Source organism: Rhinatrema bivittatum, chromosome 12 (genome assembly GCF_901001135.1).
Source record: "Rhinatrema bivittatum chromosome 12, aRhiBiv1.1, whole genome shotgun sequence".
NCBI lineage: Eukaryota > Metazoa > Chordata > Amphibia > Gymnophiona > Rhinatrematidae > Rhinatrema > Rhinatrema bivittatum.
In genome coordinates, this window is record NC_042626.1 from 3967849 (window position 1) to 4096987 (window position 129139).

Here is a 129139-nt window from a genome sequence, read left to right on the forward strand (position 1 = left end):
TACTTCCAGTTGTTGAATCTGCATCTTTTTGCTGCTACACCAGTATAAGTAATCACTGAGGTATGGCACAATGGAAAAAGAACATATTCCCCTTTTACCAAAGACAGTGGTGTTCCTTTAACCCAGTTATAATTGTGGTGTGAAGACATGTACAGCCCTTCTATAACCTAAGTCCATGATTTCTTAGGACAACTGTCTCATTTGTGCAAATGAACACAGAGGGCATGTCCGTGTTAATGACATCTTTATTGTACAGCACACTTCTCCACATTCTAACGCAAGCCAACATTATAAAGCAAATCCAATCTATGACACCAGCTAACACTTTAACCCCCATGTCCCCCCTCTGGTTTGGAAAGGAAATAGAGGAAAGTCATAATACAAGACAAACAGAAGGCAAGTTTGTTCTGAGAGAACTTCTCTCCTCATTTATTGCACTGTTTTCTTTTGCATACTTAAAGTATGTTACATTTTTTTATCATAATACATGATCTTAAAGCATTGCCATCTGTCAACTGATTCAACCACTTTATCCTTGGTTGCTACACAGGGGGGATGGAACAAGGCTCTGGCTGTATTCCTTGAGCTGATCATTGCACACACAAGTTAAAGCAGCAGGTTCCTGGCAAATTATTTCGGATAATGGATCACGATTTCTATGACAAAATTCTTTACTCGCCTTCTGCTTGTTGGAGCCTGCTAGGCTCAGAGGTAGCACTGCAATATCTGCAGGTTTCTTATACCCCACCCAACCAGCAGGGACAGAAGGCAAGATTTCCATCTAGGATATGCGCTCGAGTGACTGTCCATCAGTCCATGTTTTACAAAATGAATACAATCAACCTGCAGCTCAAGGCCGACGAGCTTTATATTCCATTTTCTCTATGCTAAACATTAATCTGAGTATATACAAACTAAAGTCAGAGAGCACGCCTAGGCAAGAAGCTTGCTGGGTTTATCCAAGCATTTCTTGCTTCAGATCATGCTCTGAACAAATGGTTTTACAAACTGAAAGCAACAGAAATCAGATCTTTACACTTTGTGGTTTCAATCTTGCCCAGCTTTCAGGAAATTCTCTTTAAAATCTCAAGTTAGATAAGGAGAAAAACAAAATCCTGTGACGATCAGCCCTATCACTGTAGAGGAGTGTGCTTTGAATGCAATCACTTTCTCCTAAATGGAAAGCAGAGTCACCATCTCAACAGTGATTGTGGAGTCTTTCCAGCATCTCTTCCAGGCTCAAAGCTTCCACAAAGTCATGTTAAGCAACCAGATATCACCTGGTCCCCACTAGTCTTCAAGGCTTCTCCATCAAAGTTTATTGTAGAACATTCATCTGTTAGCAACATTTCCTACCTTCCTGACAAGTTCAACTGAGATCCTGTCACTAAAGAGCTCTGAAAGCAACAAAAAACCCCAAACATTGCACCATTACAAACAAACGTGCCTACTATTTTTGAACATACTTTTCTCTCTTAAAAAAAAGAAGTGTCCTTGGAGGAAAACAGATAAATTAACAGAAATGGGATGAGTCGGACAAGACGGTCAGCAGACCTGGTAAACTCTAAAGAAACCTGTAAAATGGAGGCCACACATGGCAAAGAGTTACAATCAGCTCTCTCTCCAAAACAACAACTCAGTGTTTGCCATGAAAGAGCAACTCCTCCGTATAACCTGAATGAAGAAATGCCAGGAGAGAAGCACTGTATTTAACATATAGGAAGCTTTATTCTGAACACAGGCTTGAAGAGTCCTTAACAGGACAGTAAAGGACTGAGCACACGTACCTTATGCCATTCTGGAGAACTCCAGCCCCTAACGTCCAAGACAGTTCCTTTATTCCCTGTTAACTTGCCTTACATTTTTTAATTCAGTATTAAACCAATCCAAAGAAAAGCTGATGAGTATCTGCTCACATGTATAGCTTAGCATGGACATTTTTATACAGTACGCCAAGTCTATATTCTCCAACTTTTGCATTAATACAAGTGTTATGTGCACATCTGTACAACTTACGCTAACATCTGAAATATAATAAAATGTAAGTGAAAAAAAAGTGAAGCAATGGTAAACCAGAAGTACAGTACATCAAAAGGAGAGGTAACTGCAGGACCACCAGCTGCACCTCTGGAGAATGCTTTGAGGTCTTGAAAGCTGGAACCTCTAAGAAGCAGATTTTATTTCTGTGCTATCAGTGCCGAGAACCTGTAATAGGATCAAACTGTGACAAACGGATCTAGCTTTTGCCAAAAAAAAAAAAAGTAAAAGAACCTGCAAAACTCTGTACACTAGCACACAACCATCAAAAGCAATTAATGGCAGCAGTTAAAATCTGAAAAGAAACAAAGGGAAGGAGTAGCCATACCAAAACCCATTTGTTTTTTAACTGGCGATTTTATACATACACACACGCTTTTCTACAAACTGCAATACTGGCCTTAGCTGTCAGCAAGGCTACACATCCCAAGCCCCCGAAACCTGGGTGCTCACTAGTGTTAATACTGATAAAATCCCACAGGCATGAAGCCTGACGTTTATTTAGAAACCAAAGGAATGCATAAAAGCTAACACTTTAAAAGCATTCATAACAGAATGAATCCCACCTAAGTGAATGGCAGCAAATGTACTACAAGGGCTTCTACTATTTTACCTCTACAGGAAATGACCTTTGACAAACTGGACCCTAGAATTTCATCCCCTCTATCTCCCATACTGTACTGAGTGTCAAGTCATCTGGTGAGTAAAATGAACCAGAAGCAATTACATGCAGAGTTCTTGGTCTTTCAACTAAACAATAGCAGATGTTTTATTAACTCAAGATCTCTGTGAATCCCATCACCATTAAGAGGTGATGCACCATATTTAGACAATACTGGGAGTCACAATAGTGCCCAATCGCAAGAAGTAATCTTTACAAATGCCCCGAACTGATGTAATATACACATCCCCAGCCTTTCCTGTGAACAGGGAAAGCAGGGGCAGTAACAGCGACATGAAAGAGGGGGACATTCAGGTCCCAATTTCAAGTTGGACACACATGCAAATCAACCCCATTCAATTAACTATTCAAATGAAGTCTCATACATGTGTCGCAAACGTTATGGAAACAACTCAAGGAGAAGAACTGTAGTGCCCTTGCATTACTGAAAGAGGGAAGCAATACAAACCCTGCCTTGTCTGCCCCTAAAATGTAATTTTTCTAAATATACCTCTATAGATAGCTAATTACAGCCTGTATGGGGAAACACGATGCACACCTGTCACTAAACAGAGACAGGAATCCCTGCTTTCATTCACCCTTTAAAGATCCTTTAAAAAAAAAATACAAACATTTAAAAAGTCCAATCAATACAAGCAAAATTTAAAAAAAAAAACTTAGTGCCTGTACATGGCATTTTCAACTCTCCAAGAGAATTCTTCTAAAAGTAACGCTGGCCCCTTCTCCCTGCACTCGGCTTGCTCTCTTTTACCTAAGCACTAAGGTTTTAAAGTCCTCTTTATACAAACTGACATGAAGGACTAACAATGGTAAGTTATCAAGCAGCCCTAGACCCACCATCATCTTGTGCATTTGTTTTAGTATTTTTAAAAGATAGTGTACATGTACATCAGATAGCTTATGTCAGAGTGAATCCCACTGTAATGCAAGACACTGAACACTTCTGTGGCAGAGACCAAACTCCTCGGTAAGTGACTTCAATAATGTAAACACTCAAGTGCTGCAGTAATCAAATGCACCTTTTATACAGCATTAGCCGCTGGGCCATGTGCCCCAGACCCCAAAGGGTCAATCTATCCCCGCCTCCAGCTTTTCAATTTCATTGAAGATTCTCATGCTTGCAGCTGCCAGCAGAAGGGAAGATGCCAAACATGAATCTACAATTCAATGCCAGCACTCAGAATGCAAGGCCATCCTGGAATCTGTGGGGCCTGCTGGCTTCCCAGACTCACTTCCCCTTACAGTGCACTGTAGAGTACAAGTTGCTTTGGTTTGGATCCTCTCCCTCAGCAGGATGAGGAGATAGGACATCTTGGTAAACACAGATGCAACTTCTCTGGTAGTGCAGAGAAACACGTGTGATGCCCGAGCTTGGACAAGGCTTGATTTGGTGTTTTGGCATGGAGCTACTGCCCCTAAGACCCAGCTGCCAGGGCACTTCAAGCATCTCCCATCCAAAGAATCTAAAACAAGGAGAAAAATGTTGTTCTCTTGTCCTGTAGTATCAACTTGATCAAGTGGAATCATCCAGTCCTTTGTTCAAATGTGTGGCATTTGCCTTGCAAAGTCTCTCCTTAATGCCCTGCAGCATGGGCTGAACAATGCCCAGGAGAGGGCGCTGGGAAGGGTCTCCATTCCAGCAGGCTTTCATCAGCTCCCAGCACTCCTCGTCGAATGCATCAAGCTTTTCTGGACGTACACCTAGGAACAAACAGCTTTAGTTTGGTTGCATTTCCAAGTTATAACTCAGCTGCTGCCTGCAGCAGCCACAATACAGAAAGAGATCGTCATCTGTCTGCCCAGAACCAACATGAAAAACATTAAGGATTAGCAGCTTGGTGGATGGCAGCGACTCCCCTCATTCTCGCCACACCTCACGCTGAATGGGGATGTAAAGTAAAGGATTATACAATAAGGGCTATTTGTCTGCACAGTGACTTCAGGCTCTCCAACCCTCTCCTCCTCTTCCAATACACAGACTCTCTCTCTCTCTCACTGTGCACTTAGAGCAAATCCTCCGATTACAGCTCCAAGATGCGCACCAGCCAGTCCCAGAGCCAGGCGCTCTGCTCGTGGAGCAGTATATTAAATGTCATGCTGGCTCTCAGGTACATTTTCATTAAACCCAACTTTCAAATAGCAATAAACTTCCATGAGTAAGCACAGAATTGTCCAAATGAATCCAATACAAAATCCTATTCTGCAGTATGCAGAACACCTGGCACTGAAGAGCTTGAATGCAGTATCACGTTAACCCCTTCCCACTGCATGAGAGCATTTTTGGGCAGTGCTTAACCTCCCTGCAGCCGAATTTTCAGCAGATTTTACATGCCATTTGTATTTGGAGTCTACAGAACCCAAAGGTACCTTTTTTGACATTATTCCAGAGGTGGTCCTTGCTGGAGCATCTCTCAAAGGCTTCAGGTAGCTTCACTGACCCAGAGCAGATGTACCAGAACAGGATGCCAAATGCATAAACATCAACAGAATTGTCATATTTTCCTGGAAAAAAATACATAAAGTGCAGCATAAGAGATTGTACCCATAGCTTCTTCAGCCTACAAAATTAGTGAGATCCAGGACCTAGTGGCTTACCCCCCCAATACTAGAGGGGTCCTAAGCGCTGTAAATAACATTCATAATATTGAAGGAATGCCAGAATGATGGAGACCCTATCTGATTCCCCCATCTCATTACTGTGATCTTAACAGAATCGCTTAAGGTAAAGTGAAGGAAGAACATTGTAAGCACATGGAGTGTGTGCACATGGACAGCTCAGTTAAGAACTATTAAGCCCATCCTGTACCTGCTCCCATGTCTTGCTACATGGGTAGGACCTCAGCACAGCAGATGAGAGAGAGCTCCCTGCATGGCACAGACAGACTCTCTTACCTGTGAAGAGTTCAGGAGCCATGTGTATAGGGGTTCCCACAATGCTGCCAGACATCATTGCCTCAGGTTTGCAGAAGCCCAGGTCGGTTATTTTGGCCCGACTGTTTTCATCCAGCTGTAAGACAATTCCAACATCATCTGCTGAAAACTTCATAATCCCATCCATCTCTTCTTAACACTTCAGCTTAGTGATGCAAAATGTGCTTAGCAACTAAGAAAATGTGTCACTATGAGACCCTCTGCCATGTTTTAAACACACTCCCAAACCACTCACTGTTCCCTCCTCTCCCAGCATGAACCAGGGCAAATCTTACCAGGACATTTTTAAGTTTGATGTCACGGTGGACCAGCCCTTGGCTGTGAAGAAACCTGATTCCTTCTACAACATCCAGAGCAATCTGCAATCTAACCTCCAGCATCAGCTCAGCCTGCAACCAACAAATCAAATCAACATACAATATAAGAAAAACAGAAGCTTGTAATACAGAGATGTTATCAGTAACAGCTTAAAAGCTGTCCAAAACCAAGCTATGTAATCACAGGTGGGCATCTTTGTGGGAGAATAAGCAATTTGCTCACATGTGCAAACTGGACACATGCACTGCTCTTATGGCTTGAAATTGCTTGAGGCAAACCCACAGCTAGGGAGGAGTATTTGATATCTGTGATCTGACAATGCTGCAAGGGAAACTGCATAGAGACTTTCAACCAGGAGCTCACGGCCATTCCCTTGACCTGAGTCCTGATGCCCTGCAAACTTCCTCAGTATTTCCAGGTTACCTTGAGCACAGCTCCAGCCCATTACTGGTTCTGGATTGGTTTGATCCAAAGCTTAACAGTGTCCTGCAACACTATCCAAGCAGAGGTGACAGTGCATGCATAAAAGCTCTTCAGATCTTCACAACCAGTTACGTGATGCTGCCTGCGACCGCACTCAGTGGTGCCAGCTAGGATGAAAAGCTGGGCAAAGCTACTTTTTCTGGGTGCACTGCTACAGACAGAGACTGCCCTCTCACCTTCAGTCCCGTGTAGAGGTCTCGGTGTAACCGTTCCATTATCAGCAGAACTGCGATGCTGGAACCTCCACCATAGCTGTAATCAATAACAGACCCATGGAGGTCAACCAGACGCTCATGCTTCGGCAGAGACCTGTCCCACAAGAAAGACAGCATTAAAGGTCCGAGTTTGAAATCAACAGCTACGTAGTGTATTTATTTATTTATTTATTTATAGCTTTTCTATACCGACTTTCCAATAACAGAATTACTGATCAATTCGGTTTACATTTTAAACTTTAACAGTGACAAGTAATTGTCTTACAATGAACAGGAAGAAATAACTTGGAAATTAATATATGGGGATTATAACATAGATACAATATATAAAGCCTAATGTAGGCATTGGCATAAAACATAGGCGTGGAGTTGGGTTTCGAATTTAGGACTGTCGGTAGGGTTGGGTGTTGATTTATTTATTTTTTTTTTTTGGACTGCCAAGGATTTGAAATTGAATTGATGAGTTCTTTGGGGTATTATTTGTAGCAAGGTGAGAGGGAATGTCACTTAACTAACATCCTCCCAAGTTATGAATTATCCACAGCAAGATACAAGCAACAGAGACTGAGATGAAGAATGGCTGGACAGGTCCTACCTCATATAATGAAACTCAAGGGCAAGGTCATTCCAGTGTTTCTCGTCTGGTGGAACAACAGATTTCAGTGCACATGGATAGTGCCCGCCCCACTCGTCACACAGGTACACCACGCCGTACTGCCCTCGGCCGAGCTCCCGGCCCAATTTTGGCTTGCCTGCAAACGACAGATCAGTCGCGTCAAAGCAAGGAAAGGCTCAGGAGGGTGCAGGAGATGCTTTTAATACAGGACGATTACTGTGCAGTTCTGCGCAAGAGGACTACAAAATGAAACATCACCCCCCCCCCCACACAAAGTCCAGGGGTGGCACTTTGAGCCGTTTCAAGCATTGCACTGTGATTGTCTGAAATGTCACACCACCTCAGCCTGACCCCAGGACCCTACTCTATTCTACCCAAACTGAAAGCTGATGCTTCAAGACATTTACTTGCATGTTTTTATACACTGCTTCCCACTGTATTACAGACTTTAATCGTTTCTCATTGAAATTATTGTAACTACTTCTTGGTCTCCCTGCTTCCACTCTAAGATTTACAAAATGCTACCACAAGACTTCTAACTGGTTGCAAAAAACCTGACCATATCACTCCGATACGGATTTCTTTACACTGCTTACTTGTAAATTTCAGAATCCAGTATAATCTTTAAAATTATTCATGTTAAGGATTTTGGTTGGATTGGGGCTGCATTACATTTTTATACTCAATGCTCACTCAGATCTTAAAACAAAGGTTTACTAATAGTGCCTTCGATTCGGTGCACTCACTTATGTAACATGAGGGACTGTGCCTTTTCCTAGCAGGTCCTAAATTATGGAATTCTGTGCCTGAAGCATTGCACACATTAACTGATGGAAAGAAATTTAAATGCAAACTGAAAACCTGGCTATTTAAGAAAGTTAATGATTTTCTAGAAGTCATGCAATGTGTTTGGTGATTTTGTTTTTATCTTGTGTTTGTGTTAATTTTATTTCATATATTGATCTTATTTTATGTATGTTAAGTTGTACACCATTATCTTCATTTGGAATGATAGTAGACAAACATGTAAATAAAACCCAGCAGAAGGAGCACACAAAAAACGTATCTTTGGCAAGCCAGCACAATCAGCCCACAACAGAGTGAGAAGGGCTCACCTTAAACCACGGATGCCGACCAATAATTATGGTATCCTCAAACCACTGAAAACCTGAATAGAAACCCCCCAACCAGCTACAGTCATGAGCCACCTCACTCATACAGCAGGAAAAATCCAAATTTTCACCTTGCATAAAAGTGAACGTGAACTTTACCATCTGGGTAGCCAATAGGACTTAATCTCAAAATCCATTTTTCCAGGTGAAATAAGCCCTTCACGTGTTTAGTAGCTGCTCAGATCTCTTCTGATGAACAAACAGCTTTTTGAACTCGTTTCAAAGAGCTAACTGAGCTACTTAAAAGAACAACATGCACCCCAGGCCATGCGGTTTCTGTGAACAGCTTTTGATGTTTCATTCTAGCCGAGCCGCGGGACGCAGAGTGGTAGTGGCAGTGGGCACAACACTGGGATCTGTACATTTCTTAGTGCTACTGCAGAGGAATCGGAGGGAAACGTATGCGCGTATGCAGATACTAAAATCTGTAAGAGACACCAGAAGAGGAAGCGGGAAAGGGAACCTGAAAAACTGCAAGCGTAATTTAAGGATTTAAAGAGCACTGCACAGGAGAAGAGAGACTACCTGCACCCCCCTGCTCCCAGCCAGAACGGGGCAACTGGGGAAAGCTTGGATTTAGTCCTGGTAACAGCAGCAGGAAGCAGATTTTCGTGAGGTTTTGATATTCACTTTCCCTGCTGTAGATCACTTGGGACAGCTCTGTTGGAAATCAGTATGGACACAGGATGGCTGTTCCAGCTTCAGGTGTAGCATGGGGTGATCACCTGACTTATTTCTGCTGGATTTTGCTTTTTATTTTACATTCTTGGTTCTGTTTTCCGCTGCTGTTTCAAAGGATATTGATGTTTCTTTGGTTTGTGTTATGTTTACTATGATTTGCAACTTGTTTCATGTTATGTAACCTGCCTTGGGTGGAAGAAATGTCAATAAATGGAGTATGAAGGCTCCAGCCGCACTCACCATGTAACAAAACATCCTGCAGGGATCTGCTCTCCAGCGAGAGACGCGCCAACCGCGGGGCGTGGTCCTTCCGCACCTTCAACCACAGATCCTCTGTCTTCTCCAACCTCCAGGAATGGCCAACTTCCAACTGGGAAGGAGAATATTGAGGGAAAACCTGGGATCCACTTTTCAAAAACTCAGCTTCATGTCTAATTGTTCACAAACTAAACTGACAGGCAGACACCTATGCCACAAAAAAAACCCCACAACACTTTCAAGGCAGCCATGGAGCCCACCCATTGTATGTCTGCCTGATTCAGGTGCTAGGGTTCCTCACTTCATAGTGCAAACGTGTCCCCTCTTACCCTGCTACAGCTCTCGCTCCTTATGGACAGGGGTGCAGCTGTTTAATTTTTACAGAGGTAGTTTCTGTACCATTTCAGGTCATCGCTAACTTACCAGTACTTGGTGAAATGAGTAGGAAACCAATAGGAAAATTGGTTCTTACCTAATTTTCATTCCTGTAGTACCACAGATCAGTTCAGACTCCTGGGTTTTGCCTCCCCGCCAGCAGATGGAGACAGAAAATTTCACAGGCACTGCCTCTTAACCCGGTGTGCCACCTGCAGTCCCTCAGTATTACCAAGTACCCAAGCATAAAAAGTCAAACAGGTTTCCAATACTCAACACTATCAAACTCCCCGGAACCAGCAGAGGAGAGTGTAAAATTTATAATGCATTTCAAAAACTCTATTGAAAGGATTAACGAGAAACCTGTGCCATTCTTCAGAGTTATTCAAGAACAAAAGACAGATTGAGCAGACAAACTTCTCTCCATCACTGGGCGGGCGCCTGGACTGATCTGTGGTACTACAGGAACGAAAATTAGCAGGTAAGAACCAATTTTCCTTTTTTCCCTGTACGTACCCGGATCAGTCCAGACTCCTGGGATGCACCAAAGCTTCCCCGACTGGGGTGGGAGTGCGAGAGTCCCGCTCAAGGAACACTTTCACCAAAGCCGTCAATGTCCGGATCCCGGACGTCCAATCAGTAGTGCCTGGCAAAAGTACGTAATGACTCCCAAGCAGCTGCACTGCAAACCTCTTGTGGCAACACCAGCTGACAGTCTGCCCAGGACGACACCTGGGAATGGACAGAATGAGCCCACGACATAGATATGCGGAGCCAACGGCTTTCATCAACCACCGTGCAATCGTGGTCTTCTATGCTTTCTGATCCTTTTTCGCACCACTCCATAGCACAGAGGTGATCAGACAATCTGAAACTGTTAGTGACCTCCAGATACCACAACAAGGCCCTTCTGATATCCAACCGTCTTCATTTTTTTTTCCCTTAGGTTCAGAACTGCAGTTTTGCACCGTCTCCACCTGCTGGAGACAAATACTGAGGAGCTGCAGGTGGCACACCGGGTTAAGAGTCAGTGCCTACAAAATTTTCTCTCTCTTTCTAGTAGCAGGGAGGCAAAACCCAGGAGTCTGGAGTGATCTGGGTACGTTCAGGGAACTGCTGGAGACAGAGAAATACTAAGGGACTGCAGGTGGCTCACTGGGTTATGTACAGTGTCAGTGAGACTCTCTGTCTCCATCTGCTGGCAGGGAGGCAAAACCCAGGAGTCTGGAGTGATCCGGATAAGTACAGGGAACCTCTAACCAAAGACTGAAGTTTTGCCATTGTTCCCAGAAGTCAAACTTTCAGTTCTCTAAAATCAACCAGTGCTAGTCACAAATCATCCAAATGAAACTGTTCTCACTGCATGAGCAATCAGAATCCCTGCACATTAGGCACAGTTTGTCAATAGAATCTAGACACTTTTTTTGGAGGGGGGGGGGCAGGGAGCAGGGAGGTAGTTTTTCCTTTATCTTCTTCCCTGTTCAGGATGCATATTGCTGTCTTTCTTAAACAGGAATGGGTGGTCCTCAGTCTGCTCCAATTCCATTGGCCTAACCTGACTGCTACCTCCATAAGCCAGACAAGGCCTCGGGACTTTCTGCCACTCCTCCCCCAAGCCTCTACCTTTGCCCACCCACCTCCCGCCTCTTCTGTAAAGACCACACACATACCTGCCGCAGGGAAGCTGCAAAGGCCTCATGGGAGCTGTTCAACCGTTTGCAGAACTGGCTGCAGATGGTCTTGGCCAGCTTGGAAGCGCTGAGGCTCTCAATTGCATCCTGAGCCACTCTCCTCTTCCACTCCCTGCTAATGGCAGGCGGGCTCACCCAGGTTATCCGCTGAAAGATCTAGTGACAGAAGAATACTTATCTACAGATATGTGCATGAGGAGCTCGTGTGTGTTTTATGTACACTTTCCTTTCATACTCATAGCTTTGCAAGTTTTACTAAACCTTTAGTGCAATAACCACAACTAAGGAAATCACATTTGACAACAAAAACCGTATGTGATACTCATGTAACACTGCTCTACCCAAAGAGCTTCAGGTTTACAGCTTTTTGGGATTTTGTTACACTGTGCTCTCAGCTCTAGAGGGGTCAAAGAAGGAGAAATTACGGTACTTCTTACCTGATAATTTCCTTTCCTCTGAGGGCAGGCCAATCCCCACTAGAGGGTTATGCACCTCTGCCAGCAGATTCAGACGGAGTAAGAAGCTGACATCATGAACATATAGTCCCACCAGTATCCTCTGGAAAAGCCAAACTGTGGACAAACTGATCAAACTCGAACAAGATTATCAACCAACCACTCATGCTTCCAACCAATAGGGAACAATGAACTCAGCCAAAAGAATAAACTTACTCACTAACCACTGAGGGGCTGTTTAAGCCACTTACCTGTCTTCAAATACACAGCAGGAACATTCGGCAATGTCCACAACAAAATGCGAACCAAAGGTAAAAATGCAGCAGCCAAGGGCGATTAGCCTACCCTCAGAGGAAAGGAAATTATCAGGTAAGTAGTAATTTCTCCTTCCTCTGCATTCAGGCAGACCTATCACCACCAGCTCAGCAAATTGCAAGCACGCAAGGCAAATCGCCCAAGCTTCCAATCGGTTGATGCTCCACTGCCACTCCTTGGCATTCCGGCAACCTTGCACCATCAACTCCCGACAGTGAGCCCCCCAACCGTTGTGAGCGCTAACCAATCTGGCATCTCCAAGGAAACTCCCTTTCTGAGATGATCCTCCTGCAGTCCACCACTGCAACTGGGCGCTCATCTCCAATGGCAGGAGAAGTCTGACCACATAGTCCTGTGACTACGGGCTCCAGCAGGAAAGCAACACGCATTGAAGAGGTTGCATATGAACTCTTGCCCAGGGAACTATTTCCAAGGTGGCCGTCATCAAACCCAAAACCACACTGTCAGGCAAGCAGTACTTAGAGTGTGAACTGGAGCAATCAACTTTTCAATCTGACTCTTCAGCAGAAATACTCTGCCCTGCTATGTATTGAAGCGAACGCCGAGATACGCCAGCATCTGAGATGGCTGTAAGCTGCTCTTGGCTAAGTTCACCACCCAGTCTAGCTCCTGTAGTAAGGAGATTACCTTGCTAGAAGCCCGGAGACTTTAGTCTATGCTCTTGGCTCAAAATCAACCAGTCATCCAGATACGGATGCACCAGAACGCCGCTACTACCACCATGACCTTGGAGGTGGTCCTGGCTGCAGTGGTCAGCCCAAAGGGCAAGGCCTGAAATTGATAATGGCAATCCAGAATGGCAAACTGTAGGAACCGTTGATCAGGTACAAAATTAGATTAAGTCCTGTGGAGACCCAGAAACATGAGGCACTCCCCTGACTGTACTGCCATCATCACAGAGAGTACACTTTCCATTTGGAAATAACGACTGACTCCCTTGAGAACCAAAATGATCAAACAAAATATGGAATAGCAGCCCATATTTTACTGCGATTCCGGAACGGGAATCAAGGCCTTCAGTGCTAACAGTCTTCTCAATGTAGTGTCCACTACTACCCTCCTTCTGAGTGGAGTTGCATGGAGAAATCATAAAGGCATATGGAGGAATGCGAAGAAAAAAAAAAAAAGTATATTCATCACAAATCACTTCCAGGACTCACTGGTCCGATGCGATCTGGACCCACCTCTGATAATAGCGAGAAAGACGGCTGTTTATCTCCTGCACCAGCAGGTGAGTCCACAAACCTTCACTGAGAAATCGAGAGGCTCCACTCCCGGAGTCTGCATCTTTCAGAGGCCTTCTAGGGTGAGAGGGCTGAGACCTACCAAAGAGATGGAATCTCTGAGAAGAAGCTCCCTCATAAGGACAAAATCACCTATAGTTACAAGAGCAGCCACTTGCCCAAAAGGGCCAAGAAACTGGCTTTTTATCTCCAATTGTGGGACTTGGACTCCCCCCCCATCTATTTGCCATCTTTTCCAACTCTCTGCCAAACAAAAGGGAACACTTGAAGGGCAGCTTGGTGAAACTGGACATAGAAACAGTGTTAGCTGACCAACTATGCAGCTATTATGAAAGCAACTCCTCTGGCAGCTGTGCAAACCAGGTCACATCCCGCAGCCGCCAAGGCAGCAACCCTCAGTTTTATCACCAAAACAGCTCCGTCAGTCTTGCGAAAGATGCAAGGCAGCTCAAGCCACCAAGGCACAACAAGAAGCAATCTGCAAATTCATCACCATAGTCTCAAAGACTTGCTTAAGGATTGCCTCAATCCTCCTATCCCAAGCATCCTTTAAGAGCTGCCCCTCCTTCCACCGAGATGGTGGTTCGCTTAGTGATGGAACACACCTTTGGGAAACACAACTGCTCTCTGGCCTACGGATCCAAGGGGTATAAACCTGCCAAGGTGTACCCCCCCTTTTAAAGGTTGCCTCTGGTGCACTCCATTCAAGGTCAATCAACTTTTGAATATATCCAGGAGGGGAAAGAAACATGAAGCCTTGCACAGGGTGATCAATATGAAATCCTTCTTCTGCACACCCAAAGAGTCACTCCCAGCCACGCCAAGGGTCTTCAGAGTCAGAGATCAGACCCGGCAACTCATCAATATGAAAGAAACGGAGAAGAGCTCTATGTGGCTCTAAATCTTGGAGAATTTTCCCTTCTTCTAGAGGTGAGCACCCCAAATCATCATCAGTGTCATCTTGATCCATATCAACTCGAACACCATCAGGATGCACAGCACCATGGCATTTGCACATGGTGGCAGAGGGGAACTTCAAGCATCATATCCTGATTTAGAAGGTATTGCCAACTCAGGACGCCCCTGTAGAAAGGTATGCAATCCCTGAAGAATTCCACCCAGGAAAAGGAGGATGGCTCCATACCAGGCCTGAGCATGATGTCCTGAGAGCGAATCTCCCCCGAAGATGACTCAGTCAGCAGATCAATTGAAGACGGGGACATCCTTTTGTCGCCTTCAGCCGCACTCCCTCAGACCTAGAGGATGAACCATCATCGGCAAAATGAAAAGGAGGCAAATCTCCTCATGCATCCAGGCAGTGCTGACCCAGGTTTGTAGAAAGCTCTGGCTGTATTGCCCTTATGTGGAATGCAGCACAAATGACTACGCTTTTCAACTTGACACCGGCGCCATGGTTGGTATGCATTCAATACACATGTAACTACATGCACAGTTATGCACTTAGCAATACACAAAAAACACAATGAAATCCACGCACAGATACACACAAAATGCACTCAACAACGTGCTTAACTATATGCACAATATACACACAAAAGTACACGCACAACAGGGGGATGTGGATTTAGGAGCACAAAAACGTAAAGGAACCTCTGCAGCCTACCACATAGCCTGGGAAGGAAGCCTGAGAGAGGGGCCTAGCCCGCCATACCCGACCTGCCTCCACACCTCACAAACCTCCCCAGAGTCATGAGCGGGAGATGCCAAACACAGAGAAGGACCTGGTAGAAGTAGCCTTACTAAAATACTTCCATTTTCTTTTTAAATAAAATTTTTACCTGAGTTCAGCCCTCCCTGGTTGAGAGCAGGAACGGGTTCTCTGCTACAGGGGGAGAGGTCAAAAGCTTTCACTGTTGAGCCTCTCGGCCCGCAACCGATAAATAAATAAATAAATAAATAAAAATATTTAAGTTCAGAGGTGCATAACTCACTGGTGGGGACTGGCCTGCCTAATGCAGAGGAAGAACTCCCAGCCCCATACCTGTTTGATCTGTTCCCACACCATTCGGCTGACAGTGGATCCAGAATGGAAAGTCACTTCAACATGATAGGCTGCATTCAATATCTGGAGGACAAAAGATCTGAACATTAAATTCCATCCATTGCCAGGCTCCTTATTACTGTAAAAAACAACCTGGTAAAGATAGCAAAGTCATGGGTGGCAAAGCTCTCAATGCAGGAGCTCAGTTAAGCAGTGGCAGAAGGGCTCTTCATGTAAACCAGCAAGACCTGATGCCAAATATCACCAGCAAGCTAATGTGTGGCCCTGGCAAATTAGAAACATACAAACAAGATAACAGAAAAAAAGCAAGTTTGCTTACCATAAACGGTCTTTTCCATAGATAGCAGGATGAATTAGCCATGCAGTCTGGGACGTCCTCCAGCAACCAAGGGCGGAGCTTCTCTCCAAGATCACAGGAGTGGAGAGGCTGTCCAGGGAGGTGGGCGGGTTAGCATAGCTAATTCATCCTGTTATCTACAGAAAACACAATTTAAGGTAAGCAAACTTGCTTTTTTCCCACCATGGATAAGCAGGCTGAATTAGCCATGCTGTCTGGGAGTCCCCAGCTCAGGGTTGATTTACACACACTGTAGTATGCAGACGTAGGGGTGGATGTCTACCCCTAAGAGAAGTAGTTGTCCCTGTGTGCACAACCCGCAACTCTCATGGACAGCCTCATTTCCTTGTCTTGGGCTTCAATACTGCTGAATCCAGAGCTGCGTCCGAAGATGCCTGCTGATCTAGACAGTAGTACTATGTGAAAGTATGGAGAGATGACCACGTGGCTGCTTTGCAAATATCCAATGGTACCTATTATGGAGATGTGCAACTGAAGTTGCTACTGCTCTTTACTTGATGCACCTTGACTAGGTCCGAAAGTTGTGTCAAGCGTCTTGAGTAACAAAAGTGAATGCACTTGGATATCCAGTTCGATCAAGTACACGTTGCAAATGGAAGCCCTGGCACAACTGCGTTAAAGGACACAAAGAACTGTGAAGTTCTACTTTCTGACTGCGTCGTTCGCTTGTGGTATGCTAGCACCCTTTTGCAGTCTAAGGTGTGGAGGAGTCTCTCCCTGTTATTTTTATGTGGCTTCAGAAAAAAGGTAGGTAATGTGATAGATTCAAATGGAAAGCTGAGATTACCTTTTGCAAAGAGGAATGAGTTCTCAAGGCAACCTTATCATGGTGGAACTGCAAATATGGAGGGTAGAGAACTAGAGCCTGTAGCTCATTAACGCGTCTTGCTGAAGTCAGTGCCACCAGGAACACTACTTTCCAAGTGAGATATTTCATATGTGCAGTGTCCATGGGTTCAAAGAGTGGGAGCATGAGCTGCTCCAACGTCAGATTTAAGTCCCAAGGAACTGGAGGTTTTGTTACAGCTGGCTTCAGTTTCAAGATCCCTTTCATGAAGCATGACATCAGAGGATAGCTGGACATGGGAAGGACATTGAATGGGTGATATGCTGCTATAGCGCTCAAATGGACCCTGATGGATGCAGTCACCAAGCCTGATTGGTAGAGTGTATGCAGGTATTCCAGTAGAGCTTCAGGTGAGCAGGAGAATTGGTCTATTCCCTTGTCAATACACCAAGTCATGTAATGCTGTCAATTACCTTGATAGTTTCCCTTGTGGAAACTTTCCTAGCAGAGACTAAAATGTCGGACTCCTGTCAACAACTGCAGGTGGTCTAATACTCTTTCAATCTCCAAGCTGTGAGATGGAGTGCATGGGGCGTAGCAGCGTGTCCCCTTCCTGAGCCAGCAGATCTACACTGTCTCCCAACGAGTAAGAGTGGACAGCTGAACCTGATTGGCATACCAAAGTTGTCTTGGCCACCTGGAGCAATGAGGATCAGGTCTGCAATGTCCATAATGCATTTCTGCAGTACCAATGAGTAAGCGTACTAGACTCCCTCCAACTAAGGGAAGAAGAATGCATCTTATGCGAATTGCTGCTGGCTCGGGTAGACCGAGCAGAATGTTCGAACCTTTCTGTTGTGAATCATTGCAAAGAGGTCCATACATGGGAGACACCATGCAGCAAAGAAATAGTTTGCTACCTTTTGGTTGAGAGCCCACTCATACGGATGGAATATCCTGCTGAATCTGTCTGCTTTGGTGTTCATAATCCCTGGGAAATAAGTTGCCTGCAATAAGATGGAGCGTGCCTTTGCCCATTCCAGGATCCAAATCACTTCCTTGTATAGGATCAACGTACCTGATGCTCCTTCCTTGTTTATGTAAAACATGGCCACCTGGTTGACTGTGTGGGCCATGATGTTTCTTCCTTAAAGGTGGTTGCGGAATGTGTGGAGGGCCTTCCTGATCGCTCTCAATTCTAGGTTTATTTGTTGTGTTCTCTCCAATGGTGTCCATAAACCTTGCATCTTTCCATGCTTTAAATAAGCTCCCCCAATCTCTTGTGGTTAGAACTAGTTGATGTGCCGGGCTCCCACATTAAGGACTGGCGTGGACAACCACCATACAATGTCCTTTTCCATGGCCTGGATCAGTGTCATCTTGGACAATGGTTGAGTAAACTGAGTCCTTTAAGCCTTTAGGCCCCACTGCATATGTAGTTGAGTGAGTGGGACAACATGTCCCTGCCATGTGTCCCAGAAGGGTTAAAATTTGATGTGCAGAGGGGCATGCACAATTCTTCAATTGTGTAGCTAGAGCATGAAATGTCTGAGCCCTGACCCCAGCAGGAAACCCCTCGATGTTTATACTGCCTCCTATGAACTGAACTGAAGAGTTTGCGTCAGTTGAAGGCTGGATTTCTCTGGTTTATTACAAAACCCAGCCCTCTAAGCAGTTTATCACATCCAATAAGTGTGCTTGAAGAGTAGTAACCTCTGATGCCACCAGACTCCAATCGTCCAAATAAGGGAACAGTTGAATCCCCTTCTCTCTCAGGTGGGCCACTGCTAAACATTTTGTGAAAATTCTCGGGGCGGACGATAGTCCAAAGGGAAGTGCCTTGTAATGGTAATGCCATACACTGACCTGGAAACATAGGTAGCACCATTAAGAACAGTGCATTGGAATGTGGGAGATCCAGCGAGCACTTCCAATCATTGGGTTGCAGAAAAGGCAGAATGGATTTGAGGGATGTTATCTTGAACTTCTCCCTGAGAATGAATTTGAGGGTCCGCAAATCCAAAATTGGGTGGAGCGTCCTGATTTTTTTTTGGAATGAGGAAGTATTGGGAATAGAAATCCTTGTTGCGCCTGTGTGAAGGCACCACTTGAATTGCTGCTGCTTTTAGTAGTGATTCCACTTCCTTTTGCAATAGCTGCACTTGCATGTGGTCCCACGGTGAAGGAACCAGCCACGGGAGAGATGGATTCCTTTTGAAGTTCAACCTGTACCCCTTGTAGATGATGCTCAATACTCAACGGTCCGATGTGATTGTTTCCCCAACAGTCACAAAACTGGGATATTCTGCCCCCACCAATAGCGGTAGCCATGGATGAGCCTTCCTCAAAAACCCTGCTGCGGCTTCGGGTTGGTGCCTTGCTTTTGCTTCTGCTGACGTTGGCCCCTTGGTCTATTCCTGGGCTGTGAAGTTTGCGGCTGCTGGTTCGCTGGTGGACGGTAGTGAGTGTACGTCCTGAAAGGGTGCCGCCTTTGGTAAATTGATTTTTTTTGTGGGTTGAATAATATCTCCTGGCAGAGGGTTGTTCCGTTGGGGCAACTAGGGATAAGACTGCCACGTTCTGCTCCTTAAGCTGGGATACTGTCTCCTGCAGCATGTCTCCAAACAAGCTGTCTCCCTTACATGGCAGATCTGCCAACTTCTCGTGGACATCCTCACATATGACACTGGCCCTCAGCCAGGCTATTCTCCGGGCCACAATGGCAGCTGCCGATGTGTGGGCCGATGTTTCAAACGCCTCATACACCGTGTGAAAGAGGATCCATGAAGGGCTGAGGCAACTTGGCATCTGATGTATCAGCCATGAAGTGCAGTTTCAGGGACTGTAGACACTCAAGCATTGAGTGATGTAGAATTGATGTTGAATCTTGGCATACAACATCGCCGCTTGGAAGGCTTTCCACCCGAACTCATCCAAGTAATGGTTGTCCCTTCCTGGCGGAGTGTTCAAGTGGAGCCTAGTCTTTTTAGATTTCTTCATGGCTGATTCTACAACTCAGAAGCATGTGTCAGTTGCACTGTTCCGTAGTATGGAGACTTCCTCATCCGGAACTTAAGGTCTGTTTTCCTGGATGTTGCTGGTCCCGAGAAGGGGGATTCCCATGTCTTGTCCATTACTGTGTCAAGGACTGCATGGGAGGGCAAGACTGTAGGCTCAGCTGGAACTTCAAAGATCTTTAAAATACCCAAGACCTCCGCTCTTGGGTTTGGCACCTTTTTGATTTCAATATTCAAAATTGCCCCCACCTTCTCAAACAGAGTAAGATAGGTCCTCTTGGGGCGAAGAAGGTTCTGGTGGTTCCTCCAGCAGGATGGAACATATTCCTGTGGAGGATCCCAGTGAGGTCTGAGGGGAGTCTCTGGGCTCCAAGTCTGGTTGCAGGGAGAACTGTAGATGAAGGTTTATTGTCTCATCTCGTAGGCTAAATCCTCCCATGGTGGGGACAAGGACTCCCTTGCAGGGGGAAATTCTTCCGTCGAGGGGCTGATTGGTTGACACCCTTGCTTGCCACTCTCCAGGGATGTGAAAAAATTGCTCAGAACCACCAGAACAGTCTTCTCCCCAAGAGGACCTATCTTACTCTGTTTGAGAAGGTGGGGCAATTTTGAATATTGAAATCAAAAAGGTGCCAAACCCAAGAGCGGAGGCCTCGCTTGGGAAGCTAATCCTCCCTCTTCTGCTGGGTGAAGGGTGTGATTCCTTCCTGCCCTTTGGTCCAGGGTGGACATAGCCCTTCTAGTTGGAGGAGGTGCTGTGGCTAAGAGGATGGTAGAATCAGATGTCCTACTGCGTTCAGTTGGATTCTCGTCCCTGCGCGATGGTTTGTGTCTTTTTGCCAAGGGCTCCTGTCATTGAGGCGAGTGCCTTTTTCTTCTTTGCACAGTAGACATGTCTGAGTATACTCTCTGGGATGATCCAGAGGATCCCACTGAGAAATGGTCATCAGAGCAGCTCCACATCCAAGAAACCCAGCTCCAAGAGCTCCTCCAACAAGAATACCACTTGAGGATCCTTTTCTCTTGTTTTCCCTTGTGAGAAGCCTGCTTCTGGGAAGGTTTGTGCTTCCCCAGTCTCTTCCTGCGTCAGGTTCGATGGACGGATCTTCGTTACGTGGTCCTGCATTGTCTTATCTGCGTCAACGTGAACGGCGCTTGTGAGCTATGCTTCAGTGCGTTGTGGCCCTGCATCGAGTCCTTCCCTCTTCGACACAAGCATCAGGTTGCTCTTACGTCAAGTGTTATGCTTGCTCTGCTTCAATAACTGCATCGGTCCGTGGGTTTCAACCCTGTAGACACTGTTTTGGGCGTAGGTCTTACCAACGCATCCCCTGACACCTGGTGTTTCCTTGGGGCATGGGGGGAGCATGTCCAACCTGGTTCTGCCCTGTTTTCCCGCTCGGTGGGCCCAGGAAGGAGGCTCTCCTTGTCTTTCCAGCTCGATGTATCTTTGGCCCCGGGGATGAGTGTGAAGAGAGCCATTCCAACGCAGGGCATACGAGCTTGTCCCCTTCCTCCCTTAGTCTTGCAATCTTTTGGGCCCTGGGCAACATCCGACCACAATCCCTGCTGGTGGACTGGTCATGTTCAGGGCCCAGGCAGATGAGGCAATAGTTATAACCCATCTGTAATGGACATAACTTTGCCGCATTGGTAATATTTAAATCCTGGTGGCTTGGGCGCCATGGTAGCACTTAAGTGCTGTTTGAGTGAGCACTTGCGTGAATAATCCTTCCGAGGAGACAAGAGAAGAGCTCTACGTGTAGCTAGCAGCGCGGAAGACGACAGACTGAGGAGAAATGGCGATTGCGCAGGAAGACTCGCGCAGGTGCACAGAGTCAAAGCTCTGTGATCTTGGATAGAAGCTCTGCCCCGGGGCTGCCGGAGGACATACCAGACAGCATGGCTAATTTAGCCTCCTTATCAACGGGAAAAAGACCACATGGCCCATCTAGCTTGCCCATCCATCCGATGTATCCAGTTCTTACAATTCCCATCACACACTCAAGACATCTCCCACTGTATTTATACCATGCTTTCCTGAATTCAGATACTGTCTCCACCTCCTCCACTGGGAGAGGCTCTTCCATGCATCCACCACCCTCTCTGTAAAGAAGTATTTCCTAAGATTACTCCCGAATCTACCGCCGTTCACCCTTATCCCATGACCCCTTGTTCTAGAGCCTCCTTTCCACTTAAAGAGGCTCCCCTCCTATGCATGGAAACCTTTGAGATATCTGAATGTCTCTCTATCATATCTCCCCTCTCTCGACTTTCTTCTAGCATGTACATGTTTAGATCTTTAAGTCTATCCCCAAAAGTTCTTCAGCAGACTGATTTTACTGGCAGCGTGGTACACTAAGGATTTAAAAACTTTCACTTGAATGCTTTACTCACATGAAAGTTTAAATTTCACAACTACTCATAAAAGTTTTGTGTAAGTCCTGGCCTAACGGCCCTGATTTTTTTTAAATTTGCCCCTCAATACTGGATTTATACCTCCTGAGTACTACAGCACTAGGCAAAAGGATGCTCCCCTTACAGTCTCAGTCCTCCCTTGCTGTTACCTGTTTGAGGTGGTTACTTGTCATGTGTGCTGAGGACTCCAGCTGTGATTTCTCCAAGCTCTCCAGGCACCTCTCCAATGTCCCTACAAAGCTTTCCCGCAGATAATCCATAGAGCTGATCAGCTTGTTAGCTACAGCTTGGTTTAAGCGAGAGATGATCAGATCCTGAATCTGCCTGATGCAGCATTTAATATCTCGAGTGCTAATGGGCTCCCCATTCTCAGGAATGATTATATCTGTAGGAAGGCAGGGAAATAAATCAATGTTATGCACTAATCTGAGAAAGCCCCAGAGGTGGCAATAAAATGCACACACCTTATTCAAAATAGTAAAATTAAGGCAAACCATACCAGGTTAACGGGAGACTCAGGAATAAGACAGGCTGCTACCACAAACAATGCACACTACTAGTATAACTCTGGTATTAAAAAACAACCATACTTTTCAGTCAAAACTCAGCAACAGGAAAATTCTGCTCATGAGATACAGAAAGATGACGCAACATATGCAGTTATGGGCAAATGCTCATTCTTTGCAAGCTTCCAGGGGTGTGCATACAAGCAGAGTACATTACATCTAACAAGGTGACCGCCAATCCAGTGGGCCCATCTTACCTTTGAACTGTATATTGGCAGCGTCCTCCAGCAGCTCTTCCGTCATGCTGTTGAGGGTCTCCACAATCATCTCCTTCATCTCCTCCTGCTTGCGGTCAGCAATACCCATCAGGGACTCAAAAAGCTCATTCTCTTTGCTGTGTGTGTACTCCAGCCGCTTGGGGGTGATCTGCAGGTCCCGCTGCATGTCAAATGCCTGATTTATGAAGACATCAAGCCAGCGGCAGTGGATCCTGTTCAGAGCCATGGACTCACTCACCAAGCGTTGCTGCAGCACCTGCCTGGAGAACTGACAGAGTCGCCGTAGCTGCTCAAACTGTTCCACCAGCAGGCTGGGAGCCCCGCTGCTGTTGTCTAAGTAACCCAGGTCCTGCAGCTGGTAATGCAGAAGGGAGTGCTCGCTCTCAGGCTCCCTGGGAGTAATGAGCTCTGAGCCGCCGAAGGATGGCACTTTAAGGAAGAAAACCGGTAAGGAGGAGAACTTCTCCTGAATGCCCCGAAGTTCATTCTCATCCAGCTCAGAAAGTTTATCCTTGCTGACAGCAAACATTACAACCGGCTGGACATGGTGAAAGTAATTGTCCAAAATATCCTCAGCCTTCTGAAATCCTTGACAAGGAGCTACCACAATGTCCAACTCCTAAAGGGGGAAAAAAGGCACTCTCAGGGAAGACATTTAAAGTGTCACTCGGGTTTGTCTTGCTTGCCCCCAAGGAAAACCTGTTTCAATTTCATTTGCCCCAGTGTAATGTATGCGCGCCATCAACCCTGGAGACATGCAAAGAAGCCATTAAACAGCAACATGCTGCCACCTAATCCAGCTAAGATGAAGAGGTTCCAAATGGTTTTATCCTCCAAGATTTACACGGACCACTACATCTTTTACAATGCAAGCTAATCCTACCAAGACAGAGATTGGGACAGGCGATTCCACACAATCAGGTTAGCCTAGAGCCCACACACCCACCCTGAAGCAGTAACAGCAGAAGTGCCAAACCGCTAGCTTTAATAATCTTATCTTCTAACATTGAGCAAAGAGAAAACCAATCTGAATCTGTTCTGAGGATCTGAAGAATTAACCTGCAAGACGGTACCTCCTAAGACCCAGGAGTCTGGAGACTCCCAGATCTGTTACCCCATAAACACCCCTGCCTGTGTCAGCACAGAGCATGCACTCCTAATGATACTGCAATTCTCTCAGCTGGTCACAGACTGAAGTACTTTAACAAATTACTCTAGTATTAAACATCTGGGTGAAAATGTAACCACCACCACCACCACATGCTGTAATGGGACACTCCTATTAATTGCACCTTTCTAGATAAGTTTTCTTCTGGTCCAAATGAGAACATGTTTTTAAAAGTACATTTTGACCACATCCTTCATTCTGTTTTAGGTAAACTATGCAACAGACCTGAAAAACCCCAAGGCAGAAAACCAAAAGCTGTAAAAAATTCCTGTCCAATACCAGAAGGAGCTGGATCCCATTAGACCCCACTATCCCCACAGCACTGGTTTCACTCCAGCTCTGCAGTGAGCTTCTGCTGACTACCAAAGTATCCTGCCTTAGACTGGCCTCCTGCCCTCCCAGCTTCAAATTTTACCATCTTATCTCATCAGCACCTTTTTCAGCAGTCAAATTATAGTTGCAGTGAAAAGTCCACGCTCCCTGCAGCATGTTCCCGTTAAAAGCAACCTGAACATTATTCTGGAACTTTTTCATCACAGAAAGACCCCTCTGTCTCTGGTTACCTACCAGAAAATATCAGACACATCAGCTATTACTGTCAAGCTTCTATAAGAAAAACTTTTATTGGATTCCTAGATGCCCAAAAACATGGGTTTCCTTTCGCTTTTTGGACCTATTTCCCTCTACCCAGGAGGGTTCCGAGTGCCAATATTCATGTGTGGTATTTAATAGCCAGCTCTACACACAGATGCCATTTACTCAGCACAACTGTGCTAAATTAGCTAAAGGCAAAGAAAGCAATAGAAGTACAGACATTGCACCTCTGAGAAAAATTACATCAGGACGACTTCACAAGTGCCCAGAGCATTTGGCAGAGGCTCCAGAACTTCAAGGGCAACAGTCAGCTATTCAGGAGGCCAAATGGGATGCAGGTTCCTCCAAAAAGCACATCTGTTTTGTGACAATGGTTTGCATGAAAACCCTACAGCTTAATCATGCCTGAAAGTAAAGAGATTCACTGAGGGGTTAAAGGCAGGGACATTCAGCAATTTACTCAATATGGAGGCAGGATTGGAAGAGGACTTCCCAAATCTGTCCAGTGACTTAGATATCCACAATGTGGATGAGAAATTGACATATGCATGGTCTCCAATTCATGCAGGCTGTTTGAAATTAACATCAGTCCCTACAAAAGCAGTTAAGATCTATCTCAGTCTTTACGCCCAAATCAGAAGCCCACTTGGTTCCCAGCTGAAATCTGGTCTTCATCTGCAATCACTCTCTCTTGCTTTTCCCATCTCTTTCTTAATGAATCCAAGCATTTGTTTTCATTCGGTTCACATCAAATATAGCACAAGCCAGACAAAGCAATCTCTGTCACTGTCATGAGAAACCTACAGAGGCTGTGAGCAGCTGAGCAGTCATCCTGCTTCCTGTTGACCTACATATGCCAAATGTATTTCTAAACTTTTTGGTAGCTTGCTCATGTATGTACAAACAAAACCTGAACTTTACAATGCACCCCAACAAAATCCCAAAACCAAGTTAGGGCAATGCTGACCACTGCCTGGAGAAAAAGCAGAGCAAAGCTGCACACCTGAACCAAATCTGCAAAAAATCAGTCTCTTAGTGTGCCGAGACCTGTCAGTGGCACTACCCATAGTAAGTCAGGAGAGAGCCGAGATTCACTCACAGCACCAGTCACCTACCTGCAGAAGCAAGTGGGGCAGAGTCACCTCCAGCTCTGCTAGTCGGTGTGCGGGGTCCTCATTCTCATGGATCTCCAGGTCCTCTTCTGGAATGGTGTCCCAGTGCCCCTGACTGGCTGCCATAAGATGCACCAGCTCATACTGCTGGGGCAGTGCCAGGCTAACCTGCGTCTGCTTGCCATGCTTGAAATGAATTCGCCGTCGGCTGCAGTTCTCCTCACTGGTGTGTTTGTTGGTCGGTAGAAGTCGGCTGCCCAGAAGCATATTAAGAACATGGCAACGTGCATTGCAGCTCTGGCCCAGTATGATGATGCACGGACAGCAGCAGTTCACCGTCAGTCTCAGGTACTCCTCCTCATGGCAGGGGAATGACATGCAGCCCTGCTGCCCTGGTAAGGAACACCATACATTTGGATTCAGTCACAGAGATATGCAGCTGACATTACAATGTCACAGGTAGCTTAGGCCTAAATGACATACAGTTAACAGATGGAACCTCAAAAAGTTATCAAAACACAGGCACGCTGGGGAATTGCAGGAGGACTGGAGAATTGGGCATCCACAGTGCCTTGTAAAAGTCTTCACACCCTTGTACAGTTTCACATTCTGTCGTCAAAAAATACCAATCAAAATGCATTAAAGTAGGAGTTTCACTGTGAACTACAGAAATACTGCAAAAGAAAGATTTCAGTTGTGTAAGTTGTCACTTTTGTAGGATAAGTGTCGAGCAGGTTTGCCCAGCGAGCTGGCGCCGTTTCCCACTCTTCTTGGCAGACGCGCTCAGGCTCTTGCAGGTTGGCTGCGGATTGTCTGAGCCCCGGAGTTTGTTGGATTTAGGTTTGGCTTTGTCTGGGCCTCTCGCGGACGTTCACTTTCTTGTGGCTCAGCCACCTCATTGCTTTTGCTCTGTGCCTAGGATCATTGTCCCATGACAGAGTGGACAGGTTTTCCTCCAGGATCTGCCTGTACTTTGCATTGTGCATCTTTCCCTCACCCCTCCTCCCCCACAACCTAATGCTGCCCCTCCATGCTTTACTGCAGGGCTGGTGCGCTGCTTTTTACAGCCACGGAGAGCAAAAGGTTTCACAAAACTATGCCCCCTGCAAATGTTATGCGGCATGCGTCACATGGCTTTTCTTCCACAGTGGCTTCCTTCTTGCTATCTCGTACAAGCCATGTTTATAGAATAGTCTTCAGATAGTTCACCTTCAGTAGCAGGAGGAAGAGCCTGATCGCAGCAGTGTTTTGGTGCTGCCAAACTGCAGCGAAGAACATAACAGCAGTGCCCCACGGGACATCCAAACTAACATCTTCTCATATCCACGAGCTCGCTCTCTAGCATCTTTTGATCTTGGTTTCAAATTCATGTTATACAACAGCTTGATTCTTCATCCAGGAAGACATATGGGTGCTCTAACTTATTCTGGGCCTTGCTAAAACAATGTTTTAAACCACTGCCAATTTGGGTTTGCTACGATAAAGGGTGTGAACACTTGTGCAATCAAGCCTGGTTTTTATTCTTAGGCAGTACTTTGGGAATATTTCAATAATTATTTCAGGATGAAAATGTAGAGTATATTGTGCAGATGAGTGAAACTTCTGCTTAATGCATCTTGATTTGTATTTAGACTGCAGGATGAAAAATGTAAGTGTATGAAGACTCACAAGGCATTTTAAATAGCAGATGAAGTTTAATGTGGACAAGTGCACAGTGATGCACAGAGAAAAATGCTCCCAGCTTTTTGTACTAATGCTGAGTTCCACATTAGAAGTTACCACTCAGGAAAAGGACCCTGTCATTGTGGCCAACACATTGAAATTCGTAGCTCAGTGTGCGGCAGTGGTGAGAAAAAAGCAAATATGTTAGGAATTATTTGAAAAGGAATAGTAACAGTATAGACAGCAGAAAAAGACCAAATGATCCATCCAATCTGTCCAGTAAGTTTTTTATGGTAGTAATGCTGCTCCATGCAGGTTATCAACAAGCCTTATATACAGAATAAAATGGAGAAATTACTTACCTGATAATTTTGTTGTCCTTAGTGTAGACAGAGGGACTCAGGACCAATGGGTTATGCTCCCCTGCCAGCAGATGGAGACAGAGTCAGGTTTCAAAGCTGAAGTCACCCTAGATCCCCCCCTGCAGTGACCTCGGCCCCTCAGTATTCTCTTCAAAGGCCACTGTGGACCTACTACCGAAAAAAACTTGATTAAAAACGGATAACCGTAACTGTACTCAACCAAACACTGACTTTAATAGCACTTCCTATAGATAGTATTAACATACATTTTCCAGAGATGTATATATGTGCCTCACTGTCAACCGTTGTGATGGTATACTACTTAACGACGGTACAGAAAAGATTTTAAATAAATAAAATAAATAAACCCCAGTAAGATTATAGATGCCCTGGATCTAGGGAGTGGATGACGGCTTATCCGTAATCTCTTGGAATTGATATCCACTCTACGGGTGAATCCTTAGCACCGTTCATGGGTAGCTGGGGATGGGATGCTGAGTCCCTCTGTCTATACTAAGGAAAATGAAATTATCAGGAAAGTAATTTCTCCATTTCCTAGCGTGCAGCCAGATGGACTCAGGACCAATGAGATTTGGAAAGCTACTCCCAATCAGGGCAGGAGGCTGCCTGCGGTCCAGTTAACACTGCCCTTGCAACGACTGTGTCCTCCCGGGCCTGAATGTCCAGGTGATAGAACCTGGGGAAGGTGTGCAAGGAGGACCAAGTCGCCGTTCGGCAGATGTCAATAGGAGACAGCAGTCTAACTTCCGCCCATGAGACTGCCTGAGCCCTAGTGGAATGAGCTTTAACCACAGCTACCTTCTAGTCCTACTAGACCTATCAGCAGCCTTTGACACGGAAAACCATTCAATACTGATTGACCGTCTATCCGAAATTGGTGTAACTGAAAAAACCCTTCAATGGTTCTCATCCTATCACAAAGAACCTACCAGGTGTCAATCAACGACACCCTCTCAAAGAAAATAAACCTCGACACTGGAGTTCCCCAAGGCTCCGCACTATCGGCGACACTCTTCAACATTTATCTTCTCCCGATATGCCACTTCCTCTCAAACCTTAAACTAACTCACTTCATATATATGCTGATGACATCCAAATACTTATCCCAATACACAATTCTCTGGAAGACACCTACAAAAAAACAGCCAATTACCTCACCAAAATAAAGCAACTACTAACCAACATGAGACACATCCTAAACATTGATAAGACAGAAATAATCATGCTGGATAGAAAGAACAACCCTATGCACATACCACCACTCAACATAATGAATCAAAAGACAGCAATCTCCCCTGTCACCCATGCCCACAACCTAGGAGTCATAATCGACAAAGAACTATCCTTCAAGAACCACATCTCCGCAAAAATCAAAGACGGATATCACAAACTCCTAACCCTACGACATCTAAAACCTTTCCTTTCCCCCAACGACTTCAGAACAGTTCTCCAACTACTCATCTTCTCCAACTTGGATTACTGCAACTCCCTTCTATTCAACTTACCTCTCACCACCATCCGACCTCTCCAAATCCTTCAAAATACAGCCACCAGAATACTCACAGGAACGAAAAAATACGATCACATTACTCCAACTCATTTCACTACACTGGCTCCCAATAAAACACAGGATAGACTACAAAATACTATTCATAATACACAAAATAATATATGAAAAACAAACTGGCTAAGTGCATCTATAAAACTCCACTCACCAAACCAAAATCTCCGCTCAGCTAACAAAGGTCTATTAAAAATTCCACCTGCTCTCCACAAACAACTTACCTCAGCTCGGAAGAGAGCCATATCCCTAGGAAGCCCCGAACTCTGGAACACCCTCCCAACCGAACTGAGAACACAGCAAAATCTAAAAACTTTCAAAAAAGAACTAAAAATTTGGATGTTCAAAGCCTACCAAAACACCCAATGACTCTATGCTACAACTTCCCTTCCTACCGGCCCATATAAACATGCAGAACCAATACAAAGCACGTAATTTAACCTGAACAGTTTAGCAACCAAACTATTTTTATAAGGACTACGATAACTATGTTAACAAGCACGTGAATTTCTGAACACTCTGTTAAATATCGAAACTTTGTAAATCGTTGTGATGGCGAAACCGGATGGTATAGAAAACTCGATAAATAAATAAATAACCTGAAGGGGTAATGGCTTTCCTGCCTCCACACAGGCTCCCGTGACCACCTCCTTAACCCAGCGAACTATGGTAGCTTGTGAAGCTGGTTTGCCTTGCTTCCTTCCTCCATGAAGGACAAACAGGTGGTCCATCTTTTGGACTGGTTCTGAAACATCCAGATACCGCACCAAAACTCAGACATTCAAATGATGGACAAAGCGGTATTCATCTGTGTCCTTGGTGCTGCTGGCGTGCGTTGGTATACATTCCTCTTGAAATATTGATCATCTGGTTCTCACATCATGGCCACACCATCTACTACCCTGAGCTTTATAAAATCAAAGAGACTATCTACTCTTTACGCAAGTTATCTTCTGGCAGAATCTAGGTATTGGCATGCTTCATTTGCTGGAACCACTGAAATGGACTGTGAGCTAGCTAATTAAAAAAACAAAGTGTGTCCTTATCTAATCTTTGCCAGCTACTCAACTTTTTTCTCTGATTAGATGTGTCAGTCTTACTGGCATACAGCTCTAGTAGAGAAGGATTGTAACAGTTATTAACTAGGAGATTCAGTTCTAATCAAACCCATGAAGGACTGAAAGAAAAACCGCCCTCTTACAAACAGCGGTTCATTCTGCCAGGGTACTTGTGCTTCAGTCAGTGGCACCAGGTTATTTGAGATTATGTGCAATTAAATAAACTAAGCCTGAATCACTAGTACCATGGAGCAATGAAACTAAGTATTCCTGGGCAGCAGAAAAGCAACACCATCACTGTCCAATACCAGGGATGTTAGAAAGGTGCCTACTAGCACTAAACATTTTTATAATGCTACTACACATACGTTGTACCAGCTCAAAAAAGAGAGTCCCTGCTGAAGTATGAAGCCTGCTCTCTCCTCAAACAGTATTGCAGCTGGCGGAAGTCTGAAAGCATGCCAGCAATGCAAACTGGCAAGCTCTACCCCACAAAGTAATCAAGTAATTAAAACATGCAATAGGAGCCGAAAAGGATATGGCTTAGTGTACATGCAAGCCCAGCAAATTAAACAAGAACGTGCAAAGGAATGGAGATGATTCCGTGCATCTGATTACAAAGCTCCACTCCACTCAATGCCAGTGGAGAAAGAACAGACGAGCTCAGCCACTGTAAGAAGCCATCACTAAAGAAACCAGACTTCAAAGGGTTACACAGCAATGGTGGGTACCATCCAGAGGGAGCGGCTGGCAGTCCTGCCGGATCTTATCCAGGACCGCAGAAGGAGTTCCCTTTATGAACAGAAAGAAGCCACAGTAAATGCATCGATTTGTTTTTAGTTTTACTTGATTTTACGTTAAGAAGGATCAAGCCTTTTCTAGTCTAAGTCAAGGTCTCCATAATTCAAATGGCTGTGAAAGTCATTTTCTTCATATAAAGGATCCCAAAGCTGATGGCACTGTATGAATTCATGCAACCAGCAGAAAAGCAATACATCGCCTTTGACAAACTGCAAATTGTATCTTCCCATCTGGCATCAGTGTTAGGTGGAGGTCCCCCGTCTGAATTATTGATCAGTATGTAAAACTTGATGACCTCAAAGCTCTCTCTCTGCCATTAACCCACAAGCTGCATTTCTGAGGTCTTCAGTTGAAACATTTTAAACATATTTTAATTTGCCTATCTACAATGAAGCAAATGAGCACCCCTCCTCAGTCTATGGAATTTGCTGCTGGAGAATGTGGGGAAGGCAGTAATATGCCTGCATTTACAAAGGGTTTGAACACGTTTCTGGGGGACAGCTCATGAACAGCTATTACAGAGGCTTGGAGAACCCACTGTAAATCTGAAAAGAAAATCTGTGCTGCCGTCCAAAGCCTGAATACAGCATCCGGTATTAAACCATGGAACAAGAGTCCAATCTATCACATAACTACAAAAGAAAAATACACATATTCTAATGCATCTATGTAAATCCAATGGCACCAAGGAGGGAACCCAACAGCACACGAATATATAAGCAAGAAAACAGATCAGAGAATTGCACAAATTACGTTTAGTGGGGTATCGAGGGGATATTTGTGTGTTTGTTGATCCTGATCTCCTTATTTCCTCTAAGAAGGAAATTTAAGATGAGCTTCACTCCCTCCTAGACAGCTCTAGGTTAAAATAATTCGGTACTTCCTGTCTGTCGCTGCTCTATTCCATCTGGAGAATAGGACATCAATTGTAACTCACGGCAGGCTCTTAAGAACAAGTGTGCCTTTTCTGGGTCAGACCAAGGTCCAACGGGTCCGGCCCAGCAGGTCCTCAGTAGCTGATCCTAGAGATAAGCGCCGGATTTCCCAAGTCTGCCTGGCTAAGACTTGGTTGTGGAGCTTCAAGAATTGAACTCCACAGCTCCATTGTGAAGAGTTACTTCCTACAATTTCTTTTAAATCTTCCAGTTCCTAGTTTCATTGAGCGTCCCCTGTACAGCTTATTGATATACAATAAAAAAAAAAATTAAATTTGGTTATCCAAAACTTTGGTGTGGTTCCCTTGTGACTGTGGAAAAGCGCCTTAAGCACGATTTTGCGCTTAACATCCTAATGTTAGTTGAAAGGATAAATAACCGTTCCACCACATGATTTTATAAATCTCAATCCTATCCCCTTCTTTTCCAAGCTAATGAACCCTAAGCTGTTTAGCTTTCTCTGCAAGGAAGCTTTTCCATCGCCTTTATCATTTTGGTTGCCCTTCTCTGTACTTTATGTGCGCTATGTCTTGTGCGGTCCCGCCATGGATCTATACAAAGGTATTAGGACATTCTCTGTTCCTTTCTAGATAATCCCTAGTATTGTATTTGCCTTCTTGACTGCCACTGCACACTGAGCTGAAAGTGTCAAGGTATCGTCCACAAAGACTCCGAGATCCTTCTCCTGGATGGTGACTCCTAATGTGGAAGCAGCTTTGTGTATGTATAATTGGGATTATTTTTACCTACACTCGGCCACATTAAACTGCATCTGCCATTTAGATGCCAGTCTCCTAATCTCAAATTCCTCACAAGCTGCTGCTCTTTTAATGATTTGAAACAATTTTGTATCATTTGCTATAATAAATATTTTTCATTTTCGCTTAAGCAATTCACTTAATGGTTCCTGATGTATCCCAATTTCTTCTCTATTCCTACGCGTTGCATCAAGGTGTCTTGCGATCCACTGTCCCTAAATACTCTTAATATATCTGCAAATAGTCACCGCACTCATTCCTTTCTCCAGATCATTTATGAATACACTTAATGGCCCAGTCCCAATACGGACTTCTCCATCTAGAAAACTAAGCATACAGTTACCAATCCACAATAGGACACTGCCTACAATCCCATGAGCTCTCAATTTGCTTAGCAGTCTCTCACAGGGCACTTTGTCAAATGCCATCTGAAAGACCAGACACTATGCCAAACGGCTCCCCTTTACGCACATTGGCGAGGCAAGTCTCTCCCCCATTAAGCCATGGATCTGCCTGATCAGTAATTGTGTTTTTAGGAATAGCTTCTGCAATTTGCCCGGCTCACCAATCCTTAATTCCCAGGACCACTCCTGAACTTCTTTTTAAAAATTGGCGTCTTATTGGCCAGTTCAAAGTCTTTAGGTTCTGCAGCTGTTTTACATGCTAGGTTGCAGAACTTCATGTGCGAGTTCCTTCCTAACTCTGGGGTGAATGTCATTTGTTATTCTCTGATTTATTACATCCTTCTCTTGCACGGTGATTTCATTTAAGTTGCTCACCATCAAAAATGTTTCCACTGTGGGTGGGACCCAGACTTGCTCCTCAGAAAAGACAGAGGCAAAGAATTAATTTAGTTTTTCTGCTATTTCCTTATCCCTCGGACCAGCCCAGCTGACTCACGGGCTTTCTGCTTCTAATGTACTTGAAAAGTACATTGAAAACATGGTTGTTCAAGCAAGCCTACCCAGAATAAAAGGCTACCACACCGTTTCCAAAAATAGACCATTATGCTTCTACTCTTTTCTCCTCATATTGAGGAACCATATTTTGTTATCCTCTCTCTTCTCACATTGAGGAACCATGTTATTGTTATCATTTCTATTTATTTATTTATTTATTTTTTAATTTTTATATACCGGAATTCCTGTATGCAATACTTCTTGTTACCCCCCTCCCAGTTTTTTATTTCCCTGTGACAATGTAATTTCCAAGCTTAACCCGTTTGCTGTAAACAGACATGATGTCCACAACTAATGCCGGTATATAAAAATGTTTAAATAAAATAAATAAAATAAAAGGTTTCTACTCTATCAGCAGCTTCTTTTCAAGTTCTTTCACTCAGGCCTTTTGCTCCTCCCTATTTTCCAGTCTTTTTGAAAGATTGCTTTTCACCTCACTATTAACCATGCTGGCCAGCGTTTGGTTTTCCTTGGACCTGTAATGCATTGTATACATTCTTCTCTGCTGCAATCCTCAAATCATGAGAACTGAAGTGATTTAAGAACCACCACCTTTTACAAAAGAATTAAGAAACGTGATTAGTTACATGAAATCTGGGGATTGAGCAACTGGAAAGTTAGCCAAGACAGCTTAGGACTCACGTGGGCGGCAGCAGTAAATCTAGGGCCTGATCTACTGAGACAGGAGTAAATAAATTAAAATACACACTTTCAGCACAAAATTTATTTATTTAAAAGTTTTTTATATACCAAGGTATAGCAAGCTGCCTTCATTCCGGTTTACATATACAACAACCTGTTACATCCAAAGCATTTAACAGTAATTGAAACTGGATCTGAACAACAACTTATTACAATCAACATCTACATATATAACGAGGTGTATATCTGTGCTCAAATCATGTATGGGGATTGAATTAAGTCCGGGTGGTGTTCAATAAGATTTCAGTGAATCAGTGAGATAGCCTTTGGAGTGACATTCCATACCTGAAAAGGGTATGTATTAGCTATGTTCGGTGGTATTAACCAATACCATCTTTGTATGTTTGACTGAATAGCCATGTTTTGAGTTCTTTTTTAAATGATTTAATGTTGTTTTGTGAGCTCAGGTGTTCTGGTAGAGAGTTCCATAGTTTCGGGCCAGCGATGGAAATGGCTCTGTTTCTTGTGATTGAAAGTTTGGCTAGTGGTAGTGAAGGTACATCTAGATTTGGTTTACTTGTTGTCCTAGTGGTACGTTGTGATCTGTGTATAAGTATGACATTGTCAAGGGCCGTGTTGTCAGCTTTGTGAAGTACTTTGTATTCGATTCTTTTTTCTACCGTTAGCCAGTGTAGACTGTTGAGCACGGGGGTGATGTGGTCTGATTTCTTTTTACCAGTTAGGACTCTGGCAGCGGCATTCTGTAGTAAGTGAAGTGGTTTTAAGGTCATTTTGGGTAGTCCTATCAAGAGTGAGTTGCAGTAGTCAAGGCTGGTGAAAATGAGAGCTTGTAAGACTGTTCTGAATTCATGGTGGTGGAGCATCGGTTTTAGGTGTTTGAGTATTTGGAGTTTATGGAAACCTTCTTTTGTTTTTGTTGCGATGTGTTTTTTGTAGTTTAGTTCACTGTCAATCCATATGCCAAGGTCTTTTACGTTATCTTTGAGTTGTATGCAGATGTTCTCTATTTGGAAGGATGGTGTGGTTTTTGAACCTGAGTTTTTTCTTACGATTAGAATGCATTCGGTTTTGCTCATGTTTAGACAATTTTAGGTGGTTTAGCATATTTCGAATTGCATCAAGGGGTGAGGCTACTAGAGTCATAGTATCTTCTATGGTGGAAGTGATTGGAATGAGGAGCTGTATGTCGTCCGCATACATATAGTAAGTTATGCCAAGGCTTGATAGGAGTTGGCATAGAGGTAGTAGGTAAATATTGAAGAGTGTGGCCGAGAGAGCAGACCCTTGTGGCACTCCTGTTTCAAGGGGGATGGCTTTGGAAGAGTTGTTGTCTATGGAGACTTTGAAAAACCTGTTTTTTAGGAAAGAAGTGAACCAGTCTAGAGCTTTGCCTGCAACTCCAATGATTTCTAGACTAGATATTAACCTCTTGTGGTCAACTGTGTCAAATGCTGCGGAAAGATCGAGGAGGATCAGTAAGTGGCCTATTTTGTTATCGAATCCTCTTAGTATATTATTGGAAATGTTAACTCCCAATGCAGTAAGCTAATATTCAAATGCATCAGGAGTTTAAAAACTGTCCATCACGTTTAATGCGCACAAACATACTTAGATACCAGACCTTCACTCTCTGGGGTTCCCCCGGGTTCTACCCTCTCTCCTCTTTAATATATTTCCCCCTTGCATTCTGATCCTTTTTATGCAGATGATATCCACAGCACTGTTTTATCAGGACAAAAATTACAGATTTTAATAAATGTCTAAACCTAGTAGTCATAAATGGAAGGTCAATCGCAACAAATCTGAAGCTTTAGGAATCCATCAAGCCCCTGACCATCTTATTCCCCCATCAATGCTTGGTAACCCTATTCAGGTAAAAAAAAAACCAAAAAAAAAAAACTGGACTCTGAGCTTTCAATGCTTATCTCGCTAACAACCTTCAAAACTTTCTTCATTGCATTCATCGACTACGTCCATTACTTGATCCTCATTACTTAAAACTGTTCATTCACACTTTGGTAACTTCTAGAAGAGACTTCTTGGGCTCCCATACTCACAGCTCAAAAACTTACAACTTGTCCAGGACAGTTTAAAAAACTTGATCATGGAACTCCAAGGCTACAGGCATTACACTGGTTATTAGTCATAAAAACATGCCATACTGGGTCAGACCAAGGGTCCATCAAGCCCAGCATCCTGTTTCCAACAGTCCAGGCCACAAGAACCTGGCAAGTACCCAAACACTAAGAAGATCCCATGCTACTGATGCAATTAATAGAAGTGGCTATTCCCTAAGTAAATTTGGTTAATAGCAGGTAATGGACTTCTCTTCAAGAACTTATCCAAACCTTTTTTGAACCCAGCTACACTAACTGCACCAACCACATCCCCTGACAACAAATTCCAGAGTTTAATTGTGCGTTGAGTGAAAAAGAACTCTCTCAGATTAGTCTTAAATGTGCTACTTGCTAACTTCATGGAGTGCCCCCTAGTCCTTCTATTATCTGAAAGAGTAAATAACTGATTCATATCTACCCGTTCTAGACCTCTCAAGATTTTAAACACCTCTATCTTATCCCCTCTCAGCCATCTCTTCTCCAAGCTGAACAGCCCTAACCTCTTCAGCCTTTCCTCATAGGGGACCCGTTCCATCCCCTTTATCATTTTGGTTGCCCTTCTCTGTACCTTCTCCATCACAACTATATCTTTTTTGAGATGCGGTGACCAGAATTGTACACAGTATTCAAGGTGCGGTCTCACCATGAAGCGATACAGAGGCATTATGACATTTTCTGTTTTATTCACCATTCACTTCCTAATAATTCCTAAAATTGTTTGCTTTTTTGACTGCACTGAGCTGACGATTTAAATGTATTATCCACTATGATGCCTAGATCTCTTTTCCTGGGTGGTAGCTCCTAATATGGAACCTAACATTGTGTAACAATAGCAAGGATTATTTTTCCCTATATGCATCACCTTGCACTTATCCACATTAAATTTCATCTGCCATTTGGATGCCCAATCTTCCAGTCTTGCAAGGTCCTCCTGTAATGTATCAGTCTGCTTGTGATTTAACTACTTTGAATAATTTTGTATCATCTGCAAATTTGATTACCTCACTCATCTTATTCATTTCCAGATCATTCAATATATATATATATATATATTGAAAAGTAAGGGTCCAGTACAAATCCCTGAGGCACTCCACTGCCCACCCCCCTCCACTGAGAAAATTGTCCATTTAATCCTACTCTGTTTCCTTTACTATTCTTCAGTTTGTCAATCAGGCCTTCCATATTTTCCAGGTTCACCGTGATTTGGTTCATTTGATCTGAATCATTACCCATAAAAACCTTTTCTGGAATGGCTATCTCCCCAACATCCTCTTCAGTAAACACCAAAGCAAAATCATCTAACAATCCAACTGACTCCCTCGCAGCCTTTCTGCTTTGGATATGTTTTAAAAAATTTTTACTGTCAGTTTTTACCTCTATGACCAACTTCCTTTCATCTTCCACATCAAATTTAAAATCCTCTGACATTCTGTGCCCTTCATGCTGGCTCTCCCCTGTATCTTTTGAACCTTCTGATTCCTTACACCCTGTCCCGTACTCTCTGCATCTCCCATCTCCTTCTCTCATCAGCTTAGAGAAGACGAGATACTTCCTTTGCTCATCGGGCCCCTTTCCTCAGGAATGCTCTTCCTTTTGACATCCACATGGAATTGAGCTATGTGAAGTTCAGAAAGAGTTAAATCACGGCTTGTCAGGTTAACACTTAACATTTACTGTTGCAATTGTTTGCAGGGCCTTGTTATTTTCATGCTTATGCTATTTGTGCTCATCCTATTTGTTCTGATTATATGTACTGAGAGTGAGTTCTAGGTGTGCTTTTATTATTAATTGCCTGGATGAACTGTCTTACAGATAATATTCAATTAAATAAATAATGCATGCACATACACCAAGATTTAAGGACATAAAACATGTTTTGTGCACACTGTGCAGAAACTTGGGTTCCTAACTCATGTGTGCACAACTTTTAGGAGCATAACAAATGCACAAATCATGGTAATGCTACTAAAAATTATGCATAAAACATGAGTTAAGAGCATAACATTTGTGCTCACAGCTTGTGTGTAGAAAACGCACAAATTCCAAGAAGAGGACCCCACAGCACAAACTCCAAGTTCGGCCCCAGAAACTTTACTCCATCGCTGATCAGGAGTTACATTTCCAGCATTAAGAAACCAAAGATTTGGTTCAAATGTAATTTGAAAACTGAAAAAAAAGCCTCGATTAAACTGGAAGCTTTGACAAAAGTGTTAACTTCACATATTTCAAGCCCATTCATGGAATCACACTGGTGTATGTTGTATGTGCTACACACTAGTCTGCCAGAGGGATGAAAATCTCTCTTTAAAATTACTAATCCAATTAGCAATGGTAAAAGAGCAAACCCTAAGAATTAATCAGAGCAACCAATCCAATGAAGACTATGCAAGAGAGTTACGTGCACAGGAGGCAGAGCAAGCAAAGCTTTCCTGCATATTCAATGTGCATCTCCTGAACACTGGACTAGAAAGAGGCATCCAAGGACTGGACTGAGAACACTGATCTAGGTTACTTCTGACTGACACTTGCAAGATAAAGTGCTAGAAATAAAAAAAATATATAAGATGATACCTTTTTATTGGACTAGATGTATAAGGTATCATCTTACATGGGATTTTTTGTTTATATTTGTTAGCAATTATTTCTGTATATGGATGAGAAAAATCCAGACTTGTGAAACTGCTGACAGTAAAGAAATAGCCTTCACCAATTATTACGCACAGACAACGCAGCCTGTAGTGCCTCAGCAGCAAACGGTGACAACAATTCAGAATTCTCTGCATTAGAAGCGAGTCCCATTAAACCTGACCATAGCCATGACAGATGCACCTTCACAATAATGGGGTAACCCCCCCATTCCTATACACAGGAATATTCTTAGAAAGAGGAGAAATTCTGTTACGAGTACCCACTGCACCAGAGTTTCCAAGTCAAAGCACAGATGCTGGCCAATGAGATAGCTATGTCCCAGGGCATGAGACTGCCTCCATGTGCAGGGTCCAAAGTTTGAATGTGAAGAGCAGAACTAATTTGGATCCTCATCCCAAAGCAATATTTCTCTCTCATTGCATTTAATATATTAACCGATCACCATCAGATGGACTCAAACATACTCAGCATGTCAAAGCTCGGGGTCTTAATCTTGATCTGTTTTATGGATTGTATGTATTACAACCTAATTTGCCTATGTTGATCAGTTTTGCGTCTGCATGCATTATGGCTGTTTGGAAGGATGTAATCCGCCTAGCACAAATAGTTCGCCTTAGGTGGAATACAAGCCTTTTTAAATAAATAAGATTCAGTGACAGGATCTAACACTAAGCCTAATTTAGGAATTTTTTTTTTCCCATTTTGTAATTACGGGGAAAAAAAATAGTAAAATAGGCCAAGTCTGCAAGCAAGACATAATTGCAAATCATTTCTACGTAGTAGAAGACCGTCCAGCATAAAGGTCCATTCCTAAGCATGGCTATTAATGGTCTTAAGTCCATCTCTCTCCAGCCAAATCAAATTCTAACAATGTAGCTTTACCTGTTCATTTCCTTTTCTTGATGCTGCTACACCAGTCCAGATGGAGACAGAGGACCAATGCCTGGTACATAGACTGGTGCAGCACCAGCAAGACAGACACATGGAAAGGAAATTACATTTCTTCTCCTTACCCTGCTACACGGGATGAATGCAGGCCCACTCCAAGCATGCCCACCCCAAGGCAGTATCTCCCTATAGTGCCTACAAGTGAATGTTAAGGAAGATCAAGTGGCAGCCTGAGGAAATCATCAGCCTGAGCCACACAGAGGAGGATTTTAAAGCTGCTGAATAAAGGCCTATTGGTTAGCCGTCTTTTAACATCTGAACCTTTAATAAGGGGAGACACTACCCTTACCATGACATTTCCCTTTGAGACACCAGAAGAGACTCTGCCTGTTTAACTGAAGGCAAAAACACAACCTTGCATAAGAAGGCCGGCACTAATTAAAAGTGACTAGGAGGGATCTCTGCTAATTTAGGTCTAACTCTGGGTACAGGCCACTAGGAAGACCACCTTTAATTTAGATCCTTCAAGAACATGTGACTAGATCTAGAACATGTCTACCATCTGTTTACTCAATTCTGCTATTGCCAGTGCTGCACCAGCTTCTATAACAGGTGATGAAGCCACTGAAAGACAACCTGGCTTCTGACTCCATCTCCATGCGTCTGGACTAGGGTAGAGTGCCTTCCAAACCACTCATTTTATAAACCTGTCATCCACACTCAGTCACCGTCTCCAAGCTGAAGAGCACTACCCGGTTTGGCTCCCTTATGAAAGGCTATTCTATTCCCTTTGTCATTTTGCTGCCCTTCTCTGTACTTTTTTCTAGTTCTGCTATATCTTTTTTCAGATGGGGCAACCAGAACCGTACACAATTCTCAAGATGTAGTCACACCATGGATTTATACAGAGGCACAATATTCAGTTTTATTCTCCACTCCTTTCCAAATAATTCTTAACATTCTATTTGCCTTCTTTTTTTTTAACCATTGCAGCACACCAAGCTAAAGATTTATTATCCCGAATGACTCCAAGGTCCTTTTCCTGCGTAATAATTCCTAAAATGGAACACAGCACTGTGTACAAAAGAAGATGAGTTTATTTTCTCTATGCACCACTTTGCACTTGCCTATATGAAATTTGTCCTGCCAGTGACGTGACCAGTTCCCCAGTCTCACAAAACCCTCTAGCAAGTCCTCAGTTTACTTACATTTTAACTACTTTGAATATTTGTGTAATTCATAAAGTTGATGACCTCACTTGTTGCTCCCTTTTCCAGATCCTTAATGAATAAGTTAAACACCGGTCCCAATGCACATCCCTGGGGTAGTCCATTTTCTCTCCCCCTCCTTGAGAAAAACTGACCATTTCGTTCTGTTTCCTCTCCAGGAGGCAGGAATGCCCCAATGCATATGTATGAGAAAGATTTGTATACTTGCAGATTCATTACTGGTTAGGTATGCCTCCAGGAGAGGGCTGAGAAACACTGCAACCAGCTGCCCAGTCCACAAAAGGACACTGCCTCCTATCCCTCAACTTCTGCATTTCCTGGGGAGTCTCTCGAGAACTCTCAAATCGAAATGCACTGCATCACGTTCACTCTTATCCAAATCAAAGAACTGTAACAGATTTGCTAAATCTATGGGGACTCTTCCTCATTAAACCATGTTTATATCTATGCCAGTAATGGCTTTCACCATTTTACCAGAAGTCTATCCAAATTCTCTCTCAGTAATGTTTTCCATCTAATTTGCCAGCACGATTATAAAGGATGCCCTTTTTAGTGCCTCTTTCCCCAAAAATAAAGAGTCAAAGCAGTAACATCTTCCCTTGTTTGCTGCATTTAGTTTGAATTTAAACCTGGTTACACAGCAAGTGCAACAGACGCTGCCTCCGCACCAGCTGCCAGCTAGGTTGCTCACAGCACAGCAGAGAAAGCTGACAGCTCTCTGCTAGGATGTAAATAAGTCGCAGAGCATGCTTTTGCCAACTTTAACTAAGCAGGCTAGATGTTGGATGTCCATTTCTGACTGCATATAGTGTTAAGTAGCCTATGGCTGGGTGCCTTAGTAAAATATATTAGATGTAAACAGTAAGGGGCTGTGGAAGAGTGATATAAAACGGTTTCTTCTTTGACATAAATCCCCAAAGAGAGGGAGTGACCATTCAAGACTCAAAGAATATTGCCAATTCATCAGCAGTGCAGAGCGCATTATAAAAAGCTTGGGTAAATCATTAGGCTTTCTTCATTTGAAATACCCACATTAATGAAAAGAGGAAAAGGTATATGCTGCTAACTGTAAAATCAGGCTCTCCTACCCTGCAAAACTAAGTTAATACATCTCAAACACCTATTTTTAAATCACCCATCACCACTGACCTCGAGATAAATTATTACAGAAAACAATAGCAAAGAATGTTTTCCAAAAGGTGCCTTCAGAATAGTATAAACCTTTGGGAAGCTTCTCTACTGCAGTATGAAAAACTCAAAGGGTACTTTCCCACAAAGTTCCTAGCGCCTGGGGACCCACAGCTAGACATGCTTTTAGCACATCCATATCAAATCAATTTGAAGGTTGGGCTCACTCAGTTCAACCTTAGAGAACTCTGCTCCCTTCAACAGATCATAAAGAAACTGAGTCCAGTGACAAGCTCTCACCTCCAACTTGTTTGTTGACCCTTATTTCTATATATACAAGGGCACTAACCTAGCAAACACAATATTGTACTCAAAATGAACATGCAGAGCATAAATCTACAAAGACTGAAGACTAGTACATGCAAATTTATCGTAAATGTCTTGAAAACCCAACTGTTTGTGGTGTTGCTAGGACAGGTTCAATAAAGTTTTGTTCTATACACAAAGAAGCAGAAAAATACAAATACCACCAAAAACCAAAAGAATCTTAATTTAAAAAAAAAAAAACCCTAGATGTTGGTATAATACAACACAAAGCCAGATTAAACAACTTGAATACCACAGACAATAAGATCAAACCTATTGGTTGTCATACAGATGTACGTACCAGTAACTAGGAGATCGGACACAAACACATGAGCTGCATGGGAATGTGTGGCCCTTGCCATTTTATGAAAATAAATTCCAACAAAGCAACAAAAATTTACAGAAGGATGATTTTTTTTTCCTTTTACATCTGTTTCAGTTCTTCAATAAGATTGTAAGGATAGTCTCATAGTACATGACTTTGGGATTTCTGTGATAAATAGAAACACAGAAATGACAGCAGAAAAGGACCAAACGGTCCACCCAGTCTGCCTAGCAAGCTTAGGGTAACATCTGCCACGCCATACCGGTCTCCCCCATAAGGATAGCATCAGGGGGTGGCATCTGCCATGCAAGCTACTCCCATACTTAGTTTCCCAAACCATCAAACTAAGAGGGCCTTAGTCTGAGTCCAATTCCCCGTTATCTCTTATCTCTTGCCTTTGAAGCAGAGAGCAATGTTGCAGTTACATCACAAGTATCAGGCTTATTGGTTAAGGGCAGTAACAGCCACATCAGCAAGTTACCCCCATACTTATTTGTTTTCCCAGACTGCAAAATTCAATGACTTGTTGGTCGCTGTCTGAATCCAATTACCCTTTTACCCCTGCCACTGAAGCAGAGAGAAAGATGGAGTTGCAGCAACAGTATGAAGGCTTATTGGTTAAGGGCGGTAACCACCGCACCAGCAAGTTACCCCCATGTGCTCTTTTCTTTATTTCCATCCTCGAGCCTTTAGGGACCCACAGGGTTTATCCCATGCTCCTTTGAATTCTCTCACTATTTTTATCTTCACCACCCCGGAAGGGCATTCCAGGCATCCTCCACCCTCTCTCTCTAGCAGGATCTTTGTACATGGACATTTTTCAATTATTTTATTTCAACACAAAAAAGTGTCAACAATTCAAGGCCTTATTAAAAAAAAAACAAAAAAACCCCACAACTATCCCCACTTCATGCCTATGGGGAAAAAAAAGTTATTGGGTAAAGCCCTTAATAAGAAAAGATGCAGTACGAGTCTTAACACATTAGTATTCTGAGCGAGGAATTTTCCACTGCTTCAGTAGCAATACCTCAAAATGCAAGATTCCTAAAGTTACCCCAACAAGAAAGCCATAATACACCTTACTTGCTCTTTATGTTGTCAGTTTCATCACTTCCTTAACAGCCAACATATTGACAAAAGAATGATGGAAATTAGTGCCCTGCTGCAATGTATACAAATGTCTACAATCCTGAAATGATTTCTGCATCTAGAAGTTATATACATATTGCAGAAAGGAACACAAAATGCTTTCTGCAGGGTCTCAGATAGACTACAAGCAACCAGAGCATTAAATAAATAAAGTTAGTAAAAGGTCTCTTCTCTTACTACTTTACACACTGAGCCAACTTATTTTTGCATAAGAGTGGACAGAAAAGTAACGTGCATATATTAAAATATCAATCCATGACACGGTTTCTCCGTACATGATTTCACTATCAATTTAGACATCACAGACCATGAAATGAAAGATTACTGGTGATGCTCCAGGGCCTTTCCCCAAGTGGTGAAAAAACCTTTTAAAATCCCCTATGACCATCAGCCTATCAGCCAAGGCTTGCAAGGGACAGAGGCAACGAGAGAACCAAACATCTCAGTCAAATAAAGGAACTTTTGACAGAGCGGAGGGAAGAGTAACTGCTAAGGGGGGCCCCAACCTGGACCACACAGAGGAAGGAAAATGGGGAGAGGGATGCACAGTGAATGGGGGTGGGCAGTAAAAGGTCTCCCCAGCCCAGGGATGCACAGTGAGAGGTCTCCCCTGCCCAGGGATGCACAGTGAGAGGTCTCCCCTGCCCTGGGATGCACAGTAAGAGGTCTCCCCTGCCCTGGGATGCACAGTGAGTGGGGGTGCACAGTGAAAGGTCTCCCCTGCTCTGGGATGCATAGTGAGAGGTCTCCCCTGCCCTGGGATGCACAGTGAGTGGGGGTGGGCAGTGAAAGGTCTCCCCTGCTCTGGGATGCATAGTGAGAGGTCTCCCCTGCCCTGGGATGCACAGTGAGTGGGGGTGGGCAGTGAAAGGTCTCCCCTGCCCTGGGATGCATAGTGAGTGGGGGTGCACAGTGAAAGGTCTCCCCTGCTCTGGGATGCATAGTGAGAGGTCTCCCCTGCCCTGGGATGCACAGTGAGTGGGGGTGGGCAGTGAAAGGTCTCCCCTGCTCTGGGATGCATAGTGAGAGGTCTCCCCTGCCCTGGGATGCACAGTGAGTGGGGGTGGGCAGTGAAAGGTCTCCCCTGCCCTGGGATGCATAGTGAGAGGTCTCCCCTGCCCTGGGATGCACAGTGAGTGGGGGTGGGCAGTGAAAGGTCTCCCCTGCTCTGGGATGCATAGTGAGAGGTCTCCCCTGCCCTGGGATGCATAGTGAGTGGGGGTGCACAGTGAAAGGTCTCCCCTGCCCTGGGATGCATAGTGAGAGGTCTCCCCTGCCCTGGGATGCACAGTGAGTGGGGGTGGGCAGTGAAAGGTCTCCCCTGCTCTGGGATGCATAGTGAGAGGTCTCCCCTGCCCTGGGATACACAGTGAGTGGGGGTGGGCAGTGAAAGGTCTCCCCTGCTCTGGGATGCATAGTGAGAGGTCTCCCCTGCCCTGGGATACACAGTGAGTGGGGGTGGGCAGTGAAAGGTCTCCCCTGCTCTGGGATGCATAGTGAGAGGTCTCCCCTGCCCTGGGATGCACAGTGAGTGGGGGTGGGCAGTGAAAGGTCTCCCCTGCCCTGGGATGCATAGTGAGAGGTCTCCCCTGCCCTGGGATGCACAGTGAGTGGGGGTGGGCAGTGAAAGGTCTCCCCTGCTCTGGGATGCATAGTGAGAGGTCTCCCCTGCCCTGGGATGCACAGTGAGTGGGGGTGGGCAGTGAAAGGTCTCCCCTGCCCTGGGATGCATAGTGAGAGGTCTCCCCTGCCCTGGGATGCACAGTGAGTGGGGGTGGGCAGTGAAAGGTCTCCCCTGCTCTGGGATGCATAGTGAGAGGTCTCCCCTGCCCTGGGATGCACAGTGAGTGGGGGTGGGCAGTGAAAGGTCTCCCCTGCCCTGGGATGCATAGTGAGAGGTCTCCCCTGCCCTGGGATGCACAGTGAGTGGGGGTGGGCAGTGAAAGGTCTCCCCTGCCCTGGGATGCACAGTGAGTGGGGGTGCACAGTGAATGGCTGCGTGGAGAAGATGAAAAGAAACTCCTCGAGAACGGGGTCCTCTCCTCTCCCTCCTCCCTTCTCGACCCCCTCCTCACCGGCGCGGCCGGGGCTGGCGGGGGGCTCGGGCCCCGCCGCCCCCTGGCTGTACGTGAGCCTGACGTCGCGCAGGAAGCTGCGGGTCTCGCGCACGTTGTGCTGCAGCCGCCCCAGGTACTTGTTGTAGCGGCTAAAGATGCGGTTCAGGTCCCGGCTGAAGGCCCCGCCGCCGCCCTCCATCCTGGGTGGCCTCCGAGGGCCGCGGCGCGGCCTCTCCCCTCTCCGCCGATAACAAACAAACCACCCCCAGCGCGCGCGCGGGCCCCGCCCGCCACGCAATCTTTCTCCTCTGGGCCGCGCATGCGACGCCTGCGGCGAGGACTGCCGGGACTCGTAGTTCCATCTCCAGCGAGGCGCCAGCGTGACTCCGTTCTGCAGCTGAGTGATGTCATACGCCCGCTTTTCACGCAGCCTTCACTCCTTAGCTGCTCAGAGAACGTGATTGGACGTCCCAGAGGCTGCCCGGGCAAGGGGCTTTAGGGTTGCTGTAGGAGCGCAATTGGTCCTGGTCTCTTGAAAAAATATCGGTCCAAGCTAATGCATCTAAAGACATCAATAGTAGCAAATTACTTTGCTGATGTTGTGTTAAGTAAACAATTTCTTATTCTACGTGCCCTGCATACCTCAGATTTCATGATCTTACATTCAAATTCTCTGTTTCTTTGTTTTGCCTTTGCTATGTCATTTGTCTTTACCTTTTATTTCCTTGCATCCAAGTAGATTGAGTACTATCCACAAATCCCTCCTCCAGGTCTATGCCACATAATACCTCTTAGCTCAACAACTAAAGAATTAATTTTCCAATCCCTCTTGTCTATTTGCAGATATCTTATTCATAACTGATTCATTTTAATCGCCTGTATATAACATGTCTATTACTACTGTTGTTGTTTTAATGTTATTTGTTATTAGTATCTATTCAATTTTCTCCAAGTTCATTTTCCTGTTCCATGTAAGACTCGCATGTTAAGTCACTCCAATGTTATATGTAAACCGAAATGATTAGCAACATTGTTGCTAGAATTTCGGTATATAAAAAATGTTAAATAAATAAATAAATAGATTAAAATGGTGATCATACTACTTTGTTTTGTCCAGCAGCAATCATTATTGAGAGGTATGAATTCATACATATATAAAGATTCTCATTACCAACACAATGAAGGCGTAGTTCTCAATTAAAATCCGAACTTCATATAAGCAGCCCCGTACATTATTAAAGGTTCATAAAGGAATTAGTTGAGGGACCTTCCGGTATAGACCCGAACCCTGATATTTATTATGGCTTTTTCAGCTCTGAAATCTCCAGAATTTACCATTCTTGAATCAAATTCCATTGATTGTCCAGATGTTGCTGAGCCTAATGGCATTGTATAACATAACATAACATGTTAGAGTGTTGTGAGAAAACTTTCAGACTATTACCTCATTGGATGCTATTAAACTAATTCCATAAATTAAGCCCATTCTGTGTATTGGACCCATGTCCCTCAGCCTTGGTACGGGCCAGAAAGGCATCTCTGTCTGATGTTCTGGCCAGTATTAATAATGTATTATTAGCTGAGGTTGTGTTTCCATCTTCTTTAAATTCAGCCCATACCGCGTTCTTGATCAGAAGATCATTCAGAGTTGTACTAATTAAAGTTCTGCTGTTTTTCATCTTCGTCAGTGGCTCCTGAATATTTTCTTTTGCAATATGTTTTAATTTTGGTTTTGATTGTTTTATGACTGTTTCAGTTGTACCCCGCTTAGAACTTTGGATATGGTTAACAAAACATAAAATAATAAGTAATTTAAAAAAAATGCAACAATGAAGATGATGTAATTATTTTATCAATCAAGCAAGAAACAGTTATAGGAATTAACTGGCCAATGCTCCTTCTGAGGCTTTAGTGAGGTTATGAGGAATATTGCTTTATTATTGTAAAATTGGATCTGGAGTGGTGGGAGGGTAAATGGAGGGGTGGATTATGTATTTATGTACATTACTGTGAACTCTGCAGGAATTGTGGATAACAGTGGAAATAAATAAAATAGATATATCAAACAAAGCTATTAAAAATATCCTATTACGTTTTTAAATTGAAAGGATGCCTCAAAAACCTAATAATAATCACCAGGACTACAAAAAAGCTGCAAAACTACTTTCTTCCCCTCCCAAGATGGAAAAAGTGCAGTGTTCTGGCTTGACTAGCAGTGAAATAGTGTCCTTACCCCTTCCCTCCCCCTTTCCAGGAAAACAATCAAAATACAGCTCTTGGTTTTTAGTTACATTTATTCCACAGAGCCAAACATGATCCAATATGTGCTGGTGTTGCCAATGTATATTTAATTGACTTTGTACCTAGCTGTCAAGTGTTTGAGTGACACAAGGGAGAAGCGCTAATAATTTATGAGCAGAGGAGGGACCCTGCACCTGCAGTCTACCTTCTCCCATTGCCTGCTTCACTTAGGTTTGTATATCACAGATTGTACAGACAAGCGAATGAAGACTTCCAGGTTGACATATAAAACATGCAGACAGGGGCAAACACACACACCCTCATACATAGTCTCACTCACACACACTCTTACACAGCCACACTCTCGCCACACACACATCCATACACAACTATTGTAACTAAACCTTGGATGTACACAGAGACACAAAAACACATCACAAATTAAACGGTGGTAAAAATTTTATTTCTCATGCCTAAAGAAAAGAAATGTTATTGGATCTAGACTCCAGATCCCTGTACACCTGGAAATCTCAGCATTGATTCTCAGTAAAACAGTAGTGGTATCCGGGAACATCTCAGACTGCTGCTATACGCTGAGTTCTCTCACCTCCTGGTATTTAAAGTTGATGTGTCCAGGCAGAGGCAACTCGAGAGATAATGTCAGAGAAGCCTCACTCCATGGGTTTGTCAAGACAAGCCACGATTTTACTTTACCCAGCATCCTAATTTACTCCAATGTTTGTAGGATAAAATTAACTAAACATAAAACTCCTACTCTAGAGGTAGAATGATGAGAAGTGTCAGCCCATCTCTAACCAATCACTTTTAATTAATGCCACAAAATCCCTGGCACGAAAGAGGAATGATATCAGAACCACACATCAGCTACATTACGAATAAACAAGCATCACAATGTTCACTGACATCTGAAGAGGGGGCCAGGTAAAAAATCGTCTCTAGATAATTCTTAAAATGAGCCAAAGAAAAGTATGAGAAGCTGCAAAGATCAGGGTTTCCTGTTCTCAGGCCACTTGACTTGGAGATGAAGGTATGGCTCTTCCCTACCCTAGCTCAAAGAGAGTTAGCAAGACCTTTCTGATTACAACATCCCTAGGACTGCTCTCTTTCTAAAGGCTTGTGGTTTGTTTTCCCCGTGTTGTAGGAAATGAGCCAGCTTACACGTTTTTTGTTTTGAGGAACTAAATTGTATTTCTCCACTGTCCCTTTTCCCAGAGCTGCTGTGTGTGTACATTATTTTGCAAACCCATGTAATACAGTCATGTTAATAAGGTGATCTGAATTTGAATTGTTCTCTGGTGTTGCAGTGATTTGTATGATAAATTCAGACTTCAGCTGCGTGAATGCACTCCCTGCTGCATCAACCAAAAAAAACAAAACCAAAAAACTTGCTCCACTACTTTTCTAGTACTTAAAAGTACTTTCGAGAGGCTTGTAAGGCAGCATGTGGACAACTCACTGTAAGAAGGCAACAAAAAAGGAGACCTCAATCACCAAATCCACAAACGAGGGCGGAGTGGTAGCTCGGAAAAACAAGACTGAGTAGCTCAGGAGGCCCCTGCATGCTCAGTAAAGTTGTACCGAGACGGGCTGTTGGGCTCCTCACGCCACAAGTCAGCCCTGCTTTACGGTTCAGGCACTGACTGTGACATTGCATGACCCTGCCATTCTGTATGATGATGGGCACTCTGGTCTTTACATTTGCTTTAAATGTAGAAAAGCCAACATTTTTAGCAGATCTGAGTTGGACAATTAGTTTGTAAGTTTGAGTCTGCCAAGTCACCTACACAGACAACCTACCTAGATGTTGACTTTTCCTCTGCAGGCTTCCCCTAACTTCAATCCAATATGAAACTCTGATAGCACAATCACCTTTCCTCAACACTGCAGAAAGATTGACTCCTACTGGGTACTTGTGACCTAGAGTGGCCACTATCGGAGACAGGATACTGGACTTGATGGATCTTTGTTCTGTCCCAGTATGGCAATCTCCTCTCCTTCTTACTGGCTTCTGCCAGTAATGTGAACTGTTTCTTGCATTTAAAAATATTAAGTTTTCATTGCAATCTTGCAAACACATCCCTGTTTATATAATTGAGCAAGAACCTGGAAACTCCTTTTCCGGGCATTGCTGGGAAAACTGTGTGTTAAACAGTCCTGATAGGTAAATTGAGGCCCCCTTGGACAATTTCTTAGGTAAATATGGAGAACATTTGCTAATCGGGAACCCTTTTACCTTCGCAAAGGCATGGATGAGACCACCCATGAGACATCATAGCCCATCATATTCCATCCACAATGCTGTCAGGTGGATGGAATAAAGTGCCTCTCTTTCTGGAATATTTTATTTTAATTTCTCGGGGACACCAAATCCAAACACAATGCTTAGAATTCCTCAAGATACCTTTCTTTTGTTTATTGCTTGTTTGCTTGTTTGTTTTGTAAGTATATGTTCCCTTAAGTTTCACTAAGCATTGGCGAGGCACAGGTAGCCCTCATTACAAACGAGTTATCTTTCCTCTTTGAATTGATTCTCCAAAACATAGGGGGAAACTAATGAAAATGTTTAGGAAAAAAATCACCTTCGCGACTCTCTTAGAAGGATATCCCCATAGCACCTTTGTCATTAGAGACACAAGGCGGATGGCACCTTACAGACCAGCCAATTTATTGGAGGACAGAGCCCACTTCCTCAGGCATTTGTCATTAGTAACACTAACTATATCTGAGCTTGAAGAAAGCTCTTAGCTATAAGAAAGTCATTTCTACCATGCTCTCCCGTGCATTTATAAAGGCCCACTTCCACTCCCACCCCTTTTGGAAGCGTGAGCTGAGCAAAGCTGGATGCACTCGGTGCTGTGCTGTCCGGACCCGGCATTCAGAAAGCAGTGCCGCTATCCTATCCTCTGTACCTGCTCATCTTGTAGCTGTGCAAGCTGAGGGTACCCAGGAGCTCAGATTTTTCCACTGCTTCCCTGGAGCGCCTGCACGAACATGAGAGCAGCTGAAGTTTACCAAGTGGCAGGAAAGCGGCGCTGCCAGGACCGGAGCGGGCAGAGGAGCTCGTGCGAGGGGTTTGCATGGCAATAAGAGCCAGGTAAGACCGGGGAGCAGCCGGGCCAGGGCCCGGGGAAGCCGCCTGCACGAGCGCCTCTGCAGCACCACGCGCCACTGACAGCTCCCAGGCTGCCGCGGCTCAACCGAGCGTGAAACGGGCTCTGGCCCCGCCCTGCCCAGCTCTGGCTCGCTATTGGAGGAGGCCGCTGCCGGTCAGCGCTCAGCCGGCGGCGTCGGGGTAGGCTGCGCTGCTTGGGCTGCGGGAGTTTGTAGGGCTGCAAGCGCGGGGCTGCGCCCGCCGCCGGCCCCCAACCAGAATGCGGGTGCTGGGGCGGGCAGGAGGCGCTGCCGGGCACAGGCGGTGAGCAGCCCCGGCTGCATCCGCCTCTCGCCCCTTTCCTGGCTTTTGCTTTCCCTGCCGCCCCGCAGGCAATGAAGCGCTGCAAATCGGACGAGCTGCAGCCCGAGGAGGACGGGGCCGAGGATGGGTCCACGGAGACTCGGGCCTGGGAGGCACCTGCAGAGCCGGGCCCCCCGGCCATCACCCGGAGCAAGCCCCCGGACCTGAAGGTAAGCGATCTGCACAGGTAGGTGGAGGATGGGGCTGGCTCTTCGGGCGAGACTGTGCTTAGAGGGTCTTCCATGGGAAGACGAGAGGCCGTGCCGCTGCAGTTGGCACTTGGGTTGCCAGCGTTCAGAGCACATAAGGGGCTCCGATTTGGGGAGAGGTGATGAGCTGTGATGGAATGAAACTGCTTCGGCCGGCTCTGCTGCTTGGGAGGGTCTCCTGGAGAGGCATGCAGGACTGCTTCCTTGGACAGCTCCTTCATTAAAGCGATAAATGCCATGCACCCTTAGCCGCCTGGAACCCCCAGCAGGAGCTGCCGAGGAGGGGAGCAAACGCCTCTGGTCCCAGTGCACTGAAATGCTCAAATTATATTGCAACTGAATAAAAAAAAAAAGAAAAACCCACGCACAGCTGCTGATTTTTATAAAGGGGAATGTTTATTTTCATTTTGTTTCTCCAGATTGCATTCTCTATTTCTGCGTAGAGAGATTTGAAATTGTTAGAAACTTTCCATGCCAAAGACAGCACCAAAATGCATCAGTTCATAAGAACATAGCAAGGGTTCAGCAAAGCCAGTGTCCGGTTTCCAACAGCAGCCAATCCAAGTCCCAAGTACCTGGCAGAATCCCAAATACTAGATAGATCCCATGCTGCTGTGCTTCCCATCTCTTTGCTGGGTGTGACATGCTGAAGTCAGAAAACCTGCATAATAAGGTGGTAGGGCTCATCCATTTGAAACTCTGTAAATATTATGAATCCATGGTACTAGAAAAAATGACTGGTATCATAACCCTGAGAGAATAGCAGAGAGTGAATTCCTTATGATCACCTGGCATATTCCTATTTCAACTGATAAAAAGCTTGATACTAGAAAAGCAGACCGTGTGGTAAAGGAGAAAAACACAAGAGCAGCATTACTATTAAAAGCGTCTGTATCAAATGACTATTCTTATGGAGAGCAAGAAGGATTCTTTGGGATCCCGCTGGATATTTGTGACCTGGACTGGCCACTGTCAGAGAGAGTGCTGAGCTTGATGGACCTTTGGTCTGACTCAGTATGGCATTACTTATGTTCTTATGGACAAGCCATGCCTTTCCTCGTCTACTTGGTTAATAGTTTACAGACTTTTCTTCCAATAACTTTTTTTTTTTAATCCAGTTTCGCTAATTGTCTTTATCATCTCCTCCAGCAATGAATTCTAGAGCTTAATTATGTGTTGCATGAAAAAGTATTTTCTCCAATTTATTGCAAATGTGCTGCTTAGTAAGTGCTTGGAGCGTCTCCATTTTCTTCTCCAATTCCCTCCTAAGAACTCCTAACATTTTGCTTGCTTTTTTGACTGCTGCGGCACGCTAAGCCCAGGAATTCAAGAGATTTGCTTCAGCTACTGAAAAATCCAGTCAAAGACCTCTGACCTTTATAGCTCTCCTTCAATCCCTCCTTCTCATCATTTATGTTGTATTATACCTTAATTATGTTTATTCAGCAGGAAGTTTTTCAATTGCAATTTTGTCAGCTGTTATTTTAAATGTTACAGATAGACTGAAGGTTAAGTATCAGAGGCTGAAGGATCTGAATATGTACACCCTGGAGGAGGGGCAGGGGGGATATGATACAGACCTTCAGATACCTGAAAAGTTTTAATGATCCATGGTCAACAAACCTTTTCCATTGGAAACAATTTAGTAGAACTAGGGGTCATGATTTGAAACTCCAGGGAGGAAGACTTAGAACCAATGTCAGGAAATATTTCTTCATGGAGAGGGTGGCGGATGCCGGGAATGCCCTTCCGGAGGAGGTGGTGAAGACCAAAACTGTGAAGGATTTCAAAAGGGCATGGGATAAACACTGTGGATCCCTAAAGGCTCGAGGATGGGAGTAAATAAAAAGGCTTGGGGGTAACCTGCACGGAGCGGCAGTTACTACCTTGGGAAGCTTGCTGGGCAGACTTGATGGACCATTTTGGTCTTTTTCTGCCATCATTACTATGTTAATATGTTAACCTCCTGTACGTTTGTCCTCTCCTCATTTAGAATCCCTATCTAACCCACCCCAAAAAAGGGACCAACCTGATGCTCAGTTGGTGACATCGTCTTCTGCATTGCACTCATTCATTTGTCCTGAACAAGGATATTTATTTATTTATCTATTTAATACTTTATGTGCTTTATTTATTTATTTATTTATTTATTTATTTATTTAATTTATTTATTTGTTTGTTTATTTTTATGCCGGTATTAGTAGATACATCATACCTGTTTTACATCAGAACTGAGGTGGAAATTACATCAAACAGGTACAGGGGATGGGGCTACATAGAACAATGAAGAGAAATTAGCCAGAAAAGGCAAACAAGAAAGATGACAGGTAAACAGTGAGAACATAACTTTATACAAGCCTATATATGGGTTCAGCTCAGGTACTGCTGCATCGAGAGGTTGAAGGGTAAGGGGGATGTAATCTGGGTAAGCCTGTTTGAATAGCCAGCTCTTTAATTTATTTTTGAATTTGACGGTCCAGGGCTCAAGTCGGAGGTTTGTTGGTAGTGAGTTCCAGCGGGTGGGACCAGCAATGGAGAAGGCTCGGTCCCTCGTGGAGGTGAGGTGAGCCTTCTTGAGGGATGGGATATGGAGGGTTCCTATATTGTTTGCTCTGGTGGGGTGGTCTGAGAGTGTGAGACTCATCCCACCAGTTGGAGTTGTGTCCGTAGATGGATTTGTGCACAATAGTGAGGGTTTTATAGAGGAGCCAATGAAGGTCTTTCAGAATGGGGGTGATGTGATCAGATTTGCGGGCATTTGTGATGGTCCTCACTACCACATTCTGGAGCATTTGAAGCGGTTTTAAGGTGGAATAGGGGAGACCTAGGAGTAGGGAGTTGCAGTAGTCCATTTTGGATGAGAGGGTGGCCTGAATGACGGTGCGGAAATCATGGGTATGGAGTAAGGGTTTTAGTTTTTTCATGACTTTAAGCTTGAAGAAGCCTTCCTTGAGAATTGCATTGATGTATTGTTTTAGGTTCAGTTGCTGGTCAGTCAGGACACCAAGGTCTCGTACATAGTGCTGAGCGGAGATGGAGCTAAATGCCGGGTCATTTGTAAGGGCAGGTCTGGGGCTTTGGTGTTGGGATATGAAGAGCAGTTCTGACTTGGTGGTGTTTAAGGCAAGGTGGAGATTTGTGAGAAGGATATTAATGGAAGCAAGGCATTTCTCCCAGAATTTTAGAGATAGATTCATGAATGGGTTTGATGATTTGGACGTCGTCGGCATAAAGGTAGAATTTGAGGCCCAGGTCAGATAGGAGCTGGCAGAGGGGGGTGAGGGTAAATATTGAATAAGGTGGATGAGAGGGAGGAACCTTGGGGAACTCCTTGGGTGAAGGCGTAGTGATTGGATTCAGCCTTGCCTATCTTATTAAAAGTAGGATTTCATGGGCATAGGTGGGGGAAGGAAGAATTATATTTAGAGAAAGGATTGATACTTCTCAGAAAGTAAAACAAGGTCCTTCTCTCCAGCTAAGAATTAGGGACTCGTTTTAGACCATCAGGGATTAAGGCGGATGTGGGGGGGGGGGGGGGGGGAGCGGGTGCTCAGGAAGCCTGGGCCTGTGCGTGGTCAGATGAAGGTTAAGAAGGATTTACATAAATGACATTCAGTGGGCAAAGGTTTGTCCAAGGATCCTCCCCCTCCTTCCAAGACCCAGCAAGGGTTGGGGAACAGTCAATAGGAAAAAGATGTGTAGTTCTACACATTCGTCTGACATAAGAATTTGTGGGTTTCCCCTTATTATCCAGCACGGTGTTGCTGTTGCCATAGAGATGCCAGAAATAGAAGAAACTTTAAGTCCTGCTGGGTGTGTGTGGAGGGGAGCCAGGGAGTAGCTGCACTTTCCTGTCTGTCTTCTGTCCTCCTCCGGTTCCCAGAAGAGGGTGCTTGCTCTGAGCAGATGCTTGCGATACGCTGTGTTCTCGTCTTTTTTTGAGCTAATGTAACACAGAAGTCAACAGGAAATTAAAGCTTACAGAAGAGATCCAAGCAAGCCTTTTACAGCTGACTGTGTCGCCGTTCCCAGGATGGAAATGAGCATGCAAATGCAAGAACAGAGAACCCCCAGCAAACCTGCTTCCCAGTACATTCACAATGAATATTCATAAGATATATTTGCATATGTAGGTGAAAAACGAAGGTTACTTTGCTTAACTCTGAAGGCCAGAGCTGTTCTTGAGAACTGGATTTGGGATGCTGCATTTTTAGAGGGGAGGGTGCAGGGGCTGATAGAAGTAAGAATGGACTAGTGAATGTGGAATTTGTCCACTGGGGGCTGTAGACTGAAGTGAGAACAATGCAGGGAGGAGACCAATCCTAAAAGAGCGAGGTAATGACATAAGGACACACTGACGTTCAGTCTTCTTCCTGATGTAGAAAGGAGCACTTTACAGCTTAGATCAACCTGAACCATTCCGGTTATCTTCTTGCTTGGTGTGGTTTATTTTGTTTGTCATATTGTATTGTAATTTTTGCAGTTGTACATTGCTTTGAGTAGTCTTTTAATTTGTACCTGGAGAATGGTTTATAACTGTTTAAATAAAAAATAACCCTTGTTTATTATAAAAATGTGAATGCAAATGTCACCAAAGACAGTTGCAAAGCTATTTGATGTTCATACATTCCTCTACAATGTTTCTTAAATCCTCTGTTACCAGTGCAGGATAATTTCACCCTAACATTGTCATCAATAGGTTTTCCCCCATGATCATTTTATTTTCCATTCTGGGTGCTTGTCCTGATTACAAGGGTTTCTGTAGCACAGCAGTGACAGTACACCTCAGTCCTGCCCTGCCAGACTTAGAAACACAGTACAGTGCCTTCCTTATACAGATACAGTAAGTGCTCTGGGCACTGCAGCCCTTTCTGCTATCTTTGTAGACAACAGGAATAATCTGCCTACAGAGCATTGCCAAACAATGGCACAGGCCGTAAATATCAGCACAGAAAGAGAAAGTAACAACCGGAAGAATGAAAACTATCACCTTAGGGCAGGAAGAGGAACTGGAATAAAACTAAATTGCCTGGGTGATGATTTGGAACAACTAAAGCAAATCATTATCACACTGCAGGATGTAATAAATCAAAAGGACAAACTAAAGAGTAACAAATCAGCAGGATCCCACGAATTCACCCCAGCTTCATTAAACGTGAAATTACAAACTTGTTACTAGCAATCCTTAAACATGGTTTAGTAAAGGGAAGTCTTGCCTTACCAAGCTAGTAGACCCTTTTAAGGAGTAAAAAAGCACGAGATAAAGATGTATATTTGGGTTTTCAGAAGGCATGTGACAAAGTCCCCCAGGAGAGACTCCTCAGGACATTACAAACTCGTGGGACAGGAGGCAGTGTCCTGGTTAAAAGGCCGGAAACAGAAGGTGAGACTGAATGGTCAGGTTTCCAAATGGAGAGAGGTCATAAGTGGAGTGCCCCAGGGATCGGTACTGAGACCTGTGCTGTTTAACAGATTCATCAATGATCTGGAACAATGAGTGGGGATGTTCAGATTTTTGCAGATGATGCAAAATTATTCTCATAACAGAGGGCACAGGGGTATCCTACATGGAGCAGTAGTTACTATGCTTAAATAAATAATAATAATAATAATAATAATAATAAAAACTTGCTGGGCAGACTGGATGGACCGCTTGGGGTTTTTCTGCTGACATTTACTATGTTATTATCTTTTATTAAAACAGCAGCAGATTGTGAGGATCTGCAGAAGGACCTTGTAAGCCTAGAAGATTGGGCAACTGAACGGCAGCTAAAATTTAATGTGGACAAGTGAAAGTGATGCACATAGGAAAACATAATCCCAAGTACAGGTGCCCGATGCTGGGTTGTGTATTGGGAGTCACCACCCAGGAAAAGGAGCTTGAAATCTTTATGAATTATAGCTTGCAATTCTCAGCTCAGTGTGCAGAGGCAGTCAAAAAACAAACAGAAGGTTAGGAATTATTTGGAAAGGAATGGATGCTACATAGGTTAGGGCTTGGAAAAGAAATGATTGAGAGGGGACATAATAGAAATGTATAAAATCATGAGTGGGATGGAACCAGTAAATAAAAGACACTCCGGGATATTAACAACCAGCAAATTTAAAATAAATCACAGGAACTATTTTTTCACTAAGCTATGGAATCTGTTGCTGGAGGACGTAGTGAAGGCAAATAACATGGTGGGGTTGCCAACCAGCTCCAGATTTTCAGGATAGGTTGATCCAATCCTGATTTTACTCTCCTGCACGCAGATACTTATAGTCTTGAGGGAATGCAATAGGTAAATCAGAATTAGTCCCAGCATGCAATGGGGTAAAACCAGGACTGGATCAACCTGTCCTAATAATCTGCAGCCGATTGGCAACCCTAGGTTCAAAAGAGGATTGGATAAGTTCCTGAAGGAAAAGTCCATAACCAGATATTAGCCAGGTAGTCTTGGGGAAAGCCATCGCTATCCCTGGGAGTGAGTAACAGGCATTAGATCTACTTTATGGGATCTGTTGGGTACTAAATAATGATCCGGACTGGCCACTGTCAGAGGCAGGACGCTGGACTTTATGGACCTTGCTCCGACCCAGCCTGGCACTTCTTGTGTTCTTAAATTAGGTAGAAATAGTCAAGAGAATAATTTCCCATAGCCGTAAAGTAGCTGCAGACCTTGAAGGTAATTTTGGAAGGGAAGCCACACATACAAAGTGCGCGAACCTTTCACTTCTCTGAAAGAGTTGTCTTTTTAAGCAGGACAATCTGCTTGAGTGAATTCCTCTTTAGTCAGATAAATCCCTTTCAGGCCAATGCAATATCGGCGCGCATTTAACGGGCGCTCGTGATTGCGTGCCCGCTCCTGTAACACGAGCCGGTCCACCTCTCCGGGGTGCCCAATTTAATATTTAAATGGGATGCTGTGGTAAAAAGGAGGCGCTAGGGGGACACTGTGCACCCCTGGTACCTCCTCGGCAGTGGGCACCCAGGTTAGGACAAGGGACGCTGAATTTTAGGAAAGTGCATGCTCGTTAACTGAGCGTCCCTTGTCCTAACCTGACCGCTGGCCCACTTTTATTTCTTTTTTTAATTCTCCTATTTCAGTTCCTACAACTTAATATCGCAACAATATTAAGTCAGAGGAACAGAAAAGCAGTATTTTTCTGTAATTTGTTTGGCCTCCTGCTCCAGGCAGGTTTTTATTTTTGCAGGGTAAATGTACTTGACAGTGCACATTTTTTTTTTAATCGGGGGGAAATAGGTAATAGTCACATCAACATGAATTTACGTCATGAGTGCTGTTACCTATGCGCTCACTTGGACGCGCTTAACCGCCGTTTTGCATAGGGGGTTATGGACGTGCGTCCAATTGTGTGCTGAGCCGAGCGCTGTGGACAGCGCAGGGTATTGCATTGGCCTGTTTGAGTATTGCCCGTAGGCACTAAAAGGGGGTTGAATTAGCACCATCATCGTCCTCCAAATGCATAAATACAGACTATGGCCTGAGTGGCAGTGATGGGAAGGAGAATGCGAGTCAGCAGTGTAGTGCTGTCAGAAAGAAAGCTAGCACTATGCTGGCTTTTATACACAGGTACACTATGTAAAAACTTCATTCTCCTGCCCTATCCAGCATTAAGGAAGCCTGTTTGAAGGTTTGTGGTGCCACGTTTCATGCGGGAGGTACAGAACTTTCAGATTATGAAGTTCTTAGCTCTTCCCTGCTGGTCCTCTCTGAATGGCCTGCACTCTGTAACTCGCATGCAACTGCTGCCTGGCCTTCAGTGGCACGCATTGCTTAATATTCTCTTTTTCAATCTTTTTCCTCGCTAAAAGAAAATTCAGCAGCTCTCAGAGGGCTCTATGTTCGGCCATGGTCTGAAGCACCTCTTCCACAGCCGCCGGCGGTCCCGAGAACGGGAGCAGCAGAGCCCTCAGGACACGTGGCAGCAGCAGCAGCAGCAGCACCCGGGGATGTCAGACCGGGACTCGCCGGATGAGAAGGAGCGCTCTCCAGAAATGCACCGGGTGTCTTATGCCGTGTCCTTGCACGACCTGCCCGCCCGGCCCACGGCCTTCAACAGGGTGCTCCAGCAGATCCGCTCCCGTCCCTCCATCAAGAGGGGCAGCAGCAGCAGCAGCCGGAGGAGTAAGAGCGGGCCCTCTGAACCCCAGAGGAGCAGCAGCCCCCACCTGCTGCGAAGGGCCCCCCAGGACAGCAGCCTCACAGCCATCCTGCACCAGCACCAGGGCAGGCCGCGGTCTTCCTCCACCACAGACAGCAGTGCCCTGACTGGGGAGAGCGCAGCCACCTATCTGCTGCCAGACGAACCCGAGAGAAGCCTGGACAAGGTAAGGAGGTGATGCGAGCGAAGGCAGGGGTGCAGGACAGCCCGGAGCGGTCAGCAGGCAAAGGGCCTTGCTGCCCCTCTCCTCGCTCCAAGCAGAAAGGGGCAGGATCCAGCAGGGCAGAAGTCACGGGGCAATCACCCTGCCCCTTTTTACTTGGCAAGTTTGCACAGACCCCAAAAAGGGCTAAGATACCTCTGAGAGGGGAAGGCTTTGTGTTTTATTTCTAATGTTTTGCCGGCTCTCTTTGGTTTTTTTCATTGACTTTATAAAACAAAAGTGAACAAACCTCCTCCCCTCCACAAAATTCTGAGTTGTGGGAAGGGTGAGTTTTGTTTTGTTTTTTTATAATTAAATTCAGGGTGTGTCATCACGTTTTTCATTTTGTTTAAAAATTAATGCACAGTCCTAGCTGCCTCTGCTGTCTGCATCTCAGGGTGCTGCTGCCCCTCCATGGTCGTCTGTGCTGTATGCGTCTCAGGATGCTGCTGCTTCTCCACAGCTGGCTGTGCTGTATGCGCATTCTGAAGTGCTGCTGCCCCCTCTGTAGCTGTCTGTGCTGTATGCATTTTCTGGGGTGCTGCTGATCTCTTTGCATCTGACTGTGCTGTATGCATCTCAGGGTCCTGATGCCCCCTTTGCAGCTGTCTGTGCTGTATGCATCCTTAGGAGCTACTGCCCTCTCCACAGTTGACTGTTTTATTTGCATATACTTGGCATCTCAAGGTACTGCTCTGGCCTCCCTGAGGTCTCGCTGCAGCTGTCTGTGCTGTATGTATACTCTGGGTGTCTCTGTGCTGCTCTTTCCTCCCTGAGGTCTCGCTGCAGTTGTCTGTGCTGTATGTATACGCTGGGTATCTCTGTGCTGCTCTTTCCTCCCTAAGGTCTCGCTGCAGTTGTCTGTGCTGTATGTATACTTTGGGTATCTCTGTGCTGCTCTTTCCTCCCTGAGGTCTCGCTGCAGCTGTCTGTGCTGTATGTATACTCTGGGTATCTCTGTGCTGCTCTTTCCTCTCTGAGGTCTCGCTGCAGTTGTCTGTGCTGTATGTATACTCTGGGTGTCTCTGTGCTGCTCTTTCCTCTCTGAGGTCTCGCTGAAGCTGTCTGTGCTGTATGTATCCTCTGGGTATCTCTGTGCTGCTCTTTCCTCCCTGAGGTCTCGCTGCAGCTGTCTGTGCTGTATGTATACTCTGGGTGTCTCTGTGCTGCTCTGGCCTCCCTGAGGTCTCGCTGCAGTTGTCTGTGCTGTATGTATACTCTGGGTGTCTCTATGCTGCTCTTTCCTCCCTGAGGTCTCGCTGCAGCTGTCTGTGCTGTATGTATACTCTGGGTGTCTCTGTGCTGCTCTTTCCTACCTGAGGTCTCTCTGCAGCTGTCTGTGCTGTATGTATACTCTGGGTGTCTCTGTGCTGCTCTTTCCTCCCTGAGGTCTCGCTGCAGTTGTCTGTGCTGTATGTATACTCTGGGTGTCTCTGTGCTGCTCTTTCCTCCCTGAGGTCTCGCTGCAGTTGTCTGTGCTGTATGTATACTCTGGGTATCTCTTTGCTGCTCTGGCCTCCCTGAGGTCTCGCTGCAGCTGTCTGTGCTGTATGTATACTCTGGGTATCTCTGTGCTGCTCTGGCCTCCCTGAGGTCTCGCTGTAGCTGTCTGTGCTGTATGTATACTCTGGGTATCTCTGTGCTGCTCTTTCCTCTCTGAGGTCTCGCTGCAGTTGTCTGTGCTGTATGTATACTCTGGGTGTCTCTGTGCTGCTCTTTCCTCTCTGAGGTCTCGCTGAAGCTGTCTGTGCTGTATGTATCCTCTGGGTATCTCTGTGCTGCTCTTTCCTCCCTGAGGTCTCGCTGCAGCTGTCTGTGCTGTATGTATACTCTGGGTGTCTCTTTGCTGCTCTGGCCTCCCTGAGGTCTCACTGCAACTGTCTGTGCTGTATGTATACTCTGGGTATCTCTGTGCTGCTCTGGCCTCCCTGAGGTCTCGCTGCAGCTGTCTGTGCTGTATGTATACTCTGGGTATCTCTGTGCTGCTCTGGCCTCCCTGAGGTCTCGCTGCAGCTGTCTGTGCTGTATGTATACTCTGGATATCTCTGTGCTGCTCTGGCCTCCCTGAGGTCTCGCTGCAGCTGTCTGTGCTGTATGTATACTCTGGGTATCTCTGTGCTGCTCTGGCCTCCCTGAGGTCTCGCTGCAGCTGTCTGTGCTGTATGTATACTCTGGGTGTCTCTGTGCTGCTGTCTCCTTGAGATCTCGCTGCAGCTGTCTGTGCTGTATGCATATTCTGGATGTCTCTTTACTGCTATCTCCTCCCTGAGGTCTCGCTGCAGCTGTCTGTGCAGTATGCATATTCTGGATGTCTCTTTACTGCTGTCTCCTCCCTGAGGTCTCACTGCAGCTGTCTGTGCTGTATGTATACTCTGGGTATCTCTGTGCTGCTCTGGCCTCCCTGAGGTCTCGCTGCAGTTGTCTGTGCTGTATGCATATTCTGGATGTCTCTTTACTGCTGTCTCCTCCCTGAGGTCTCGCTGCAGCTGTCTGTGCTGTATGTATACTCTGGGTATCTCTGTGCTGCTCTGGCCTCCCTGAGGTCTCGCTGCAGCTGTCTGTGCTGTATGTATACTCTGGGTATCTCTGTGCTGCTCTGGCCTCCCTGAGGTCTCGCTGCAGCTGTCTGTGCTGTATGTATACTCTGGGTATCTCTGTGCTGCTCTGGCCTCCCTGAGGTCTCACTGCAGCTGTCTATGTTGTATTGTTCACATGATGCACCCAGGGTAGTGGACTGGCGCTGCTGGATCTTGATCAAGAGCAGAAACTAAGCAGATGGAGCTTTCTAAAGCCCTGTTCACTTATTTTGTTTGAGAAATTAAATTTAAAAAATCAGCCAGCTAATGGAGTATCATATAATGATTTTATGTGTTGTAGACGCTGGCTGACTGTATTACTAGAAAACACAAGTTTCTAATGCGCCAGGACAGCTTGAAGCAAATGCTTTGCAAAAGGCTCCTGACTGCCTGGGGAAGCAACACTGTGCCTGCTGAGGACTAATCTCCGTCGTGTCTTAGAATAGGAATCACAGCTCCCTCCTACGCGTCCCTCTTCCTCCTCTTCCTCCTCTTCCCCTTCTGTCATTCTTTACTGTGCAGAGCTAGATTCGGAGAGGACTGAAGGAGGTGAGCACACGGAGGAGATACTGAGGAGTGCTATGTGCAGAACAGACAGCACCAGTGAATAATGATGGCCCCCTCACCACCACCCCCACCCCCCAAGGGTAAATTCACTTCTTATGAGACCCAGTACTAGAAACACAGACAGGACAGGAATGAGGAGCATTGGCAGACCTGTGTGTGAGGGTCTCAGTACTGGAATAGCAGGGGGTGCTGCAGGGCAGGAGTGAGGTGCATTGGCAGAGCTGTGTGTGAGGGTCTCAGTACTGGAATAGCAGGGGGTGCTGCAGGGCAGGAGTGAAGTGCATTGGCAGAGCTGTGTGTGAGGGTCTCAGTACTGGAATAGCAGGGGGTGCTGCAGGGCAGGAGTGAGGTGCATTGGCAGATGTGGGTCCCTGTCAGCATGGCTCTGGTCCCCTGGGCTGACAGATGTGGGGGCTGCTTCTGCTGTGGGGATGACAGCAGTGGACAGGATTGCTTGACCGCTGTGCGCTGCTGGTGCTGATTTCTCCGCTGAGGCGCAGCCCCACTGGAGTGGTAGAGTTAAGACAATGGTGACGGGGCAGCTGAACCTGCCATCCAGGACTCACATGAGTGTTAATGAATTCCTGTGTCTGAATCTGGGAAAGGAGATGTGAGCACAGCCCTTTTGCTATTGGATGAAAGGTTACCTGCAGCCGGATCCGGCTCCGTTCATTTCTCAGCTCCATGCCTGGGTGTGGATCCTCCCGGGAGACAGGGCCAGATTCCTGGGAAGGTGGGGAGGTTGGTGCTGCGTGACCTGAGCCCTGGAATGCAGGGAATACAGTGGGAGCGTTTGCACTGATCTGCTCTTTCCTGGTTCTGCTGGGACAGTGTCCTGCCAGCTTACAGAGAATATTATTAGTATTATTGCCTGTCCACCCAACCAGGACCACAAAGTGATGTCAGAGCACTAAACGTGAACCGCTGGATGGGGAAGGGGGTCAGCAGTTTCATTACAGCGTAAATACAATGCAAACACAGAAAATGTCAATTCCCATTCCCACTACAGCCAAACCGGAGAACCGAGAAATACCTCCCACGCTCTAACTGGACCCACCCAAGCCGAAATAACCATCAGGTGACAGAGTTGCTAAGGAGAGGCAGGAGAAGGTAAAGGTGGCCTTCACTCCCCGGGGACCCTGCTGCAGGTTTTACTAAGATTAATGGAGGTTGGGTAGGACTGAGCCCTCTCTCGGATGTACAGATGTTCACAGATAGCGTCTTGGGTGGCCACGCTGGCCTTCACCCAGTACAGGAGGGCTGGCAGCCCTGGGGAGCTACCTCCAGAGGCTGTGAAGAGACGAGCATCCCATGACAAGTCTGACCTGCCAGGAAAGGCCGAGGGCTGTGCAGCTAGGGCAGTCCTCGCTAATAGCACAGGAGCTGGGCCCATCGCCCCTTCCCAGGGCTGCCCCACTGACTCCTGGGATTTGTAGTCCAGGTTGCAGCCCGCACTGGACGGCAGTTAGATCTCCCCATGCGTAGTATTTTCTGCCGCCAAAGGCAGCGTTTGTTTGGGGTTTTTTCAGAACAGTGCCTTAAATATCGGGACAGCAGTTAGAAACCTCCCTCAGAGCCTTTCCCTGATATCCAGCAGGAAGACGCACCAGAGACATTTGCTGGGGAACTGCACTCATTTGAAATGAAACAGGACATTTTAACAAAAATTTCACATTTCGTGTTTCTAAAAGGCAGCAAAAGAAAAATGAAGTAAATTTTGTTTTCATATGTTTAATTTTAAAATTTCACTGCCACTCCTCCACCTTTCTCCACTGCAGCAGTGAAGAAAAAGGAAAATATAGTTAGAACTGGGGGAAGGCCCAGGAGTGAGCTCCCCCTTAACGGGGACAGTCTTGTCTCTCTTCGCTTTTATTTTTTCTTCATTTTTTTTTTTATTTTGTTTGTTCAGTTTTTTTTGTTTTAAAGAAATTAAACAAACAAACAAAAGGCAAAATGAAATGAAACATAGACGAAACAGAGAAAACAATCTGTGCACGGCCCTGGTCTTTGGCTGCACTTTCCTCTCAGGCACTAAGGCCCTCGGGGCATTAGAAATAATCCTCCCCTGGCAGGCGCTAGAAAGGCCCCAGCTCCGATGAGAATTTGGTGCATCCTTACCCCTGCAAGGTAGGCTCCCAGGACACAGGCAGGCGCTGGCAGGCAGGGGACGGTGCACTTCTGCTTCTCTAATGTTTGGAAGCTATTTTGTTCTAGAGTCATTGTTTGAATCCATCAGATATGTTTCTGGATGCCAGAAGCACAGGGAGAGGAGTGAGGGGTGGGCGATACCTCCTACATCAGGACTGCAGTGCAGAGGCCTGGGGCCAGCTCCCGTTGGGCTGGAAGGCAGCCAACCAAGATTGCCAATTGTCTGTAAATTTACTAAGAGCAAAAAAAAAAAAAGAAAAGAAAAACAACAGAAAATGGCAAGTTCATAAGAATAATTTCATGTCAGTAAAAACATCTGGTGCCAGGGCTTCAGGTTCTATGAGCCTGCAGAATTTTCTCCGATTAGTCTTAAATGTGCTACTTGCTAACTTCTTGGAGTGCCCCCTAGTCTTTCTATTATTCGAAAGTGTAAATAACCGATTCACATCTACCCGTTCAAGACCTCTCATGATCTTAAAGACCTCTATCATATCCCATCTCAGTCGTCTCTTCTCCAAGCTGAAGAGTCCTAACCTCTTCAGCCTTTCCTCATAGGGGAGCTGTTCCATCCCCTTTATCATTTTGGTTGCTCTTCTCTGTACCTTCTCCATCGTAACTATATCTTTTTTGAGATGCGACGACCAGAATTGTACACAGTATTCAAGGCCCACTTGACTGCCAAGGCCTCTTTCTCAACTGTTGAGTAACGTCTTTCTCTTGGCATCAGCTTCCGGCTAATGTATGCCACAGGATGTTCTTGACCATTCTTCTGTTGGACGAGGACCCAAGCCTTCGTCTGAGGCATCGATCTGCACCGTGAAGGGTTCAGTGAAGTCCGGGCTTATCAGGGCCGGTTCAGAGAATAAAACCTCTTTTAGAGCCCTGAAGACCTTCCCTGCCTCAGCTGATCACTGGACCTTCTCTGGTGCTGTTTTCAACAACATCCTTGTGATAGGTTCTGCCTTCTCCAAGAAATTGGGGGTAAACCTTCTGAAGTATCCTGTAAGGCCTAGGAACACTCTCACTTTCGCTTCTGTTTGCAGGACCAGTACCTGGGTGATCGCCTCGATCTTCTGCTTCTGTGGATGGACCTTGCCCTTCCCCAGGGTGTAGCCAAGAAATTGGAATTCTTGCCCTCCCAGCAAGCACTTCTTGGGGTTAACCATTAGTTCTACTTTCCTCAGACTGGTTAGCATAGTCTGGAGTTAGCTTAGATGTGTCTTCCAATCTGGGATGTACATCACAATGTCATTCAAGTAGGCTGCTGCATACCCATGATGTAGGTGAAGCAGGCGGTTGACCAAGCATGGAAACACCATGGAGGATGGTAAACTGAAAGGTTCCCACTGCCGTTGAGAATGCAGCCTTCTCCTTTGCCACTGGTGTGAGAGGTTCCTGCCAATAGCCTTTTGTAAGATCCAAGGTAGAGATGAAGTGGGCTGATCCCAGATGCTCAATCAGTTCATCCACTCATGGCGTTAGGGTACACATCGAGTTTTGAGCCCTCATTGATCTTTTTAAAGTCAACACAGAACCTTATATTCCCATCTGGCTTCGGTATATAGTCCAACAGGATAAAGATCATACAAGAGACTAAATGCTCAGTAGAATCTATATGGGTAGAAATCCCATGTGTGTTGGGTAAGAGTATAGTGATAGGAGTATACTACCATCCACCTGGACAAAATGGTCAGACAGATGATGAAATGCTAAGAGAAATCAGGGAAGCAAACCAATTTGGCAGTGCAATAATAATGGGAGATTTCAATTACCAACCACAAGAGTGCAGAGAGAAGTTAGTCCAAACCACAAGGGAATTCAAAAAGCTCTAAGGAGCATAAAGTTTTTATTCTTTTTTCATGCGGCAACTCCACTGACTTGCAATCACACCACAGTTTAGACCGCGTCCCCCGACACGGTCCCGTGTTTCGCCAAGGGCTGCATCGGGGGGGGGAGCAACACATGTCCTAACCCTTGTATGTTTATTTACAGTGCCTTTGAAAGTTGTGTTGCTCCCCCCCCCGATGCAGCCCTTGGCGAAACACGGGACCGTGTCGGGGGACGCGGTCTAAACTGTGGTGTAATTGCAAGTCAGTGGAGTTGCCGCATGAAAAAAGAATAAAAACTTTATGCTCCTTAGAGCTTTTTGAATTCCCTTGTGGTTTGGACTAACTTCTCTCTGCACTCTTGTGTTTGGATATTATTGAAGTGCAGTATCTCTGCTCTGTGGTGTTTTTGGGTCAGATTTCAATTACCCCAATATTGACTGGGTAAATGTAACATCAGGACTTGCTAGAGACATAAAGTTCATGGATGTAATAAATGATTGCTTCATGGAGCAATTGGTTCAGGAACCAACAAGAGAGGGAGCTATTTTAGATTTAATTCTTAGTGGAACGCAGGATTTGGTGAGAGAGGTAACAGTGGTGGGGCCCACTTGGCAACAGTGATCATAACATGATCACATTTAAACTAATAACTGGAAGGGAGACAATAAGTACATCTGCAGCTCTAACACTAAACTTTCAAAAGGGAAGTTCTGATAAAATAAGGAAAATAGAAAAAAACTGAAAGGGGCAGCTGCAAAGGTTAAAAGTGTTGAACAGGCTTGGACATTGTTTAAAAATACAATCCTAGAGGTGCAGTCCATATGTATTCTGCTCATTAAGAAAGGTGGAAGGAAGGCAAAACGATTACCGGCATGGTTAAAAGGTGAGGTGAAAGAGGCTATTTTAGCCAAAAAAAAATCCTTCAAATATTGGAAGAAGGATCCATTTGAAGAAAACAGGAAAAAGCATAAGCATTGTCAAGTTAAGTATAAAACATTGATAAGACAGGTGAAGAGAGAATTTGAAATGAATAGGGGCAAAAGCTCATAATAAAAACTTTTTAAAATATATCCGAAGCAAGAAACCTGTGAGGGAGTCGGTTGGACCATTAGATGACAGAGGGGTTAAAGGGGCTCTTAGGGAAGATAAGGCCATTACAGAAAGACTAAATGAATTCTTTGCTTCTGTGTTTACTAATGAGGATGTTGGGGAGATACCAGTTCCGGAGATGGTTTTCAGAGGTGATGAGTCAGATGAACTGAACCAAATCACTGTGAACCTGGAAGATGTAGTAGGCCAGATTGACAAACTAAAGAATAGCAAATCACCTGGACCAGATGGTATGCATCCTAGGGTACTGAAGGAGTGCCTCAGGGATCTGTACTTGGACCGGTGCTTTTCAATATATATATAAATGATCTGGAAAGGAATACGACGAGTGAGGTTATCAAATTTGTGGATGATACAAAATTATTCAGAGTAGTTAAATCACAAGCAGATTGTGAAAAATTGCAGGAAGACCTTGTGAGACTGGAAGATTGGGTATCCAAATGGCAGATGAAATTTAATGTGGACAAGTGCAAGGTGATGCATATAGGGAAAAATAACCCTTGCTGTAGTTACACAATGTTAGGTTCCATATTAGGTGCTACCACCCAGGAAAGAGATCTAGGCATCCTAGTGGATAACACATTGAAATCGTCAGCTCAGTGTGCTGCAGCAATCAAAAAAGCAAACAGAATGTTAGGAATTATTAGGAAGGGAATGGTTAAGAAAATGGAAAAATGTCATAATGCCTCTGTATCGCTCCATGGTGAGACCCCACCTTGAGTGAGACACCCCCTCTCCCCCCCATATACATATATATAGTGTCAAAGGGAGAGATTAAATTCTACGGAAAGAAAGATTAAGGGAAGTATAGAGAGAGGTTAGGAGCAAAGTGAGGGTGACAGAGAGGGAAGGAAAGCCAGAGATGTCTGTAAGCTCTGGGCTGCCCTTCTGTCTCCTGAGACTTTTCTTCTGCACTTCCACTGCATTTAGGCATCAATAATATTTTTATATAAAAACAGAGAATCTGATGGCAGATAAGGACCATACGTCCCGCTTCATTCCTGGAGATCCCTGGAAGAATTATAGTTTGAAAGACCTGAAAGAACATCATTTCCTCAGGAGGAATAAAAGTAGCTTGGCACACATTGCCGAGGCCTAGCGGGAGGGTAACGCTGGCTTGTGCTGTCCCGCAGCGCCCTCTGCTGGTGAGGAAAGAGAAAGCTGCTGGGGCTTTTCCAGAAAGGGTGGAAGTGATGCTCCCCTGGGAAAGGGATGAAGCGGCGCTGAAGCTAATCCCTCTCTGGTGACCTGCCAGGATCCCTCCAGGGCTGCTTCCTGCTCCACCTCCAGGTAATGCTGTCTGCATCTCTCAGCTGCAGCTGTTTCAGCCTCCTGGAGTTTTTCACTTAATGCTTAGGATGTTCTCGTGAAGTTATTGTTCCTACTTTGGATTGTAGAAGGGTCTTTTAACTGTTTGGAACAGTAGTTTTCCGTTGAAGATAACTCCCTGTATTTGCTTGGCGTAATAGTCTTTTTTTAGATTTATTCATTAGTTCTGAGTGTGACAGGTTTGATTTGGATCTTCTTGGAGATTCATCTGGAGGTTTTTTGCCAGTTTTTCAAGTTTTCGGAGGTGCTTTTTTTTGTTTCTTTCAGTTCTTCATTATACCAGGGGTTCATTTTTCTGAGCTTATCATAATTTTTGTTTGAAGTTTAGTTTGAATTGGGCTCTGTTTGTCTGCTATTTCTTTGATCTTTTTTTCCCAAGAATCAAATGCCTCATTACAGCTGTTTAGAGTTAGGTTGTTGAGTTTGGACTCTGATGCATTAGGTAGTGTTTCACTTTTGATTTTCTTTCTGAATGTTTGAGAGTTTTTGCTTTCAGAGGTCATCACTGAATGGTTTTTGTGTGTTAGATCTGCTTTAATTAGGTGGTGCTCGTACCAAGGGATTATTTTGTGCATAGTATTTATACACTAATTATTAGAATTTGCAAATATGAGGTCAAGAGTATTGACTGCTTTGCGGGTGGCCTGGGAAATGTGTTGAGTTCATCCTCGAGCTTCATTGCTTCTAGGAACATGGATCCTGGGCAATCATTTACATGTAGATTAAAATCTCCTAAGATTATCGTTGTCTTGAGTGAAGGGAATTCTCTTGGAGTAGGCCTGGGGGCAGAATACCAATCCAGTGTTGATTTGTTTTGATTTTAAGATGGCTACTTCATAGTGCGGGTAGGTTTCACATTGTTTTAGGGTTGATTTGAGTTCCTCTCTGTGGATTATTAGTAAGCCTTTTCGTTTTTGTCGCGGCACATTGAATAGATTGTAATTAGGATGTGATAGCTGGTTTAGTAGTACGTTATCTTTGTCATCTACCCAGGTTTCAGTTATGCAGAATATTTTTGATTGTTGGTCATTAATAATATCATTGATGAGTGGGATTTAGTTTGAAATTGATTGTGCATTAAGTAGAAGCAGGAAGAACAGTATGCATGTTTTGATGGTTTGGTGTTTGGTGTCTGTTGTATGTTGTAGGGTTTTTTTTTAGCCATGTTTGGATTTTTGTATTTGTTGCTTATAACGTCACCATTTCCGCCCTGTCCTGTTATTGGTTGCATTCTTGCTTTTAATTCCATGTCTGATTGTGATATATGGAGCAAAAGGTAGAGCACTGTAGTTCAATGTGAGTTTCTCAGTGTGTTTCTCCTCTCAGGGAGTATATTGATGACCTTTGGGGTCCTCAGGAGTCTTCGGGGTCCTCTGGGATCCTCTGCCACTCTATGCAGGTTACCCCCATGTTTCTGTTAAGGGTAGTAACTGCCACTTCATGCAGGTTACCCCCATGTTTCTGTTAAGGGAAGGGTAGCCCCCTTCCCCGTTTTTTGTAATTTCCTTTCTCAGTTACTTGTAAACCGACGTGATGTGTCCTACGAATGCCGGTATAGAAAAATGTTAAATAAATAAATAAAAATAATAGTAACTGCTGCTCCGTGCAGGTTACCCCCATGTTTCTGTTAAGGGCAGTAACTGCCACTTCATGCAGGTTACCTCCATGTTTCTGTTAAGGGTAGTAACTGCCGCTCCATTCAGGTTACCCCCATGTTTCTGTTAAGGGTAGTAACTGCTGCTCCGTGCAGGTTACCCCCATGTTTCTGTTAAGGGTAATAACTGCCGCTCCGTGCAGGTTACCCCCATGTTTCTGTTAAGGGTAGTAACTGCTGCTCTGTGCAAGTTACCCCCATGTTTCTGTTAAGGGTAGTAACTGCTGCTCCGTGCAGGTTACCCCCATGTTTCTGTTAAGGGCAGTAACTGCTGCTCCGTGCAGGTTACCCCCATGTTTCTGTTAAGGGCAGTAACTGCTGCTCTGTGCAGGTTACTCCCATATTTCTTTTAAGGGTAAGGACTGCTGCTCTGTGCAGGTTACCCCCATGCATTCTGATAAGGGCAGTAACTGCCGCAGTGTGTAGTTGCCCCACTGGGTACCACATCAGTTCTTGCTTGAGATAATCGGGGCCATTTCTCCACAAAATGCAAAAACAAGGATTTTAAATTGCAAGTGTGCCTGTACCTGTAGCCATAATGGAGGAAACGGAACCAGTGTGTGAGGAACTCAGGACGGCTCACAGACCCCCATTACAGCAGTCCAGATGTGATGTGACCATGGCCTGAAAAACAGTCTTCATAGATCAAAACAGAAAATGCAATCATGGCCATGAGTATTCTGGGAATCCCTCAAATGTTTAAACATCTCCAACTCGACAGGAGAATCTTCCCTGATTAGCAGGGTCCTCAGCGCTACCTGCTCCTCCTGTAATGGGAAGCGCACAGAGCTGCATGTGAGGAGAGTACCAGCGAGCGACAGCACCAGGCAGGGTCCTCAGTGAGTGCATGGGCGCACTCGATACCCAGGGCAGGCGTTATAGCTGTGACTGTACTGCAGCACTGCTGCTATGGTTATGAGAGGGGAAGTGCCCGTCCCTTTACGGCTGCAGTCAGCTCTCTTGGCAGGGTAAAATTACAGAAACAGAAGTGACAGGAGCAGCTGAAGCGCTGCCTTACAGGACTGATTAATCATTAGGGAGAAGGCGTCCTGGGTACTGAGTCCTGGGTATTGCCTGCAACTCAATGTCCTTCCAGTGAAAACGACAGAGACCGCAAGCACTTCATAGATTGAAGGGATTTATTGAGGTTTAACCTTTGGAGGACAAGAATCAGGAGGGTCTACTGCCATCAGGGCCAACCCTGGGGGGGGCAGGAGAGCCACAAACAGGAGCACGGGCCCTGCACTGCCATCCTCAGTGTTGCAGGGCCCCGCTGTGCTCAATTCACCTGGACCGCCCCGTTTTCTGTAAAACTGAGTTTGGCCCTGTTAAGGATCCCAGGGCCACCCATTCGGGTCATTCCAATAGCGCAGAGCATGGGCTCCATCCCCCCTCCCTGCACCTAAATATCCTCTGACCACGCCTCGTCCCCACCACCTGCAGGCATCCATTGCCCTTTCCACTCGCACTTTAAAATATTTGCTTATCTATTAAAGGACTTCTTAGTCCCTCTCAGGGCAGGGGGTTATAGCGTGCTAGAGAGGGGGTTTGTACAGGTTCCTGTCATTCTCTGCTGGGGTCTCCCACTGACCGCTCCCTGCTGCTCTCAGGCCCCTGAGTCACAGTCTGGCTCCCCAGGTGCCTGCCAGGCCTCTCCTCCTACCCCGCTCAGAATCCAGGCTTCGGTTCATGGAGAGCTGACGTGGCCCGGGGTCCCTGGGTGTGAGGATCGGATTGCCCAGGACTTGCCAGATTCCTCCAGCCCCCATCTGAGACCTGATAGCTCAGAGGAGGAGGAGAGGGAGGCGCATCACTGGGACACGTCAGGAATCCGGCCCAGCAAAGGACCTTCAGCCTCAGCAAGCAAAGGGGAAAGATCCAAGACGCTGCATCCATGAGAACCCAACTGTGATCCGCCTGTGGAAAGGGAGCAGGCGTCTGTGAGTGTCAGGCACAGGGACTGTGCAGTATCCTTTACCTCACTGCAGCCAAGGCCACGCCCACCTAAACTTTTACTTTTATTTCTAGGGGGTCCCAACTCTCTGAGGAGAGGGACAATGCAGGTGGGGCAACGTCCCGAGCAGTGGGCAACTGGAATCTGTGAGTGGGACAAGCAGAGTTACTCACAGATAAACTGATCCTTTTCAGTTCAGGTGAAACCTTAGCTGTGCGTCTTGTGCTGTGAATCCCTCTTTGGTTGTTTGGCAGGCAATATGGCGGGTAAAGGCCTTCCCATCCCACTGCCCTGCAACACAAAACTGTTTGAATCTTCATGAAACGGTGACAGTAATCTCCAGTAATCCTTCCTGTGTCACGCAGAGTAACTGCATTAATCTCTGTATATAAAGGCAGGGAGATCTGTGAGTGTGTCAGGCAGAGTAACTGTGGTATTCGCTGTGTATATAAAGGCAGGGAGATCTGTGAGTGTGTCAGGCAGTGACTGTGGTATTCTCTGTGTATATAAAGGCAGGGGGATCTGTGAGTGTGTCAGGCAGAGTAACTGTGGTATTCGCTGTGTATATAAAGGCAGGGGGATCTGTGAGTGTGTCAGGCAGAGTAACTGCATTAATCTCTGTATATAAAGGCAGGGAGATCTGTGAGTGTGTCAGGCAGAGTAACTGTGGTATTCTCTGTGTATATAAAGGCAGGGGGATCTGTGAGTGTGTCAGGCAGAGTAACTGTGGTATTCTCTGTGTATATAAAGGCACGGGGATCTGTGAGTGTGTCAGGCAGAGTAACTGTGGTATTCTCTGTGTATATAAAGGCAGGGGGATCTGTGAGTGTGTCAGGCAAAGTAACTGTGGTATTCGCTGTGTATATAAAGGCAGGGGGATCTGTGAGTGTGTCAGGCAGAGTAACTGTGGTATTCTCTGTGTATATAAAGGCAGGGGGATCTGTGAGTGTGTCAGGCAGAGTAACTGTGGTATTCTCTGTGTATATAAAGGCAGGGGGATCTGTGAGTGTGTCAGGCAGAGTGACTGTGGTATTCTCTGTGTATATAAAGGCAGGGGGATCTGTGAGTGTGTCAGGCAGAGTAACTGTGGTATTCTCTGTGTATATAAAGGCAGGGGGATCTGTGAGTGTGTCAGGCAGAGTGACTGTGGTATTCGCTGTGTATATAAAGGCAGGGGGATCTGTGAGTGTGTCAGGCAGAGTAACTGTGGTATTCTCTGTGTATATAAAGGCAGGGGGATCTGTGAGTGTGTCAGGCAGAGTGACTGTGGTATTCTCTGTGTATATAAAGGCAGGGGGATCTGTGAGTGTGTCAGGCAGAGTAACTGTGGTATTCTCTGTGTATATAAAGGCAGGGGGATCTGTGAGTGTGTCAGGCAGAGTAACTGTGGTATTCTCTGTGTATATAAAGGCAGGGGGATCTGTGAGTGTGTCAGGCAGAGTAACTGTGGTATTCGCTGTGTATATAAAGGCAGGGGGATCTGTGAGTGTGTCAGGCAGAGTAACTGTGGTATTCGCTGTGTATATAAAGGCAGGGAGATCTGTGAGTGTGTCAGGCAGTGACTGTGGTATTCTCTGTGTATATAAAGGCAGGGGGATCTGTGAGTGTGTCAGGCAGAGTAACTGTGGTATTCGCTGTGTATATAAAGGCAGGGGGATCTGTGAGTGTGTCAGGCAGAGTAACTGCATTAATCTCTGTATATAAAGGCAGGGAGATCTGTGAGTGTGTCAGGCAGAGTAACTGTGGTATTCTCTGTGTATATAAAGGCAGGGGGATCTGTGAGTGTGTCAGGCAGAGTAACTGCATTAATCTCTGTATATAAAGGCAGGGAGATCTGTGAGTGTGTCAGGCAGAGTAACTGTGGTATTCGCTGTGTATATAAAGGCAGGGGGATCTGTGAGTGTGTCAGGCAGAGTAACTGTGGTATTCGCTGTGTATATAAAGGCAGGGGGATCTGTGAGTGTGTCAGGCAGAGTAACTGTGGTATTCTCTGTGTATATAAAGGCAGGGGATCTGTGAGTGTATCAGGCAGAGTAACTGTGGTATTCGCTGTGTATATAAAGGCAGGGGGATCTGTGAGTGTGTCAGGCAGAGTAACTGTGGTATTCGCTGTGTATATAAAGGCAGGGGGATCTGTGAGTGTGTCAGGCAGAGTGACTGTGGTATTCTCTGTGTGTATAACGGCAGGGGGATCTGTGAGTGTGTCAGGCAGAGTGACTGTGGTATTCTCTGTGTATATAAAGGCAGGGGGATCTGTGAGTGTGTCAGGCAGAGTGACTGTGGTATTCTCTGTGTATATAAAGGCAGGGGGATCTGTGAGTGTGTCAGGCAGAGTGACTGTGGTATTCTCTGTGTATATAAAGGCAGGGGATCTGTGAGTGTGTCAGGCAGTGACTGTGGTATTCTCTGTGTGTATAACGGCAGGGGGATCTGTGAGTGTGTCAGGCAGAGTGACTGTGGTATTCTCTGTGTATATAAAGGCAGGGGGATCTGTGAGTGTGTCAGGCAGAGTGACTGTGGTATTCTCTGTGTATATAAAGGCAGGGGGATCTGTGAGTGTGTCAGGCAGAGTGACTGTGGTATTCTCTGTGTATATAAAGGCAGGGGGATCTGTGAGTGTGTCAGGCAGAGTGACTGTGGTATTCTCTGTGTATATAAAGGCAGGGGGATCTGTGAGTTTGTCAGGCAGAGTGACTGTGGTATTCTCTGTGTATATAAAGGCAGGGGGATCTGTGAGTGTGTCAGGCAGAGTGACTGTGGTATTCTCTGTGTATATAAAGGCAGGGGATCTGTGAGTGTGTCAGGCAGTGACTGTGGTATTCTCTGTGTATATAAAGGCAGGGGGATCTGTGAGTGTGTCAGGCAGTAACTGTGGTATTCTCTGTGTATATAAAGGCAGGGGGATCTGTGAGTGTGTCAGGCAGAGTAACTGCACTATTCTCTGTATATAAAGGCAGGGGGATGTGTGAGTGTGACAGGCAGAGTGACTGCGGTATTCTCTGTGTATATAAAGGCAGGGAGATCTGTGAGTGTGTCAGGCAGAGTAACTGCATTAATCTCTGTATATAAAGGCAGGGAGATCTGTGAGTGTGTCAGGCAGAGTAACTGTGGTATTCGCTGTGTATATAAAGGCAGGGGGATCTGTGAGTGTGTCAGGCAGAGTGACTGTGGTATTCTCTGTGTATATAACGGCAGGGGGATCTGTGAGTGTGTCAGGCAGAGTAACTGTGGTATTCGCTGTGTATATAAAGGCAGGGGGATCTGTGAGTGTGTCAGGCAGAGTGACTGTGGTATTCTCTGTGTGTATAACGGCAGGGGGATCTGTGAGTGTGTCAGGCAGAGTAACTGTGGTATTCGCTGTGTATATAAAGGCAGGGGGATCTGTGAGTGTGTCAGGCAGAGTGACTGTGGTATTCTCTGTGTATATAACGGCAGGGGATCTGTGAGTGTGTCAGGCAGAGTAACTGTGGTATTCTCTGTGTATATAAAGGCAGGGGGATCTGTGAGTGTGTCAGGCAGAGTGACTGTGGTATTCTCTGTGTATATAAAGGCAGGGGGATCTGTGAGTGTGACAGGCAGTGACTGTAGTATTCTCTGTGTATATAAAGGCAGGGGGATCTGTGAGTGTGTCAGGCAGTGACTGTAGTATTCTCTGTGTATATAAAGGCAGGGGGATCTGTGAGTGTGACAGGCAGAGCGACTGTGGTATTCTCTGTGTATATAAAGGCAGGGAGATCTGTGAGTGTGTCAGGCAGAGTAACTGTGGTATTCTCTGTGTATATAAAGGCAGGGGGATCTGTGAGTGTGTCAGGCAGTGACTGGGTATTCTCTGTGTATATAAAGGCAGGGGGATCTGTGAGTGTGTCAGGCAGTGACTGTGGTATTCTCTGTGTATATAAAGGCAGGGGGATCTGTGAGTGTGTCAGGCAGAGTGACTGTGGTATTCTCTGTGTATATAACGGCAGGGGGATCTGTGAGTGTGTCAGGCAGTAACTGTGGTATTCTCTGTGTATATAAAGGCAGGGGGATCTGTGAGTGTGTCAGGCAGTGACTGTGGTATTCTCTGTGTATATAAAGGCAGGGGGATCTGTGAGTGTGTCAGGCAGAGTGACTGTGGTATTCTCTGTGTATATAAAGGCAGGGGGATCTGTGAGTGTGTCAGGCAGTAACTGTGGTATTCTCTGTGTATATAAAGGCAGGGGGATCTGTGAGTGTGTCAGGCAGAGTAACTGCACTATTCTCTATATATAACGGCAGGGGGATCTATCAAGCAGGCCGATTCAGTATGGTTCGCTCAGGCCGAGCTTACCGTTAGCCCCCGTTTGGACACGTGTTTTTGACGTGCTATTATTACCCCTTATACAGTAAGGGGTAATAGTGCTTGGAAAACGCCTATTAGTTAGTCCTGCTTGATACAGAAAGTAAAATGTGCAGCCAAGCTGCACATTTTACTCTCAGAAATTAACTCCTGCCAATGCACCCCTGCACCTTTCATCCTATCATCGGGAAAAGCCTTTTCTGATTCGCTCATTTCCTGCTAATGTCGCTCACTCTGTGCTGACTTGAGGAAGAGAGGATTACCGTGAACGCTTGCCAAGAAATGCATTAAGTTGCTCCCGTAAAAAGGTTTCAGCTGATATTTGGGGGATGTGCTGTATTTGTTAACCTTTATTTCTGTGTATTCAAGTAGACTCACATGGCGGCCACATGACTTTATAGTTTATGATTTATTTTATTTTTAAAAGAGAGATTATGCAGAAAACCAATCCTCTCCCCCAACGTAAATAGCGAAGCCTCATCTGTGAACAGAGCAGGCACAGCCAGTCCCTCTCTGCTCTCTCCTTTCCCAGGACGCTCCTGACTCCCATTTGCCACAGAACCTGAGCACAACATCCGTGCAGACTGCAGTCTCTGTCCCTTTACTGATCCTTAATGAGCTGAACGCCATGAAGGGCTGTGCCTGTCCAGGAATCATCAGCCAGACGCTTGGCACCAGCCTCACAGCACCTTTCTGCCCGAGATGCCCCCTTCTGCCTACTGCTCAGGGAAGAGGTTTGTGCTGTTAAACTGTCTGCTAGGAGCCGTCGTAAGTATATGCCATGCAGCATCACAGCCTCCCCCGGCAAACCTTTTATAAAATGAGAGCCAATCCCGAGAATAAGTGCTGGCAGTGCCTACTAAAGGCTACCATATTTTCCACTTTTAGGCTCAAACCTTACCTCCGGCTTATTTTCTGAGTTTTATACACAGCTCTGCCCATGCACCTCACTCCTGCCCTGCAGCACCCCCTGCTATTCCAGTACTGAGACCCTCACACACAGCTCTGCCCATGCACCTCACTCCTGCCCTGCAGCACCCCCTGCTATTCCAGTACTGAGACCCTCACACACAGCTCTGCCAATGCACCTCACTCCTGCCCTGCAGCACCTCCTGCTATTCCACACTGAGACCCTCACACACAGCTCTGCCAATGCACCTCACTCCTGCCCTGCAGCACCCCCTGCTACTCCAGTACTGAGACCCTCACACACAGCTCTGCCCATGCACCTCACTCCTGCCCTGCAGCACCTCCTGCTATTCCACACTGAGACCCTCACACACAGCTCTGCCAATGCACCTCACTCCTGCCCTGCAGCACCCCCTGCTATTCCAGTACTGAGACCCTCACACACAGCTCTGCCCATGCTCCTCACTCCTGCCCTGCAGCACCCCCTGCTATTCCAGTACTGAGACCCCCAAGAGCACAGAGCAGTGTCCAATGCTTTTTTTTTCCTACTCCCTCAGATGTAAGGACTGCTTGCATCTTTGCATTAATACCTTTCTACCATCAAAAACCAGGTAAATACATTTTGGTAAGAGTACAGTGTAAATAATACATGTGCCATGTTGCATAGGGCGTGCAGAATTCCCTCCCTCTACCTGTGCTGTTCTCCTGAGTCAGGGCTCTCCTGCTCTGTACCAGTTTCCTGCGGAATGAGATTCAGGCTCTTAGCATCTCCTTTGCCATTAGTGACTGATGGACTGCCTGCCTCCTGGCTCCCTGAGCTGTGCCTCTTCCTTCCCCGCCTCCTACTGAGAGCTGCTGTGCACTGCTGCAGCGTGGCGGCTCCAGGCACTGGGATGCAGGTAGGTGGAGGCAGCACGGATGGGAGGACTCTGGCTGTGGTCCCAGAAGGGAAGAAGGACCTGCTAATACTCTGAGGGTGGGGTTTTTTAATCTTTCCCTAATTTGTACCACTGGAGGTCAGCATCTCTGTAGTAAATCAATGTTATAATGCGGCTAATTAAGATTTTCCTGTAAACAAGACTGCGAGCTGTCTAAACACTCGTGCAGCCACCTCTGGGATGTATGATCACAGCTATGGCGCTGGGACTGTGCAGAGGCATAGAGAGGAAAAGTGACAATGTTAGAGGCAGAGCTGGGATTAGAACTCAGGCAACGGAAGAAGGTAAAGTGACTCACTTAAGGTCAGGGAGAGAGGAGAGGCTCAGATTGCTGACCATGCTTTGGCATGACCTCAGTATTACAGACGTCTGTAATAAGGGCAGGGCATGGAGAGTATCATGGTCTGCGGCAGCCGACCACGAGATAATGAAAGATGTGTGAATGGGCCTTCCTCTTATAGCTCTCAGTTCTTTGGAAGTTATTTGTTTGTTTGTGAATGCGAAGACAGGAAATATTTCTCAGGAACTGGAGGTTGGCTTCAGACCCCACGATGATATCGAATAGAAGTGACGCTGGGGACAGGGGGATATCCAGATGTTTCATGTCTGGGGGTAACTGCCTGTTCTGGCATCATCAGGAGTAGGAATGGGGGTAGACCAGCCGCCCCCTCCCAAAATACAGTCACGTTCCAGATGGTGCTGTGTTCTGGAGTACAGCCCTTGTCCAGCTATGAGCACATCCTAGCCTTCCCACCCATCGGGCTAGGAGTTCCTGTCCGACCCTTAGTCAGCCACTTCCTGGCAGTGCTCTCATGATCCTTCCTTCCTTCCTCCATCCCTTCTCCTTTCTCACTGCTTACAACCTACAGGCAGGGAAGGCACAGAGCAGTATTACTGTGACCATGGCTTGCACTGAGCCACCCCTGGAGAAGGCTGTGCCTGTAACATACAGGCAGGGACGGCACAGAGCAGTATTACTGTGACCATGGCTTGCACTGAGCCACCCCTGGAGAAGGCTGTGCCTGTAACATACAGGCAGGGACGGCACAGAGCAGTATTACTGTCACCATGGCTTGCACTGAGCCACCCCTGGAGAAGGCTGTGCCTGTAACATACAGGCAGGGAAGGCACAGAGCAGTATTACTGTGACCATGGCTTGCACTGAGCCACCCCTGGAGAAGGCTGTGCCTGTAACATACAGGCAGGGAAGGCACAGAGCAGTATTACTGTGACCATGGCTTGCACTGAGCCACCCCTGGAGAAGGCTGTGCCTGTAACATACAGGCAGGGACGGCACAGAGCAGTATTACTGTGACCATGGCTTGCACTGAGCCACCCCTGGAGAAGGCTGTGCCTGTAACATACAGGCAGGGACGGCACAGAGCAGTATTACTGTGACCATGGCTTGCACTGAGCCACCCCTGGAGAAGGCTGTGCCTGTAACATACAGGCAGGGACGGCACAGAGCAGTATTACTGTGACCATGGCTTGCACTGAGCCACCCCTGGAGAAGGCTGTGCCTGTAACATACAGGCAGGGACGGCACAGAGCAGTATTACTGTGACCATGGCTTGCACTGAGCCACCCCTGGAGAAGGCTGTGCCTGTAACATACAGGCAGGGACGGCACAGAGCAGTATTACTGTGACCATGGCTTGCACTGAGCCACCCCTGGAGAAGGCTGTGCCTGTAACATACAGGCAGGGACGGCACAGAGCAGTATTACTGTGACCATGGCTTGCACTGAGCCACCCCTGGAGAAGGCTGTGCCTGTAACATACAGGCAGGGACGGCACAGAGCAGTATTACTGTGAGCATGGCTTGCACTGAGCCACCCCTGGAGAAGGCTGTGCCTGTAACATACAGGCAGGGAAGGCACAGAGCAGTATTACTGTGAGCATGGCTTGCACTGAGCCACCCCTGGAGAAGGCTGTGCCTGTAACATACAGGCAGGGACGGCACAGAGCAGTATTACTGTGACCATGGCTTGCACTGAGCCACCCCTGGAGAAGGCTGTGCCTGTAACCTACAGGCAGGGACGGCACAGAGCAGTATTACTGTGACCATGGCTTGCACTGAGCCACCCCTGGAGAAGGCTGTGCCTGTAACATACAGGCAGGGACGGCACAGAGCAGTATTACTGTGACCATGGCTTGCACTGAGCCACCCCTGGAGAAGGCTGTGCCTGTAACATACAGGCAGGGATGGCACAGAGCAGTATTACTGTGACCATGGCTTGCACTGAGCCACCCCTGGAGAAGGCTGTGCCTGTAACATACAGGCAGGGACGGCACAGAGCAGTATTACTGTGACCATGGCTTGCACTGAGCCACCCCTGGAGAAGGCTGTGCCTGTAACCTACAGGCAGGGAAGGCACAGAGCAGTATTACTGTGACCATGGCTTGCACTGAGCCACCCCTGGAGAAGGCTGTGCCTGTAACATACAGGCAGGGAAGGCACAGAGCAGTATTACTGTGACCATGGCTTGCACTGAGCCACCCCTGGAGAAGGCTGTGCCTGTAACATACAGGCAGGGACGGCACAGAGCAGTATTACTGTGACCATGGCTTGCACTGAGCCACCCCTGGAGAAGGCTGTGCCTGTAACATACAGGCAGGGACGGCACAGAGCAGTATTACTGTGACCATGGCTTGCACTGAGCCACCCCTGGAGAAGGCTGTGCCTGTAACATACAGGCAGGGACGGCACAGAGCAGTATTACTGTGACCATGGCTTGCACTGAGCCACCCCTGGAGAAGGCTGTGCCTGTAACATACAGGCAGGGATGGCACAGAGCAGTATTACTGTGACCATGGCTTGCACTGAGCCACCCCTGGAGAAGGCTGTGCCTGTAACCTACAGGCAGGGAAGGCACAGAGCAGTATTACTGTGACCATGGCTTGCACTGAGCCACCCCTGGAGAAGGCTGTGCCTGTAACATACAGGCAGGGACGGCACAGAGCAGTATTACTGTGACCATGGCTTGCACTGAGCCACCCCTGGAGAAGGCTGTGCCTGTAACATACAGGCAGGGATGGCACAGAGCAGTATTACTGTGACCATGGCTTGCACTGAGCCACCCCTGGAGAAGGCTGTGCCTGTAACATACAGGCAGGGATGGCACAGAGCAGTATTACTGTGACCATGGCTTGCACTGAGCCACCCCTGGAGAAGGCTGTGCCTGTAACCTACAGGCAGGGAAGGCACAGAGCAGTATTACTGTGACCATGGCTTGCACTGAGCCACCCCTGGAGAAGGCTGTGCCTGTAACCTACAGGCAGGGACGGCACAGAGCAGTATTACTGTGACCATGGCTTGCACTGAGCCACCCCTGGAGAAGGCTGTGCCTGTAACATACAGGCAGGGACGGCACAGAGCAGTATTACTGTGACCATGGCTTGCACTGAGCCACCCCTGGAGAAGGCTGTGCCTGTAACATACAGGCAGGGATGGCACAGAGCAGTATTACTGTGACCATGGCTTGCACTGAGCCACCCCTGGAGAAGGCTGTGCCTGTAACATACAGGCAGGGATGGCACAGAGCAGTATTACTGTGACCATGGCTTGCACTGAGCCACCCCTGGAGAAGGCTGTGCCTGTAACATACAGGCAGGGAAGGCACAGAGCAGTATTACTGTGACCATGGCTTGCACTGAGCCACCCCTGGAGAAGGCTGTGCCTGTAACATACAGGCAGGGAAGGCACAGAGCAGTATTACTGTGACCATGGCTTGCACTGAGCCACCCCTGGAGAAGGCTGTGCCTGTAACATACAGGCAGGGACGGCACAGAGCAGTATTACTGTGACCATGGCTTGCACTGAGCCACCCCTGGAGAAGGCTGTGCCTGTAACATACAGGCAGGGACGGCACAGAGCAGTATTACTGTGACCATGGCTTGCACTGAGCCACCCCTGGAGAAGGCTGTGCCTGTAACATACAGGCAGGGACGGCACAGAGCAGTATTACTGTGACCATGGCTTGCACTGAGCCACCCCTGGAGAAGGCTGTGCCTGTAACATACAGGCAGGGACGGCACAGAGCAGTATTACTGTGACCATGGCTTGCACTGAGCCACCCCTGGAGAAGGCTGTGCCTGTAACATAGAGGCAGGGATGGCACAGAGCAGTATTACTGTGACCATGGCTTGCACTGAGCCACCCCTGGAGAAGGCTGTGCCTGTAACATACAGGCAGGGAAGGCACAGAGCAGTATTACTGTGACCATGGCTTGCACTGAGCCACCCCTGGAGAAGGCTGTGCCTGTAACATACAGGCAGGGACGGCACAGAGCAGTATTACTGTGACCATGGCTTGCACTGAGCCACCCCTGGAGAAGGCTGTGCCTGTAACATACAGGCAGGGATGGCACAGAGCAGTATTACTGTGACCATGGCTTGCACTGAGCCACCCCTGGAGAAGGCTGTGCCTGTAACATACAGGCAGGGAAGGCACAGAGCAGTATTACTGTGACCATGGCTTGCACTGAGCCACCCCTGGAGAAGGCTGTGCCTGTAACCTACAGGCAGGGAAGGCACAGAGCAGTATTACTGTGACCATGGCTTGCACTGAGCCACCCCTGGAGAAGGCTGTGCCTGTAACATACAGGCAGGGAAGGCACAGAGCAGTATTACTGTGACCATGGCTTGCACTGAGCCACCCCTGGAGAAGGCTGTGCCTGTAACATACAGGCAGGGAAGGCACAGAGCAGTATTACTGTGACCATGGCTTGCACTGAGCCACCCCTGGAGAAGGCTGTGCCTGTAACATACAGGCAGGGACGGCACAGAGCAGTATTACTGTGACCATGGCTTGCACTGAGCCACCCCTGGAGAAGGCTGTGCCTGTAACATACAGGCAGGGACGGCACAGAGCAGTATTACTGTGACCATGGCTTGCACTGAGCCACCCCTGGAGAAGGCTGTGCCTGTAACATACAGGCAGGGAAGGCACAGAGCAGTATTACTGTGACCATGGCTTGCACTGAGCCACCCCTGGAGAAGGCTGTGCCTGTAACATACAGGCAGGGAAGGCACAGAGCAGTATTACTGTGACCATGGCTTGCACTGAGCCACCCCTCATGAGAGGCTTCGAAGAAAACTAAAAAGTCATGGGATAGGAGGCGATGTCCTTTCGTGGATTACAAACTGGTTAAAAGACAGGAAACAGAGAGTAGGATTAAATGGTCAATTTTCTCAGTGGAAAAGGGTAAACAGTGGAGTGCCTCAGGGATCTGTACTTGTGGACCGGTGCTTTTCAGTTTATATATAAAAGATCTGGAAAGGAATACGACGAGTGAGGTTATCAAATTTGCGGATGATACAAAATTATTCAGAGTAGTTAAATCACAAGTGGATTGTGATACATTACAGGAGGACCTTGCAAGACTGGAAGATTGGGCATCCAAATGGCAGATGAAATTTAATGTGGATAAGTGCAAGGTGATGCATATAGGGAAATATAATTCATGCTGTAGTTACACGATGTTAGGTTCCATATTAGGAGCTACCACCCAGGAAAGATCTAGGCATCATAGTGGATAACACATTGAAATCGTCGGCTCAGTGTGCTGCAGCAGTCAAAAAAGCAAACAGAATGTTAGGAATTATTAGGAAGGGAATGGTTAATAGAACGGAAAATGTCATAATGCTTCTATATCGCTCCATGGTGAGACCGCACCTTGAATACTGGGTACAATTCTGGTCGCTGCATCTCAAAAAAGATATAATTGCGATGGAGAAGGTACAGAGAAGGGCAACCAAAATGATAAAGGGGATGGAACAGCTCCCCTATGAGGAAAGACTAAAGAGGTTAGGGCTGTTCAGCTTGGAGAAGAGACGGCTGAGGGGGGATATGATAGAGGTCTTTAAGATCATGAGAGGTCTAGAACAGGTAGATGTGAATTGGTTATTTACTCTTTCGGATAGTAGAAAGACTAGGGGGCACTCCATGAAGTTAGCATGGGGCACATTTAAAACTAATCGGAGAAAGTTCTTTTTTACTCAACACACAATTAAACTCTGGAATTTGTTGCCAGAGGATGTGGTTAGTGCAGTTAGTATAGCTGGGTTTAAAAAAGGATTGGATAAGTTCTTGGAGGAGAAGTCCATTACCTGCTATTAAGTTCACTTAGAGAATAGCCACTGCCATTAGCAATGGTTACATGGAATAGACTTAGTTTTTGGGTACTTGCCAGGTTCTTATGGCCTGGATTGGCCACTGTTGGAAACAGGATGCTGGGCTTGATGGACCCTTGGTCTGACCCAGCATGAAGGACCCAGACCCCAGAGGCCATAGGACTGCACAGTGCAGACAATTGGCCTCTGAGCCAAAGTGGAAAACTGCAAAAGAAATATTAAAAGATCTTCTTTTCTTTCAGAGACAGAGGGATTTAATGAATCATGGGGGTGAGCAAACCTCTCCAACTTCACTCCTATATTTGAGCTTTTATCTCAGTTCCTAATTCCTAAAGAAAAAAGTGGAAAATCCCAGCAAATTGAAATAAAACCGAATTCCGCAGAAAGCAGTTTCTCTCTCTCTCTCTCTCACCAGCAGAACTTCCTCAGTTCAGTTTTCTTTCTTCATGAGGGTGGGGGGTGGGGTGCTTTCATCCCCCAGGACAGTTATTAAACTTTCACATCTGGATGGAGAAAGGTGGGCAGGATTCCCAGGTGTTTAATAAAGGTAGGCAGCATCCTGCCCGTCCCTAAACTATGCTCAACGCTGGAGTATTGCACCAACATAAAAATATATCGAAATATAAAAGAGAATTACAGCCAAACGTCTCTGACAGAATGTAAAACACAAATAGTGTACAACGCAGGATATTATAGGGCTCCCGGAGGGTGCTTTCTCCACCGTAGCCTATCTGCCCAGGGGAGTTTGCCTCCATAGCACTTACAGCTTCATCCTCTAGTTCCAGTCGTTGGCTCCAGCACATCTGTCCTACTCTTCTTCCCTTGGACAACTGAGCTGGATAGACTGTGAGCCATCAGGGGGTCACTCTCTTTTCCCAGGTTTTCCATCGTGAGAACCCCCCCCCCCCCCCCGTGATGCTCCTCGTGGCCTGGAAGCAGGTGTTCCCCCTCCGGCTCATGACTTCTCTGAATCCAGATGTGCCAGAAGGCTCAGCGGTGCCTCCAGCCTGGCCTGCTAGCAGATCGATCTCGCCCACTTCTTGGTGTGGGACAGTAAAATGATTCCAGTTGATTGCACCTTCTATTTGCCTCTTTACCAGGGTTGCATTAAGAGCTTGGCACCCGCCCATAGGCAGGATGGGAGAGAAAGCGAGGTGAGGTCAGGGGGGAGGGGTTGGCAGAGTGTCACAGTGGCGCCCCCTTTGAAAAAACAGCAGTGTTGAGACCTAAAGCAAGTAGAGATGAACTTTGACCCGGGTGCTTGTTGCCTACCCTAACCTTACTAATGAGAAGCCCCTGCTGACGTCCTCTCCAGCAGAGGTTTCTGCCTCTCCAGCGCCCGTCACTAAGCTGCAGGAGGGGACAAATCTTTCAAGCCCCGCCCATCATGTGACAGCGGCACAGGCCCGGCAGCAGCATTTTGGAAATTGGTGGCAACTGGCCCAGAGGTGACTCCGGAGATACTACTGAAAGGTCTGGGGGGTGGGGAGGTTGGATTGGGGGAGGGGTTTGGGAAGGGGGCAGAGTGCGTGAATTACAATACAATTTTTTTTTTTAATTTTTAGACCTTTGAGCCACCTCCACCAGTGGGGGGGGGCTGGGCAGGGGTCTACCCAGACCCCTTGGGGAGTTTTATACGCTGGCAGGGGTGTTTTGGGCTGCTGCTGTCCCTTTAATTGTCAGTGCCAGAGTTGTAACTAATATTTTGGGAATGAGCATAGCTTGCATTATTTTTGGCAAGCTGTGTTAGTTCATTTGCATAGGATTAGATAGTCATGAGCTCTTTTGCATGCATTTAAAAATTATGCATGCAAAGCAGCTCATTTAAATAGGAGCAGGGGTTTAGAGGAAATGTGCATTTGCAGCTGAGGCTTGAATGCTGGCTTCCCTGGTTCTCGGCCTTCTGCCTTAGCGCTGGGCCACTGCTCTGCAGATTAGTGGAGGGGAGAGCAGGCGGCTCGCTCCTGGCACAGACTCATTTCATCCTAAGAAAGGAAAGGCATTGTCTCTCTCTAAAACCCGTGCAGACCGAGGTGAAAGTCTCTCTTCAGAAAATGATTTAGCAAACCAGTGAAGAAGATGAATGTTGAGAAATCTGTTGAATAAAACAGTGTCAAAGTTAATAATCATTGCAAAGAGAACTGCATTAGTCAGAGAGGATGAGTCCACACACAGAGAGAGAGACTGCTATAAATGAATGTATAATAGTACTGTACATCTTTGGGAGGCTGGGGAGAAACTGCCACCACAGTGACCCCCGTGGGCACCAGAGATGGGGCTTACCAGCGGCAGACGTTTTGTAAGTAATCTACAGGTCTTATGAATGTGGAGGTCTAATCCAGCAAGGTCTGTGGACTGCTGGCATCTTAACGTTTTAAATAACGTCCCAGTCCTCGAGCACGGCCCCACATCTCCCAGCAATTGCGTGCATGTGTTCACCTTGCACGGACGCTAGCATGACCCCTGACCGCTTAGTCCTGGCCGTTCGTAACGATGCACTGACCCTGCGTCTTACGACTCGCAGCCCCATCAGCTTTCCCAACAACGTGGCCCATCCGGGCCATTACCGGGGAAGGATTTACGTTAACGTGTGCGCACTCCTCGTGCCTTCTTCATATATTCTGACATTTTATTTACCTAAGCAGAGTCACTGCTCAGCGTTTTCCTCCAGCGCTGATGTACTAAATCCTTTAGTGAAAAGCAGTGTTTCCTCACTTTTCTCTCATTGCTTGATGGTCTGGTAGAAGGTCACTCCTCTGTTTTTCCCTGTAGTACGAATGCTGCAGTGCTCTACCGAAAAGATTTCATTGATCCAGAGGTGCGCAAGGGCCGCTGGCAGCATTAAAAAATGTATTTCAATCGCAAGCAGCAAAAAATAGCACCGAGCAGATGGGCACTGCCATGACCTTGATGATTGCTTCTTGCCATAAAACCTTGCAGTTTAATTTCTCTGCTTTCCTTGCAGCTTGAGAAGGGAGACGTGAGCACGCTCAGCCTGCCCCCCAGCACCACCCATGGTGGCTCAGATGGCAATATCAGCCTGGATGTCCCCGAAGGGGCCCCAGACCCTCACCGGACAAAGGCCGCCATAGATCACCTCCATCAGAAGATCCTGAAGATCACGGAGCAGATAAAGGTGGAGCAGGAGGCCCGGGACGACAATGTGGCTGAATACCTGAAGCTGGCCAACAACGCGGACAAGCAGCAGAGCGCCCGCATCAAGCAGGTCTTTGAGAAGAAGAACCAGAAGTCCGCACAGACCATCTCCCACCTGCACAAGAAGCTGGAGCACTATCATCGCAAGCTGCGGGAGATCGAGCAGAACGGCCTCTCCAGGCAGCCCAAGGACGTGCTCAGAGACATGCAGCAGGGCCTGAAGGACGTGGGGGCCAATGTCCGGGCTGGCATCAGTGGCTTCGGTGGCGGGGTGGTGGAGGGTGTGAAGGGGGGCCTCTCAGGACTTTCACAGGTCACCCACACGGCTGTGGTATCCAAGCCACGGGAATTTGCCAGCTTAATCAGGAACAAGTTTGGGAGTGCTGACAACATTGCCCACATGAAGGAGACCCTGGAGGACCCCCACCCAGAAGAGGCCTCACGGACCTTAAGTGGGAGTGCCACCCTGGTGTCCAGCCCCAAGTATGGCAGTGATGATGAGTGCTCCAGTGCTACATCTGGGTCAGCAGGGGGCAGCAACTCGGGGGCAGGGCCTGTGGGGATGGGCAGCCCCAAGTCAAACACCTTGGACAGTCACCACAATAACTTTGACACGATCTTGGAGGAGCTTCGGGAGATTAAGGACAGCCAGGCTCATTTGGATGACTCCATGGAAGACCTGAAGACCCAGCTGCAGCGAGACTATACCTACATGACGCAGTGTCTGCAGGAGGAGCGATACAGGTAAGGCGGGCCTGGAGGTGGTCAAGCAGCGCTGTATGAAGGCTGCACCAGACTGATGTCACAGCTCTGCATGCTTTGAAGGAAAAAACCTTGAAAAATGACTCTGCTTTCCTCCCTGCTGGGGAGCCACAGTGCAGCCAGGAAGACCCTAACCTGCTTCTGTACCAACACAGAGCTCCTGCGCTTTGTCTGGACGCTTGGTTAGGACTCTTCCTCCTCATGCATGTGGTCTTTGCAAAACGTAAGAAGTGCACATTTGCCAAAAGATAGTGTTTTGAAGGAAAAGGGGACAACTCGGTCAACGTAAGAACCAAACAAAAGTCTGTCCAGCCACGCCCTCCTGTGTCAGGTGGTCAGCAGAGAGCGGAGGATGCTCCTCTTCCTGCGGACAGGGCATGTGGGACTGGGAGATTGCTCATGAAAGCAGAGAGGGGCTAAGTGCTGCCAAAATTATAGGAAAAAGGGTCTCCTGTGATTTTGCAGGTATCTCATGCACTGACGACCCCCTGTGTCTTCTCTCACCCTCCCTGCAGGTACGAGCGCCTGGAGGAGCAGCTGAATGACCTGACGGAGCTGCACCAGAATGAAATGACCAATTTGAAGCAAGAGCTGGCCAGCATGGAGGAGAAAGTAGCCTACCAGTCCTATGAGCGAGCCCGCGACATCCAGGTACGGGCACCCAGTGATCCCCAGCCCAGGAGGGTGGGGAGGGCAAGCCAACCAGCATCTGTCTTCACCCCTTCTCTCATTCATATTCCTCCCCCGCCCGCCCACCATTATCTCCGAGTCCCGGACATCTCCATATCTCCTGTCATCTCCTTAAAGCTGACTGAACCCCCGAGTCCCATTCCCCACCTGCTGCATCACCCCCAGATCTTTCAGTCTCACTTTTCCTCTGCTCTCCACCCCTTCCCCACCAATCTCCCCCATTCCTCTCTCTCCTTTCTCCCTCCTTTTCCTGAGGAGCTCCGCTGACTTTCCGTCCTTTGACCCGGCCTTTTGATCTGTCTGGGCTGCTCCTGCCCAATGCCAGGCAGGAGGAGCACCAACCTGGACGGGTGGAAGAGAGGGCAGAGGATCGACATGAGGGTACAGCTCCTCCCCTTTGGGCCATGTAAGCTGCCCCGGGGAATTTCTGCCGACGCCTTGCCCAAAGTTAGCTGGACTATGACCCCTGTGGCCCAGCTATGCCTGGGATATTCAGGGATTCCCAAGGATATCCAGTACTGGCACTCAGTGAGACGCAATGAGCCCTGGACATCCAGGTCCCAGCACCCAATGATCCCCAGCCAGTCCTATGAGGAAGCCTGGGGTAGCCAGGGACTGGCACACGGTGACCCTGGCCATATGAATCAGGTGCCAGCCCATGGTGACCCCAGCAGTCCTATGAGGAAGCCTGGGGTAGCCAGGGACTGGCACACGGTGATCCTGGCCAGATGAATCAGGTGCCAGCCCATGGTGACCCCAGCAGTCCTATGAGGAAGCCTGGGGTAGCCAGGGACTGGCACACGGTGACCCTGGCCATATGAATCAGGTGCCAGCCCATGGTGACCCCAGCAGTCCTATGAGGAAGCCTGGGGTAGCCAGGGACTGGCACACGGTGACCCTGGCCATATGAATCAGGTGCCAGCCCATGGTGACCCCAGCAGTCCTATGAGGAAGCCTGGGGTAGCCAGGGACTGGCACACGGTGATCCTGGCCATATGAATCAGGTGCCAGCCCATGGTGACCCCAGCAGTCCTGTGAGGAAGCCAGGGATTCCCAGGGACTGGCACACGGTGATCCTGGCCATATGAATCAGGTGCCAGGCCATGGTGACCCCAGCAGTCCTATGAGGAAGCCTGGGGTAGCCAGGGACTGGCACACGGTGATCCTGGCCAGATGCATTTATTTATTTATTTAACATGTTTCTATACCGCCGTTTGGTGGGAACCGTCACAACGGTTTACATTAAGGCACATAAAAATGAAGCTGACGTATCTTAGGTTACATAGGTGCCATTTGAGGGTCGGTAACACAGTTTGTAAATGATATTAATTGGTAAGTGTAATGAGTCATGTCCAATTCACATTGTAACAGTTTAGGTTATTAGATTACCTCTATCATTGTACTTTCACCCTTTTGCTGAGCTTTAAAAGAATGAAACTTAATCTGATTAAAAATTACACACACATTGATTTTGGTTGTGTGTTTGTTGTTCAGTTGTTTGTACCTGCTTTCCCTTGAGTGCTATTCTCCTTTCTCTTTTTGGTAAGCTCTTTTAAAAAGCCAGGTTTTTAGATTGTTTCTGAAGGTTTTGTTGTTGCTTTGTAGTCTCAGCTCTGTGGGCATGGAGTTCCATAGTATGGGTCCTGCCAAGGACAGAGCTCTCTCTCTTACCTGTGTGAGTCTGATGGAATAGTGAGGAGGGCTTTGTTGGCAGATCTCAGATTCCTATTTGGGACGTGTACACGAAGGGCTGTGTTCAGCCAGTCTGCTTTTTCATTGTGTATTAATTTATGTATGGTGCATAGTGCTTTGTTCAATGGGTAGCCAGTGTAATTCTGCCAGGGTTGCTGTGATGTGGTCTCTTTTGCTTTTGCCGGTTAAGATTCTAGCTGCTGTGTTTTGTAATATCTGTAGTGGTCTTAGTGACATGTATGGTAGGCCTAGCAGGAGGGCGTTACAGTAATCGGTACTTGCAAAGATCAGCGCTTGGAGTACTGATCGGAAGTTGGCGGTTGTTAGAAGAGGTTTAAGTCTTCTCAGCACCATTAGTTTAGCGTATCCTTCCTTTACTTTTAGAGATATGTGTTGTTTTAAGCTTAGTTCTGTGTCAATTATTACGCCTAGGTTCCGTACTTTATCTGCTAACTCTATTTTTTGGTTGTTATTGAGTATAATTGGGTTTTGAACGATCTCCGTGCTTTTTCGTTCTAAATGTATAAATTCTGTTTTCTCAATATTAATTACTAGCTCCATTTGGTTTAGCAGTTCTTTGATGATATCTAGATACATATTTGCTATTTTTAATGTTTTTTCGATTGTCTCGTCAATGGGTAGTATTAACTGGATATCGTCAGCGTATATATAATGTGTGATGCCCAGACCTGCCAGTAGGTGACATAATGGTAAGAGATATATGTTGAATAGTATGGCCGATAGGGCAGAGCCCTGTGGTACTCCTGTTTGAAGGTTTATTTATTTATTTATTTATTTATTTATAGTTTTTTTATACCGATTTTCCTGCATAAAATGCATATCAAACCGGTTTACAATGAAACAGAATAAGCAGGAAGTAAAATTCCTTAGTCTAATACATTTAAACGTCAATAATGAAATAATTTTAAACAAAGCAAAAAGCTAAATAACATTAATAAAAGTTAAATTATTAACATAAACATAAATATAATTATATTAGAAGGACCACAAAGGTTAGCACAAAGGGGAAAAACGCCTGGTGGAATCGCGCCGTTAATCGGGTCGCCGCTGGCTGGTCGATCTGACGTCGGGGGGGGGGGGGGGGGGGGGGGGCGGGTCTTCACATCACTGATTTTCTCTTTTAACATCTCAGTTCATTTTTACTATTTTTTTGTGTCTTTATCTTTTCTGACATTACTTCTTTGATTTGTACTTGAAAATATCTGTTACTTAGATATGATCTAAACCATTTGATAGTTTTGTTACTTAATCCTATTTCATCTAGTCTATGAATCAGGTGCCAGGCCATGGTGACCCCAGCAGTCCTATGAGCAAGCCAGGGATACCCAGGGAGTGGCACACGGTGACCCTGGCCATATGAATCAGGTGCCAAGCCATGGTGACCCCAGCAGTCCTATGAGCAAGCCAGGGATACCCAAGGAGTGGCACACGGTGACCCTGGCCATATGAATCAGGTGCCAGGCCATGGTGACCCCAGCAGTCCTATGAGCAAGCCAGGGATACCCAAGGAGTGGCACACGGTGACCCTGGCCATATGAATCAGGTGCCAGGCCATGGTGACCCCAGCAGTCCTATGAGGAAGCCAGGGATACCCAGGGAGTGGCACACGGTGACCCTGGCCATATGAATCAGGTGCCAGGCCATGGTGACCCCAGCAGTCCTATGAGCAAGCCAGGGATACCCAGGGAGTGGCACACGGTGACCCTGGCCATATGAATCAGGTGCCAGGCCATGGTGACCCCAGCAGTCCTATGAGGAAGCCAGGGATACCCAGGGAGTGGCACACGGTGACCCTGGCCATATGAATCAGGTGCCAGGCCATGGTGACCCCAGCAGTCCTATGAGCAAGCCAGGGATACCCAGGGAGTGGCACACGGTGACCCTGGCCATATGAATCAGGTGCCAGGCCATGGTGACCCCAGCAGTCCTATGAGGAAGCCAGGGATACCCAGGGAGTGGCACACGGTGACCCTGGCCATATGAATCAGGTGCCAGGCCATGGTGACCCCAGCAGTCCTATGAGCAAGCCAGGGATACCCAAGGAGTGGCACACGGTGACCCTGGCCATATGAATCAGGTGCCAGGCCATGGTGACCCCAGCAGTCCTATGAGCAAGCCAGGGATACCCAGGGAGTGGCACACGGTGACCCTGGCCATATGAATCAGGTGCCAGGCCATGGTGACCCCAGCAGTCCTATGAGCAAGCCAGGGATACCCAGGGAGTGGCACACGGTGACCCTGGCCATATGAATCAGGTGCCAGGCCATGGTGACCCCAGCAGTCCTATGAGCAAGCCAGGGATACCCAAGGAGTGGCACACGGTGACCCTGGCCATATGAATCAGGTGCCAGGCCATGGTGACCCCAGCAGTCCTATGAGCAAGCCAGGGATACCCAGGGAGTGGCACACGGTGACCCTGGCCATATGAATCAGGTGCCAGGCCATGGTGACCCCAGCAGTCCTATGAGCAAGCCAGGGATACCCAGGGAGTGGCACACGGTGACCCTGGCCATATGAATCAGGTGCCAGGCCATGGTGACCCCAGCAGTCCTATGAGCAAGCCAGGGATACCCAGGGAGTGGCACACGGTGACCCTGGCCATATGAATCAGGTGCCAGGCCATGGTGACCCCAGCAGTCCTATGAGCAAGCCAGGGATACCCAGGGAGTGGCACACGGTGACCCTGGCCATATGAATCAGGTGCCAGGCCATGGTGACCCCAGCAGTCCTATGAGCAAGCCAGGGATACCCAGGGAGTGGCACACGGTGACCCTGGCCATATGAATCAGGTGCCAGGCCATGGTGACCCCAGCAGTCCTATGAGCAAGCCAGGGATACCCAGGGAGTGGCACACGGTGACCCTGGCCATATGAATCAGGTGCCAGGCCATGGTGACCCCAGCAGTCCTATGAGCAAGCCAGGGATACCCAGGGAGTGGCACACGGTGACCCTGGCCATATGAATCAGGTGCCAGGCCATGGTGACCCCAGCAGTCCTATGAGGAAGCCAGGGATACCCAGGGAGTGGCACACGGTGACCCTGGCCATATGAATCAGGTGCCAGGCCATGGTGACCCCAGCAGTCCTATGAGCAAGCCAGGGATACCCAGGGAGTGGCACACGGTGACTGTCCAGGCTGGTATTCGGGCATCAGAAGGCACGTGGAGGACTTAGTGCCTGGGGGTAATGCTTTTCCACCTGCTTGTGCCCCCAGGAAGCGGTGGAGTCCTGCCTGACCCGCATCACCAAGCTTGAGCTCCAACAGCAGCAGCAGCAAGTGGTGCAACTGGAGGGGGTGGAGAACGCCAACGCCCGGGCGCTGCTGGGCAAGTTCATCAATGTCCTGCTGGCCCTGATGGCCGTCCTGCTGGTCTTCGTATCCACCATCGCCAACTTCGTCACGCCGCTGATGAAGACGCGGTCTCGGCTGCTGGGCTCCCTCCTGCTGCTCCTCTTGCTTGCCTTTCTCTGGAGGCACTGGGACACCATCTCCTACCTGCTGGACCAGGGTCTGCTTCCCGGCTGACGGGCGGGAGGGGGGCTTTGCTGCCTGCGGTTCTCCCTCCCTCCCCTTGCTTGGGATCAGTGTTCACGAGGGGCCTAGAACCCGTCCTCATCCCTGGAAGCCGAACTCTTTTCTCATCCGTAGATTGATTTATGTTCAGTTTTATTCCATTCAGATTATTTCTGGTGGTGGCTTTTTGTGTGGGGGAGGGGTGGTTGGACGACATCTGCAATTTCAGATTTTTGGAGGAGAATTTTCGTCTTTGCAGTTTCCTGCGGGACAGAGAGTGGCCGAGTAACAGGCTAAAAGCGAGAACTGACCCAGAAAACTGCTTGCCGCCGGCCCTGCAATGATTGCCACTGGCTGGCAGCCCCTTTCAGGAGCCTGGGAGGTGCATTCTGAAGTAGCTTTCATTTTTTTTTTTTGGGGTTTTTTTTTCAGAGATGCTCCTCACTGCCCAGCAGCAAAGCTGCAATCTACAAAATCCTCTTTCATTCTTATTCCTGAGTCTCCTGTACTTTGTCTTGCGTTGCCTTTCTCCAGTAAGAGGCCCTGCACAGGCCCCTGCTTTTAAAATCTCTCCTTCAGTGGTGCCTGCTGCCACCTGCCCGGGTGTGAGCAGGAGAGAGAGATCCTCATCATTTCTACCTTTTAACTTCCTGCTACGTTAGTGAGAGATCTTCCATGCTCCTGGTGCGGCTGTGGTTGCAGTCTGACTCTTTTTTTGGTACCTGGGCGTGATTTCCTTTGCAAACCGGTGCAACAAGATCTGTACCGTGCAGCCTGACTGTTTTGGAAAGGAGACGTTACAAACAAGTCCAGAAGTTTTTCAAATATTTATCAAATGAGGTAATTAATTCTCTACTGCAGAAGCTTCCTGGTGTTTGTTCATTTTCTGTAAGAAATTAAATTAAACTTGTTAGAACTAATGAGAAAGTTAGTGATAGGGAGGCGGAGGTCGATTTTGAAGCCATGGACACAGTGACATCATGCAGCGCCAATGACATCATAGAACCTACTCTGGGAGGCCTGCAAGCCTCGTAAAGCCACGGTGCCAGCTGCAGCCTCCAGAGCAGCAGATTCTCTCTTGGGTCTGCTCCTTTTTCTTAATATATCTGTTAGTTTTATGTGTGCCCACCTCTCTATTTCTAGTCATAGCCCCTAGCTTTAATAATCTCCACACCACAGCTGTCTTTGCTGTATTCAGATGCTACGTATGTTACTGTGAGGCTTCAGTGGGGGGACGGAATGAGAAGGTGCACCCATGGGTTCTGATGATGATCAGCTCAGTCGCACCCTGATTTCCTTCACTTCCCAGCAATGGGTTTTCAGGAGGTCTTTCCCCTCAGCATGGAAATGAAGGAGTTGCCTGATAATTGTGTGTATGTTAGCTAAGGCTGGAATTATCTTCATTCACAGCCCCCACCCCAGCAGGACAGAACTGAAGAAACCTTTTCCCAGCTTGTGGTGTTGGAAGGTCACATTCCTCTCCTGTGGGTGGGGTGGGTGTGAGGCCTTATTTACTTGTGTTTCTGTTTAAGACTTTTATTTATAATAAATGTAGGAAGGACAGGTGAGCTCATGCTGCAGCCCGTCCCTTCGGGTGCGTGTTGCGGGGGATACACAGCTGGAGGCTGCGCCAGGATTCAGGACTGGTGCCACCTCAGGTCCTGCTTGCCAGGCCCAGCCTGACCCCCGCTGGGGCCACTTCAGGGGGCTCCTGGTGGAGCTGAGTTGCGCTTTGTGAGAAGGCAGCAGGGACTGATCTGCAGCTTTCCACTGATGGGGGGAGCGTGTGCGTGTGCGTGCGTGTGCGTGTGCAGAGTTTCTCTGCTGCCTCTGATTTTTTTCAGTGCAAAGTATAATTGATTTCTCTTTATTTATATGATAGGATTTGCAGAAACTGTTTAGGACCTTGCAATGCACGCTGTCTTACTTTCTGTATCTGCAGACCGGGTTTTATTTATTTATTTATTTATTTATTTATTTATCTATCTATCAGGAGAGAATGATGAAAGGGTGTTTGCTGCCAGCCAGGGACAGGCAATGTCATTAATATCAGGAAGATAATAAACTTGACAAGTTTGAGATCTCTAGGACTGACGTCTCCCTTGTGTTTATTTTTGTGACTCTCAGCAGTGGCTGTGACCTTACAGAGAGGGGGTCATGGTCCAACATGTGCCCGGATGCAATAGCAAAGACTGGACACTGAGCAACGGGGCATGTGAGGGACCTGTTCATGCACAAACCGATACCACCAACGGGGCTTATAAATATATTAAATAAACAGATATTTATTTGTTTAAAGGTCTTTATGAATTGCTCAAAGAGATGGACAATATTTTGAGATCATTGCTGGACAGTAATTTTGATGTGGGGGGGGTATTAAATGATGGCAGAAAAAGACTGAAATATCCATCCACTCTGTCCAGCAAGATGTCCAGGGACGTAACTGCCGCTCTGGGCGGGTTACCCCGAGCCTTCTTGTGCGGGGACGTAACTGCCGCTCTGGGAGGGTTACCCCGAGCCGCCTTGTGCGGGGACGTAACTGCCGCTCTGGGAGGGTTACCCCGAGCTGCCTTGTGCGGGGACGTAACTGCCGCTCTGGGAGGGTTACCCCGAGCCGCCTTGTGCGGGGACGTAACTGCCGCTCTGGGCGGGTTACCCCGAGCCGCCTTGTGCGGGGACGTAACTGCCGCTCTGGGCGGGTTACCCCGAGCCTTCTTGTGCGGGGACGTAACTGCCGCCCTGGGCGGGTTACCCCGAGCCGCCTTGTGCGGGGACGTAACTGCCGCTCTGGGAGGGTTACCCCGAGCCTTCTTGTGCGGGGACGTAACTGCCGCTCTGGGCGGGTTACCCCGAGCCGCCTTGTGCGGGGACGTAACTGCCGCTCTGGGCGGGTTACCCCGAGCCGCCTTGTGCGGGGACGTAACTGCCGCTCTGGGAGGGTTACCCCGAGCCGCCTTGTGCGGGGACGTAACTGCCGCTCTGGGCGGGTTACCCCGAGCCGCCTTGTGCGGGGACGTAACTGCCGCTCTGGGCGGGTTACCCCGAGCCGCCTTGTGCGGGGACGTAACTGCCGCTCTGGGCGGGTTACCCCGAGCCGCCTTGTGCGGGGACGTAACTGCCGCTCTGTGCGGGTTACCCCGAGCCGCCTTGTGCGGGGACGTAACTGCCGCTCTGGGCGGGTTACCCCGAGCCGCCTTGTGCGGGGACGTAACTGCCGCTCTGGGCGGGTTACCCCGAGCCGCCTTGTGCGGGGACGTAACTGCCGCTCTGGGAGGGTTACCCCGAGCCGCCTTGTGCGGGGACGTAACTGCCGCTCTGGGCGGGTTACCCCGAGCCGCCTTGTGCGGGGACGTAACTGCCGCTCTGGGCGGGTTACCCCGAGCCGCCTTGTGCGGGGACGTAACTGCCGCTCTGGGCGGGTTACCCCGAGCCGCCTTGTGCGGGGACGTAACTGCCGCCCTGGGAGGGTTACCCCGAGCCGCCTTGTGCGGGGACGTAACTGCCGCCCTGGGCGGGTTACCCCGAGCCGCCTTGTGCGGGGACGTAACTGCCGCTCTGTGCGGGTTACCCCGAGCCGCCTTGTGCGGGGACGTAACTGCCGCTCTGGGCGGGTTACCCCGAGCCGCCTTGTTCGGGGACGTAACTGCCGCTCTGGGAGGGTTACCCCGAGCCGCCTTGTGCGGGGACGTAACTGCCGCTCTGGGAGGGTTACCCCGAGCCGCCTTGTGCGGGGACGTAACTGCCGCTCTGGGCGGGTTACCCCGAGCCGCCTTGTGCGGGGACGTAACTGCCGCTCTGGGCGGGTTACCCCGAGCCGCCTTGTGCGGGGACGTAACTGCCGCTCTGGGCGGGTTACCCCGAGCCGCCTTGTGCGGGGAAGTAACTGCCGCTCTGGGAGGGTTACCCCGAGCCTTCTTGTGCGGGGACGTAACTGCCGCTCTGGGCGGGTTACCCCGAGCCGCCTTGTGCGGGGACGTAACTGCCGCTCTGGGAGGGTTACCCCGAGCCTTCTTGTGCGGGGACGTAACTGCCGCCCTGGACGGGTTACCCCGAGCCGCCTTGTGCGGGGACGTAACTGCCGCTCTGGGCTGGTTACCCCGAGCCGCCTTGTGCGGGGACGTAACTGCCGCTCTGGGCGGGTTACCCCGAGCCGCCTTGTGCGGGGACGTAACTGCCGCTCTGGGAGGGTTACCCCGAGCCGCCTTGTGCGGGGACGTAACTGCCGCTCTGGGCGGGCTACCCCGAGCCGCCTTGTGCGGGGACGTAACTGCCGCTCTGGGCGGGTTACCCGAGCCGCCTTGTGCGGGGACGTAACTGCCGCTCTGTGCGGGTTACCCCGAGCCGCCTTGTGCGGGGACGTAACTGCCGCTCTGGGCGGGTTACCCCGAGCCGCCTTGTGCGGGGACGTAACTGCCGCCCTGGGCGGGTTACCCCGAGCCGCCTTGTGCGGGGACGTAACTGCCGCTCTGGGCGGGTTACCCCGAGCCGCCTTGTGCGGGGACGTAACTGCCGCTCTGGGCGGGTTACCCCGAGCCTTCTTGTGCGGGGACGTAACTGCCGCTCTGGGCGGGTTACCCCGGGCCTTCTTGTGCGGGGACGTAACTGCCGCTCTGGGCGGGTTACCCCGAGCCTTCTTGTGCGGGGACGTAACTGCCGCTCTGTGCGGGTTACCCCGAGCCTTCTTGTGCGGGGACGTAACTGCCGCTCTGTGCGGGTTACCCCGAGCCTTCTTGTGCGGGGACGTAACTGCCGCTCTGGGCGGGTTACCCCGAGCCTTCTTGTGCGGGGACGTAACTGCCGCTCTGGGCGGGTTACCCCGAGCCGCCTTGTGCGGGGACGTAACTGCCGCTCTGTGCGGGTTACCCCGAGCCTTCTTGTGCGGGGACGTAACTGCCGCTCTGTGCGGGTTACCCCGAGCCTTCTTGTGCGGGGACGTAACTGCCGCTCTGTGCGGGTTACCCCGAGCCTTCTTGTGCGGGGACGTAACTGCCGCTCTGTGCGGGTTACCCCGAGCCTTCTTGTGCGGGGACGTAACTGCCGCTCTGGGAGGGTTACCCCGAGCCGCCTTGTGCGGGGACGTAACTGCCGCTCTGGGCGGGTTACCCCGAGCCGCCTTGTGCGGGGACGTAACTGCCGCTCTGGGCGGGTTACCCCGAGCCGCCTTGTGCGGGGACGTAACTGCCGCTCTGGGAGGGTTACCCCGAGCCGCCTTGTGCGGGGACGTAACTGCCGCTCTGGGCGGGTTACCCCGAGCCGCCTTGTTCGGGGACGTAACTGCCGCTCTGGGAGGGTTACCCCGAGCCGCCTTGTGCGGGGACGTAACTGCCGCTCTGGGCGGGTTACCCCGAGCCGCCTTGTGCGGGGACGTAACTGCCGCTCTGGGCGGGTTACCCCGAGCCTTCTTGTGCGGGGACGTAACTGCCGCTCTGTGCGGGTTACCCCGAGCCTTCTTGTGCGGGGACGTAACTGCCGCTCTGGGCGGGTTACCCCGAGCCGCCTTGTGCGGGGACGTAACTGCCGCTCTGGGCGGGTTACCCCGAGCCGCCTTGTGCGGGGACGTAACTGCCGCTCTGGGCGGGTTACCCCGAGCCTTCTTGTGCGGGGACGTAACTGCCGCTCTGGGAGGGTTACCCCGAGCCGCCTTGTGCGGAGACGTAACTGCCGCTCTGGGCGGGTTACCCCGAGCCGCCTTGTGCGGGGACGTAACTGCCGCTCTGGGCGGGTTACCCCGAGCCGCCTTGTGCGGGGACGTAACTGCCGCTCTGGGCGGGTTACCCCGAGCTTTTGTTTGAAGCACAATGCAATCATTTCAGTCTGGTTTGAGGTGCATGCATGTTAGCTTTGTACATGGTTTCTGTGTTTATCCCATGCTTTCTTGAATTCTTCTACCGCCTGTCTCCACCCCTCTGCCACTGGGAGTGCAGTCCATGCATCCACCACTTTCTGTGAAACATAGATTCAGCAACAACAACAGAAAATATCTCCTTGTAGCTTCAAACTGTGACTCCTAAGTCTATAGCTTCCTTTCCACTGGAAACGGTTTATTTGTGCGTTAATATTGTTTAGATATTTAAATATCTGTATCAGATTCCCCCGTCTCTCCTGTCCTCTAGGGTCCTCAAGTCTTACTCGTATGTATTTTGATGCACTTCCCACACCATTTTGGTTGCCATTCTCTGGACTGACTGTAGCCCATCCCTGTCCTTTTGGAGATGAGGTCTCCAGAACAGTGCAGGGGCATCACCACCTCCTTTTTCCTGCTGGTTAGGCCTCCAGACAGCCCAGCATCCTTCTGGCCGAAAACACCGCTTCCTCACATTACTTTGCTACCTTCAGATCATCGGACACTGTGCCCCCGAGGTCTCTCACCTGATCCTCTGCTGCCATCATGTTCAGCTCCTTTGGATATCTGCATCCTAAATGCAGGACCCTGTACATTGAATTTTAACTGCTAGGCCTTCAGCCCTTGCTCAAGCTTTTATAGGCCACTTTGCCTTCTGTCTACTCCCTTAGGTATTATGAAAAGACAATTTAAGTATAATAAACAGATTGAAAGACAAAGTGTAAAGGGGAAACATTGCACCAACAAAGCATGAGAAATAATGAGTGCTGAAGAGCCCCATCTTCCAGGCTCATTTGTTTATTTTAAATATTGCAGTGCAGCTCATGCTGGTTCACAAGATTTGCAAACACAAATTAAGAGTAGAATGCATTCCCTTATAAAGAAGAGTGCCTGGAGAGTCCCTGCAGGCAAATGTGAAAAGCATTGGCGATGACTTAGCAGTAGACGCAGTTTGAAGTTCATCGGGGGAGGGGGAGGAGGGGGAGGGAATCTCGGACTGGGCAATATTTTCACACAAGCACTGAATTAGGCTTTTGTGCTAAATGTAAGAAATGCACACACAGGGAAACTCGAGGGTCGCCGAGAGCGCCAAGCTTGTGGGGGTGGCAGAGTCCCGAGGGGGAAGCGATACTGGAGGGCGGGGGGTTTCATGATGAAAGGTAGGCCCGGGACCCGCGCTGCACATTAAGTTACCATGCGTAAGAAAATACCAGCAAAATATTGCAAAAAGTCACAAATCACTGAATTTGAATGGCAGTGGAAGCTTTGCCCTGTGATAATTTTGGCCCTAGGAAAAGCGAAGGTGAAAAATAAGTTCATCTGCACCTGTTGAAAGCTGCTGAAACCGTAGGTGCTTAGCGTGTGCTGTGATGGCCTCCTGGGAACCCGCAGAGGGCGCACTGCTCTCATTCTGCACTTTACTGCCTTCAGACATAAAGGAGAAACACAAGAGGAAAGACGCAGCAGTTTTTAGTGCTGATTTCTTTTCAGAGCCGGAAGGTCCTGCTCGCTGGAAGAATGCAGAGGCCCCTGCCATCTGGCAGCTTTTGCAGCAGGATCGCTGTTAGTCCGCTAGTAATAAAGGTGAACAAACAAGCCGGCCGATGCACTACAAAGGAGGTGCTAGGGATACATTGTGCGTCCACGGCATCAGGTGCCCAGGGGAAGTGAGTCCGCTAGTAATAAAGGTGAACAAACAAGCCGGCCGATGCACTACAAAGGAGGTGCTAGGGATACATTGTGCGTCCACGGCATCAGGTGCCCAGGGGAAGTGAGTCCGCTAGTAATAAAGGTGAACAAACAAGCCGGCCGATGCACTACAAAGGAGGTGCTAGGGATACATTGTGCGTCCACGGCATCAGGTGCCCAGGGGAAGTGAGTCCGCTAGTAATAAAGGTGAACAAACAAGCCGGCCGATGCACTACAAAGGAGGTGCTAGGGATACATTGTGCGTCCACGGCATCAGGTGCCCAGGGGAAGTGAGTCCGCTAGTAATAAAGGTGAACAAACAAGCCGGCCGATGCAGTACAAAGGAGGTGCTAGGGATACATTGTGCGTCCACGGCATCAGGTGCCCAGGGGAAGTGAGTCCGCTAGTAATAAAGGTGAACAAACAAGCCGGCCGATGCACTACAAAGGAGGTGCTAGGGATACATTGTGCGTCCACGGCATCAGGTGCCCAGGGGAAGTGAGTCCGCTAGTAATAAAGGTGAACAAACAAGCCGGCCGATGCAGTACAAAGGAGGTGCTAGGGATACATTGTGCGTCCACGGCATCAGGTGCCCAGGGGAAGTGAGTCCGCTAGTAATAAAGGTGAACAAACAAGCCGGCCGATGCACTACAAAGGAGGTGCTAGGGATACATTGTGCGTCCACGGCATCAGGTGCCCAGGGGAAGTGAGTCCGCTAGTAATAAAGGTGAACAAACAAGCCGGCCGATGCACTACAAAGGAGGTGCTAGGGATACATTGTGCGTCCCTAGTGCGTCCACGGCATCAGGTGCCCAGGGGAAGTGAGTCCGCTAGTAATAAAGGTGAGCAAACAAGCCGGCCGATGCACTACAAAGGAGGTGCTAGGGATACATTGTGCGTCCCTAGTGCGTCCACGGCATCAGGTGCCCAGGGGAAGTGAGTCCGCTAGTAATAAAGGTGAACAAACAAGCCGGCCGATGCAGTACAAAGGAGGTGCTAGGGATACATTGTGCGTCCACGGCATCAGGTGCCCAGGGGAAGTGAGTCCGCTAGTAATAAAGGTGAACAAACAAGCCGGCCGATGCACTACAAAGGAGGTGCTAGGGATACATTGTGCGTCCCTAGTGCGTCCACGGCATCAGGTGCCCAGGGGAAGTGAGTCCGCTAGTAATAAAGGTGAACAAACAAGCCGGCCGATGCACTACAAAGGAGGTGCTAGGGATACATTGTGCGTCCCTAGTGCGTCCACGGCATCAGGTGCCCAGGGGAAGTGAGTCCGCTAGTAATAAAGGTGAACAAACAAGCCGGCCGATGCACTACAAAGGAGGTGCTAGGGATAAATTGTGCGTCCCTAGTGCGTCCACGGCATCAGGTGCCCAGGGGAAGTGAGTCCGCTAGTAATAAAGGTGAACAAACAAGCCGGCCGATGCACTACAAAGGAGGTGCTAGGGATACATTGTGCGTCCCTAGTGCACTGTTCTGTTCTACGTCTCACTCTGAATGTCAAAGTGGCCCCTATCCCCTACACTACTACCTAAACCTCACCTTGCGTTACTAGGTGAGGCCTCCTAGAGAGGTATAAATACCTAACTACTAGAAGGGCCATACAGCTAGTTTTTCTCTCTCTTAAAATACCCAAAATGCTATTTGCGAAAAGAGTGCACTTTAGATGAAGCCATATCGCACAGCTTAACACCAATGAAAAAGGTGTAGTTATTTGTGTGATAGCCAGCCCCAAACTCCTACCCCTTTTCCAAATTAGCATCGCACCTGAACTCCCAGTCAGGCAGTCAGGATAGACCCTCAGCAGACCCTAGGGCCACACAGGAAACCAGGAGGAAATGCCACATCCGCAGTGAAGGGAAAGGCCTGGAGCAGTGTCCATCCATCTCTGTTCCCTCTAAGGTCTGGGGAGAGCCTCCCGCGGCTGCAGGATGGAACTGGGCTCAGTTAGAAGAAGTCCAGCTCCTGGCAGGACTTCATACTAAACATCTCCAAAGTGCTCACATTCTCCTGTCTGCACTTTATTTTATTTCACATTATAATACATTGATTTCTTCTTTTATTTTTAACTACTTAGTTCCTCTGGAACTTTTGGAATCGCAGGTGGAAATTGTCTGAGTTTGAATCTTCCTGGTCTGAGGGCCCCTCTCGTTCATGAGTGCCCCAGAGGTTGGTGGATGGAGGCAGCAGGATGAACCTCGGATACAGGAGAAGAGCCCAGTGCCCCCCCCCCCGCCCCCCGCGGTGCGTTCCCTGGGACAGGATGAGGGAAATCGTTGGTTACATGAGACGTGTCAGGTGCATGCAGTGTCCTGCATCAGCTTCTGCAGAAGAGAAAGCCGCGTGCGGCTTGGTTTCAGGAGCAGAGCACAGTGACCCCCCCCCCCCCCCCCCGCCCCCTGCGGTGCGTTCCCTGGGACAGGATGAGGGAAATCGTTGGTTACATGAGACGTGTCAGGTGCATGCAGTGTCCTGCATCAGCTTCTGCAGAAGAGAAAGCCGCGTGCGGCTTGGTTTCAGGAGCAGCCTGGGCCCGGGCGCCGCGCATACAGCAGGGGACCTGGGTTTCTGAGGCTCCAGTCCTTCCCATCCCTGTGACTGGAAGGGCAGCACAGACGCTCGGTAAACTCTGTGCGGGCGGCTTAGAGGCAGAGAGAGTTGCTCTGCTGGGGGGGGGGGGGGAGGGGACGGGGGGCAAGAGAGCCTCCCCACCACCTTGTAAGGAGCCCCTGCTGCCTCCTGTGTCAGGTAAGTGTAAGGGAGGGGGATGGGCAGGGCTCCCTGGCACCTGTGCCACTAATGCTAATTACATCTCCTGCCAGGACAAAGGTCAGGCGCCAAGTTACCATGAAGAGGGCAGGGGCCCCTTGCTCTGTAACGAGAGCTGGTGCCTGGCACATGCGAAACTCAGGGGCAGTGCCTTCGGCCCCAGAGAATCTCCCCAGGACACAGAGCACTGGAAGAAGGCTGGAGGTGAAAGGCCAAAGTCCTCCGTCAGCCGAAAGACCACGCCAGAGCCTGGAAAAGCGAGAGGAGGGAAAGGAAGATCCCGGGATTCCCCTGGGGCCTGCAGCCCAAAGCATGAAACAACCTCACTGTGGGAGGAGTGATCCGTCCCAACAGAACCGCAGCCCGGGGCAGGAGAGGCAGGCGGGCATCACAGCAGCGAGAAAGCATCTTGCATCCCGACTCTGGCACCGTCCTCACCCCAAGCTGCACAGAGTCGGGGGTCTAAGCCCGGCCGAACAATTCTCTAACTCCCTGTGGAGCAGGAGCTACAAACTGTGCTCAAAGAAAAGGCTTAGTGCAGAGAAAATGATTTCTCCAGCCCAGGGACCGTTTTTCAAGCAGAAAGCAGGTTTCGTGCCCATAGATCCCAATTACAGGCTCCGGCAGCAGAACTCTGCTTCTGTCCATAGACGCACACTCGATTCCTCTTCTGCCCAGGAGGAACATTTCCAGCATTCAAGCTCCGCACCGCTCCACACGGGGGGGGGGGGTGATACTGATGCCTCCATTAGCAGGGCATTTCTACCACACCTGGAAGGGCTCCCCTACATGGGAGGGGGCAGTAGTGGCTGAGCTAGGAGGGTTTTAAATTTGGCTTCAGGATGGCGCCTCTCCCTGCAACGTATCATGGAGCAGGTCTGTGGGAAACGATTAACGTGGCACTCAGACCCATTCCCCGAACGTGATTTTGTCCTCACTCCTGCCTGGTGCATCCGTCCGCTGGGAGATCGGTTCATGCTTTTCTGCCTCCGGAGCTGTGCCCTTTCAACAGCAACATCAGCCTGGTCAAGCTGACAGCAGCTTCCGGCTGTTGTCTGTCTACATCCTCTAGGAGTGGACAGACGGACCTCTGTCCCCTGGCTGAGAGTCACCACCACTTATTACCTCCATGACTTTCTGTTGCTGAGCCTGACTGGACTGAGGCCTGTGCAAAGGTGATGTGGTCCTTCTGACCTGGCGATGGGGCCCAGAGATGGACTCAATGGAGGGGGGCTCCGTGCTTGCCCAGCACGAAGCTGGTGCCCCTAGGACCCATGCAATCTGTGCTCCACCATCGCAGCTGTGTATTAAGGATGTGCTTTCCCTGACATAACATTGGAAAGTTTAACAAAATGTCATGTTTCATTTTATTTTTAAAACAAATGAAATTTTGTTCATTTTCCATAGTGTCATTTAAAATAAATGTCCTCATTCCCCAAGTCTCCATGACAGAGCACTGCTGCTGTGTGCTAGAGTGGAGGGGTGAAGGGAAGTGAGGGTGTGCTGGGTGAGGAGAGAAGGAGGGGAGGGAAGAGAAGGCGTGCTGGTGAGGAGAGAGGAGAGGAGGAGTGGAGGGGAGAGGTGTGCTGGGTGAGGAGAGCTGGATGAGAGGGGTGGAAGGGAATAAAGCAATGTTGTGGGAGGAGAGGTGGAGGGGCAGCAAATGCATATTGAGTGAGGAGAGAAAGGAGGGGTGGAGGGAGAGAAGGTAGGCTGGGGGAGGGGAGAGGAGAGAAGGCATGCTGGGTGAGAGGGGGGAGGGGAGGGGGGGGAGAAGGCATGCTGGGTGAGCAGAGGGGGGAGAAGGCATGCTGGGTGAGGAGAGGAGGTATGGAGGGGAGAGAAGGTGTGCTGGGTGAGGAGAGAAGGCGTGCTGGTGAGGAGAGAGGAGAGGTGTGCTGGGTGAGGAGAGATGAGAGGGGGGGAGAAGGCATGCTGGGTGAGGAGAGGAGAGGGGGGAGAAGGCATGCTGGGTGAGGAGAGGAGAGGGGAGAGAAGGCATGCTGGGTGAGGAGAGGAGAGGGGAGAGAAGGCATGCTGGGTGAGGAGAGGAGAGGAGAGGGGGGGAGAAGGCATGCTGGGTGAGGAGAGGAGAGGAGAGGAGAGGAGAGGGGGGGAGAAGGCATGCTGGGTGAGGGGTGTTGGGGAGTCAGCTGGTCAGCAGTACTGCTCCTACAGCGGGTTGGCCCTCCTGCTCTGTCAGTGAAGTCAGAAATGCACCCCGGTCATGGCGGCAGGATTGTTTCTGCACTGAAGGAGGGAGAAGCTTGTGATTCACCTCGGTGTCACTGCCCCGAGGCCCAGGACTCGTCTGCATACGTCTGTCTGGAAATTCCCTCCTGATGCCCAGAGAAAGGGCTGATTTCCACATAGCAATGAGAATCTCACCGCCCACAAACACTCTCCCTTTTGTTCAAAGTCCTCCTGTGTTTTTCCTTCTAGGCCGAATTCCTCTTCTAAGTCAGGTGACCTGGCAGCTTAGCAAGCCCATTCTGCACCTGCCAGCTGGGCCCTGCCAGTCAATCCAGGGCCTTGTACGCCGTGTGCACGGAAAAGAGCGCAAGAGCAAATATAATTAGGCTTATCTTACAGCAATTTGAGATTTTCTATATGCTGAAATAACTTAATGTCGAATTCATTTCAGTAATTCCATTGCCTAAATAACTCTCAGAATCCACTATTCTTTGCATTCTGCTTGCTCGGGTCACTTGGCTTCTAAAAGGAAAATGTTTGTGCACTTGGCCTGGGATAAACCCTGCTCCAGCTTCTTACTCCCATGCTACACCGACCTTGCAGGACACAGGCAGAAGCTGCGGTGGCCTCAGACCATCTTCTCCTCCCTCCTCGGCTCACTGAGAGCTTGCAGGAAGTTTGATTCAGACTGACCTGGAGGTCACTGACAAGCAGACGATGTCCTCAGGCAGTGTCTGAGTTGCCTTCAAAGCTTTGCAGATTCAGGGACCTCCAGGGGAGTTCGGTTAGACATGGCTGCTCTCAGCTTTTCCCTCTCTGGCTGCTTTGAAGCAGATGCACAGAGAGGGACACCCTCAGGCCCCAGGTGAATAAGGTCCAGGGCATCCCAGGAGAGAGAGCGAGCTCGGTGTAGTAAAGCATAAACCATGGTCACTCTCCCAGACTAAAACCTGCCAGCACGAGGTCCAGATCCAGTCCCACCAAAGGCAGCACGGTGCCGGAGCTGCTGCCAATAATTCAGTAGGGGTTCACCTAGGGTACTAAATATTCTGGCACCAGCCCTGCCCAATTCACATCACAAGGAGTAAAGACCATCCCCAGGCATCCCCATCCCACGAGATTGCACACTCCACATTCCTGCAAACTTTGGCTCCAGGCTTTTCCTTCTTGATGACACGATGTTGCTGTCTACCTTCTGAATTTCTATAACTTTTGCTGTCCAGCCTGGTGATATTTCCAGCAGCCCCATCCCCTACATTAACATGGGGTAATTAGGTACCTTACAGCCATGATTAGCACTAAAATGCATTTTATTTATTTTACTGGAGTAGCAGATGGTGCTGCAGGGCAGGAGTGAGGAGCATTGGCAGAGCTGTGTGTGAGGGTCTCAGTACTGGAATAGCAGGGGGTACTGCAGGGCAGGAGTGAGGTGCATTGGCAGAGCTGTGTGTGAGGGTCTCAGTACTGGAATAGCAGGGGGTGCTGCAGGGCAGGAGTGAGGTGCATAGGCAGAGCTGTGTGTGAGGGTCTCAGTACTGGAATAGCAGGGGCTGCTGCAGGGCAGGAGTGAGGTGCATTGGCAGAGCTGTGTGTGAGGGTCTCAGTACTGGAATAGCAGGGGGTGCTGCAGGGCAGGAGTGAGGTGCATTGGCAGAGCTGTGTGTGAGGGTCTCAGTACTGGAATAGCAGGGGGTGCTGCAGGGCAGGAGTGAGGTGCATTGGCAGAGCTGTGTGTGGGGTCTCAGTACTGGAATAGCAGGAGGTGCTGCAGGGCAGGAGTGAGGTGCATTGGCAGAGCTATGTGTGAGGGTCTCAGTACTGGAATAGCAGGAGGTGCTGCAGGGCAGGAGTGAGGTGCATTGGCAGAGCTGTGTGTGAGGGTCTCAGTACTGGAATAGCAGGGGGTGCTGCAGGGCAGGAGTGAGGTGCATTGGCAGAGCTGTGTGTGAGGGTCTCAGTACTGGAATAGCAGGGGGTGCTGCAGGGCAGGAGTGAGGAGCATTGGCAGAGCTGTGTGTGAGGGTCTCAGTACTGGAATAGCAGGGGGTGCTGCAGGGCAGGAGTGAGGTGCTGGAATAGCTTCCAAGGGGCAAAGGTGTGATGCTCTGTTAATGGTGCCAAATGTTAAATGCAGCCCTGGGGTCCAGAGTGCGAGAGGACAGAGCGAGCCAGCTAACCCTCCCTCCCAGCAGCACTCTGGCCAGAGCCCAGCCCTCCCCACCTCTCCAGGGCTGAGCTGGATGCTGAGAAGGATTTTAGCAGTTCTGACCTCTCCAGGAATGTGGGGAATTCTCTGCAGGGGGCTGCCCACCGCAGGTCCCAATCACCTTTGGCTGAGTCAGGAAAAGATGCCAAGAATTTCCTCTCTTGAAAAAGTCAACTACTGCAAGAAGAAAACAAAGTGGGTCATGCTTGTCTGATTTCAGGCACAAAGTAGAACGAGTGTCAGTCCGTCTGTCTGTCCCACTGCTGCCAGCGTTACGGGTGCAGTTAGTGCTTGAGAAGAGTCCTTCACGGAGCTTCGCCCCCCCAATCATTTGGAAACGTTGGCCCCTCCCGTCTGCTCTGGCTTAGCAAATGGTGCAATCACGAGAGCAGGGCAAGGGGGGGCAGAATCACCAGAGGGGCCCCCGCTCTTCTTGTCCTGAACCTTAAGCTCCTCATCTGGGAATGGGCCGTTGGCTCTGGGCATATTTTTCTTTTAAGATGCTAAACCGGCTGCGTTTTATGGAAGCAGCTGCAGTTAGCAGGAGGCAAATACTCATAAGAAAACCTTTTTAAATATGTGCAAAGCAGGAAGCCTGAGAGAGCATTGGGTGTTCGAGGGGTTAAAAGGGCTGGTGTGGAAGATAAGGCCATCGGGCACCCACCACGGCAGCCGCATGAGGTGATCCCAGCTGGGCTGCTCTGCGTGGATCACAGATTCCGCCACAAGGCCCAAGCCAACCTCGTCCCGCTCTTGCGGTAAGATGGGGACTGACGCAGGCACAAGACCCACAGCGGCAGCTTTCCTGTCATAACTTCAAAAAAACGGAGCAAACTAGGGCAATAAAGCAAAAGATTCACAGCGTGGCAGGGGAAGATCCTCAGCCAGCAGACAAGGCCCGGAGGCTGCAGCAGCAGCCCACGCTGGCCACAGACCACAGGCCTCTCATAAGAACATAAGACATTGCCAGGCTGGGTCAGACCAAGGGTCCATCAAGCCCAGCGTCCTGTTTCCAACAGAGGCCAAAACCAGGCCACAAGAACCTGGCAATTACCCAAACACTAAGAAGATCCCATGCTACTGATGCAATTAATAGCAGTGGCTATTCCCTAAGTAAACTTGATTAATAGCTGTTAATGGACTTCTCCTCCAAGAACTTATCCAAACCTTTTTTGAACCCAGCTACACTAACTGCACTAACCACATCCTCTGGCAACAAATTCCAGAGCTTTATTGTGCGTTGAGTGAAAAATAATTTTCTCCGATTAGTCTTAAATGTGCCCCATGCTAACTTCATGGAGTGCCCCCTAGTCCTTCTATTATTCGAAAGTGTAAATAACCGAGTCACATCTACTCGTTCAAGACCTCTCATGATTTTAAACACCTCTATCATATCCCCCCTCAGTCGTCTCTTCTCCAAGCTGAACAGCCCTAACCTCTTCAGCCTTTCCTTATAGGGGAGCTGTTCCATCCCCTTTATCATTTTGGTAGCCCTTCTCTGTACCTTCTCCATCGCAACTATATCTTTTTTGAGATGCGGCGACCAGAATTGTACACAGTATTCAAGGTGCGGTCTCACCATGGAGCGATACAGAGGCATTATGACATTTTCCGTTTTATTCACCATTCCCTTCCTAATAATTCCTAACATTCTGTTTGCTTTTTTGACTGCCGCAGCACCCTGAGCTGACGATTTTAATGTGTTATCCACTATGATGCCTAGATCTTTTTCCTGGGTGGTAGCTCCTAACATGGAACCTAACATTGTGTAACTACAGCAAGGGTTATTTTTCCCTATATGCATCACCTTGCACTTATCCACATTAAATTTCATCTGCCATTTGGATGCCCAATCTTCCAGTCTTGCAAGGTCCTCCTGTAATGTATCACAATCCGCTTGTGATTTAACTACTCTGAATAATTTTGTATCATCCGCAAATTTGATAACCTCACTTGTCGTATTCCTTTCCAGATCATTTATATATATATTGAAAAGCACCGGTCCAAGTACAGATCCCTGAGGCACTCCACTGTTTACCCTTTTCCACTGAGAAAATTTACCATTTAATCCTTCTCTCTGTTTCCTATCTTTTAACCAGTTTGTAATCCACGAAAGGACATCGCCTCCTATCCCATGACTTTTTAGTTTTCTTTGAAGCCTCTCATGAGGGACTTTGTCAAACGCCTTCTGAAAATCCAAATACACTACATCTACCGGTTCACCTTTATCCACATGTTTATTAACCCCTTCAAAAAAATGAAGCAGATTTGTGAGGCAAGACTTCCCTTGGGTAAATCCATGTTGACTTTGTTCCATTAAACCATGTCTTTCTATATGCTCTACGATTTTGATCTTGAGAATAGTTTCCACTATTTTTCCCGGCACTGAAGTCAGGCTCACTGGTCTATAGTTACCTGGATCGCCCCGGAGCCTTTTTTAAATATTGGGGTTACATTGGCCACCCTCCAGTCTTCAGGTACAATGGATGATTTTAATGATAGGTTACACATTTTAACTAATAGATCAGAAATTTCATTTTTTAGTTCCTTCAGTACCCTAGGATGCATACCATCCAGTTCAGGTGATTTGCTATTCTTTAGTTTGTCAATCTGGCCTACTACATCTTCCAGGTTCACAGTGATTTGGTTCAGTTCGTCTGACTCATCACCCCTGAAAACCATCTCTGGAACTGGTATCTCCCCCACATCCTCATTAGTAAACACGGAGGCAAAGAATTCATTTAGTCTTTCTGCAATGGCCTTATCTTCCCTAAGAGCCTCTTTAACCCCTCGGTCATCTAACGGACCAACCGCCTCCCTCACAGGTTTCTTGCTTTGGATATATTTAAAAAAGGGTTTTTTTAATGAGTTTTTGCCTCTATGGCCAACTTCAATTCAAATTCTCTCTTCGCCTGTCTTATCAATGTTTTACACTTAACTTGACAATGCTTATGTTTTATCCTATTTTCTTCAGATGGATCCTTCTTCCAATTTTTGAAGGATGTTTTTTGGGCTAAAATAGCCTCTATCACCTCACCGTTTAACCATGACGGTAATCGTTTTGCCTTCCTTCCACCTTTCTTAATGTGTGGAATACATATGGACTGCGCTTCTAGGGTTGTATTTTTAAACAATGTCCATGCCTGTTGAACACTTAACCTTTGCAGCTGCACCTTTCAGTTTTTTTCTAACTATTTTCCTCATTTTATCAACGTTTTCCTTTTGAAAGTTTAGTGTTAGAGCTGCAGATTTACTTATTGTCCCAGTTATTAGTTTAAATTTGATCCTGTTATGTGATCACTGTTGCCAAGTGGGCCCACCACCATTACCTCTCTCACCAAATCCCGCGTTCCACTAAGAATTAAATCTAAAATAGCTCCCTCTCTTATTGGTTCCTGAACCAAATGTTCCATGAAGCAGTCATTTATTACATCCATGAACTTTATGTCTCTAGCAAGTCCTGATGTTACATTTACCCAGTCAATATTGGGGTAATTGAAATCTCCCATTATTATTGCACTGCCAAATTGGTTAGCTTCCCTGATGTCTCTTAGCATTTCATTATCTGTCTGATCATTTTGTCCTGGTGGATGGTAGTATACTCCTATCACTATACTCTTACCCAACACACATGGGATTTCTACCCATATAGATTCTACTGAGCATTTAGTCTCTTGGATGATCTTTATCCTGTTGGACACTATACCCTCCCGGACATAAAGTGCCACACCCCCACCAAGTTGATCCTCCCTATCATTGCGATATAATTTGTACCCTGATATAGCACTGTCCCATTGGATATCCTCCTTCCACCAAGTCTCTGTGATGCCAATTATGTCAATCTCATCATTTGCTGCTATACACTCTCTCTCCCATCTTACTTCTTAGGCTTCTGGCATTGGCATACAGACATTTCAAAGTGTGGTTTTTGTTTGTATTAACAACCTGCTTTTCTCTTGAAACTACAAAAATAAAACAAACACCACAAAGAAGCACAGCAGGAGAGCAATGTTTTGTGTGAAGCATTAAAGAGAAGGCACCAATTTACAAGAAGAAAGCAGTACAAGCTGAGAATATTTTATTTTTCCATGTGCAGTTGTGCTAAGGCTCAGCGGAGGGGCTTTTATGACAGCTCCCGTTCTTTCACAGGTTTGATGCTACTCGGAGCTGGCACAGGCTGGAGCCCACAGTTTCTTTCCTCCTTAGCATTAAAGCTCTCCCAGCGGGTAACTCCTAGGGCCAATTTCCACCCGTGAAAAGCATTTTACTTACATCAATAACTTTTCTGCAAACTGCACCCCCCTGGACTCTGCATAGCCACATGGAGGGGAGAGGTTCTCAGTGGCACGGTTAGGTCATGGGAGGATAGGGATACACGCAGATCGTTCTCAGCTAAATTCTACCTGCGCAAAAAGCAGGAGCAAGCAAACACGCGCACTCTGTACCCGCAGCAAGCGAGCTGCCAGTGAGAAGCGGGACGGAGCCTGGGAGGAAGGAGCCTAACGATGGCCTCCTCTGCCTAGCCTGCTCCCTGCTAACAAGTTGTTGCACGGTGGATCTTTCCTCCTTCTCTCCGAATGGTTAGGGGCAGGCAGGCTGGGCTTGTGGCTAGTCCTCTACAACAGGACCACAACTCCCACAATGCACTGGGGACTGACTGTGGGTGCAGAACGCATCAGGACCTTCCCTCCCTCTTCACCTTACCCAAGTCCAACAATGTGTTTTATTTTTTAATATAGCGTGAACAAACCTTCCCTCGGGCCAGTGAATAAGGGAAGAGAACCCAGCTGGAGGCAGGATCAGCTCGGCCTCTGCGGCCCCCATAAGCCTGACCCTTCAGTGCTTCTCCTCCCTCCAGGACCTCACATTTTATGCCACAGAGAGCTTAGTGCAAAAATAACCCCAGCACGAGAGGAAAGGTAGCCTGGAAGTGTTTAGGCTGCGTGAGAGTAAGAACAGCTCTGCGTGAAGAGCAGAGAAGTGCAAACAGCGGGTTAAATTCGGTACCCAGACAGCGGCCCTTCCCGGAGCTCGGTTCTGGGCCACTCGAGCTAATCTCAGCTACGAGTGACCTTTTCAATACACGTCTGCTCATCCCACAACCTCGCTGTCAAGTCCCTGCTTAAAAACGGCCTTTGCAGCCATCCCCAGGGGCCAGGGGGCCTGACCTCCAGTCCACCCCCATCGTTTCACAAGTCCCAGCTCTGGCTCTCTTCTTCGCGCCGCACGTGAGCGGCGGCTCTGCCACGGCGGTCACCTCCTCAGCTGAGCTTCAGGCCGATCCGAAAGGCTGTCCTATAGACGTCCGTCACATTCTCGCAGTCCGTCAGCGAGAAGCAGCTGTCGCCGAGGTGGCTCTGGTAGCAGTCCATGTGCCGGAGGCAGGGGGGGAAGACCCCCCCCTCCTCCTGCTCCAGCTGCAGGAGGTCGTCGGCGGACACGCAGCTCCGCATGCCCCGGCTCTCGGGCAGATCCAGCTGCTCGAAGGACTCCGTGGACAAGATGCTGTCCTCGCTGACCGCACTGGCTGGGCGGCTCCGCGGCAGGGAGAGCGGCGCCCTGAGGAAAGCCAGCTCGTTGAAGTAGCCAGCGCCGCTGGCGTCGGGGCTGGAGGAAAACTTGCCATTGCGTTTCAGGATACCTTTTCTCCTGAAAGGCACTTCCGAGGAGGCTCCCGCTGCAGACGAGTCCCCGTGGAAGACGGGGGGATCCTGATCTATGCAGTCGCCCTGCCCGCTGGGCTCGGAGGAAGAGCAGTAGCCAGACTCCCTCTGCGGCGGCTTTTTCAGGATCCCCTTCTTGGGCACACAGGCAGTGCTGGTCTGGGATACAGGAACCATCCTGGCCGAGAAGACGGAGGGCGGCTCCTGCTCCCCAGGCAGATCCTCCTCTCGCACCTCCTGCTTCTTCTTCAGGATGCCCTGGGGCCGCTTCAGGATGGACTTGGCAGGACTCTGCGTGGCCGCGCTGCTGGTGTTCCCCTCGAGGCTGCTGGGGCAGGCGTCGCTCTCTTTCCTGGACTTCTTCAGCGAGCGCTGCCTCTCCAGGGTGACGCCGGGCATGTGCTGCCTCAGAAAGCAGCGAACCTTTGAGCTGTTCTCCAGGAGAGGCCGGGACGAGCGCCGCAGCCACTCGGCCACCGCTGCCAGTGGGGACTCGCTGTCCCTCAAGGACTCCACCTCCCCCACGGGAGTCTTGTAGCCCCAGTTCACCCACCAGTGGTTAGCAATGTCTTCGATGGTGGCCCTGCGGTCCGGGTTAACCATCAGCATCCAGCGGATCAGCCCACACGCCTCTGCGAGCAAGAAAGAAACAAGAGCTTAAGTCACCGAGAGGTAAAGCAAAAAACAATCTCTGGAGAGGAGCCCTAAGCTGCAATCAGCCGGGGGGGGGGGGGAATAAAAAGGGCAAAGTTCCTGCTGACAGCCCGAGCCATTCCCAAAGCACCGTGCAAAGGGCAATGTGCCGGAACATTCTGCCACTTCAGATCACAGGGCACGTGGCTGCGGTGGCAACCTTCCTGCTGACAGCCCGAGCCATTCCCAAAGCACCGTGCAAAGGGCAATGTGCCGGAACATTCTGCCACTTCACATCACAGGGCACGTGGCTGCGGTGGCAACCTTCCTGCTGACAGCCCGAGCCATTCCCAAAGCACCGTGCAAAGGGCAATGTGCCGGAACATTCTGCCACTTCACATCACAGGGCACGTGGCTGCGGTGGCAACCTTCCCGCTGACAGCCCGAGCCATTCCCAAAGCACCGTGCAAAGGGCAATGTGCCGGAACATTCTGCCACTTCACATCACAGGGCACGTGGCTGCGGTGGCAACCTTCCTGCTGACAGCCCGAGCCATTCCCAAAGCACCGTGCAAAGGGCAATGTGCCACTTCACATCACAGGGCACGTGGCTGCGGTGGCAACCCAGCGCGCTGCACAGGCCGTGCCCCGTCTGCCTCTGGCACCAGATAGGGGGCTGGGAATCATCTGACGACGCCACGGGCAGGAGATCGGGAAGACTCAGGGCTCCTTTAGTAGTGGGAAACCGTTTTCGTGCACTAGGGCTACCTGATGGTGTGCCAGGATCTCTGTACTCCCCGCTGCTGATCTGCTTCACCAGGTTCCTGTAATCCTGACCGTCAAAGGGCATCGCTCCGTGCACCAGGATGTACAGCAAGACTCCCAGAGACCAGCTGTCAACCTGCCCCCGCCAAGAGAGAAAGAGACACCTGTGACTGCCTGATGCCACTGCCACTCTCAGCCAAGAAAGAGCTGCAGCTCCCATAATCAAGACCAGCTCAGGAAGGTTTCTTTTGTAAGCCGCCTCGAGCCTTGCATTCTTAACTTTAAAGAGTAAAATCTCCTGCCTTTCACCCCCAAGAGTGCAGGAAATGGACAGAAGGAAGGGCAAGGCATCACAGGCAGACAGGGGTCAGGGCAAGTCACGTGCACGGACAAGGACGGCTCACCTCTGGGCCTTTGTAGGGCCGGCCATTCACAATCTCCGGTGACGCATACAAAGGACTCCCACAGTACGTCTGTAGGTAGCGGTCATGCTGATACACGTTAGAGAGCCCAAAATCTGCTATCTAGGAGGGGAAACCAAAGGCAAAAACAAGAAATCCTTCAAGTACACGCAATGATCAACTATGTTTAATTATCGGTATTGTGTTTGAATCTTGTAAACCGTTAGGGTGGCTGCACCGAATGACGATGTATAAAACTCAACAAACAAACAAACAAGCAAGCAAGCAAACTCTCCTTATCACAAAATGAACAGCTGAGGATATCCAGCAGGAAGCACTGCAGCCAGAGCCACAGAGACACACACACACACACACACACACACACACACACACACAGAGGAGCAGGAAGCACTGCAGCCAGAGCCACAGAGACACACACACACACACACACTCAGGAGCAGGAAGCACTGCAGCCAGAGCCACACACACACACACACACACACACACACACACAGAGGAGCAGGAAGCACTGCAGCCAGAGCCACAGAGACACACACACACACACACACACACACACACACACAGACACAGAGGAGCAGGAAGCACTGCAGCCAGAGCCACAGAGACACACACACACACACACACACACACACAGAGGAGCAGGAAGCACTGCAGCCAGAGCCACAGAGCCACAGAGACACACACACACACACACACACACTCAGGAGCAGGAAGCACTGCAGCCAGAGCCACAGAGACACACACACACACACACACACACAGAGGAGCAGGAAGCACTGCAGCCAGAGCCACAGAGCCACAGAGACGCACACACACACACACACACACTCAGGAGCAGGAAGCACTGCAGCCAGAGCCACACACACACACACACACTCAGGAGCAGGAAGCACTGCAGCCAGAGCCACAGAGACACACACACACACACACACAGGAGCAGGAAGCACTGCAGCCAGAGCCACAGACACACACACACACACAGGAGCAGGAAGCACTGCAGCCAGAGCCACAGACACACACACACACACACACACAGAGGAGCAGGAAGCACTGCACCCAGAGCCACAGAGCCACAGAGACACACACACACACACACACACACACACACTCAGGAGCAGGAAGCACTGCAGCCAGAGCCACACACACACACACACACACACAGAGGAGCAGGAAGCACTGCAGCCAGAGCCACAGAGCCACAGAGACACACACACACACACACTCAGGAGCAGGAAGCACTGCAGCCAGAGCCACACACACACACACACACTCAGGAGCAGGAAGCACTGCAGCCAGAGCCACAGAGACACACACACACACACACACACAGGAGCAGGAAGCACTGCAGCCAGAGCCACAGACACACACACACACACAGGAGCAGGAAGCACTGCAGCCAGAGCCACAGACACACACACACACACACACACACAGAGGAGCAGGAAGCACTGCACCCAGAGCCACAGACACACACACACACACACACACACACACACACGAGCAGGAAGCACTGCAGCCAGAGCCACAGACACACACACACACACACACACACACACGAGCAGGAAGCACTGCAGCCAGAGCCACAGAGACAGACACACAGACACACAGACACACACACACACACACAGGAGCAGGAAGCACTGCAGTCAGACACAGCTGGAGCTTCAGACTCCCTGTGCACCCGCAGCATTCAGGTATACAAACAGGAGGGGGTTTTGACAACCATGTACAGTAACATCTAACAAAGTGACCCATGTCCCTGCAGGAGCACTCGTGATAAGCCGGCGGCTCACCCGAGATGCCCTCCCTCCTGCAGTTTTCACCTGGGCTCTCTCCCTTTCAAAAGTGAAAGGGAAGTCTGTGCCAGCTCCGCCCTGCCATTTGTTTGGATTCTGCTGATGCTGCAGCAGTTTATCTGGTTTCACCAGAAATTGACGGTAAACCTTGGTATCAAGTAAACTCACTGCCAGTGAGGTCTTAGAGGGAAATGAAAGGTACTGCAAAGCTGCCTGGCACGTCTGCGGGAAGCCTCTCGGGGAGCTGGCAGGGCAGACAGGCAGACAGGCAGGCCCGGCACTGCTACGGGACGGCTCTTCAGGGCAGCCAAAAGGTGCCCCGAGCAGATGAAAGTGATGAATGTGTGTGTGGCTGTCCAGGACGAGAGCCGTGCACGTCTGAAGGTGCACCTGGCGGGCCAGGAAGTGCCTGCCTCAGGGCTCCCAGAGCCTGTTACCTGCAGCCAGCAGAAGGGTCTGAATGTCACTGACTACGATGCCAAAACACAAACTCTCCTGGTGAGAGCAAACTGTATGACCTACAATGTACTCTCTGCCCTTTGACCCCGGGCAGGGAGTTTTCACTTCTTGTTCTTGCTGCCGTTTTCTTTTGCTGGGAACGTAACATAGGCAGCATCCGACTTACCCCCCTTCACAGTACTGGAGAATCTTTCATACAATGCTACAGGCTCGGGCCCTTACGGTAATTCCAGGCACACTGGGCTCCCCAAGAATGCAATCAAGGCCCTCCAGATTGTACAAAAACACAGCCACTCGGGTCCTTACTGGGAGACGCTCACAGGACCATATGACGCCTGCATTCCAGGCAGTTAAGATCCAAAATTACTAGCATTCCTAAGGCCCTGAACACGGAGGCAGCGCTATGCATCAGCACGTTCTACAGATTTATCAATCTTCCTGTGCCTTCCCCTCGAGTAGGGATGTGCATTCATTTCATTCGTTTGCACACACATCGTGTAACTAGCAAACGAACAAATGGACACACACCGACTGGCGCACTTAGACGCATGCACCATTCGTTTTGTGCTTCCATTTGTGAAACGAATGAACGTCCAAAAGGTAACAAATGCACATCCCTACTTTCAAGAAAATCCTGATTACTAGAAAGTCCATCCCCAGGGCTATTTTACCTATTTCAAGCTTGGGAGAGAGCTTTCTTGGTTCAGTGTTTTGGAACTCACTCCCTGACAAATTGTAAGCTATTGGAGTGACAAATCCTTTTAAAAAAGGCAGATTTATTAAGACAAGCATTTGGTCTAGATTCATGGGCTAGAGCAGTAAAACCCTAGGTTGTTCACAATGATAGCAGGGCATTAAGTGTTCACTGTTAGGGAGATTTGTTCAGGCTATATTAACTACTGCGCATGTTTTTATGTGGAGAGCACAGGTAATAAGCCTTTGAAATAAAGGACGCCTCAACCCTAGAACTGGATATGGAGTCAGGGATCAGAGGAACGGAGAGAAATAAGGGGCATCTGACAGTAGGTTGGTTACACAGCTTTGCTGAGGCATTAATACCCTACCAGTTTAAAATTGGGCATGAGAAGAACTGCCCAATGTTTTCTGACCCCCATTGGCTGAGGAGCGAGTCTGGGAATATCTGGACACCATCATCACCCTAAATAAGACGACTTATCCCTCTCAGAACCAATTCCCATAGTCCCACTGAGGCAATCATTCTACTTTCTGGGGGTCCGCACCCATCTCCTGGGATAGCGAAGAGCCCTACAACAACAGGAGACCTATTCTCAGCAGCAGAGCGGGAACAGGGGCGCAGGAAGCACAGCCTCACTCACCTTCACACTGCCGTTCAAATCCAGAAGAATATTTTCCAGCTTTAGATCTCGATGAACAATCCCATTCTGAAAGAGATTAAAAAAAACCAGACAGTATGAGCTTTGAACCTCTGGTGCACCTGCAGAAGGCAATATCCGTGCACAGCTTCATACGGAGCCAACACCAACACAAAACCGCCAGAATGCATGACACTTTACGTTTCTCACTGATCCCAGTCCATCGCATCCTCTGCGGATTATACAGAACATGGAAACAGAGTCCTACTCCATCAATATTCTCTGGCAGGGTGGCGAGGAGGAAGGCTCAGCAAGCCAAGCTTCATGGCCTTACGACGAGGATGCGGCAAGTGGTCCGTATGTACAAGGAGCCGCTGCCTGATTCACGCCTCACGCCGTACCCCAGGACAAAAAGCATCCGGAGATGACGGGCATGAGGTTTGGAGCAGGCAGACAAAACTAGGGGCTGAGCAATGACTAAATTACGATGAGATGCCATTAGCACAGGTCAGAAGACTCGTTAGCAATCAGAGGACACCGTGCCTCACTTGTTTACAAAACAGACACAACTTTCAGGGCCCTCTGCGCAGAGATGGCCCCAGGCTGGGGAGCGGCCATGTGTATGGACTGGCAGGGACATTCCTCATCTCACCTCACCACATAGTCAGCGAGCTTCTCAGAATCCGTCTGCCGAAAAATGCAACTGCGCCCCGAAGAGGCAGAGAGGAATGCACGGCACGCCCGGCCACCGACACGCCCGATGGGCCCGGGCTCCCGAGCATCAGAAGAACGCTTGCAATGAAAGCGGTGCCTCATGGCTGGGATGGTCAGGAGCTCGAGACGTAACGCTACTCTCCCTCCCCCCCCCAGCCCCCATTTCAGGCACCTTGTGGCAATAATACATGGCGGATACGATCTGGCGGAAGACGTGGCGAGCCTCCTGCTCCGTCAGCCTCTGCCGCTCGCTGATGTAATCGTACAGATCCCCTCCGCTGGCGTACTCCATCACGATCACAATCTTGCTGCTGTTTTCAAAAACTAGTAAAAAAAAAAAAAAAATACCACCAGCTGCATCAAACCACTAAGAGACACGGAAGCCCTCGGAAGTGAAATCTGTGGCTGGCTCATCGGACGTGCGTGGATGCCACGTGCCCAGCACATCTCGTGCCACTGCGGGTCCCTGCTGAAATCACAGCATTCCCGCATTGCCCTGGCCGCGCTCCCACAAGGGGGATGAGACAGTCAGAAAGGAAACTGGAAAACCCCCAAAAGCAAGCAGCAGTTAGAGGAACGTAAGAGAGGAAGGGTGCCCAGCACTACCCAGACCAGTCCACGTTCCCAGGCAGGCTCGCTATGCACGCTCTGAGGTCTGGACCACCCCCCAGATTAAGCAGGAAGCCATTTTCCCATGGCTCCAGGCCCCGGTGCTGCACACGGCAGGCGACCTACCTTCGTAGATCGAGATGATGTGCGGGTGGCTGAGTGACGACATCACCTCTATCTCTCTCCGGATGTGCACCAGATCCTCCTCATCTTTGATTCTGTCTTTCCGGATGGACTTTATGGCAACCTAAAAAGCAGAGTTTAGAAAGCTTGAGGGAAGGGCTGAGCTGCAATTAGAAGTTTCCAGAATTCAGAGCAAACCTTCAGAGCAATCCCTGGAGTTGTCAGAAGCCTCAAATCGCTGAGTTAGGGGGACCCAGCAGAGGCACTGCAGAGCGGCCCTCGTTGTGCGTGCAGGGGGGCAGAATCCGACCCTGCCAGGGCAGCACATGGACAGTGGGGGTGGGGGAAGACGTCCGACCCTTCCAGGGCAGCACATGGGCAGTGGGGGAGGGGAAAGACGTCCGGCCCTTCCAGGGCAGCACATGGACAGTGGGGGAGGGGGAAGACGTCCGGCCCTTCCAGGGCAGCACATGGACAGTGGGGAGGGGGAAGACGTCCGGCCCTTCCAGGGCAGCACATGGACAGTGGGGGAGGGGGAAAGACGTCCGGCCCTTCCAGGGCAGCACATGGACAGTGGGGGAGGGGGAAAGACGTCCGGCCCTTCCAGGGCAGCACATGGACAGTGGGGGAGGGGGAAAGACGTCCGGCCCTTCCAGGGCAGCACATGGACAGTGGGGGAGGGGGAAAGACGTCCGGCCCTTCCAGGGCAGCACATGGACAGTGGGGGAGGGGGAAAGACGTCCGGCCCTTCCAGGGCAGCACATGGACAGTGGGGGAGGGGGAAAGACGTCCGGCCCTTCCAGGGCAGCACATGGACAGTGGGGGAGGGGGAAAGACGTCCGGCCCTTCCAGGGCAGCACATGGACAGTGGGGGAGGGGGAAAGACGTCCGGCCCTTCCAGGGCAGCACATGGACAGTGGGGGAGGGGGAAAGACATCCGGCCCTTCCAGGGCAGCACATGGACAGTGGGGGAGGGGGAAAGACGTCCGGCCCTTCCAGGGCAGCACATGGACAGTGGGGGAGGGGGAAAGACGTCCGGCCCTTCCAGGGCAGCACATGGACAGTGGGGGAGGGGGAAAGACGTCCGGCCCTTCCAGGGCAGCACATGGACAGTGGGGGAGGGGGAAAGACGTCCGGCCCTTCCAGGGCAGCACATGGACAGTGGGGGAGGGGGAAAGACGTCCGGCCCTTCCAGGGCAGCACATGGACAGTGGGGGAGGGGGCAGAATCCGACCCTTCCAGGGCAGCATATGGACAGTGGGGGAGGGGGAAAGACGTCCGGCCCTTCCAGGGCAGCACATGGACAGTGGGGGAGGGGGAAAGACGTCCGGCCTTCCAGGGCAGCACATGGACAGTGGGGGTGGGGGAAGACGTCCGACCCTTCCAGGGCAGCACATGGACAGTGGGGGTGGGGGAAGACGTCCGACCCTTCCAGGGCAGCACATGGACAGTGGGGGTGGGGGAAGACGTCCGGCCTTCCAGGGCAGCACATGGACAGTGGGGGTGAGGGAAGACGTCCGACCCTTCCAGGGCAGCACATGGACAGTGGGGGTGAGGGAAGACGTCCGGCCTTCCAGGGCAGCACATGGACAGTGGGGGTGAGGGAAGACATCCGGCCTTCCAGGACAGCACATGGACAGTGGGGGTGGGGGAAGACGTCCGGCCTTCCAGGACAGCACATGGACAGTGGGGGTGAGGGAAGACATCCGGCCTTCCAGGACAGCACATGGACAGTGGGGGTGGGGGAAGACGTCCGGCCTTCCAGGGCAGCACATGGACAGTGGGGGTGGGGGAAGACGTCCGGCCTTCCAGGGCAGTGCTCTCATCCTGTCTCAGATATTCCAGACCCCAGGGCAAAGCCTCAAGTAGAGAGTTTTGCCTTCTTTCACCCAAAGCTGCCCCTTGGTACGGAGGGTCAGCAGACACAGGTGAAGAGCAAAGGAAGACTGCAATGTCTGAGAAGGTGGAGGGTTTTCTCTCATAATTCCTTCTCTTCCCAAGAAACCAAACTCGCTATCTCCATCCTGAGGACCAGCGCCAGAGCTCAGCTCCTGGCGGCTGCAGGTGAGCGCTTGGCATCAGGCACCCTTGCAGCAGATGAAGTAAACTCCTAGGGATGTGGAGTAACTATTACTCTACAGGTCTTACTGTTTAAGCTCTTGCTCCTTTTCTGCTGTGAGATGAGAGAGCAGGAGCAGGACACCAGGATAGAGGCAGATGGAGGCCGGGGCTACGTGCTCTGGGCTCACGCAGATACGAGGCAGGCCCGGGCCACCCGTGTGGTCATCGTGATGCCAATGCAACTTGCCAAGCTGCTGCTTCTCTCTCTCTCTCCCCCTCCCATCATCAGCCAGCACAGCACCAGCAGTGCGCACGCCTGCCTCAAACCGCTTCATGCTTAATAATTTCAAATCGTTTAGATACTTTCACGACATTCACATCCCTGGGTGTCATTTGGCCTTCTACGCTCCAAAGCGACTCCAGTGGCACACGCAGCAGTGCCATTCACAGATCACAGGGCCACTACCCCCAGCATGAAAAGCTAAGCACATCTGTAGCATCTACTGCCTGTGCCCCATAGACTGCTTCTTCCAACCAACACGGCCCTCACTAGCACCCGGCCCCAGCCCCGGTCACATCTCTAATCCCCCCACCACCTGCCCCAGCCTCTCCTCTGCTTCTTCCAACCAACACGGCCCTCACTAGCACCCGGCCCCAGCCCCGGTCACATCTCTAATCCCCACACCACCTGCCCCGGCCTCTCCTCTGCTTCTTCCAACCAACACGGCCCTCACTAGCACCCGGCCCCAGCCCCGGTCACCACAGCTGTGATCCCCCCACCACCTGCCCCGGCCTCTCCTCTGCTTCTTCCAACCAACACGGCCCTCACTAGCACCCGGCCCCAGCCCCGGTCACATCTCTAATCCCCACACCACCTGCCCCAGCCTCTCCTCTGCTTCTTCCAACCAACACGGCCCTCACTAGAACCGGCCCCAGCCCCGGTCACATCTCTAATCCCCCCAGCACCTGCCCCGGCCTCTCCTCTGCTTCTTCCAACCAACACGGCCCTCACTAGCACCCGGCCCCAGCCCCGGTCACATCTCTAATCCCCCCAGCACCTGCCCCGGCCTCTCCACTGCTTCTTCCAACCAACACGGCCCTCACTAGCACCCGGCCCCAGCCCCGGTCACATCTCTAATCCCCCCAGCACCTGCCCCGGCCTCTCCTCTGCTTCTTCCAACCAACACGGCCCTCACTAGCACCCGGCCCCAGCCCCAGTCACCACAGCTGTGATCCCCCCACCACCTGCCCCGGCCTCTCCTCTGCTTCTTCCAACCAACACGGCCCTCACGAGCACCCGGCCCCAGCCCCGGTCACCACATCTCTAATCCCCACACCACCTGCCCCAGCCTCTCCTCTGCTTCTTCCAACCAACACGGCCCTCACTAGCACCCGGCCCCAGCCCCGGTCACATCTCTAATCCCCACACCACCTGCCCCGGCCTCTCCTCTGCTTCTTCCAACCAACACGGCCCTCACTAGCACCCGGCCCCAGCCCCGGTCACATCTCTAATCCCCCCAGCACCTGCCCCGGCCTCTCCACTGCTTCTTCCAACCAACACGGCACTCACTAGCACCCGGCCCCAGCCCCGGTCACATCTCTAATCCCCCCACCACCTGCCCCGGCCTCTCCACTGCTTCTTCCAACCAACACGGCCCTCACTAGCACCCGGCCCCAGCCCCGGTCACATCTCTAATCCTCCCACCACCTGCCCCGGCCTCTCCTCTGCTTCTTCCAACCAACACGGCCCTCACTAGCACCCGGCTCCAGCCCCGGTCACATCTCTAATCCTCCCACCACCTGCCCCGGCCTCTCCTCTGCTTCTTCCAACCAACACGGCCCTCACTAGCACCCGGCCCCAGCCCCGGTCACATCTCTAATCCCCCCAGCACCTGCCCTGGCCTCTCCTCTGCTTCTTCCAACCAACACGGCCCTCACTAGCACCCGGCCCCAGCCCCGGTCACATCTCTAATCCCCCCAGCACCTGCCCCGGCCTCTCCACTGCTTCTTCCAACCAACACGGCCCTCACTAGCACCCGGCCCCGGTCACATCTCTAATCCCCACACCACCTGCCCCAGCCTCTCCACTGCAAGTGCCGAAGTGGCTGAACGCAGGGCCCCGGGGCAAGGTCCCACTGGCAGCTGAGGCAGCAGTAGCAGAAGTCGATGTCGGGACGGAGTTGCCACTGCTGCGCGCTTCTTACCCGGCAGCTCACACGCAAGTCAGGAAAAGAAGAATTTCTCTCACAAGCATCGTGAGCCTGGGGGTGCCTGGGTTATGGGGGGGAAAGCACCCCAGTGATTCAGGGGGAGGGCTCAGAAGAGTGCGGGCAGTTTCCTGGTAACAGAAACCAAGATAAACAAGACCTGCTTAAAGCACAGAGTCCCAGGACAAAGGAGAGCACTAAACATGTCCCCAGCAGCTCCAGTTTCCGACTGAACAAACACGAAGCGGTCAGACACCCCCCGAGAGCTCCCAAGGCGCTGCAAATCCACGGCGGCTTCTTTTCTTCCAGGGAGCAGGAATGCGGAATTGGACTAATCCTGTAATCAGATCCTGGGACACAATGCAGGGGAGGGAGGGAGGGAGAAGCAGGGCGTCCGCTGATAGGAGTCCCTGTGCACTCTGCCCTCCTGCCTGCATTAAAGGGAAAATCAGCCCCAAATTCACCACAGCAGCTCTACTGTCCCACAGGGCATGGGGGGGGGAGCTTCTCCCAGGGGCTCCCCGGAGCTGGTTAAGAGAGGAGGGCAGTCCCGAGAGGTCCCCACAACCCCTCCGGGCAGACGTGAGAGCAGTGCTTGGCACACATGGGGACGGTCACTTGCAATGCATGGGATAGCTTAGCGAGGCCCCGTCGCACACTCGTCAGCAAGGCATGGGCAGTGCGTCTCGGGGCAGCTCCAATCACTAAGCCCTGGACTGCACCCTACATGGCCAAGCCGGGGCTTAGCACTCGCAGAAAGCCTGGAGCGTAGAGGGCTCCCGCTGCAAATCTTTCCATGCTGGCAGGCAGAGAAAGGTGGTGGCCACCCGGGAATATCAACGAGCCACAGACACAGCGCCTGGCACAGGGCCCCTGATCCCGGGGCAGTCAATGCCCAGTGCAAAGCCGCAGCAGCAGCAGGAGAAAACCAGAAGCGTCCAGGGGGCGAGGAGGCAGCGAGGCGGGGGCAAAGCTTTCTGTGCCTCTCCCTAGCAGTGCATCCTCCTCACTCTGGGAAGAGCTCCCGCTCTTTTAGGGTTTAAACATTAACTCTTCCCTGCCCCCTCTCACCACAGGCATCTAATACACTACCCCCAGCCCCAGGGTGAAGGGGTATTAGCTCAGACCCCCCCCCCTTCCTCCTGCGCTGGGGGAGCTGAGAAGAACCGAGCACATCCTACGGCTGCAGCGGGGGCCGAATCAGCAGCCCCAGGACCAGCCAAGAGGCCTCCACCCCTTCATATTCCACTGAAGCCCAGGGCAAAAGCTCAGTCCTTGTGTACGGCTGGGGTCCAAGAAACACAAACCCCCCCCCCCCCCCCCGTGCTTAAGGACAGGTGTGCGAGAGCCTCCTGCACAAGGAAGTGCAAAGCCAGAGCCCTCGTGCACGCTTGTGGCAGAGTCACAGCACAGACAAGCCGAATGCCTCCAAGAGCACAGCAGGGCCTGGCCGGCAGGGTCTCCCCATGGTGCTGAAGGGCAGGAGCCAGCCCTTGACCCCTGAGGTCTCTGGTCAGCTCACGGCTCCGCATTCACTTGGTGCTTTCCTTCAGAGGTGAAGTTTATTTCCTCATCTCCCAGGACACCTGCTGCGTGCGGCCTGCCCCCTCTTCC

The 129139-nt window shown here is 48.7% G+C and overlaps 3 protein-coding genes across 5 annotated transcripts; 1 reads left to right on the forward strand and 2 right to left on the reverse strand.

The window, feature by feature from the left end:
* Window positions 1-227: 227 nt before the first annotated feature.
* DSTYK (dual serine/threonine and tyrosine protein kinase) lies at window positions 228-46804 on the reverse strand. The gene is made up of 13 exons (XM_029573860.1): window positions 46462-46804; window positions 25759-26147; window positions 22861-23500; window positions 22247-22482; window positions 15497-15580; window positions 11439-11615; window positions 9376-9505; window positions 7262-7418; window positions 6628-6760; window positions 5926-6039; window positions 5612-5726; window positions 5087-5221; window positions 228-4420 (listed from the first exon to the last, which is right to left on the reverse strand). Exons 1-13 carry the CDS (start codon window positions 46640-46642, stop codon window positions 4233-4235), a joined length of 2679 nt encoding a protein of 892 aa, XP_029429720.1. The 5' UTR covers window positions 46643-46804; the 3' UTR covers window positions 228-4232.
* A 5197-nt stretch (window positions 46805-52001) lies between these two features.
* Window positions 52002-98125, forward strand: TMCC2 (transmembrane and coiled-coil domain family 2). 3 transcript variants are annotated; one of them, XM_029573862.1, is made up of 5 exons: window positions 52002-52329; window positions 60188-60703; window positions 89170-90104; window positions 90638-90773; window positions 95739-98125. In XM_029573862.1, the coding sequence occupies exons 1-5, from the start codon at window positions 52192-52194 to the stop codon at window positions 96048-96050; spliced, it is 2037 nt and encodes a 678-aa protein (XP_029429722.1). In that variant the 5' UTR covers window positions 52002-52191; the 3' UTR covers window positions 96051-98125. The 3 variants fall into 3 exon arrangements, with proteins under 3 accessions (XP_029429722.1, XP_029429723.1, XP_029429724.1); XM_029573863.1 differs by lacking the exons at window positions 52002-52329; window positions 60188-60703 and adding exons at window positions 73817-73919; window positions 78859-78992; XM_029573864.1 differs by lacking the exons at window positions 52002-52329; window positions 60188-60703 and adding an exon at window positions 78441-78992.
* A 16608-nt stretch (window positions 98126-114733) lies between these two features.
* Window positions 114734-123381, reverse strand: NUAK2 (NUAK family kinase 2; the record flags this gene model as incomplete). The annotated part of the gene is given in 6 exon segments (XM_029573535.1): window positions 114734-117035; window positions 117804-117936; window positions 118205-118324; window positions 121815-121880; window positions 122698-122849; window positions 123261-123381. Coding segments are annotated over 6 exon segments (1626 nt in total), but the record flags the coding sequence as incomplete, so codon positions are not given.
* Between the last annotated feature and the right edge of the window lie 5758 nt (window positions 123382-129139).

Excerpts from the sequence above, each read along its gene's own strand:
- DSTYK (XM_029573860.1), bottom strand. The coding sequence starts at position 46,642 with ATGGAGGGCGGCGGCGGGGCCTTCAGCCGGGACCTGAACCGCATCTTT. Across the intron at positions 9,506-11,438 it reads TTGCAGCTTCCCTGCGGCAG|TTGGAAGTTGGCCATTCCTG; the intron begins GTATGTGTGTGG and ends TCTCCTTCCCAG. Across the intron at positions 7,419-9,375 it reads GCAGGATGTTTTGTTACATG|GCAAGCCAAAATTGGGCCGG; the intron begins GTGAGTGCGGCT and ends TGTCGTTTGCAG.
- TMCC2 (XM_029573862.1), top strand. The coding sequence starts at position 52,192 with ATGAAGCGCTGCAAATCGGACGAGCTGCAGCCCGAGGAGGACGGGGCC. Across the intron at positions 60,704-89,169 it reads CCGAGAGAAGCCTGGACAAG|CTTGAGAAGGGAGACGTGAG; the intron begins GTAAGGAGGTGA and ends CTTTCCTTGCAG. Across the intron at positions 90,774-95,738 it reads AGCGAGCCCGCGACATCCAG|GAAGCGGTGGAGTCCTGCCT; the intron begins GTACGGGCACCC and ends TTGTGCCCCCAG.